General features: G+C 38.6%; 9 protein-coding genes across 9 annotated transcripts; 6 read left to right on the top strand and 3 right to left on the bottom strand.

The window, feature by feature from the left end:
* Window positions 1–3660: 3660 nt before the first annotated feature.
* kcnj11l (potassium inwardly rectifying channel subfamily J member 11, like) lies at window positions 3661–8905 on the bottom strand. Its single transcript, XM_053485480.1, has 7 exons — window positions 8840–8905; window positions 8264–8408; window positions 7691–7870; window positions 7096–7332; window positions 6691–6960; window positions 6308–6515; window positions 3661–5121 (listed from the first exon to the last, which is right to left on the bottom strand). Exons 3-7 carry the CDS (start codon window positions 7847–7849, stop codon window positions 4682–4684), a joined length of 1314 nt encoding a protein of 437 aa, XP_053341455.1. The 5' UTR covers window positions 7850–7870; window positions 8264–8408; window positions 8840–8905; the 3' UTR covers window positions 3661–4681.
* Window positions 8906–9049: 144 nt separating this feature from the next.
* Window positions 9050–13035, top strand: bet1l (Bet1 golgi vesicular membrane trafficking protein-like). The gene is made up of 4 exons (XM_053485492.1): window positions 9050–9307; window positions 11701–11786; window positions 11877–11933; window positions 12037–13035. The coding sequence occupies exons 1-4, from the start codon at window positions 9286–9288 to the stop codon at window positions 12202–12204; spliced, it is 333 nt and encodes a 110-aa protein (XP_053341467.1). The 5' UTR covers window positions 9050–9285; the 3' UTR covers window positions 12205–13035.
* Window positions 13036–14679: 1644 nt separating this feature from the next.
* Window positions 14680–16286, top strand: arpp19b (cAMP-regulated phosphoprotein 19b). The gene is made up of 3 exons (XM_053483638.1): window positions 14680–14876; window positions 15182–15304; window positions 15441–16286. The coding sequence occupies exons 1-3, from the start codon at window positions 14823–14825 to the stop codon at window positions 15609–15611; spliced, it is 348 nt and encodes a 115-aa protein (XP_053339613.1). The 5' UTR covers window positions 14680–14822; the 3' UTR covers window positions 15612–16286.
* Window positions 16287–20725: 4439 nt separating this feature from the next.
* myo5ab (myosin VAb) lies at window positions 20726–43047 on the top strand. Its single transcript, XM_053512678.1, has 40 exons — window positions 20726–20913; window positions 22846–22956; window positions 23958–24129; window positions 24212–24356; window positions 25353–25509; window positions 25727–25870; window positions 26452–26533; window positions 26768–26875; window positions 26984–27090; window positions 27396–27661; window positions 27794–27875; window positions 27972–28112; window positions 28568–28693; window positions 28837–28920; window positions 29068–29196; window positions 29309–29406; window positions 30051–30137; window positions 30833–30941; window positions 31086–31297; window positions 31386–31542; window positions 32057–32296; window positions 32513–32707; window positions 32997–33090; window positions 33771–33919; window positions 34020–34124; window positions 34295–34432; window positions 34904–34960; window positions 35278–35490; window positions 36412–36449; window positions 36608–36688; window positions 36761–36956; window positions 37087–37180; window positions 37312–37458; window positions 37538–37692; window positions 37837–37926; window positions 38054–38204; window positions 40248–40515; window positions 40649–40823; window positions 41071–41151; window positions 41611–43047. The coding sequence occupies exons 1-40, from the start codon at window positions 20887–20889 to the stop codon at window positions 41761–41763; spliced, it is 5364 nt and encodes a 1787-aa protein (XP_053368653.1). The 5' UTR covers window positions 20726–20886; the 3' UTR covers window positions 41764–43047.
* Window positions 43048–43707: 660 nt separating this feature from the next.
* myo5c (myosin VC) lies at window positions 43708–62855 on the top strand. Its single transcript, XM_053512691.1, has 41 exons — window positions 43708–43876; window positions 44207–44317; window positions 45609–45777; window positions 46651–46795; window positions 47142–47298; window positions 47399–47542; window positions 48571–48652; window positions 48772–48879; window positions 48974–49080; window positions 49212–49477; window positions 49608–49689; window positions 49791–49931; window positions 50018–50140; window positions 50254–50337; window positions 50652–50786; window positions 51021–51118; window positions 51200–51286; window positions 51421–51532; window positions 52384–52595; window positions 52878–53043; window positions 53137–53283; window positions 53536–53700; window positions 53871–53964; window positions 54055–54118; window positions 54231–54411; window positions 54510–54603; window positions 55342–55405; window positions 55667–55747; window positions 56463–56643; window positions 56909–57002; window positions 57079–57142; window positions 57243–57411; window positions 57492–57576; window positions 57661–57759; window positions 59556–59710; window positions 60490–60579; window positions 60654–60804; window positions 60951–61254; window positions 61514–61688; window positions 61776–61856; window positions 62030–62855. The coding sequence occupies exons 1-41, from the start codon at window positions 43850–43852 to the stop codon at window positions 62180–62182; spliced, it is 5247 nt and encodes a 1748-aa protein (XP_053368666.1). The 5' UTR covers window positions 43708–43849; the 3' UTR covers window positions 62183–62855.
* Window positions 62856–63898: 1043 nt separating this feature from the next.
* On the top strand, window positions 63899–71666 carry gnb5a (guanine nucleotide binding protein (G protein), beta 5a). Its single transcript, XM_053491230.1, has 11 exons — window positions 63899–64135; window positions 66358–66494; window positions 66759–66800; window positions 67151–67227; window positions 67424–67556; window positions 67927–68070; window positions 68240–68331; window positions 68479–68527; window positions 69415–69511; window positions 69796–69962; window positions 71219–71666. The coding sequence occupies exons 1-11, from the start codon at window positions 64024–64026 to the stop codon at window positions 71228–71230; spliced, it is 1062 nt and encodes a 353-aa protein (XP_053347205.1). The 5' UTR covers window positions 63899–64023; the 3' UTR covers window positions 71231–71666.
* Window positions 71667–73215: 1549 nt separating this feature from the next.
* ap4e1 (adaptor related protein complex 4 subunit epsilon 1) lies at window positions 73216–87883 on the top strand. The gene is made up of 21 exons (XM_053488010.1): window positions 73216–73525; window positions 73653–73724; window positions 74405–74528; window positions 74613–74686; window positions 76090–76211; window positions 76292–76451; window positions 76551–76717; window positions 78304–78377; window positions 78453–78575; window positions 78685–78794; window positions 79008–79147; window positions 81151–81263; window positions 81346–81464; window positions 82450–82746; window positions 83051–83162; window positions 83296–83434; window positions 83584–83851; window positions 84297–84851; window positions 84975–85165; window positions 87104–87273; window positions 87450–87883. The coding sequence occupies exons 1-21, from the start codon at window positions 73385–73387 to the stop codon at window positions 87608–87610; spliced, it is 3432 nt and encodes a 1143-aa protein (XP_053343985.1). The 5' UTR covers window positions 73216–73384; the 3' UTR covers window positions 87611–87883.
* A 483-nt stretch (window positions 87884–88366) lies between these two features.
* On the bottom strand, window positions 88367–93161 carry LOC128514256 (brain aromatase). The gene is made up of 11 exons (XM_053488023.1): window positions 93056–93161; window positions 92881–92923; window positions 92363–92521; window positions 91741–91891; window positions 91471–91625; window positions 91172–91348; window positions 90950–91064; window positions 90757–90868; window positions 89671–89833; window positions 89148–89392; window positions 88367–88728 (listed from the first exon to the last, which is right to left on the bottom strand). The coding sequence occupies exons 3-11, from the start codon at window positions 92487–92489 to the stop codon at window positions 88480–88482; spliced, it is 1494 nt and encodes a 497-aa protein (XP_053343998.1). The 5' UTR covers window positions 92490–92521; window positions 92881–92923; window positions 93056–93161; the 3' UTR covers window positions 88367–88479.
* A 563-nt stretch (window positions 93162–93724) lies between these two features.
* Window positions 93725–102469, bottom strand: cdhr5b (cadherin-related family member 5b). The gene is made up of 13 exons (XM_053510829.1): window positions 102455–102469; window positions 102171–102260; window positions 101945–102031; window positions 101691–101792; window positions 101386–101568; window positions 101085–101175; window positions 100868–100965; window positions 100334–100543; window positions 97582–97695; window positions 97376–97442; window positions 96792–96992; window positions 95539–95714; window positions 93725–95355 (listed from the first exon to the last, which is right to left on the bottom strand). The coding sequence occupies exons 1-13, from the start codon at window positions 102467–102469 to the stop codon at window positions 94867–94869; spliced, it is 1923 nt and encodes a 640-aa protein (XP_053366804.1). The 3' UTR covers window positions 93725–94866.
* Window positions 102470–127263: the final 24794 nt, after the last annotated feature.

Raw genomic sequence — 127263 nt, forward strand, 5'->3', positions numbered from 1 at the left:
TTCCTGTAATATATCATTCAGTACAGATAGAATAAACATGTTGCTGTCATTGGGAAACTACACACAAAAAAACCCATTAAAATAGGCCTTTAAACATGTCAACATTTACAGTTTGGTATTATATTTTTAATATTGTGGTTAAATATTACTGGAGTTTTATCTCTGACTGTCCATATGTTCATATAACAATAAATTCTTCCATGACTTTTTATGTTGGATGCTGCAGATTTCAGTCTCTGTATACACATATATTGGAACAAAAACTGTAATTGTGCATTGTAATCAGAGAAGAGAAAAAATATAGCCATGAATATCATCAGCGTGCTTGCGGTTGAATACAAAGCCAAAACACCCCCCCTCATTCCTTCTGGCCCATGGGATCTTGTGAAGATTGATAGAATGAAGAAATCTGCAAAGTATCAGGATGGTGCTACAAAAACAACAACAAACTCCTTTCAACCATAATCCTTATGAACCTGCATGTGCTATTGATATAAAACCAGTATATCTTGATAAAGTGAAGCCTTATTGATGCAGTGATGGAACAGTAGTAGTATTTTTTCTTGAGAAAGGTTTAAAAATATATATTGAATCTGTTTTTTCAAATCATATTTTGAAAGATAAAAAGCTTAAATATTTTTAAGAACAGAAGGCCATTTTATTTTTAAGACAAAAATATATCTTAAAATATATTTTTAAGATATATTTTTGTAAATACTGCAATTTATGTGAATATATAATTATTTGTATCCATTTTGACACTGACCTTATATTTTAGTGAGATTACAGTTTTAATCACTTTTTAATGCATGCATGTACATGCAAGTAAATATTAGAATGACCAACAATAGATTTTGTAGGTAACACATTTATATGCAATTGGCACAGAGACTTTACCCTGTGTCTTGATTTCTAAATAAATCTAGTTATTAATCTTGAAATCACAAAACTGTTCAGTAGAACACTAGAGCCTGTCAGATATTTTCTGCCTCATTTACTTGATGGAACGATGTTTGAATGGCACTGTTATTAGTGTGACCCTGTGGCTTTTTAATAAATCACTCTGTATGCTTGGGGTGTAGTGAGGTTTTCATCAACTTAGACTGTAGCTTTCACAAAAGTCGAATAGCACAGTACATAAAATACACATGGTGACCACCTATTTTATGGTAGTTGTCCTGGAGTCATTACATAAGAGAGCATCACTGTTATTTCATTAAAGACCATCACTAGCTATCACTGGAAAACTTGGTGTATTCAAGTCAAACCAGGACTTTTATTTGTGCAGAATAAAGGAACACAGTTATGAGAGTAAAATCTTCCTTAATTTCCCGCTATAGCCCTACACCAATGCACTTATCCCAGTGTTTTATTAGTGCTTGGATACCATCACGTCTGAAACACTAGCCTCAAGGGCTGTTCAAGGGATATGGCAGTAACTCCCAGCAGAGCTTCTGTTCTGCAGAGAGATTAGTCTCTTCTGCAAGTTCTGTGTTCCACTCGCTGAATTTTTATGGGAATAACTGCAGTGGGCTCTGAGCCACCTTGGCCAGGATCATCATTCATAGACAAATGACTTGAATACTTGCACTGTTTTTACAGTACTTTCCATAACCATACTGTGTTCAATTTCAATCGGTTTTATTCCATCATTCACAAGAAATTTCATTACAAACCCCCTGATCACTCCTCATATTATTTTGGCATATTGGATAATTGCACTCTTGCTTAATTACTGTACATTTCCAAAAAAAAAAAAAAAAAGACTCATTACTTTTCAATCCTTATATACATGTACAGTATTATCCAGTCAATTACATTTACTATTCAGCAGGTTAGAGAGCTCCAAAGTCTCAAAAGGTCATTTTATTAGCCTCTATTAGCTTGTGTAAATAGATGATTCAGTATGCTAAAGTGAGCAAAGACTCAAAACATTAAGTGTCTTGGTTGCTTCCATAGGAGGCATAATCCTTGTTTAATTTGAAAAAGCATGTCGAGGTAGGTTTGGTTTGCTAACATGAACTGGTTATATGAACCTAGTTAGCCATGTTTTCTTTGTTCAGCTACAGCTACAGTAACATAACAGGCTAAGCTAGGCATTTTCAGTGTTTGGCTAATAGCTAACAGTGCAAACTTACAGAGGCTGAATGATATTGCCAGGGAAAAAAAGGTATTGTTACTATAAAACAAAAAGTATCTTCTAATAGTTTCAGATAAGTGCTAAGATTTATAGTATTTTTTTATTTTTGGGGGGAATTGGCAAAGGTAGCATCTTTTTTTAATTATTACAATTTACGATGTTCTTTATGATATAAAAAGATTTTTTTCAGGGAAATTGAAAGATGCCATATTACAGTAAAACTATACTGATATACTGTATAACCTTTAGGTTTCCTGTTTGTCCTAAAAACTGTCACAATAAGCAGTACCACCTAGACATGATATTGACATCTTCTTCTTCTTCTTTGTCTTTCGGCTGTTCCCTTACAGGGGTCGCCACAGCGAATCATCTGCCTCCACTAACCCTATCCACTGCATCCTCTTCATGTACTTCATGTCCTCTCTCACTGCATCCATAAATCTCCTCTTTGGTCTTCCTCTAGACCTCCTGCCTGGCAGTTCAAACCTTAGCATCCTTCTACCGATATATATTCACTATCTCTACTCTAAACATGTCCAAACCACCTCAATCTGGCCTCTCTGACTTTATTTCCAAAACATCTAACATGGGTTGTCCCTCTGATGAACTCATTCTTGATCCTATCCATCCTTGTCACTCCCAAAGAGAACCTCAACATCTTAGACATGATATTGACATAATAATAAATAAACAACAATAAATGTCATCATAAATGTCTATAGTAAAGTAATTGCTGTAAATTTAATCTTACTCAGTTTGTGTGAGTCTGGCCCTTATGGGGTTAATCCAAAGCTGAAGGTAAATGAGGTCTTCCTTCCACACCAAAATCCTTTTTATTTCTATTTTAAAAAGGATCACTTACAAATATCTGCAAGCTTGTGGCATCTTATCCTTTTATAATCTTTCATTTATCAAAATGATCTAATCTAATAAATATTGTGCAACCATTAAATAACAAGGATGTAACAGAGATCAGACAATATATTAAATACAATTTGGACCCTTAACCTCGTCTGAGACCTTTGACACTATGGTTGAGCTCATTATATGTTAAGAAAGAAATATGTATAAAACAAGGTTGTAAAATGCCTGTAATCTTTTAAAAATTTACTCTGCGCAGCTGCTGCACTGTAATCTGATGACATAACAAAATCTAGCTTCTATAAGCTTCCCAAACTGTTCCAAACAGTGCTTGCGTTCGGATTAACAGTGAATTCAGAAGGCTTATTTCTATTTTTTTACAGTAGTTTTTCCCTATCAGTAATGAATTAACCTTTTAAAATAAACATGATGAATAAATATATTTATATAAGAAATAAATAAATAAATGCATATCAATGAAACATTGTTTTTCTATTTACATATTAAATTAATTATAAAGACTTAAAACAGTATTTAGTATTTACAGTACAACACAAGAAAGTAAAAAAAAAAAACAGTAACATAAAATAAAATTTTATTCGTACCATAAATACATAAAGTAAAACAAATAAATCAAATCATTATTCAGCAGTAAAACAAGTGTTCACAATCATGATTATTAAGAGACTGATTTCGGTACAGTAATTGCACACATTCTGACAATGACACTGCCAAAACTCAAACTACAGGTAAATAAAGTGATGTTCACAAATGTATATAATAATATTGACGTAATAATGGAGCACGGATAGCAGATACATACACAACCACAACACAAAGACGATGAAGTTATAAAAACGGGGTGGTTGCACAGTAAAGTCCCCAGTGTTGTTTTAACACTTTTAGAGCTTATGTTGGAAAGTTCAACTGGATCTATATGAACACTGGAGGGTGCTAATTTAACACTGAGGAGTTTTGCTGTGTTGAATTAAAGTCACACCAACTACAGACGCTTGCATCTGTAAATATTCAAGAAAAGGAAAATTACGATGCATTAAAAAAAAAGCAACTGTCTTTCTGTCCATTCTTCCCAAATCAATACAAAAACATTAACAATTATTAAAAGCTTTCTGATAAAGCAGCTACACTTTATGATCTGTACATACATGTCATATATTTACATTACTGTAAAAAAAAGTCTTGAGCCCCCTCATTTCTTCATAATCTGCTTCCAAAGAGCCGGTCTTTCTTGTATTATTGAGGAATAGTTCTCCCGAAGGACTGTTTTGTCTCTTATTTGTACTCCAGTGCCTGTACCTGAGCAGTTTCTGAGGAATTTCTGTTTATTAAGACACACAGTGACCTACAGTATGAATTATTCAAGCATTAAACAAACATCTAACTTAAGGCATGAACCAGTGAGAAACAGGTGCAGATGATGACAGATGATCGGGCCAGTGATTAGTATACTGGTGATGCTGAATGCTGTAAAACATTTATTTCATTGCTTTAGATTAATCTACAGAATGTATTTTAATATGAAGAAATGAGGGGTGGCTCAAGACTTTTTTATTGTATTGTATATGGATATTCAGAACGGCTGTGATGTGGTCGTAGACACGAGATTCATCTTGTCTAATCAGATTGCTCGACCGGACCTAACTGTTCTATGTTATATAATTAATCACTCATATCATCCATGGTCTCCTCCAATTCTCTTCCTATTTCCTCTAATTTAACCATCTTCTTCTGCCCATTCTTCTCTTTACTTTTCTCCTGCTCATCTTTCTCTGCTGGAACGTACCACGGCCGGGACGGATTATCCTCGCAGGCCCGGCCTGCGCTCCTCCTGTAGCCGCCTCGCCCTGCTCGCACTAGTCCCCAGCCCTGAGGCTTACCCTCGTGAGGGCCGTTGTCCTGGACCCCTCTGGTCTGGTCCAGCTCCTTGGCGCTGAGGGCGGGCATCCGCACAGGCACAGTGTTACCAAATTTGGAGTAATCCACACAGTAGCGCCCATCCTCTTCGGTCATGATAGAGACAAAGCGGCGTCCCCAGAGAATCTCCTCCGGTATATAGGATGTACGTGCCTGCATGGTAATCCCGGTGGTCTCCACAACGCCTGACCAGGAGACAAACATTCAGTACAGGAAGTCTTGTTATAATTATGTTTAAACATCTACAGACTCAAACATCTTTCAGCTTGAGATGTAGACAGTGTTGCCTTGATATTTCTAAAACACATGTAATATAAAAATACTGTTTAACATGATGATCTCAGTGCCTGTTGTGCACTCTATAATCTCTATACTACCATTATGTTATACTCCATCTACTGAGTGTATGTGTAGTGAACAAGAAAAAGTTGTGATCACTGAGAGAGCAGGATGAATGTTTCTTTTTTACAGCCTAAATAAAAAGCTTCTCCTTACATTACAGCAGCGGTCAATACAGTATCGTCTTAGAAGAGAAACTCCTGTCTCTGTGGCTCCAGAGGCTTTGTTAACCAGAGGGAAAAAACAACAACAAATAGACTATTGGCAACCTGGTGTCTCTACTTAACTGTTAGTCATGGCAGAGGCAGAATTCATTAGGTTTGAAAATAATTCCCTATAATATTTTATTTTAGCAAAAATACATTTATACTAAATATTAATAAGAAATATGTAAATGAATAAACACTATTGTAATATGCTACATTCTGTTGTTTTGCATTGTGAAGCACTTTTATTGATTGTTCTGTCTCTATACCAGACTGCTTTTGAACATTTGCATCGAAGTGGTCAGAAGTAACTGATTGTCTTTCTATTACAGCAAATCATAGGTCTAAATTAATGTGCATGTACTAATAATGTATTGTTTCCATAGGAACAGTGTCCTGTGTAGTATGACTTTCCACTTACACCTCTTAATAAGCGATGTAATTAGTCTAATAATGATTGATATTTTTTATGTAATTGATGAATTGATGTTTATTTAACATCTATGGAAAGAATCTGCAGAGATGAGGTACCTTTATAATTACTATCAATTATTATACTATAATTATATATATACATGTGTATATATACTTATGCTCAGTCATACAAGTGTTCAAGTACCTGACTATAAAGTTGCTACGAATTTCCATTACTTGCTATCTTTAACATAATCATATCTTGCGACATGGCTGAACCCACACTATGCATTATTAATAACCACTCATTCTCACTAAACACCCTTTAGACAGGTCTTACTAAGCGCCACCTGAACAGGTCTTTGTAAACAGACTGTATGCTCGTTGGAGCTGTGGCGGAACATCCTCGTACCTTCCAATATAATTATGATCTCCACATCCTCAGTGGCCAGCGACTGGGCAGAAAGCTCATACAGTGGGCTTCCTCTATCAATAGTGTGACTGATGATGAGTGGTGAGACGAGGAAGATGCCATTGCTCCTGAGTGGGTTTTCCACCTGGACGTCAAGTTGGCAGACTGGAATCACCTCCCCTTCTGCCGTCACGGTCCTGCGAATCACCTGGGAGGAGTGGCCCAGGACAACCAATCAGCATTCAAGAGACAGAGTAACATCGCTACTGATCATTTATAAACCTGTTCTGAAAGTATGCCATGAGAAAAGTCAAGAAATCTAAATTTGGTTGTCTCTGATTTCCGAACAATGAAGCGTAACATTTAACACGCCTCTTCCTCACCTGCATCTGAATGGTAGCTGATATGATCATACTCTTCCTCAGGTCTCCAACGCGAAACATGAACGTGGGTTTGCCATTGCGGGGCGCGATGACTGCGTTACGAGAGAAGATGAGCGTCTCTGCTCGCCGATTGGCTTGAGCCGTTTTCATGAACACGCATCCCAGAAGGACGGCGTTGATGATGAGGCCCAAAATGTTCTGGATGATCAGAACCACAATAGCCAGTGGACACTCTTCTGTGACCATCCTCCCACCAAAACCAATGGTCACCTGATAACATAATGCAGCATAATGTCCATTAGATTGTCTTTGCAAAACAGGAATTCCACATAATCTTTTTCTTTTCGATAATTCTAAAGGACATTGTAAGCATCCTATCATTCCATCCATCCTGTTTTTCCTCACCTGCACCTCAATGGAGAAGAGGAATGCTGAAGTGAAGGAGTGGATGGCAGTGACACAGGGAACAGGTCCAGGCTCACTGGGATCTCGTGGCTCCAGATCACCATGAGCGAAGGCAAGGAGCCACCACATCATGGCGAAGAGCATCCATGAGCAGAGGAACGCTGAGGTAAAAATAAGGAGCGAGTGCTGCCATTTAAGGTCCACCATGGTGGTAAAAACATCCTGCAGAAATCGACCCTGGAGGGGAAAATTAACAGAAAGGCATTGCCTGGGATATAGTGGTGGATCAGGTGGTTAAGGCTCTGGGTTACTAATCGAAAGGTCTGGGGTTCAAGCCCTGACAGCCAAGTTCCCACTATTGAGCCCCTAACCCTGTCTCCTAAAGGTGTGCTGTATCCTGGCTGACCCTGTGCTCTGACCCCAGCAAATCATTCCATTGTGCTGTAAGGTACATGTGACAAATAATTGAATCTAAATCTTAAAAGACATTGCTTACTTTAAAAATAACAACAAAAAGAAAAATGCACTCATTGCAGTGTCTCCCAAAAAAGTGAGAATGCATTACGTGAAGATAAATCCATTGTAGGCATTGTACCTGCTCTCGTATGTTCTTGTGAGCAACATTGCATGATCCACTTTTGGTGATAAAGCGTGCACGCTGTGCTTTGCTCCGGAAGCTTTTAGGCTGGGCGGCATCTTCAGCCAGACGTGTCAGCAGAAATCCTTCAGGCACCAGACCTTTCCGGGCCAACATCTCTGGGTTTTTAAAGCTTTGCTATAATAAATACCATAATAACATACATTATTAAATACATTACATGTTGAGGAATTGATTGATAAACTCACATCATACTTCTGCTTCTATTAGGTGAGAATCGAATCTGGGCCTTCTGTATGGCAGGCGAGAAACCTACCACTGAGTCCACCCAATCTTTATTTAAAAAGATGCTTTAAAACAAACTTAAAGCCTGAATTAACAATCTGGACTAAGATGACACTGATCACTCCTTGGAGAGAAGAGAGAGAATAAAGAAAGTTGGATCTACATCAATTTTAACACGATCGGGACTGAAAAAAAAGGCAAAGTTTATAGGTAGAAACTTTTAAAAGAACCTGACTGCAACGCATTGTTCTAAACACAATGTGAAACGAGTGATGTGAAACATACATCAGTACAGCGCAGGAGTTTAGAGGACCCTGATTAAACTGATGTGAAGCGGCATCACAGGGTTGTTGTGGATTTCCGTTAATTTACTAGATGTCCATTGATTTCGTCTTTGCGATAAAGGGAGCGCAAGAAGACAAGATAGGATCTGGAAACAAAACAAGTGATATATCAGGATGAGATAAAGCGCATTAAGATTTTCTTTCATTGCCAGATTACATTACCAAAGACATAAACAGTCTTTACAATGTGAAAGGTGAAGGAACTGTATTAAGACAGTCACTTAAAATAAGATTTAAGAATATTCTAGACAATGCTGGAGTGCAATAGATACCCTGAAATCTTTTCTCTTAAACAGCTCTCTCTGTCTCTCTCTCTCTCTCTCACACACACACACACCACGACTGTGTGTTTATATAAAACCCCTGGCGTGAACACAGCCTGTGACAAATCACCTTAAACATAACTGAGAATAATCATCTAACAATCCCGTTCTGTTGCATTCATAAACCCTAATCAAATCACATGCACCAGCAGATACTTGACTCAAAGTTATTAACAAGGTTAAATCTAAATTACCTTGATGGCTCGTTTTACATCGAGGATGCTCTCTGCTCTGACATCTTATCAAACGCGGTTGACGCTGTTACCCGTATACACATAAGGCCCGCCTCCTGCGATATGATTGGTTGAGCAGGCCGGGGATACACTTCAGGATTGGCTAGACGCTTATCCTCGCCGCGTTTCAGGACCACCTGCTAGCCAATCGCAGATAAGCAAAGATGGCGACCAGGATGCACCGAGACGGGTAATGCAGTTGATAGGAGTGGAGCGGGCGGACTAACATATCCCAGAATCCTTTTAGCCTGTGGAGGTTTTACGAGTGTTTGTTTTGATTCCAAGTGAAACTATTTTTCACGTAAAATCTTTCTTTTTCGTTTTGGTGTTTAACGCTGTTTGTTCGACTGGTTAGTCAGAGAGTTTGGAGATTACAAGCTTGGGATAAGAAGGCTTTGTTTACAAAGATGGCTGATCACTGGAACAGGGGTGAGTGACACGTAGCTCACCGTGACACTGCGGATTATTATATTTACTTCCTTACAAGAACTGAACCACTCATGATATTCATTTAATAAGTTTATCAGGATCCCAGTGATCCTCAAGCAATCTCTCAGGTTTTTAATGTGTGTTTAACATGTGTCTAGTTAATACCTGATGCACAACATCTGTTGTGAGGAAGTTTGTACACACACATTTGTCACTTGCTATTTGGAAATGTAGCCACATAGTTTTATTGAACAATCAAAACTTACTAAATTACCTTATTAGTATTATTTATCATATTGGTCATTCTTCAGAAATGGTTGTCACTTAGTTTTACTGATTCCAAAATAATTTAAATTAACATAACAGACACATTACCTGTACATGTTCAGAAAATATAGTTTGTCATGTAATACACTTTTTGACTTAACAATGTTCAATACTTAAGTGTAGCATTTTTTTTTTTAAAAAGGTCAAGTTCAAAGAAAATGTCTTGTCACCATGATCACACAAGAAGGTGGAATCATACTGTATACACTTCTCATCGCAATATTTTTTTATTAAATAATTTATATTTACAATAGCATCAGTATCTTACAAAATAAGTTAAACATTAAAATTATGAAACTATGATTTATTATAACAAATCAATACATCATATGAAATAATTGTCACCCCAAACTACACGATATGGACAAATGTATTTGGCCAAATCTGCAGTGGAGCATTAGTTTCCATAACAAACTAACACCTATAACAGCTTCCACTCTTCTTGGAAGGCTGTCCACAACATTCTGGAGTGTTTTTGTGGGAATTTGTGCCCATTCATTCGGTAGAGCATTCATGAGGTCAGGCACTGATGTTGGATCTTCGCTCCAGCTCATCCCGAAAGTGCCGGATGGGGTTGAGGTCAGTGCTCTGTGTGGGTCAAGTTCTTCCACACAGAACTTATTAAACCATGGGGTAGGACCTTTATAATCCTTGCTTTGTGCACTGGGGCACATTCAAGGTGTCAGGTTCTGATGTTGGACATCAGGACCCGTATGCACTCCTAGAAATCATGCTCAAGTTAATTTACGATTATAAAAGTATATACACAATATGTAATATATGAGCGAAACAGTGGTTTAGTGGTTAGCACTGTGACCTCGCACCTCCAGGGTCTGGGTTTGATTCCCGTCTCAGAGTGAATGAGTGTGTCCATATGCGTGCTCTGCGATGGATTGGCACCCCGTCCAGGGTGTACCCCGCCTCGTCCCCTAAGTCTCCTGGAATAGGCTTCAGGCCCCCTGTGACCCTGTGTACAGAATAAAGCGCTATATATATGATGAGAGAGAGATGTATATAAATTATATAAAATATAAATGTGTGTACCATGTACAAAGCCCACAACTCCAGTAAAACCAGCAATGTGCATGAACGCAGGCTGTTTTTTGTTGATTTCACACTGCGTGGTAGGAAAATGTATGAATCTGCACATGATCTGCAGTGCTGCAAGAGCAAAGTTTGATGTATTATTTTTGACACAGTCGGCTGTGACAAACCCAAATCATCACTGTTTCAAAGCTGCATCTTTACTGTTACTAAAGAATCTCAAGAAATGTTTGTTAATGGACCAGTTGAATACTTCATACAATATTACAGAAAGTGTTCCATGTTTGTGGAATTCCAAAGGTGTTCAGACACTCGAGTTCTTTAACTCAAGCCATGTCTTCATTCAGGTTGCTTTGTGCACAATGTTGGAAAGAGTTGTTTAAACTCTCTTTACTGAAACTAAAAGCTGATGTCCCAAATGCTAAAACAACAGCCACAGACCATTAACTCTCTTGCACCAAACATTATTGTTGCCGCTGTTCATCTGGCTAAGTAGTGTTCTCCTGATGTCTGCTGAACACAGTTTACACTGCTTCAGGGTCTGGTGGAGGCAGACTTTACACCTCTTCAGCCAAAGTCTGGCAATACACAATGATTCTATTCTATTCCAATGCTCCTACACACGTCCAATCCACAATAAGTTGAATAGGGCGGAAATTTCATGAACTGACTTGCAACAAATGCCACATTTAAAGGTATGAGCTTTTCAGTGCCACCCATTCGAAGGCCAAAGTTTGTTTAAGGATTTTACATGTTTATATCCTAGATTTTATGCACCTATTAGTAAAGGGTGCGGCTGAAACACATTTACTAATAGGCATAGGGAAAATGAGTATGGCCAAAAATATGTTGACACCCGAACAACACACCCATATGTACGGCTCATGCAAACTGCTTATAGCCAGCACTTACCAAATTTTCTAAAAAATTGCTAAAAAGTTGTCTACAACAATCTCTGGTTGCACACTTTCATTCGCTCATTGCTAAGGATTTCTGTTTCTCTCCCACCACTGTTTTTCCAGGACATGGAGCAGTTGATGATATGCTGGACGCAGAAAACAAGCGCATGGCAGAAAATCTCGCAAGTAAAGTATCCAGACTGAAGTCGGTATGTCAGCATCACACCAGTTTGTAAAGTAACATCATGCCTTACCGTATTAATGACCTGTGTGACATGTCTCTCTCTTCTTACTTACAGTTGGCATATGACATTGACAAGGATGCTGACGAACAGAATTCCTACTTGGATGGCATGGTGCGTTATCTGACGGGAAAACAGATTGGGTTCTTGAATGATTAAAGACGCTAACATTTATTAATGTTGTGCTTTAAATGTTTTTTGTTTTTTTTTGCTTTAGGACTCAAATTTCCTCAGTGCAACTGGACTTTTAACAGGCAGCGTGAAGAGGTTTTCCACAATGGTCCGCTCTGGCAGAGAAAATCGCAAGATCCTGTGCTACGTGTCGATAGGCCTGGTCCTGACCTTCTTTGTGCTTTACTATCTGGTCAGAAGAATACAAAACTGACGTGGATGTTGACTATAGTTTTTCTCAGTTTTATGAGGAGTACGTCCATTATTGTTTTTACAAAAAAAAAATGTTTTTACAAATGTTTTCATCACTCATCTTTTAGGTATATTAAAGGTAATTAGAACTGAAATGTCATGTGCGTGATTCCAGTTTATCCTGTACTGAGATCTTTTCTAATTGCTCTACTAATATAATCAAGCTTGATTGCAATATATCCCATGAATGATGGAACAAAATAAGAACTTAAAAAATATTAATTTTTTAATTATTGGAAGTGCTAATGACTTAGGCTTATGTAAATTGATGTAAGAACGAAACAGTTTATAACTGAACTTTCTACTAATTGTTTAGTGTATATATTGAAGATACACTAATTAGCCATAACATTAAAACTAAACATTGAGCAATAAGTAGGTTCTTCTTGTGTCATTTGGGAAACTCATGACTGGGTGCCTCAGGGCACTGTGTGTTGAGATCTGCGGAATTTGGATCAAGAACCTTGAAAGCCCTATTCATGGCTGGCTGTGGTGCACTTGGTGTTCAAATAAATTTCTATTGTGGCCATCATTGACTTTTTTCAGCAGTTTATGTTGCACTCGCTTTTCTGTGGAGTCTGGACTTACTGGCCTTTGATCCCCACAGATATAGATGAAAATTAGGTTCCCATGATTCAGTCACCAGTTTACTGGTATATAATTGATGATCAATGCTAATTAATTCACCTGGCGGTGATGGTAGTGTTGTGGCTGATCAGTGTATATAGTTTATTATTAATATTAAAGCAATTTCTTATGTTTTCTCCTGTATAATAAAAACACGTGAAAAGTACTGAGTTCTGCTCCTTTCATTTGATTGAAATGTAAAGCCAGTTAACATGTTAACTCAGTGATTAGCACTTGCATTGCAGCACCAATCTCCTAATCAGAAAAGGAAGAAGATAACTAAAGTAATTGAATACATATAAATATTGGGTACTGAAAGACTGTTGATCCAATTGTAGCAAAGTTTACTCTAAAAACAAAATTCAGAAATTGAGTTAAATCTTTGAACACTTAGACACTGACAAAATTATTATGTTAACTGTCTACTATGTTATTATTATGTTAACTTTATTGGAGTTAAGTTAAGTAATTTCTCAAAATACATGCTCAGTTGAATTTGAGTCAGGTTATTGACTTGGTTGTTGCAGAGCATTATAGAGTGTGAACTGCTATCCCGAGTTTTTTTTTCTTTTAGCTTTTTTTGCCCATTTTCCCTCCTTTCAATACATCGACATTAAGAACTGAATGTTTACTTGCTGGATACTTATATCTACTGTAATATATCCCTTACTACTGACTGGTTACATTCTAGCAAGATGATTAACATTTTTCACTTTATCCATCAACATGCTTTGACAACACACTTGTAGACACATTTCAACTTGGGTGAGAAGATGCAAATATGGTGTTCTGCCAAATGATGCTGCTTTGTTTAAAATTATTTGCACTTCCGTATTGAAAATCCTAAATGCTAAAGGGGTAAATGTAAATAACAGAAACCATTTGGAAAATATGTTCCCAGTCTGCTGTGGTCAGGACATACCAAAAGTGATCCAAGGTAGGAAAACAAGTAAACTGGTGTCATGGTAATATGATGCACATAGGGGCTCAAATTGATGAAGTTAAATGCTGGAGGTGATGGAAAAGTGTCAGAACAAACCGGTAATTACTGTTTTGGTGGCAAAGGGGGCACCTAGTGGCCACTGCACAACTACACTTCGTGGTCATCAAATCACTCTATCACAAGTCACTTTAAATAAATCACTTTTAAGCATATTTGCACTGCAAAAGTCACTTTAAATATGTGGATTGCACAACCCTGGACATTACCATTCTTTTATTACCATTTATTCTAACTCTATTCCACACAAAAATTACATAAATATACACCTACTAGTACAGCTGCTCTTATTGTTCTATATTTCTTCATATATTGTTCAGATATTTTCTATATTGTGTATTTTTGTTGTACAGTTATTTTATTTTTAACTTTAATTTTTATATTTTATTTTATTCTTTCCTAGTTAAATTGACCCTTTATTTTAATTTTCATATTAATTTCCTATTCCTATTCATAGTCTTTTATTTTTAGGTCATTGTCTAAGCATTTCACTGCATATGGTACAGTGTATGACTGTGTATGTCACAAATAAAATTTGAATTTGACCTAATCAATATTAGGTGGTGATCATAACGTTGTGGCTGATCAGTGTATATTGATTGGAAAATTTAGGGGTAGCATATTCTGGTTTCCAAGCAAAAATGTTTCCAAGCTTTTTGATCTTTACATGTGCATAACCCATAAGTAGGAAAAAATGATAGGTGCTATGGATTGGCATACCAGCAGAGGTAGTTTTGCTATGGCTCTCCAGTCCGGTAGATGGCGCTGCTGCACAAAACAGCACCTCCATACATCCATCCATCTATCCATTCAGGTTACTTGAATTTACATTCACAGTCGCTAGCAGCACAGAGGCATCGTGGTGGAGGCTGTGCAGTAGGAGGGGAAAAATAAAGCACTAACAGTTATTTTTTTTTAAGCAAGCGCTTCCTTATTCGTGTTTGTTCCTCGAAATGTCCAGCGAGACCGAGCAGACTGTGGAAGAGGCGACTACCGAGGAGCAGCAGGTCGGGCAATTTAGCTAGCATAGCGTTAGCATGTCACCAGCTAGCATGCTGTGTATACAGTGTGCATGTCACCGTCTGCAAAATTATCACTGCGTGAAGAAGTTATAGAGTATTGATTAGCTCAGAATTATGCAGTTATCCTTATACACTGATCTGCTTTTAAAGCATGCTGCCACTTGTTGACCTACTTTCATTAACCCCTGTATTCCTTCTTAGGTTGTTTAGTCAGCTAACTCTTTTGTGTCTCCTTTTTTTTTTAAAGCTTTTTTTGTTTTAAACTTTTTTTTCCCCCTTTTATTCTACAGGAGATGCAGGATAAAGTTGTGAGTCCTGAGAAGGCAGAAGAAGCAAAGTTAAAAGCTAGATATCCTCATCTGGGCGCTAAACCAGGAGGCTCAGACCTGCTGAGGAAAAGATTACAGAAAGGGGTAAGTCTCGAGAGCATGAGCATGTCGTGTGGAAGTTATTCCTATATCGATCATGAGCGATTCCACAAACCTGGCTTCATATGATCCTTTAGAGTGAGTAATATACAATATAATCAGTGTTCTTTGTTTTCTACAGCAAAAGTACTTTGACTCAGGAGATTACAACATGGCCAAGGCTAAAATAAAGAACAAACAGCTCCCGGCAGCTGCAGCAGAGAAAACCGAGATCACCGGAGATCACATCCCAACTCCTCAGGACCTGCCCCAAAGGAAGACCTCGCTGGTGGCCAGCAAACTGGCTGTTTGATATGAACTTTGCGAGGACTTTCCGGTCACCATTCCTTTTGTTTGATCTCTGCTTTACCTCCATTTTATGTGTCTATATCCTGACTTTCTATCACTCGTGTAATTCCTCCTCAAGAAATGCTGTTTCGATAAAATATTTGCCTCTGGACGCCCTCATTTACCCGTTTGCGTGCAGAAACGAGACAATTTTGGCTGTAGAAGTAGATGTAGTGGCGATTTCTACACTTTGGTGCGAATGCACTGTTATCTGACTGAAACAACTGAACAGTAACCTTTTAGGATTTTACTAGTTTTACTCAATACTCACTATTTCTGGCAAAGATTTATGTGTGGTTCAGACATTCACACTGGCCTCTAATGATAACTATTTCATTCTTTATAATGGTTTCCATTAATACGCAGAGGGTTTTTTTTGTGCTGCTTGACTCCTGCGTGTGATTATGAAACTTGCCTTAATGATATCTACCACAGTTACTCTTGGTCAGCCTTTGCCTGCTCAGAGAGTGGCCCCTTTCTTGGTTTAGCCACAAGCTGTGCTGATGTGTTTTCTTCTTGGGTTAGGTCCTGGTTGGGTCAGTTCACTCATCTTCTTCAAACTGTGCACAAGCACTGACTGTCACAACTGTGCCATTTGTGTTGTTGTTGTTTTGTAAATAAACTAGTTTTGCACAAGAAATTTCTGATCTATTTCATTTTTGCATTTCACAATAATAGAGTGGCCAAAAGTATTGCAACAGCAGTAAAATTGAATCTTTTCTAAAATGAAGTTCTTTGAAGTTCCATATTTTGTCTTAATACTTTAGGTCACCTTTGTATACAACACCCTCAGAAAACTTAAACTGTGCTGCATTGCAGATATGGGATTATGTACAGCCCAGTATCATAGCATACGGTCACAGGGTACACATGCATTTTCTCTGAGTTAGGGCGACCTGGAAAGCCAAATGCACCCCAGGCATTCTTACCATACTACTGCTCTTATAAACACAAATCCACACAACTACAATCCAAAATCTAAAGAAAAACCTTTACCTCTACCTAAAAGAGTAGAGATTATTGTAACACTGAAGACTGGACCAATCTGAAATGGGATGTTCATCAAGCAGATTAACATTTTGGTCAAAATATCCAAACAGTGACTAGTGACAGCTCAACTTTATCTCAAAATAATTTATTAAACACTATATGTGTATACATACATGCATTAATTCGTTTTCTATACTTCATAACTGCCTATATAACAAGACGGGGTACACCCTGGACAGGGTGCCAATCCATCATGCCACACAGTCACTCACCCACTAGAGCAATTACCAGTTAGCCTAATCTTTAAACTGTGCAAGGAAACCGGAGTACCCACAGATTTTATATATATATATATATATATATATATATACAGCAGGAGCATCTCAATAAATTAGAATATCATCAAAAAGTTTAATTATTTCAGTAATTCAGTTCAAAAAAGTGAAACTCATTATGTCAATTCATTATGGACAGCCTGATATATTTATTATTTATTTTAATTTTGATGATCATGGCTTACAGCTAATGAAAACCCAATATTCAGTATCTCAGAAAATGCTATTATTTAAGACCAATGAAAAAAAATTTAATTAAAAAGTAACAGAAATGTTGGACTACTGAAAAGTATGAACATGTACAGCCCTCAATACTTGGTCGGGGCTCCCTTTGCATGAATTACTGCAGCAATGCGGTGTGGCATGGAGATGATCAGCCTGTGGCACTGCTGAGGTGTTATGGAAACCCAGGTAGCTTTGATAGCGGCCTTCAGCTCTTTTCTATCTCGCATCTTCCTCTTCACAACAGGTCAGACAAGTTTGTTGGCCAATCAAGCACAGGGATCCCATGGTCCTTAAACCAGGTGTTAGTACTTTTGGCAGTGTGGGCAGGTGCCAAGTGCTGCTGGAAAATGAAATCAGCATCTCCATAAAGCTGGTCATTAAAGATGGCTGCACTGACCTTCGACCTGAGAAAAAACATATAGACCAACACCAGCAGATGACATGGCTCCCCAAACCACCACTAACTGCAAACTTTACATTGGACTTGATTGCCTTGATTTCCAAATGAAATGCAAAATTTTCTTTTATCTAAAAAAAAAGGACTTTGGCTCACTGAGCAACAGTCTAGTCCGCTTTGTCCATAGTCCAGGTAAGACGCCTCCGATGTTGTCTCTAGTTTAAAAGTGGCCTGACAGAAGGAATGTGACAGTTGTAGCCAATGTCCTGGATACGTCTGTGGGTGGTGGCTCTTGAAGTGCTGACTCCAGCTATAGTCTACTCTTTGTGAATTTCCCCCAAATCTTTGAATGGGCTTTGTTTCACAATCCTCTCAAGGCTGCTGTTATCCCTGTTGCTTGTGCACCTCTTCTCTACCACATTTTCTTTCCTTCCATTTAACTTTCCATTAATGTGCTCGGATACAGCACTCTGTGGACAGCCCACTGAAGCAGACTGAGAGACCATTTTAAGGCTCAGAAACCTTTGCAGGTCTTTTGAGATAATTAGCTGATTAAAGTGTGATGCAGTGCTCGTCCCAAGTGCTGATAAAATGAGAGAGTTGTGTCAGGAAGGGTATCCAGCATAAAACCAGTGATGAAGTTATATATGGATCGGATGGAGCACTGTGGTCACCCCTTGACGGGAGTAGCTGAGAGAAGTGTAACATCATGAGTCTCCAAATCCCAAGATACTGAATTTTGGCCATAATCATCATCAAAAAACAAACAAACACTTGAAATATGTCTGTGCATAATGAATCCTATATTATATGAGAAAGAAATATAACCTTTTGATGATATTCTAATTATATAGGGATGCACGCACACACACACACTTGCTACCATTACCTGTGGCCTGTCGTATGTGCTGTCACTGTAGACGATCTTCAGTTTGATCTGGGGTTTCAGTAGCCCTGAACCAGTCTGACGTGCCTGTTTTTGCCATAGACAACCCTGCCTACTGTTACCCTATGTGGGGAATGCCTATGACACGCTCAAAATATGACATAAAAATTGATGGTGATGCTGCTTGCCGTTACATTTATATATTCTGTTTTATATAATTCTGTATTGTATATCTTGTATATACTAGTGGGTACCTGCATGGTAATCCTGGCGCCTGCGTGCTACCATTGCCCTCGAATGTAGTGTGTTGTCAACTCGCTGCGGCTCCTCATACTGCTCCAATGTTTTGGCAGCCTCTACTTCTACCTGTCATATGTGCTGCCGCTGTGGACATGTCGCAGTTTCTACAGCAAAACAGAATGCGGTAGCTATGAGCTCAGACTGATGTATCCATAAAAGTTGATGATAAAGCTGCCTGTATCACATGTCACATGTATTATAAAACAAAACTGATGATGCTGCCTATTGTTGCATTCAGTAGAATGCACACCTGGGCAAACACACAACAAATGCCCACGCGGATTCAAGTTTGCACTGCAGATGACGGTGCCAGCTGTTACATTGAGGGAGGACACTGCCTACTATTACACTATGGGAGGACACTGCCTACTGTTACATTGAGGGAGGACACTGCCTACTGTAACATTGAGGGAGGACACTGTCTACTGTGACATTAAATTAGGACAATGCCTCCTGTTACATTCAGGAAGGAACGCCTGCGGCATGCTTACAGAATGACACTAAAGTTGCTGCTGATTTGGCCGACATTCAGCTCCCTACATTCAACACACTGATGTTGACATTCAGTGATGAATGTTTGTGACACGCCTGTGACGAAACTACCTGTGCAAACATAAAAGCATGGAAGGGAGTCTAACGGTGGTGTAGTGGTTAGCACCTTCACCTTGCACCTCCAGGGTCTGGGCTCGATTCCCGTCTCTGTGTGCATGGGGTTTGCATGTTCTCCTCATGCTTTGTGGGTTTTTCCTCAGGGTACTCCGGTTTTCTGGCACAGTTTCATGGAAATGCAGACCTGCAGTGATTGGGTGTGCCCTGCAATGGATTGGCACCCTGTCCAGGGCTTACCCCGCCCTGTGCCCTAAGTCTCCTGGGATAGGCTTTATTCACAATCCTGAATACAGGATAAAGCGGTAAAGAAGATGAGTGAGTGAGTGAGTGAGTGATTGGAACCCTAGGGAAGTGGTAGCTCATGCAGCTAAGGCTCTAGGTTGTTGATTTGAGGAGCCCTGTTGTCGGTGGGTTGCCACACCCCATACTACTCGCAAAATGGTAACCAGGCTTGGGTCAGGAATGGCATTTAAAACCTGTGCCAAGTTGTGTGTGGATCAGATGTTCTGCTCTGGTGACCCCCTTCATGGGGACAGACAAAAGAAAGTTCCTACAGTATATATAAGGATGGAAAAAAAAAAAAACATGGGAAGAAAAGACAAAGTCCATGCACACTGACCTGAGGCAGGAATATAAAGCTGTGTGCAGAATTAAAACATTATTATTAATTAGATTAAATAAGTTAAGATTTAATAAGTTAATTAAGACTTAAATAAATGTCATCAATCAGAGCTTTAGGAAAGTTTTAGGCGACATAGTGCATTAAACACTCTTAATTTGGAATAGTTGAGTACAGTGTAAAAAAAATATACAGATATATATATATATATATATATATATATATATATATATAAATATAAATATATAAAATATCATATATATATATATTTAAAATATATATAAATTACACTGTACTCAACTATATATATATATATATATATATATATATATATATATATATATATATATATATATATATATATTTAATTAATTATTTATTTTAACACTGTACTTAACTATTCCAAATTAAGAGTGTTTAATGCACTATGTCGCCTAAAACTTTCCTAAAGCTCTGATTGATGACGTTTATTTAAGTCTTAAACTATGTTGCACCAGCGCCACCTACTGGTCACGATCCCCTATGTGACCAGTAGGTGGCGCTGGTGCTGCATAGTAAACTCCAAGAAGACACTACAGTCATGTAGAGAGTGGTGATGCAACAAAGGAGAGAGGTCTAGGTCTCAGAAACACAAGTTGTTAAATGCCAGCCGCCGTAACCCAGACTAAGACAGGACGAGAGTATCTTTGCTCACCGCTAGAGGGCGCTCAGACCGGCGCTGCTGTGCTGCTGTGTTCCCTCCCGCCGGCTCTCATGCGGTGCTGAAAAGGGTCAGGAAAAGTGCTGCAGCTGAGGGCAGATGTCGGCGTTTGTCGGCGTTTTTCCTTTGTTAGACTTTGTGTTTGTCTTTGAGGAAGGTTTATTTGTAAACAAGGCGTTATGGAAGCGCCGACCCTTTACACAAAGGTAATTTCCGTTACTTCACACTGATATGAGACTGACTCAGGGTCAGGAAGCAACCTTCACATGTAACACTAGTAATATCACAGAGCTCTGAGCTTTCAGTGGAGCTACCTCTCTCTGTGTGTGTGTGTGTGTGTGTGTGACTGGTTGTAGACTGGTTTATAATCTGTGTTTTTCTTTAGACACATAAGGAAGTGTTTGCATCACCCTTGTGATTTCCTTTTACAAACTTGAACCCAAACCGATGATCAAAGCTTCAGTAAATCACGTGATGGAAGCAGGACAAACGTCATGTCATTATTGGCCTTTAATTATTTTATAAAGGTTCTTTCCTGTAGAAAAATCATTGTACAACATACATCTTTAATACAAGAAAACCCCATGAATTTTAAGTACAAGCTTCAGTTCAGTTTTGGATTTCTGACATCAACACAGGGTCAGAATTATACATACAGCATTAAAAATATTCATACACCAATGTAGATTATTAATTCAGGGGGGCTGAAAATCCTGAAATTATCTTTTGATCTGCCAAGCTCAGGGCTCGTCAACTACCTGTTAGTGATGATGACTGAGTACAGACGGTAGTGTTTATGTGCAACATTAAAAAAAAGGGTCACAGTCCTTGGACTTCTCCCCAGTCTACTGTGTGCCGGTCAGTGCAAGTGCTGAGTGCAAACCTGAGGAAGAGGATGGCAGATGTAGACAGGTCAGGAACATCCCTCAGCTGCATTTCTAAACATCTGTAGAATCCCCCAGATCATTTATAACAATTGCATGTAAGTATAACTTATTAGAATGTGCAGCCACTTCGCCAAGGTCTAGAAGAAGACCCAAACTGTCAACCTCAGTCAAAAGGAAACTCTTCCAGATGATCAAGGCAGCCACCAAGAAACAAGTCTGCCATAAACTGGAAGCTGCTGGAACACCAGTGCGACTGTCTACAGTCAAGTGAGATTTACATCGCCATGGACTGAAAGATTGCCGTCCAAGAAAGGAGCAACTTCTACAAAAGCTGCACTATCAAGATTGTCTAAAGATTGCAGCTGAGAAAAAGCCAGCTAGAGAAAACTTGTGACCATGAGGGGGGAGTAAAGGTGAGGCATTCAACATCTGTTAAACACGGTGGTGCTAGCATCATGCTTTGGAGCTGTTTTATTATCAGTAGGACTGGAAGGAAGACTACCTCAGAATTCCTTATATCATCACCTAAACAGTTGCAATTGGACAAAATTGAGAATTCCAACAGGACTCTTGACCCCAAACACACATCAGAGCTGGCTGTGGAATGGCGAACATTAGCTTTTAAAGCTTTAGCCCTATCGAAAACGTGTTCACCGTGCTTAAAAGTCAGGTTTGTGTCAGGAAACCAAGATCTTATAAAATACTACTATTTCTTCTGAGAAGAGCTGTCAAATATCTGAAGAGGTTACCAAAAGAGTCTGCAAGGGATAACTTGCTATGAGATATTCAAACAAGATTTTGGTTTGCTGTATGTACATTTCTGATCCTATATGTATAATAGATTTTATGTTAATTTCATAAAACCCCAAATAATTTTGCACCAAATTTTAGGGGATTTCTCATATAAGTCCTGACAAGTCCAACTTTTTATGCCGGGGTGGCTGATCCAGGCTGCGTGCTCCCCGACCACGGGCCCGATCAGGGCAAAGTCCCGCGAGGAGCCCCAGCAGGGCCGATCCCGGGACTGGGTGGTGTGTACAAAGGGCAGAGACTTAGTTAATGCGAGCTTATGACCCGTGTTTACTGGAAATTCTTTGTCCATACTGCCACCAAAAAAGATCAATGAGTGTCTATAAACTCTGACCATTCTTTTTATTGCTTTCTCTCGCCATAATTCCCTTTATTTTCTTTCCACTGCCTTTACTTCCCGTCCTTTTGCTTTCATTCCCTTGACCTTGTGATCCTATTTAGTATGCCCGAGTTTGGATCCCAGACTCTCAGGAGGTTTGGAGATCTGCAAAGCTTACCAAAGATTACCGACCAGAAGGTGCTGCATTACAGCTACAGCTCGAGGATGGCACGGTGAGCCAGAACAACCAGAGCATTATCTTTTTATCATTAAATTTGAATAACTTTCTCAAAATTCATCAGTTACTGAAATCTTACCACTTTACCTTGTGAATCAGTATCAGATATCGATCGGGTGTGTTTGAAAATATTACACTTCTACACTTGATTGAGAACTCATAAATAATGCATACATACTGCAGGCAAGCCAAGACCAACAACTGTCTTTATATGTACAGTGAGGTCCAAACAAATAATGGATATGAGTTACCAGTTGATATGGTATTATTGCAACACTGTTGTGCCATTTTGATCTTTATTGCGATTGCATAAGTGATTATCCTATGTACAAAGGGAACTGTGCACCTGCATTCTGACCATGTGCATTATCTAGTCTGCTGTTTCATCATGGACAGCGAGTTAGAGCAAAGAGCTAATGTGGAATTTTGTGTGAAACTGGGCAAATCTTTCACAGAGACGTTTGACATGATTCAGCAAGTTTATGGCAATGCTGCAATGAGTCGTTCGAGGTGTTTTGAGTGGCACTTGCACTTCAAGAGCAGAACATCATCACTGGAAGATGACAAGAGATCAGGAAGACCTTCTTCTAGCTCAAACCTCTAAAAAGTAGAAACCATTTAGCAACTTGTGCATGATTGTTGGAGAATAATCCACATCATTGCTGTCAAAGCAATCCTCATGTGTGATTTTAGAATGTGCCATGTTGGTGCCAGTCCGGCAATAGCGAATTCCACAGCCAGGTTTTAATGGGATCTGTGGGGGAATGTACGGCGGGAGCGACCAGATCTGTAGCACGCAAATCTCAAAACATTTTGATACCCCACTCCTTGTATTGGGATTTTATAAATATTCTTAAAAAAAAAAAAAAAAAAAACATGACCTGATCAGTACGCTGAGTTCCTAGATTCCACATCACCACACAAACATTTGATATTACTCATCATTTGAGATCTTTCTGTTACTGACATTCTGTTCACTTCCTACATATTCCTAAGGAGCTGGAATACAAATTAGACCCCAGAAGCAACAATCTGCCACCCCTACGTAATCCAGACGTCCTTGTGGGTGAAAACGACCTCACAGCTTTGAGCTACCTACATGAACCGGCCGTGCTGCACAACCTGCGCGTCAGATTCATTGACTCGAAGCTTATCTACACTTACTGCGGTGAGCCTTTCAGTCACTGACATTAATAGGACTCGAGTCACATGCTTTTAAACTATTGAGTGACATGTCTGTTTCTTTCTAGGAATCATCCTGGTGGCTATCAATCCTTATGAGACCCTGCCAATCTATGGTGAAGGCATCATCAATGCATATAGTGGCCAGAACATGGGAGACATGGATCCACACATTTATGCAGTTGCTGAGGAAGCATACAAACAAATGACTCGGTAAGTGAAGTCAATGTGTTTGCACTCTTTCTAACCAGTCTGCTAACAACCACCAGGCCAGACATTTGGCCAGTCAATTGCTTGACAAGTAGACTGGAAATGATGTGCGGTCAGCATGTCCTTATAGTAGCAGTTGAAGTCTACATTCACATTACCAGCCTAAGGTAACTCAATGTTTTTTTTACCCCAATTTGACACGGATCTGATTTTCTTAAGGTCTTTTGACTTAAATCAGATCTTTTCAGTGAAAGAGTCCCTTTAATGTGTGGTCCTAGATCGGATATGTATCTGATATCAGATCGGCATTGATGTGCCTCTGCACATGCATAGGGTGCTTAGTGGCGCTATCGGTCAGCACTGGGACTGCAGTGATTTCCTAGCAGTGCTAGCAATAGCTACTAAAACAGCTTAAGCTAATCTAATCTTTTTTCTGAAAAGTAACTGCTTGCCATCCTTCAGCGCAAAATCCCAACCATATTTTTCCATATAAATCGCATCCACACTGCAAAAAAATCTTAGCCAGTGAAATATTCTTGAGTCTAGGCTAACCTTTGTATAATGTTTTAAAATAAGGTTACAACAGATTACAATGTAACGAAAATTGCAAGCGATTTTTAAAAATAATTTTGCTGTTTTTCAGGAAAGAAGCTAAATGATCTACAATTATTAAATACCAATAATGTAATTTTAGTAACATTTGACTAGAAATGAGCTTAATAATCTCTAATGACATTTCTTAGGTCAGAGGTTTTAGGTAAAGGTCACAAATTTACTGGTTTGTTGCTTTAGAGGACAGACATGTTCACAATAAAGTCAGGTGAAGATATAGAGTCTCTTGTAATTAAAAATGTGAACTGTCAGGACATGCAAATATGATCTAACCAAAAAAAATGGAATTGAACAATATTAATGTATCCAAAGACAGTAGCTTAATAATAATAATAATAAAAACATTACTGAAAGTACAGAATGCCTTTGTCTTTGTTCTCTTTTAAGAGATGAGAGGAATCAGTCAATCATAGTGAGCGGGGAGTCTGGAGCAGGGAAGACTGTATCTGCCAAATATGTCATGCGATACTTTGCCACAGTCAGCGGCTTGTCCACAGAGACCAGCGTGGAGGATAAAGTGCTAGCGTCCAGCCCTATAATGGAGGTATTCTTAAATTTATGCATTAATTTCAGTCTGTGTTTTTGTGATCCCAAGCCAAACAAGACTACATAAGTGTGTCTAAGATGTGAAGGCTTCCTATGAAGACAGCTCCACGTCTTTTAATTGCATATACAGTGTAATAAATTTAATGTCTTATAAATATTTCCAATTTTCTAAAGTTACTTAATTCTAAATGTGCTTAATACTCTTTGAAACCCAGGCGATTGGAAATGCAAAGACAACCAGGAATGACAACAGCAGTCGCTTTGGGAAATACATCGAGATTGGATTTGATAAGAATTACCACATCACTGGGGCTAACATGAGGACGTACCTGCTGGAGAAGTCCCGGGTCGTATTTCAGGTCACTGCTTTGCCTTACACATGTTTTTCACTGCTTTTTCATCACTGCTTCTTTACTAACACTAGTCAGAAATCAGGTCAAATTTACGAAATGATCAGGAGTTTTACCAAAGAACTGTGTTCGGTAAACATTGAGAGAAAGACCAAGCTTAATTTATTAATTTTTTAAATTTAAATTTCCTTAAATTTTTCCCCCCTTTATTAAAAATATACCTTTAATTTTCATACAAGACAAAATATTTTGTAGAAATGAAAATTCAGCAAAATTTTTTTTTTTTATAAAAACACCATGATTAGGGATTCATGGAAGATGATACAAGTGATGTATAAAAGATAGCAATAATTTACACAAAAACTTGAATTAGGTTTGTTTTGAAGTAAAAGAATTTAAAGGTTTTAGCTTTGACTAAAAAGGATGACGTGTCTCCTTCACTGAGTCGTGGGAGTCTTTCCCCGGTTCAACTTTTGGACTATAGACAGTGACTGTATGAACTAAAATAAAACCGCATCAACTGAGATTGTTAAATTCTGTGCTGAATTGTGTCATGTTCAAACGAGTCATGGCTTCATTCCTCATTTCAGACAACTAAAGAGCGCAACTATCACATCTTCTACCAGCTGTGTGCCTCTGCGCATTTACCTGAATTAGAAGCTCTGCACTTGGGTATATAGATCTCCTTGTTTATATACATTTTGAGATTAATTAATTTTTTGTTCATTCAGGTTTCTAAAGGAAAATAATTACAGCAATCTCAACTGTAGTTGTCGTAGATATTTATACTTTTAATTCATCTCATCTTCATCACCTTTTTTATTTGCCTGACAGTTCTACCATGATCCTCTACCAGTTTCATGGTACTGTGTATTATCCTTCTGTGTAACCACTTTTTATTTAAAGGCAGCGCAGCTGAGTTCCACTGCACCAATCAAGGGCAAAGCTTTGTCATAGACGGGGTAAATGATATTCAGGAAATGCAAGTCACACGGAGGGCTTTCTCACGTCTAGGTAAAGTGGATATTTTGAAAGTTCTCTATTTATTAGAGAGAGAGTTCATGTCAGTAAAAGAGAAATTGTTGTTGAGATTAATTGTGTATTATTAATGTTTTTTAACAGGTATTGGTGAAGATCAACAGTTGGATTTGTTCCAAATCCTGGCTGCCATTCTTCATCTGGGCAATGTAGAGGTGACTGGGAAAGGCTCAGGAAATTGCAGCATCTCAGTAAGCACAGCTGAGCTTTATTTAGTTTACAGGTCTAAAGTTGAGGTTAATGGTGTTCTCCCTTTAGGCTCTGTGTGTAATTTCTCAGTTTAACTGCCATGGAATTGAGATCACATTGTGAAGTATATACTGTATTGTGACCTGAAGCACTTAACTGCAGTAAAGTGGTCTCTGCTCTTTTGTTATTAGTATCGAGGACTGGTACTAACACTGCAGTTGTACGTTTTCATGGTGCTCTTATAAACCATGTGCTGTAGGAGTGGGCTATTATGACATGTATGCTATGTATGATGTATTGATTTCAGGCTGAAGACAGACACCTGGTTATATTCTGTGATCTCTTGATGGTGTCTCCTGAGGCCATGGCCCGTTGGCTGTGTCATAAAAAATTGAAAACTGCTACAGAAACCTTCAATAAGCCTCTGGCCAAAACGGAGGCAGTGGACGGTCGTGATGCCTTAGCTAAGCACATCTATGCCAGGCTTTTTACGTGGATAGTTAGTCAGATCAATAAAGCTCTGTACTCATCCATCAAGCAGCACTCATTCATTGGGGTGCTGGACATCTATGGGTAAGTAATGGAGTGTCATAGCTGCAGTACTAAGCTTTAAAATGATCTGGACAAGCCTTACGACAAAATGGTGTTGCAGTTAATGTAGTGCAGCTGTGTTACTGTAATACATCATGTACTTTGTGTGTTCAGGTTTGAAACGTTTGAAAAAAACAGCTTTGAGCAATTTTGTATTAATTATGCGAATGAAAAACTGCAACAACAGTTTAACATGGTAAGTGTTCTGCTTTTACACCTAATATTTGCATCTACAAAGCCATTTGCTATGTCCAAAACACTAAAAGCCTTTTTGTATTATGTTTAACCAAAGCACGTGTTCAAACTGGAGCAAGAGGAATACTTAAAAGAAGACATTCCATGGACTCTAATTGATTTCTATGACAACAAGCCATGCATTAACCTGATTGAGGCAAAGTTGGGAGTGTTGGGTTTGCTTGACGAGGAGTGCATGGTACGTACTGTATTTGCATCCTCATATTCTACATCCGTCCATCCAAGAATCCATCCGTCTTTCTTATAATCTGCTCACCAACACATCAACAGTATGTGCTGTCGCCATCCATCCATGCATCTTCCATCTCTCTGCCCATCCATTCAGGCAGTCAACCCCACATACATCCACCCATCTGTCCTTTTATCCACCTGTCCACCCATCCATTGGCTCAGTCAATTTCACACACACACTCATGTGTCCTTTCTCACTCCCACTCGTGCAACCAGCTGCTCACTCACTCACTCATGCACCTGTTAATGGATTTTTTTGTTTGTCGCTTTTATTGCATATATTGCATTAAATGTAAACTTTTTTTCATTTGGGGTCAGGTAAATATCTACGCAAATGGATGCATTGTCAGGTCTTGTCACTTTATTGTGGACATTTTCATTTATTTACCATAAATCTCTTAGATGCCAAAGGGATCAGATGACTCATGGGCACAAAAGCTTTATAACACCCACCTAAAGAAGAGTGTTCACTTTGACAAACCACGCATGTCCAACAAGGCCTTCATCATCCATCATTTTGCAGACAGGGTATAAAACTTTATAGTGATAAAATGTCATATTGATCTTTAGGAAATGACAATTTATTCACCAGTGGTCCTCAAATGACTTTATGATGCTGTTTTTTTTTTAATGGTTTATCAGTATTGCTCTACCTGTTTGATTTTACCCAGGTGGAGTATCAGTGCGAGGGATTTTTGGAGAAAAACAAAGACACAGTGAATGAGGAACAGATAAATGTCCTGAAATCAAGTAAGGTATGTTCATCCCTGAAACAGTGGGGGGAGAAAGATGCTATACTTCACATTCATTTATAAGAATGTTTAAAAATGTATTAAAATGTTGACTTGCAACATCCGTCCTATCTGGGTTTTTTTTGTGTGTGTGTGTGTGTGTTTTTTTAGTTTCCTTTGCTCCTGGAGCTCTTTCACGAAGAAGAAAAAACTCCAAGCAAAGTAGCTGAACTATTTCGAACAAAGATGGTACAAGTCGGCCAGTCGTTCAGAGAGCACAAGAAATCTGTTGGACTGCAGGTGTTTAAGATGATCTTTTATATAAAACGTATTTTGTTAATTACAATATTCTTTAGTAGCATTGTACTTCTTGTCATGGTATGTAGTTTCTAAATCTTTTTCTTCGTTTTAGTTTCGAAATTCTTTGCAGTTGCTCATGGACACTTTGAATGGCACAGCTCCTCACTATGTGCGCTGCATAAAGCCCAACGACCAGAAAACTCCCTTTGTGTTAGTACCTCGAGCTTCAATTTATATAGTATTGTGCAATGTTCTTTAGGCCTCCCCTACCCCATTTCTTCATATTTTGTTCCCAAAGAGACAGATTTGTTTTAATTTTTTATGTAGTTTTGAGTCTCTACAGCCTCAACAGCTCTACAGGACAAAATTTGGCTCTCATTTTTAGTCGAGTTTAGCCCTGTACCTGAGCAGTTTAGGATGAATGTTTTTGTTTGTTAAACTGCACAGTGACCTATGAAAAATTCAAGCATGGAGAAAAAGACAAGAAACATCTAACTGGGATGAACCAGTGTGAAACAGGTGCAGATGATCAGGCTGGTGATTAGTATACTGGTGATGCTGAATGCTGAGTGGTTGAAACAGACGAGAGGGGAAATGAGGTTGCTGCTGTGGTTGTAACATAAACAAGCAATTATATCTTTAGGCACATTGCAGCCTGTCATACTAAAGCTTTTGTTTCTCTAAATTAATCTACATATTTACATTACATTTAATATGAAGAAATGAGGGGTGAGCTTAAGACAGTGGCACTGTACTGTTTAATATAAGATATACATACTCAACACTTTATTCTTTTTTTAATAAGAATCCCACATATAGATTTATACATATCTGTCTATCTATCTGTCTTATAGAATGGACCAGATTAGAGCAGTGCAGCAGTTGAGGGCGTGTGGCGTACTGGAGACTATCCGTATCTCTGCAGCAGGATTTCCATCCAGGTTCATCAATACAAAATGTGCTTATTTAGGTTAATGTTCATCTTGTGGGTGCACAACCTTTATTTTAGGTTCATGCATTGATCTATTTCATCATATGTGGTGATGATTTTTTTTGTGGGATTTATATGGAATTATTAAATACCTGCAGATGAACTTATTAAAGTTTGGGATTGATCCACACAGACAAGGACAACCAAACATTTGAATGTGTCCGTGAGCAACATGAGCAAACTTTGCATTCTGTAATCACTGTAATTCATTGGAACACATGAAGCTTCTCATGCTAGTAATATTTCTGACGCAGTAACAGCCTTGATGTATAGAGTAAACAGACTGTAAATAGCAAATTGTACTTGGTCAATTTACAAAAATTCACAAATGATAAAAAAAAGACAAGACAGCTAATTAATTAAACTGCTGAGAAGTTTTTCATTATTTGTAAAAAGTTTTTCATTATTTTAATTTTTTTTGTAGTTTTGAGTCTCTACAGCCTCAACAGCTCTACAGGATTTGGCTCTCATTTTTAGTCGAGTTTAGCCCTGTACCTGAGCAGTTTAGGATGAATGTTTTTGTTTGTTAAACTGCACAGTGACCTATGAAAAATTCGAGCATGGAGAAAAAGACAAGACACTTTCCTTAGACATTAAATGGCCTAAATGTTCTTAGATCATCTAAAATCATACGCTCCTTTTCAGGTGGACTTATCAGGAGTTTTTCAACCGGTACCGAGTTCTGATGAAGCGGAAGGAGGTGCTATCAGACATGAAATTAACCTGCCAGAATGTCCTAGCTCAGCTGATACAGGTTTCTTTGCTCTTCATGCTCTAAAATTAATAACAAAGTTGCCGGATAAATTAAATCATTATAGGCTTTTTTTTCTTTTTGGGTTAGGATATAATAGTTTGTGTCATAACAACCTCTGTAATTAACAATTTCTCTTTTCTTCAGAACCCAAATAAGTACCAGTTTGGGAAAACTAAGATCTTCTTCCGGGCAGGGCAGGTGGCATATTTAGAGAAGCTGCGGGCAGAGAAACTCCGTGTGGCCTGCGTGCAGATCCAGAAGACCATCCGCTGTTGGCTTGCCCGCAAGAAATATCTGCGTCTGCGCAGAGCTGCAGTCACTGTTCAGAGATACACCCGCGGACACCAGGCTCGGGCGTAAGTGTATATCTCGTGTCCGAGGCTTCAGACTTTAAGTAAGGTAATGTATCTGTATTGATAACACTGTTCTGTTCAATCTCCTCAGCTTGTATAAGTTCCTGAGAAGGACCAAGGCAGCTGTGGTCATTCAGAAGTACCAGCGAAGATATGCAGCCAGGAGGCTTTATAGGCAGAGACAAGCAGCAGCAGTGCTCCTTCAACGCCTGCTCCGTGGGCACGAAGCCAGACTGCGATACAGACAGGTATACGTCACAGTATAAGACGTTACACAGTTATTACAGGAACTTATTTAAGTCAAACCAGGACTTGCCTGCTTCATTTCTAAAAAGCCGGCCTTCCAGGAACTCCTTTAATAGCCCAAACATGTGGAAATGGCTTGCAGTGAGGTCAAGACTGTACTGTGGTGGTGGCAATAACTCTCATCTGAGCTCTTGTACTGTGCAAATGGTGTTCATGAATTATTGTGTGTACAGTGTTCACAAAGACAGATGCATTTCTTCAACAAGGTTCAGGCGTTCTGCGGAAACGACCGCAGTGGGCCCCAAGCCATCTCACTCACGGATGTACAGCTTTCTTTAAAACATTGGCACTGTGCGCAGTGTTTCTAAGAGTCTCATCACCGTACTGTACATTTTTTTTAAACGTCAATCGGGGTTAACACCTTCATGAGAGAATTTTTTTTTGGATTGAAAGCAGTGCCTCCTTTAAGACTAGAATCCGATCTATACACTATGTATTTTTGTGTCCCCTGCTTAGCTCCGGTATGAGCAGAAGGTGGTGGTGGTGCAGCGCTGGGTGCGTGGATGGCTAGCACGACTGCACTACAGACGCACGGTACAGGCTGTGGTGTATCTGCAGTGCTGTGTGCGCAGGAAGCTGGCTCGACGAGAGCTCAAGAGGCTCAAGATTGAGGCACGTTCAGTCGAACACTTTAAGCAGCTCAGTGTAGGCATGGAGAAAAAGATAATGCAGCTACAGAGGAAAGTGGACGAGCAGGTACGATCTCTTTAGGGCAAACTAAATAAACATGGAATATTAAGCCATATGGTCATAAGGCTTTCCGGTGCTGATTCACTTTTAAATGAGATTCGTTCATTTGCTGTCCTTACAGTGCTAAATAGAGTAATGAAGGGTGTGTGTGTGGGTGTGTGTGTGTGTGTGTGTGTGTGTGTGTGTGTGTGTGTGTGTGTGTGTGTATAAACAAATCTCCAGCATAAAGAGAACAAGCAGCTGTCAGAGCGCTTATGCGCAGTGAAGAGCTGGAGTTTGGCAGAAATCGATAAATTACACACCCAGCTAGAAAGCCTGCACAGTGTGGAGGAAGAAGCCCGGCGTTTTAGTGGCCAGGTGTCTGCTCTGGAAAAGGAGCTGGGATTGACACGGCATGAACTGGAAAGGAACAGAAAGGTGGGAGGCACTTGTAAGAACCAATACATGTACATTACTATACAATGTTCCCAGTTGTTTGGCATTAGAAATAGTCTTCTATCAGAATAGACTTGATTCACCATCTTTCGGCTTTTTGTACATCTCAGTGAATGTCTACTAAGTAAACACAAAAAATGATAGTTTTTCTGGTTGCTTTAACAGATGTCGTGTCTGATGTCTCCTTACTTTTATTTTATATTATTTCGTTTGAATCATCGGGAAAAAAGATGATCTACAGTAAATAAACATGTTTTCCCTGCTAATGCAGATGCTGGCTGAGCTAAAAGAGACCAACTGTCTGCTGAAGTCTGAGAAAGATGAGCTAAACAGATTGATCCAGGAACAAAGCCAAAAGATTACTGGTATGTATCCACTATACTTTTATCACACACGTTGTGACTAAAGGTAAGAGGAATGACTGAATGATAAGTAAAGACGACCAATTTAGAAATGTTAGATAGAGATATGGGGTAAAAACTGCACTAGAATTTTAGCTAAATAAACACATGATGCAGTCAGCCAGCTATTACACAATTTCTGCAGCTCATTTACTGCAGTCTGTTTTAGAATCAACCGATCATAGCTTTCTAGCTATTAAGAACCACATTTTGTGCTGCCTGTTTGCCTGCAAAGCATATGTGATGCATTTTACTGCTCAAAGTCAGCGTCCATCATCCGTTATTACACAGAGCTTCTATCCGGCATTGAATGAAGCCATTCATAAAAATTTGACCAAACCTTCACAAAATATTTTTTAGGAAGCACAGATGTGCAACAGGTAGCACATTAGCTAAGTGGTTAGCACCCCTGTACAGCTTTTTAAAATTTTAAATACATTCAGAGAAACAGGCTCCACACATCTTTCTTGGAAGACTCGTATCTATTTTGTCCTCTAAGAGACCCTTCTCACACAGCCTGGCTCTCAGCTGTATTTGGTCTCAAAGGGTTAAAATCTTGTAATGGGGCTGAGACATAATCAGTAGCTTCGTCTTTAAAAGATTTAACATTGCTTTTTTTATCTCTAATAAACTTGCATTCGTAGATCAGCTTCAGGAGACCTATAAGGAACACACTGAGCATTTGCAGATGGCACTTAATGAAGAGCGTACACGCTACCAGAACCTTCTGACTGAACACATCAAACTCGAGGCTCAGTACACTGATCTGAAATCAGAGCAAGAGGCTGAAACTGTAAGATCTGTGTATTCACTGACATCTTAAAAAAAAAAATTGCAGTCTCAGCAAGCTAAATCCACTTAAAAAGAAATAACTATTTCCCCCCCACCCACAGTATGCCAACAAATTAGGTTACTTAAGGAACGACTCTGCTTTCAGCAGCAATGAATCAGAATACACTCATTGTTCAGAGTCAGAGGTCAGCATACAGGCTCAAGAGGTAAGAGATTTATCCTTCTAGTGTTATGTGATGCTTTGTTTGAGGAAAAAACTGTGACCAAGGATAGATCACTCTGGGGGGGGAAGGCACTTTTATGGATCTCTCTCTCTTTTCTCTCTCTCTCTCTCTCTCTCATCTACACAAGCCCATGTGTGTGCTCTCTGCTTCAGGAGGAGGTAAAGGGAAGTGTGGATGCTGCTCTCCTGCTGAAGCTGCAGAAGCGAGTGGCTGAGCTGGACCAAGAGAAGACAAATCTGCAGAGAGAGTGGGATTGCAGAGAGAAGCAGCTCCTCCAGGAAAACGCCAAGGTACATGATCACTGGAACTGGCAGGGGTAGCTCAGTGATTTATGGATTGGACTACTGATCAGAAGGTCCCAGGTTCAAACTGCACCATCTCCAAGTTGTCACTGTTGTAAGATGTATAATGAGAAAGAAATTAAGTGTCAAATTACGTGTAATTTGAGCCGTTTAAAGATTCAATTTGATAGTGCGGTTTAAGGAAAACCTGCTCCGAATACTAAGACACAGGGCTAAAAAACACACTCCGAGGAGATTGTAAACTGTGTATTTTACACAGAAAAGCTCAATGATGCTTTTAATTGGCTAGTGATATACAGTAGTGTGTGACCAGTTTTACACTCTTGGCTTGAAAACTGTTCTTTTTATTCTGTAAGGAGTTGAGAAATGGCATAAGTGTATTAATGAAACTATTAAACCAAACTTGCACATACGCTTAAAAGAAATATTAATGTACATGCATCACATATTCCAATTTAGCACCTGGAGGAGTGTCGGAGAGCTTTAGGAGCTGAGAGAGACTATGAGGCCCAGAAGGTAAAAACCATAAAGAACGTTTCTTCTCATTTAAGTAAACGTTATGGTTTTCTGTGAAGCTGATGAGGAATAAAATCTGTCCATTCTTTGTTTGGAGAGATCACTGTTATATTATATGTTATACCTAAGGTTATTTTATTAGAGACATTTTATAGCTGCAGTTGTGCCATGAAGCAATTTCCATTTAAGTGCCTCACGCAAGCCAAGAGTAAACTCATGGTAATAGGACGCTCATTTTCATTTTGGCATTAAAATACATGCTATTTTAATTAATTTTCCCATTTTTATTTTTGCCACCCACCTCCTTCACCTACCAGCGACAGGACCTGGAGGCAGTAAATAATAAGCTGAAGAAGGATCTGAATGAGCTGCATGTGTCTGTTACTGCGGGGAAGGGTTCGGGGTTGGCCCCTGCCTATAACCTGCTTCTGGAGCAGCTGAGCTCCACTTCTGAGGAGTTGGAAATGCGTAAAGAGGAAGTGCTTATACTGCGCACTCAGCTGGTCAACCTAGAAGACTTTAAGTACAAGGTATGGTACATCAGGGTTTTTTTTTTTTTTTGTGGCGGTGGGTGGGGGTTGTTGTTTTTTTTATTGAGATTTTACTGCTCGGTTATAAACTGTGGATGTTCTTCCATGAGGAGACCTCGCAGGAGACCTAGGGCATGAGGCGGGGTACACCTTGAACAGGGTGGCAATCTATTGCAGGGCACATACACACTATGGGCAATTTGGGAATGGCAATTAGCCTAATCTGCATGTCTTTGGACTGTGGGAGGAAACCCACAGGGGGAGAACATGCAAACTCAATGAACGCAGAGACGGGAATCGAACCCAGACCCTGGAGGTGCAAAGCGACAGTTTTAACCACTAAGCCACCTCCAGTATATTTTATTATTTTATTAACAAGCATATATATTTCATCTCAGTTGAAGATGAAAATAATCTTGCAAAGTGGGTTTTTTTTTTCTTCTCCATATTATTCATGATTTGGTCACCTGCCAATTCCCACTCGCCAGCCCGCGCTTCCAGGTGGAGAGGGTAAAGGCTAACACATTCGTCCTCTGAGACACATAAAGCTGGCTGACAACAACAACAGTCTAAGGAAAGTGCTATCCTGTCTCATAACACTCACGATGGTTCATGTCCCTGTGACTGACGTGGGAATAAGAGCAGACCTTGAATTCTAATCAACAACTACAGCTTCTGGTTAGCTGCAAAGAACTTTTGAATAGAATTGACATTTTAATAACTTTATATAAAATTCACATTTAAAATAGATGCCTACAGATATGTATTGCTAAATAAGCATACGATTATTGCATCCTGCATTTTTATGAAGTCATCTTTTGTCCTAGATGTTTACCTACATCCTGTCACTGTCATTAATTTCTCATCACAAAATCACTTTGTCTTTAAGTTGCTCATTTATATGTTTTTATCCCTTTGTAGGACTCCGCAGTAGAAAGTAACTCAAGCAATCCCAGCAGGTATTTCCTCACATACTTGTATTCAGCTATATACCTTGTCAATGTCTGCAGTTGATTTAAGAATTTGTAGTTCTGTGCTCTTGAAAGAACGTGTCTATATCGTCAAGTCCAACTGTATCTCTCTCTCTCTCTCTCTCTCTCTCTCTCTGTGTGCTCAGATCCCCCACTCTAGATCTACATGAGCTGAATGAGGATGGAGAGCTATGGATGGCATACGAAGGACTGAAGGAAACTAACAGGTCAGCCATAAACACACAAATCTGTACAGTTATATGTTGAGTAGCTGCTATACTTTATCACATTTTTTGTAGGGTGCTGGAGTCTCAGCTGCAAGCTGAAAGACTAAGTCATACAGAGGAGCTGGAGGCCCTGAGAACAGAGTTGCAGCTCCTGAAAGAGGAGCGTGATCGGCATCATCTTCACTCCGATTCAGTAAAACCGCCTCAGGATGTTGGTATAAACTCAGCTCTCCAGAACGAGATCACTCGTCTCACACGCCATAATCTGGTGAGTAGGGAAGCAGGTTAGCTTTTTATTTATTTTGTTAGTTAAAAGTATAACTATTGTCTTGTGGATTTTAGGATTTTTATAGAAGAACTTTGTGATTGTTTTTTTTTTCTTTTTCTAATTAATACAGGAACTAATGGAACAAATGGACAATCAGGACAAAACCACTCGCAAACTGAAGAAACAGCTAAAGATGTATATGAGGAAGCTTGAGGAATCAGACAGTGAGTATAGTCATACTTAGTAGAACACTAAGTGGAAGAATCTACAGGTTTTGGTGATCTTTTAGCTGTGATTTTTTTTCCAAATGTGCTAAAAGTCTGAGTGTGGTGTGTCTTGCATCATGCATATGCAGGTACCTCTTTGGATCAGCCTTCTACAGAAACTAGAGTGGGTGAAACTCTGCCAGAGGTGAACATCCTGCGCAAAGAACGGCACTTTCAGGGTATGCTGAAGTACAGGAAGGAGGATGAGACCAAGCTTTTTAGGACCCTAATCACAGGTGATAAATATTTTTCTGAAATAACTGAACATTCTGTTTTGTTCAACAACCTGAACTGGAGATTGTACTTATGACTCAGATCTAAAGCCCAGAGGGGTTGCAGTAAGCATGCTTCCAGGCATCCCAGCTTATATTCTCTTCATGTGCCTCCGCCACGCTGACTACACAAACAATGACCAGAGAGTCCGCACACTGCTCACCAACTCAATCAGCAGCATCAAGAGTGTGCTGAAGGTGAGAGTTCGGCAGTGCAAACAGGAACGGATAAAAGACGACAGACAGGGGGTGCTGTTTATAAATCAGTGATAAGGCAGTGTGGTTACTGATGCAATGAAGATATAAATCACATCTGGATTTATACCTGGTATTTCTGTGCAGAAAAGAAGCTCTGATTTTGAGATGGTGTCATTTTGGATGGCGAACACCTGCCGCTTCGTGCACTGCCTAAAACAGTATAGTGGAGAAGAGGTGAGAGTGTGTTTGTCAGTGCCACATGCTTGTTTCTTTTTTTTTTTTTCCCCTTCTGTTTTTTTTTTTTTTATAATTTTTTTACAGGTTTTTTTACCTTTGACTTTGTGTGCATGTGAATTCTCAGGTCTACACAAAACACAACTCTGCCCAGCAGAATGAACAATGTTTGCTGAACTTTGACCTTACTGACTACAGGCAGGTTCTGAGTGAACTGGTTATGCAGATTTACAAGCAGCTCTTCAAATGCATGGACGACAGCCTCCAGCCTATGATCGGTAAGGGCCACATGTCTATTCATAGTAATGTAATGTGTTATTGTTATTACTCCGCCTAGCAAAACTTATAGAATCACCACACTTGGAAAATGTTAATTCAACTGAAAAAAAAAAGTCACTGACATGCAACAAAACTATTTTCATCCAAACTTCTAGATTCATGAAACACATACATACAAAAAATAAAAAGGAAAGAACACTGTAGTCAATTGCAACAGTTTTTTCAGATCAAGCTGAGAACAATATTATGGAATTATCATGTACTTTGCAGTTCCAAAACAAACACCTGCATCAGATTACATCTGCTAAATAGTCTGCAGTTAAAAAAGACTGCTTGCGCACCTTCGTGAGCTGTTGCACCTAGCTGATTGACATAAATCATGGCTTCAACACAAGATAAGAAAACTTCTTCAAGAAGGTAAATAATCACAGAATGTTACAAAAAATGTTGGTTGTTCTAAAATCAGGACCAAGTACAAATCAAATAGAATGATTGTAAAAGGGAAGCGTACTGGTAGACAAAGGAAAAAAGTGGTAAAGTGCTCGCCCTATCATCTGGAGATCACTGGTTCGATGATTTTGATTGTAACTTCTCGCAGCCGGAGGCCCAGAGGCAGCTGATTGGCCGAGCTCTCTCAGCGGGGTGGGATGAGAAGTACTTAGTGCTCCCACGTTAATCACGGCTCTATTGCCAATCAGGGGTGAGCTCACGCAGGTGGAAGGAGTGGATAACCCTGTCCTCCGAGTGTGTTACGCCGCCCCCAGTGGTGCGCGAGTGAGCAGTTCGAAAAGATGCGGTCGGTGGCGTCACGTGGTTCGGAGGAACCGTGATGGTCTTCAGCCCTCCTGACTGAGTGGTGGTAGTAGCCTTAATGTGGGAGCCCCCGAGGACGAAATTGACACGACTAAATTGTGGAGAAAATCATGAAAAAAGAAAATGAGGAACAAATGGGCGAACCTGGAGTCACCTAAAGGAAATGGAATTTACATCATTAACGCCGAAATGGCAAAAAAACAAGGTTATACTGGGCTGAAGAAAAGTAATCATGGACTGTGGTGAAAATTATAATTAGTGATGAATCACAGACCTGCATTGGGTAGGGTAATGATGCTGGAACCTTTGAAATGTATAAAGACGACTGCCTGAAGGAAACATGAATATTTTCACAATCACTGATGATATAGGATTGTATGTCAGGAAAAGGTACGGGGAGATGACAGCCATTACGTTTTCAATAAATGCATCATTTGATCTTATTGCATCAATTAAAAGGATGTTTGGTTATGACATAATTTTTCAGTTTGATCATTTATCTATCAAAGTCATGAAAACTTTTTTTCAAGAAAGACATAATGTCAATGGCGTGGCCTGCAAATAAACCTACAAATGATAGTCTATGGACATGACAAGGCTCTAACCTGCAAAGCTGATCTGGCAACTGCAGTAAGAAAAATTTGGAGCCGGATTGATGAAGAATACATTTTGTCCAGTAGTTAAATCGATGCCTCAGAGAATTCAAGCCGTTTAAAGCCAGAGGTGATGATAAAAGTACTAATGGTGTACTGTAGTGTTTTTGTTTCTATGATTCCTCAGGATTTAGTGATTCCTTTTTTTTCCCCCTCTGCTTGATCTGCAAAAACTGTTGCAGTTGACTACAGATTTCTTTTTTTTTTTTTTTAAGTGTTTCCTAAAGCCAGAAGTTTGAAATGTTATAAGAAAATAGTCTTGTGGCATGTCTGTGATAAGTTTTTATTCTACAAACCATTGAATGGACATTTTCCAAGAGTGGTGACTCCATACTTTCTGCCAGGGGTTGTAGAAGATGAATAAATAAATATGATGAGATATGAAAAAATAAGGGGTGGGTCAAGACTTTTGCACAGTACTGTGTGTTATAGCAGGTATAAACAGTGATTCTCTAAATAGCCTCTCTTTTAAAATTTTGGTTATACTGGTGTTTAATTTGTTTTTAATTTTCTTTTTCTACTTATGTATTTGAATTGAATTGATGCTGATCTTTCTTTTGTTTTTCCTCTTTACAGTGCCAGCCATGTTGGAGCAGGACACCATCCCTGGTGTGTTGGGGCTCAAGCCAACAGGGTTAAGAAAGCGTACCTCTAGCTCTTTCACAATGGACTCCATTTTGAAACAGCTTGATTCATTCCACTCCACTCTGCTCCAGCACGGCAACGACCCCGAACTCATCAGACAAGTGCTTAAACAACAGTTTTACGTCATCTGCGCCACTACACTCAACAGCCTTCTCCTGCGCAAGGACATGTGCTCGTGGAGCAAAGGGCTTCAGATCAGGTACCTGCCACTAGAGTTCGCTACAGAGGGGCTGCGTTCTTGGGTTAATGTGGATGTTTATATGTGGTCTAGGACAGAATGCTTTGTTTTTGTGTTCTCGAGATAAGGACATTGTTAAGCTTTGTCTGTGCAGATATAATGTGAGTCAGCTGGAGGAGTGGTTGAAGGAAAAGGGAATGCAGGGTGGCGGCGTGCAGGAAACTCTGGAGCCTTTGATCCAGGCCTCTCAGCTGCTGCAGATCAAGAAAAAGAGTCAGGAAGATGCAGAGGCCATCGCCACAACATGCACAGCTCTCACTGCCACACAGGTCAACTGATGCCACTTTCAAACACTTTTAGTTTTGTTAAAAGCTTCTGTTCAGGCAATCTTCAGGATGTTTTTTTTATTATTATTATTATTATTATTATTTTGACTTTTACCCAACAAAACCTCAAACACAAAACCAAAGCACTTAACATAAACCCAAACACCAACACACAAGCAAACACCTGCACAGACATAACCACCAACTAAAAATATATATATGTATGTATATATTTTTTTCCCTGCAACAGATTGAGAAGATCCTCAACCTGTACACACCAGTAAATGAGTTCGAGGAAAGAGTGTCTGCATCATTCATGAAATCAGTAAAGGTAAGCTATGCGAGTGTGTATACACGAATCCGTTTGTGGGTGGGTGTGCAATTCATAGTAAGGAGGTGTACCTAAACTCTAGGTTCTGATTCGATTTGCATTGGGATTATGTTAGTATTGCTATTTAAGTATTGCAATTCAGATAAAAAAAATTTTCTTACTTTTTTAGTTTTAAACAATCTTAGCAAATATTTCGTTGCTTCCACACAGGATGGTGTGGTGCCTGCCAATGCGTGAATAGTTCAGAGAACACAACCTGTAGGATTGTAGGACAATGACAATGTAAAAAAAAAAACATCCGAAATGTAATCGTGTATAAATTTAAACAAGAATTTTAATAAAATCAATTTTGAAGTCAATGTGGTGATACAGGAATTGCCACACAAAAGAATCACGATACATGACTAAATCGATTTTTCCCCACCATATCTAATGCACAGTGTTGTCTCCTCTATACAGGCATTGTTAAAGGACCGTCAGGAGTCTCATCAGTTGCTCATGGACAGTAAACTTCTATTTCCCTTCAGTTTTCCCTATAATCCATCTACTGTTGCCCTAGAGAGCCTTCAGCTCCCCCTAAGCCTCAACCTCGGCTTCCTCACAAGGGTTTAACAGGAACCAGGAGCATTTAATTCACCTGAAGCCCAAAGAACACTTTCAGTGCATTGAGATAAATATTTAAAGGAAATTAGTACAAAATAATTAAATTATAAAAGAAGATTACTAGGGATTATTCTAGTGCTTTATTTTCACCATTACCATTTACGTAATACAGTAATAATAAAAATATTATAAAAAAATATAAAAATAATAATAAAAATCTGTCCTTTAGGAGGACACAGATCAAAGCATCTAAAATAAATTGGCATAAAATTGGTATTTTAAGATAGTAACTGTAATAAAATTGCTATTTTGATTATTATCAGAGTTCTTCAGGTCACTAAAGAAGACCTTAAGGACATTTTGTCCATTTGGCTGCTTAACACCATGCTGTAGGTCTGTGCAGAAAGTACTTCTTCATAAGGTAGCCACATATTGTTTATTTAGTACAAAAAAAAATTGTTTCCTTATGATGTAAGCAAAGTGATAAAACCTTAAATAATTATGTAAAAGGTCCATCTGTTTAAACTCCTAATGAACTTAAAAAAAAAAATGACAGTGATCCGCTCTGCATCATAGGTGTAAAGAATTTGGGATTTCACTAATCAGTGCTTTGTGATATTATGTTCATGACTTTTTGCTCTTAGTCTGTCCTTGGTAACTTCCAATTTTAATGTTCCTCTATTTATATTGTATTTTCAAGAACTAAAAGAGCTAGATTAGGAAGGAACTGAGGAAAAATGGTGGATAATTATTCCAGGCCTCTCGATGATGTCCACACAGTCTTTCATGGGCCCGGGTTCAATTCCCGCCAATGCCTAAAACCCCAGTCACTGGATGCAGACCGGTCCCAAGCCTGTAAAATGGGAGGGTTGCATTAGGAAGGGCATCCAGCATAAAAGCTGTGCCATGTTGTTGTGTCTGCTTTGGCGACCCCTCGATAGGAGCAGCTGAAAGACTAACCACAACAAATCTTATGACTACAAAATTATACCATATGACTAGGGGGATTGTTCATGAGATTGGTGTGTGTGTGTGTGTGTGTGTGTGTGAGAGAGAGAGAGAGCGAGAATGGTGCACTATGTTTTGGGATGGGCTCTAGAGCCACTGAGACCCTTATAAAGTGGTTAATAAATCCATTGTGATGTGATAATAAATCTGTTATGTGCATATGTATTAGAATATGAAAAAAAGAGTAAACTTTGTATTAAAATAGGACAGTGTTTAATTTTTTTAAAAAGCTTATTTAATCTTAAATGTCAATTGATCAGCATTCTTTGTGTAAAAATAAACAAAATTAAGTGCTTCATTTGTTGTTCCGACCAAGTTTACTTTTTTTTTTTTTATATATATATATAATGTTCGTTTTGGTTAGATTTGGGATTGCCTGAAGTTTTTTTTTCTTTAGATTTTTACCCAACCAAACTTCAAACACAAAACCAAAACACTTAACATAAAATCAATCACCAACACAATACAAAGTCAAACACCAGAACAAAAGTAACCACTCAACACAAGCTTCAAACACTAATACAAAACCAAAACCCAGCACAACTACGAAAATGAATACAAAACCAAATATATACCACAAACACCCAACATATAACCACAAACACACCAACACAAAAAGAAGCACTGACGGACACAACCCCAAACTCTCAACACAAACACACCAACACACTCAATGCATCCCCAGACACTAACACAAAACCAAGAACTCAACACCAACAAAACCACAAACACCACAGTAACACCCAACACAAACATAACCGACAACACGACGCCATGTTGCTCGCGCGCTGTGTGTGAGGAAAGTGACGCCAGAGGAATGTTTGTGTCCCGCACGAGCGCGGATCCTGTTCGTGTAGTCTCCCTCCTCCTTGTGTAAATGAAACACACCCCTACAGCAAGCAGCGTCACGGGACCTGCGGGCGCTGAGCTGCAGCCGGACAGGTGCACTGGAGTACAGTAACGTGAAGAGAATTGAAGTGACCGAAGACTGAGGATTTACCTTTTAATAATTTCATTATTATTTTTAACACAAAACACACACACACATGAGTGAAATCAGTGCCGCGCGTGACTGAGCGCTGTTGCCATGGCGCTCACGGAGCTGTACACTAAGGTAGGGCTGAAGCGGAAGTCCCGCAGCGCGTGAAGTTGTGTTTAAAAGTTTCAAACATTTCCCCCCTCACGCTGTTTAATAAACGTCTGTAATAATAATAATAATAATCTTTACAAATATGAGATTTGTTAATGATTTTAAAATGTAGACTTAAATAATGTTTCTTATAGGGTAAATGTTTCCTCAGGTGCAGCATATGGTAGAAAGTTCTAGCAGGTCTTTTGTGGATCCGTTGTGTTATTGGTTGTTCTAGTTCTGGTGGAGTTTGAGTGACTTTCTGAAACAGTTATCAGAGTGTGCGTCTGTGTAAACGTGCTGCCTGTACTGCAGTATAACAGAGTATGGGTGCCGGACGCAGAGCAGGTGTGGAGGTCAGCTGAGATCCTGAGAGACTACACACCTGGAGATCCAGCTCTCCACCTGCAGCTAGAGGATGGAGCCGTAAGCACTCACAGTATACCTTTTAACAGATGTGAACTATTTACATGGATTTATGTACATTATCCAGGGCCAAAAGTATATGAACACCTCATCATCACACCCATATGTGCATGTTGGACATCTCGTCCCAGTTTAGTTCCTCTTCTTGGTTTAGAGCTTTAGAGACTCTCTGGATCACTGGATTTTCTAATAATAAAAAAAAAACAGATTTTTTTTTTCTAGTGAACTGCCAGAGCTTTAGTGAGATCAGGCACTGATTTCAAGTCAGGAGGTCTGGGGAGTAAACAGCATTTTGATTCATCTCAAAAGATGTCAGGGATCTGTGCAGGAGTTCTTCCACATCAACGATGGCAAACCAAGCTCACTTCACAGTTGTACTGTCATGCTGGAACAGGTTCGAAGCCCCCTTCCGAGAATGGAATGGAAACTATAATCCAACATGTTAGTTTAGGCCAATAGTTTGAGAAAGGACCACGTATGGGTGTAATGATCAGCGGTCCACAAACTTCTGCCCATGTAGTTTGTAATATCAAGTAAAAAATAAAATTTTGTTTTAATGTCATTTCTAGCTTTAATAATTATCTATTGGTATTTTTTTTTTTTTACTTATTTGTATCACATTGATCTTTGTGTCTGAGTCTTTAAAGAAAACATGGACACATGCATGTTGTCTACATTCTTAAAATGAGCAACATGTTTAAACTATCATTCATGGTATACCTGAACTAAGCAGTAAAACACAGGGTGGTCTATTAATATATAAATATGAAATATTTGTGCTCTTGTGTACTACTGTATGACTTACACAGTACTACAATCTATAACGTTTTTTTTTCCTCACATATTCGTTATCTATACTGCTTATCCTGTTCAGGGTCGCGGGTGGGTTCATTTCTAAATTATAAATGTACTATTTGACTTCTGTTTACAAATTTTAATTAAAATGTCTGTATCCATAACAGACTAATATAATATAATGTAATGCAGCACCTTTAGATTTGCTCATACACACCCTTTGAATATGCCTAGTCACTGGTTATCTTTGTTTTTGGTGTGGTTACATGTTAGATACACATTAAAGCTGCTTGGATGTAAATCCATGAGTAATTTCATCCTGACATTTCTCCACATAAGTATCTTAAAATATTCACTTCATGCCAGGGTATAACTCAAAGAACACTCAATAAGTCTTTCACAAAAGCTATTGCTGGTTACACTTTCTGTACAAACCTGACATGAGAATTTAATCAGATCATACTGTACTGATCTTCTGGCTGGTTCTGTACCTCAGGAGCTCCAGTATCCAGTGGAGGTGGACGGTCAGTTACCCCCCCTCCGTAACCCAGACATCTTGGTGGGGGAGAATGACCTAACGGCTCTGAGCTATCTTCATGAACCAGCTGTTCTTCACAATCTTCGTGTCAGATTTGTGGACTCGAAAATAATCTACACATACTGTGGTAGGTGGGATAGCAGGTCGGTAGCTAAGCTTCTTGTTCCCATGAGCAGCGAGTTTAATCATTTTATGAGCTCACTCAGCAGATAAGCCACAGAAGGTATTATGGGAACTAGCAATTAAATGCTCATTGACTCAACAGTTTGCTGTGGTTCAGAGGTGTAAGTATGATTAGTCACAAAACTGAACATATGCAAACTCATTACAGCAAGGGATATTGGGTAGGATATGACAAATATGCTTGGATGTGCACGGCTGTTTAGGTTTTTTGTAGAGAAGAGAGTGAAATGGGTTTGCACAGCAGTTCAAAGATCTTCATGCAACTTAAGAAAATATCCATGATCAAGTGCACTACTTGGCACATGGAACAAGTGATTGTACACCATAGTGCACTAGCTTTCCATCAAACGTTATTTAGGATTTAACCCCTGAGCTCTGGAAAATACAGTAGCTGATATTCCATAGTAGAATAAGTGTAAATATAAAGAGAAATTTATGAGATCGATGTTGGTTCCACCAGCTGTAGAAGGATATGTGTTGGCGGAGCAGAGTAACTAGTTAAATAAACAAATAAATCATAGTCTTTTGATTATAAATGGTGTTTGTTGAATTGTTGTATAAAAGCAATATTCCACTTGAGGTCATGCCGTTGTGCTGGATATCAGCACAGCTGTGATATCTCTGACAAAACCCTGGAATTGGCCCGAAGTCCCTTATGTCTTTGTTATTTGAAATGCACATGGTAGGAATAGTAATCATCATATTTCTTACCTTAAAGATTGAGTTACTTTTCGATAATTCCCCCTTTTCCCCCCTTATATTTATACAGTATTTTTCATCAATGCATGTCTTTCTTCCTTCACATTATGCATCATAGGCATTATCCTAGTGGCCGTAAATCCATATAAACAGCTCCACATTTATGGAGACGCAGTCATCCGTGCTTATTCCGGCCAGAACATGGGGGATCTGGACCCTCATATATTTGCTGTGGCTGAAGAAGCTTATAAACAGATGGCAAGGTAAGTGTGTTCTAGCATTCAGGAAAAAAACATTTAAGGCATCATCAGATATGAGGTTAAAATATACAATACAATATACAGGTACTGTCATTTTCTATCAATTTGTATAATGTGTTTATACACATTTATGTGTATAATATTTATTTAAATTAAGAGCAGAATTTCCACTTATGTAGAAAATGTAAGTTGAACAAATTGTTTCAAATTCGTACGTCGATGTTAATCTCATTAAATAGAATTAAGTACATTTTAGAAATGCCATTTGTTGTAGTAAAATATGACATCAATTTTAACTGCTTTACAATCCAAAATCCTTTTTTTTTTCTTTTTTTTTTTGAGTCTACAGAAACAGCAAGAATCAGTCCATCATAGTCAGTGGGGAGTCTGGAGCAGGGAAGACTGTGTCTGCTCGCTATGCCATGAGATATTTTGCCATGGTCAGCAAATCTAGCAACAACACTCGCGTGGAGGACAAGGTTTTAGCATCAAACCCCATCACTGAAGTACTGTGGTTCATCTTTAATAGCACTTATTATTTATTCTTTTACGAAGCTACACAAGTAATACAAAGCTATGCTATACGCATTTGCTGTACATTGACAGGCAATAGGTAACGCAAAGACAACCAGAAATGACAACAGTAGCCGATTTGGAAAGTACACTGAAATCAGCTTTGACCGAAGATACCAGATCATCGGTGCTAACATGAGGACGTACCTTCTAGAAAAGTCTAGGGTTGTTTTTCAGGTAAAGACGTTGTGGTGAACATTGTGGTCAAGGATAGCTGGTGTAAGCAGTTTATTATATACTACAAAAATACTTCCATTTGCTGTTAAAATTATTCAAGTTGGATTAATTTAGCGTTTTATAGACCTGAGCCAAACTGTACCGCAACTGGTCAAGATTGTTGTTAAGGAAATTAATGTAGAAAAGGAATTTGCAATACACACTCACTCAATTAGAGTATTTTACTCACTCACTCACTCATCCATACTGCTTTATCCTGTATTCAGGGTCGCGGGGGGCCTGGAGTATATCACGAGTTGGGTACACCGTGGACAGAGTGCCAATCCATTGCGGAGCACACACTCATTCACACACTACGGGCAATTTGGTAACGCCAATTTGCCTAATCTGCATGTCTTTGGACTGTGGGATGTAACCCACCAAATACGGGAAAACACGCAAACTCCATGCACACAGAGATGGGAATCAAACCTGGCTGGAAATCAAACCCAGGCCCTGGAGGTGCGAGGCGATAGTGCTAACCCCTACACCGCTGTGCTGCCTTTGAGTGGTTAACATTTCTAAAATTTGGCAGATGCCCTTATTAATAGAGCTATGAAGTTGAAAGTTATGTGCCTCACTCCATGGATTAACAGTTTCCACCTAATAATTCTGGGGTCTAAACTCTAAATGGTCTGAGTAATAGTCCAATTCCTTAACCACTGAGCTATGAATATCAAAATTTAAAGTTTTTTTTTTTTTGAACAAAAGAGTTACTGCATTTGTGTTTATTATGTTTAGAAGTGGAAGGAAACATGGCATGAACTCAGTTGAGGTATACACATCCAAAACGCTTAAAAAATATGGTTTTGGCTACCTGTTTGCTCCTAAATGTGCATGTTTGTGTGTGTGTAATAGTTTTCCCCACGCAATGTCATCAACAAGACCTTATGATATAACGCATTGCTAAGTTCTGACAATTGTATTGCCAGGTTATTGACATATATTAGATTTTAGCTACTAATATATTTTTTTTGTTCTTCCTCCAGTCAGAGAAAGAGAGAAACTATCACATCTTTTATCAGATGTGTGCATGTGCAGATCAACCAGAGTTTAAAAGCTTGAGACTGTGTGAGTGTGTATTTCATTACAACACAATTTTTTTTTCTTTTTTTTTATTTGTGTAGATGATGCTTGTATGATGGTGTATATAGTGCTTACAGTATGTATTTTTATTGCTAACACACCAGTAAGTGCAGACCAGTTTAACTACACCTGCATGGGCGGGGAGACGGAGATCCAAGGAGTGGATGATCGTGCTGACATGGCTGAAACTTGCCGCACTTTCACTCTACTAGGTGACTTAATATGTTTTATTTCTTCAATGATTGATGATTTGTTCCGCATGTGTTGCATAGCTCTGTACTGTTCTAATCTCTTTCTCTTCTATAGGACTGAATAGTGACTTTCAGAGCAACGTGTTTAAGATGTTGGCAGGGATTTTGCACTTGGGCAATGTGGTGATCCAAGCAGTCGGCTCTGACCGGTCATCTGTTAATGTAAGGGACAGTGAACTTCTGGCTTAATCTACGCTGAATGTAGTTTTTCTTTTTTTAATGAAAGCACACAATGCACATTTCATTCCTCCTGGGCTGGCTATTCATTACAGAATGTTCTCTCTTCTTTCTAGTCTACTGACTTTCACCTGGCTGTTTTCTGTGACTTGCTTGAAGTCAGAGAAGATAATATGCGCCGTTGGTTATGTCATCGGCGTATCGTCCTGGCATCCGAAACTGTGATCAAACCGCAACCAAGGGAACGTGCCATCAATGCCCGTGATGCCCTGGCCAAGCATCTTTACGCTTACCTTTTCGACCGTATCATCCTGAGGATTAACCAGGCCCTGCGTGTACCTGGAAAACAGCACTCTTTTATTGGAGTGCTGGATATCTATGGGCATGTACAAGATTCTATTTTATAAACACTGTTGAAGATCTCAATTACATACAAAATGCTATTTACTCCTAAACTATACATAAAAATAAAAGAAATTGTCTGATTTTGTCTTGTCCTTGGGACTTTACAGATTTGAAACCTTTGATGTAAATAGCTTTGAGCAGTTTTGCATTAACTACGCCAATGAAAAACTACAGCAGCAGTTCAATTTGGTAAGTTCCACACCTCTTTCTGTGTATGGTGTTTAAATTCCTTGTTAGAATACTTTCTGAATTAGGGACATTTTCCTTTCTGCCTGGTTGCTTCCTGTTAGCACGTCTTTAAACTAGAGCAAGAGGAGTACATGAAAGAGGACATCCCCTGGACGCTGATCGATTTCTATGACAACCAACCAGTCATTGATCTTATCGAAGCCAAAATGGGCATCCTGGATTTGCTGGATGAGGAGTGTCTGGTGAGGAAATCTATCAAAATAGTGCAGATTTACAATTTGATATGAATTGATATTGCCTTATCTTCAGTGTTCGGTTTGCTCCACAGTTTCCTCAGGGTACTGATAACAACTGGCTGCAAAAGCTTTATAACTATCTAAGCTCAAAGCCTATGTTTGAGAAACCTCGTATGTCCAATGAGGCATTTGTGATCCATCACTTCGCAGACCGGGTGAGAAGACATACCGCCACCCTCTTGGCTGTTTTGCCGATGCTGAAGGTCCAACATTTTTGTCGACTGTTCAAGTAGATGAAAGTAATATTTACACCACTTTTTATTTCCAGGTAGAATATCAGTGTAAAGGCTTTTTGGAGAAGAATAGAGATACCCTATATGAAGAGCTGGTGGATATAATGAGAGTCAGCAAGGTAGCAACTGTTACTTCCTCCAGAATCCAAAATTTTGTACCTCGAAAAAAAAAGTCAATCGAAAATCATTTGAACAATGTAAAACTATTACACATTGATCAGCCATAACATTAACACCACTGCCAGTCGAACTGAATAAAATTGATTATCAATTATACAGATGAATCAAATTAAATGCAATGACTGGAAAAATAGAGAATCATCTGATTGCAAAGAGTAGTAAAAAAAAAAAAAGATTATTATTTATTTTATGTTTTTTTTTTAACTGACTCAGATTTAAACAGCTGATGATGTTTAAATCCTCTTGTTGTCAGTTTCCTCTCTTGGCAGATTTCTTTACTGAGGAAGAGCAAAATCCTGTGCATGCAGCGAAGGGGGTTAAAGTAAAAGCAGCACGTCCCGGAGTTAAACCGGCCAATAAGCAACTTAGAACTACTGTGGGAGATAAGGTGCGTAATCAAAAGGCTTAGCATTGCTGTCTGTTTCTACAATATAAAGGTTAAAATCTGTGTATTGTGAAAGAATTTACAGTGTAATTCGTTCAAACCTACAAGGGAATGGACTCCTGTGTTTATTTTAATTTTGCTGAATTCGGTCGGATATTGTGAATACTGAAAGTCATTATAATTAATAATAAGAACTGTTTCCTCTCTTTCTCTCTCTCTCTCTTTCTTTCATTCCAGTTTCGCAGTTCACTGTATCTGTTAATGGAAACTCTTAACGCTACTACACCGCATTATGTCCGCTGCATTAAGCCTAATGAGGAGAAGCTGCCATTTGAGTGAGGATTTCCAACTCAATTGAAACATTATACTTTAATTCCAATTTTCTTGTTTCACGTTTCCGATGTCTGTGTCCACAGATATGACTCTAAGCGGGTGGTGCAACAGTTGCGTGCTTGTGGAGTGCTAGAGACTGTTCGAATTAGTGCTCAGAGTTATCCATCTCGGTAAACACATCTCACTCAATGTCTTAATACTACACCTGTTTCAAATTTATTCTTAAAGTCTTAGGACTTTTGCAAAGTGTGCTTCGATACACGATCTAATACACTTCTTTCAATTGCCGCTTGTTGCGTTGCAGATGGACGTACATTGAGTTCTACAGCCGTTACAGTATTCTGATGAGCCAGGCTGAACTCAGATTAGGGGAGAAGAAGCAAACATGTAGAACGGTGTTGCAGAGGCTCATCCCTGTAAGAGGCTGTTCATTTTCATTCCTTTTAAGAGCTTCTTTTTCTCATTGCACTTCCTTCACAAAGTTATCCAGAAGCATGTTTTTTAAATGTGTTTATTTGTTAAATATTTTTAGAGGAATCTGAGATTGAGATTGACAGTCTACCATCATTTTAAAAATAAAATACAGTCAGCCAACATACAAGATCAATTGTGTCTTCATTTTTAATTAATGACTTAAATCCAAACAATTTGTTAGTACTGTACAATTAAACCTTGGATTGCGAGCATAATTAGTTCCAGAAGCATGCTTGTATATCAAAACTCCCGTATATCAAAGCGAATTAATGGAATAATGGAATTTAACTCTTTCCATAACCTAAAAATATTTATATAAAAATGAATAATACAAAATATAAAGTTAAAATTAAATAACCTACAGTAAAACATTTGTTCCTTTTTCTTTAATTTAATATACATTATGTAACTTTATTTAATATGAAGATATGAGAGGTGCTCTAGATTCTTGCACAGTACTGTATGGTGGTTTCATCAAACTGTCAGACAGTGGCACTATACTTAATACTGAAGCTCATTTGAGCTGATATCACGTTCAATTCCAAGGTCAGAATCATAAGTATTCAGTAGAATCAGTACTACTGAATCTATAATCACACTTGAATGCCAATTTGGTATTAACTACTGACCATGCATGTGTAATTCATCTCTGCATACAATCAAAATAATTAAATAAATAACTGCAGGTATTTATTATCCAGGTACATATTAATTAATAGATTTATATGGTGTTATGTGAAGGCAGGAAAAATAAACTCAATATGTCTGACTAATAAAATTTCAATCACAACAGGACTCAAATCAGTACAAGTTCGGAAGAACCAAAATCTTCTTCCGGGCGGGACAGGTGGCATACTTGGAGAAGCTGCGTTTGGATTACCTGCGCACTGCATGTGTTACCATCCAGAAGCATGTGAGGGGTTGGACTCAGAGACGCAGGTATCTGCGTATGAGACAAGCTGCCATCATCATCCAGCAGTACATCCATGGCAAGAGGCAGATCAAGTGAGTGATCCATTAAACTTCTTAAATCCCCTCTTTCCTCCTCCGAAAAAAAAAAAAAATGTTTGACTGATGGTACTTCTAGTTAGTAACCTAGTGATCCAGAGTAAGGAATTATTGATGGAAACTACAAAGCACTTACAGAGTACGTAAGTCGCTCCTGATAAGAAAGTTTGCCAAATGCAGTACAGTACATGCAAGTAATCAGTATTGACATAAAAAGCCTGGCATTTCAGTATTTATTCAGTCGGCCAACATTTGATATGTGGTTTGTGTTTCTTCTAGGCGAATGGTGACAGCAGCAGCTCTGAAGCAGGCCTGGGCAGCAGTGGTCATCCAGAGGCACTTTCGTGGCTATCTTGTACGCCGGCTTTACCAGCTTGTACTGGTGGCTACACTCACTATTCAGGCATATACCAGGGGGTGGATTGCCCGCAAGCGCTACAAAAAGGTGGCTTATGAAAGTCGAATCTGTAAAACAAAATCTAATAGTTTTAAACTACCTAATGTTAGAAGTTTGTTTGTGTGTTTATCACTCACTTAGATGGTGGAGGAGCATAAAGCTCTGGTTCTACAGAAGTACGCTCGAGCCTGGCTGGTGCGGCGCCGCTTCCAGACCATGCGCCGACTTGTCATAAACGTGCAGCTGTCTTTCAGAGTCCAGCAGCTGCGTAAGAAATTAGAGGAACAGGTGAGTTAGTAAGTCTCCTGAGAAACTGCATTTGCAAAACTATACATGAAAAATATGATCGTCATTTTAGTTTGGTTAAATTACTCTGCATTTTCCTGTTTATTTATTGTAATGGCATTTTTTTAATTAATGCATAACAGAAATTCAAAAAATTTTGTTAAACAGTATATTGCATTTACTGTGCATGCTAGATTTAGCTACATAATAGAAATATTATGCTTGTCATATTCTGCTGATTTTTGTTCTTTCAAGAATAAAGAGAATCGCGGTCTGATGGAGAGACTGACCAGTCTGGCCAATGCTCATGCTCAGGGTTTAGAAAAGGTGCAGTCCCTGGAGATGGAGCTTAGCAAAGCAGCCAATGAAAAGCAATGTGTAGAAGAGAGAGAGAAGAGAAGCAAAGAGGAAAGCAGTCGGGTAGGACACTGTGACCTGACAGCTACAGATTATGTGATTCACTACATTCGCTGGGATGGTCTTTAATTACAGACATTATGCATAATTCAGAACATGCATTCTTTAAATATACCAAAGATACATAATTCAGTACATGCAATGATATTTTTACATATATTTTATTCCATAAGGTGATTGCTCAGCTTCAAGAAGAAAAGGATAAAGTTAAGCAGGAGAATCAGGTTCTTCAGGCGAAACTCGAAGATTCCATACAGCAAATGACAAGTAGTCCAACTTAAATCTACATTAAGTCATAATAGTAGGTATATTTCACTTAAAGTTTAATGACCAAACTGTATCTTTGTTTCCCCCTAGGCAATTTCGAAGAACTGAAGAAAAAGCTCATAGAAGACCGTGAGAGAGAAGAGAGGCTGCGAAAGTAAAAACAAGCACATTTACAAATCAAATCATATTTACAAGCTGCATTGTGCAACTGTTCCTTTACAAGAAGTTTATACTGAGGGAGCTTATTTTTCACTATGCATTGCCAGAGTCGCAGAACACAGCAGTGAGCTGCAGAAAGAAGACTTGGATAAAGAGATTGCAGCCATAAAAGAGGAAAATCGCAGGCTGAGGGAAGAAAAGATCCAGCTACAGGCTCAGACTGAAGATGACACACAGGTCAACAAAGAGCTCCAGGAGCAGCTTAGTCAGCTCACCAAACACGTCAAGGTAGAAACTGACAAGCAGAAGAGGTCTTTTGTCATTATTAAGAAAATATCTTTTTTTATTTCTTAATTTGGTGTGTATATTTATTCTAATCTGTTTAGGTGATACCAGAGTTACATAAGCAGATCAACAGCCTCCAGAATGAAAAAGCTGAAGCAAACAGAAAGATGAGGGAGCAGTCGGAGCAGACTAGAGGTACACAGCACCTAGTTAGAGCAGAGTGTGAAGGTTTAATTATCAGAGTAATAGCACAGTTTTGCTTAAAATATTGCAATGTACACAACAGTATGGGTGACATATCAGAGTTCAAAAGAGGACAAATTGTTGGTGTGTATCTCGCTGGCGCATCTGTGACCAATACAGCAAGTCTTTGTGATGTATCAGGATGATAATGCACCAATACACACAGCAAGACTGGTGACAGAGTGGTTTGATAAACATGAAAGTGAAGTTGAACATCTCCCATAGTCTACACAGTCACCAGATCTAAACATTATTGAGCCACTTTGGGGTGTTTTGGAGGAGCGAGTCAGGAAACTTTTTCCTCCACCAGCATCATGTACTGTAGTGACCTGGCCACTATTCTGCAAGAAGAATGGCTCAAAATCCCTCTGGCCACTGTGCAGGACTTGTATCTGTCATTCCCAAGACTAATTGATTCTGTATTGGCCGGAAAAGGAGGCCCTACAGCATACTAATGAATTATTGTTATAGTCATTGTCCAACCCCTGTATATACAGTACTTTGAGTGTATATATACACTATATACCGTCAAGGGTGTAGTCCGCCATGACCCTACAGTATATGCAGGATAAAATGGTGTGGATAATGAGTGATTGAGTGATTTATGTATTATATATGCTGAAGAATGGGATCACACTCTGTTTCAAAATTACATTACAATAGACTTGACTGTTTTTATTCTTTACCCAGCAAAAATGAATATGATTACTAGACAACTTCTGGGAGAGACAAAAGAAGATGACACCATTCTCAGGTCATGACAAAACTTTTTTTCCTCCTTCTTTGTAAGGATTCAGATTAACCCTGAAGCAGAAACTGTAAACAAGTCTGGCAATGTTTTAAGTTTTCCCTACTGCTAACACACTGGATGCATCTTGCTAATAAGCTCATGTTCTAAAGCAAATGTATTTACAGTAGATAAAAGAAACCTTGTAACTCTGCAAGTCTTTTACTTTCCTCTTATGCAACTGATGTTCTACTTTATACATAGCATTGATAGTTGGCTTTATTACAGGTTGACAAACGAGGGCAGCGAAGCTGATGATGATGAAGGAGATCTGCTGTTTTCATTGAATGGGATACAGAACGCCACCAGGTTTAAGAAGCATAAAACTATGCAATGCATTTTTAAATTTTAACGTAGCACATTGGTAGTATATTTACGATTACCCCTAATAGTTTATATGCATTTTAATAAAACAAATTTTTTTTTTGTTATTTAACCCAATTTCCAAACTACAACTTTTATACTTAAAGGCCTTAATAACAGGTCTTAACATGTCTGTTTTTGTAATTGTAAATGTTCTTACTTATACCTTACCATGAGAATGAGCAGGGCAATTTTGTGAAAAATTCCTTGCAGGGCAATCACACACTACAGGGAAATAGAAACAACAGTTAGTCTAATATGCATGTCTTTAGATTGTGGGAGGAAACCCTAGTATGTGGAGAAAACCCACATAGCACGGGAAGAACATTCAAACTCCACCAGGCAGTAATCGAACCCTCAGAGGTGCGGAGTCACAGTGCTTATCACAAAAAAAACACTGCAGTAATGCACCAGTTAGTGTTACTGCCTCACCTTTGCAGGGCCCTCAACTCAATTCTGAGTTTCTTCCAGGTTCTTCATTTTCCTCCCATTTCCTAAAAACTATACCAGTAGGAGATTTGTGCAAACTAAGTTACATCCACCTTTAAATGCGTCTCTCGTGTTTGACAGGGTGTGTTTCTGCCTAGAATGAAGCAGTTCCCTGAGGAATACATTTCTGAATGAAAGTTCATGTTTGTTTTTGTGTCTCATCTTGGGTTAGACTGGTGAAGACTCATTTACAAGAACAAAAGGAAGGTTATGAAAGTAAGCTAGAAGCACTGAGTTTTAAAAATGATCACCTGAGTAGAGAGAACCAGCAGCTCCAAGCCCTCTTTCAGGAGAAGAGCGATATCAACCAAAGCATTGGACAGGAGGTGGCCCGGCTCACTTCTGAAAACATGGTATTGTATATCGGTATTTATTTATTCTTAACTCTGGAGTCGCTGCTGAGATGAATGATTGGATGATCTTGGAACCATAAAAGCAAGGCCAAAACCACAGTGTAATGTGGACAGAAATAAGTTCTGATATTCTGACAAACATCATTTGAATGACAATTCATGAAAACTATTGTACTTCATTGATAAATATAACTTCTTATCTGAAAGTTTAAGCTTGTGTGAAATTTTGGGAAAGTGAGGTTGAAGGTTCTCATATTGTTTTTAGGTGATTCCTGAACTAAAGCAACAGGTAACAGAGTTACAGCGTCATAAACAGGAGCTGGAAACACATCTACAGCAACAACGTACTGAGATGACAGGTGAGCTCTTCACAGGGAAAACGCTGCCATTACAATCATTATTACCTGGTAATTTGTTTTTCAACTTGTTTGACAGAAAATACTACAAGGATATCTCATGAGCTTCAGCGTAAGCTTGATGAGGAAAGCTCACAAAGAAGGTAGGTGCCATGCTTGCATTTTATTCCCCTAAACACGTTAGTGGCTACCTGTATACAAGCCTTTGTGTCTGTGTCTGTGTGTATGGATTTTTACTGGCAGGCTTTTGGAAAATAAGAACAACGAAAATGCAAGAGAAAAGGAGGAGATGGAGAAGAGGCTGGAGGAGCTGGAGGAGAAGATAGAGCAGCTTAAAAGACTCCAACAATCAGACAACGAAGCCAAGAACAAACTCAGACAGGAAACCTCACGCCTTACAGCTGAGAACATGGTGTGTGTTTGTGCATCAAATTTGTGCCGCTGGTCTCATCAGTGGTTAGGTTTGGTTTTAGGTATATCTTTTGTTCACAGGACTTTGAAGAGCAATTGGATACAAAAGACAGAACCATAAAGAGGCTGCAGGACCAAATCAAAGCTCTTCAGGCACCAGTGAAAGGTAAAGGTGCAGAGCTGGCAGGATGTGACCTACTCACATGATGGGTTTACATTTACAATAATGTAGCAACTCTTTTCTTAACAGCCAGCGAGAAAGCTGGACCAACTGTCCCAAAAGAATACCTCGGCATGCTGGAGTATAAAAAGGAAGATGAAGGCAGGCTTGTGCGGACATTAGTACTTGGTAATTTCCACTTCTGCTCATTGCTGTTTGTGTATAGGTAAAATTTTACAAACTTATCATCATACATATTATATTATATGAACGAAAAAACAGTCTCAAAAGGCACCTTAGTGTCAAATATAGACAAACAATTAAATTCAGTTTGATTGTATTTCTGTAGCACTGTTACGAATGGACACAAAGTAGCTTTATAAAAAAAAATTTAAAGGCACAATAAAAAAAAATAAATTAAAAAAAGACACTTTTTAGTCTTATCGATTTGGTCCTACTGAGCACTGGGGATTATTGAGAAAGAAACCATAAGAGAAACCAGACTCAAAAGGACCCTACCCTAAATATATTTATTCTATAACTACTGTATTATAACAATACTATATGTGCTATTTAGGTAAATGTGCAAATGTAGAAATGTAAATCAGTTTTTGGCAATTTCAGTCCTAAAACCATAGTACCATCATAAGCCATCATAACAAAATTGTATCAGTGCAATCCAAAGCCATCTTCGTGGCTTTTAATGTAAGTGGAACTGTCTTCAGTTGTCATCAGGGCATCAGGAAGTCTCAGGCAGGTGCGGAGAGCAGAAGAGGCAGCATCACTGGTATTGCATGTCTCAGGAGTTCCACGTGTACTGTAGCTCAACAGGGAGATAGAGACATAAAAGTTGATGATGACGCTGCCTACTTCCTACCTGTACAAACACAACTCGCCACCCATACAAACAAGCTGAATTTCTATATTCTGTATAAAGATAGAGATAAAAATTATGATGTATATAATGCTATATATACACTCACCTAATGGATTATTAGGAACACCTGTTCAATTTCTCATTAATGCAATTATCTAATCAACCAATCACATGGCAGTTGCTTCAATGCATTTAGAGGTGTTCCTGATCAAGACCATCTCCTGAACTCCAAACTGAATGTCAGAATGGGAAAGAAAGGTGATTTAAGCAATTTTGAGCATGGCATGTCTGAGTATTTTATGATCTGCTCAGTTACTGGGATTTTCACACACAACCATGAAGACCCCACCAGGTACCACTCATCTCTACTACAAATAGGAAAAAGAGGCTACAATTTGCACAAGCTCACCAAAATTGGACAGATGAAGACTGGAAAAATGTTACCGGGTCTGATGAGTCTCGATTTCTGTTGAGACATTCAAATGGAAGAGTCAGAATTTGGCGTAAACAGAATGAGAACATGGATCCATCATGCCTTGTTACCACTGTGCAGGCTGCTGGTGGTGGTGTAATGGTGTGGGGGATGTTTTCTTGGCACACTTTAGGCCCCTTAGTGCCACGGGCTACCTGAGCATTGTTTCTGACCATGTTCATCCCTTTATGACCACCATGTACCCATCCTCTGATGGCTACTTCCAGCAGGATAATGCACCATGTCACAAAGCTCGAATCATTTCAAAGTGGTTTTTTGAACATGACAATGAGTTCACTGTACTAAAATGGCCCCCACAGTCACCAGATCTCAACCCAATAGAGCATCTTTGGGATGTGGTGGAACAGAAGCTTCATGCCCTGGATGTGCATCCCACAAATCTCTATTAACTGCAAGATGCTTTCCTATTAATATGGGCCAACATTTTTAAAGAATGGTTTTAGCACCTTGTTGAATCAATGCCATGTAGAATTAAGGCAGTTCTGAAGGCGAAAGGGGGTCAAACACTGTATTAGTATGGTGTTCCTAATAATCCTTTAGGTGAGTGTAAAAAATAAAGAAATTATGAAAATTATTTGTGAGTTGGATTGGGGTCTGAGTATGTGTGGTCTGCAGAGCTGAAGCCAAGGGGCGTAGTGGTCAATATGATCCCTGGGTTGGTGGCTCATCTCCTGTTAATGTGCATCCGGCATGCTGACTATCTTAATGATGGAGACAAGCTGAAGTCCCTCATGCAAGCCATCATCACTGGAATCAAACAGGTCACCACGGTAAGACTACCCCTGATTGCTCCTTAGCTTATGCAGGGCCTTCCAAAAGTACTGGTAACTGCTTATGTAGTGAGTCCTCGTATTATTTATATATAATACATTATCATTATCGTTGTGTATGTCATCTTTGTGTTCTTAGATTCTTTGATGTTTTTCCCATGGTAATAGATTACAAGGGGAATTTTTATGTGTGCATGAATGATAAATGAATGAATTATGAATTTATACCTCAGGGGAACATGAGATAGTTATACAATAATATTGTGGCGTGGTCGGGGTTTCGACTGGCAACCATCATGCCTTGCGGGAGGGGTTGCTGTGTGTTCACCCTGTTGGGGAAAGGTGTTAGTGGCTTCGGCCATGTTGTGTGTGTGTGTGCTAGGTGTGTGTTCTATTGAATGTGTTTGATTTATGCTAAGGCTAAATTGGATGTGGTTCTTTTGAGAAGATGTTGCTCATGCTTTTGAACAAATGTGTGCTTAATAAAGTACTCCCAGCCATTTGCATTGGGCAGAAAGGAAGCTCACTCGTCTCTCCAAGTTCCTTCCTAGCGGTTAAAAACGCTACAATATACTTCCATTGAGCATATAGTTTAAAGATAAATAAATAGTTTCTTTGAGTGTAACGTCTATTTTATATAATAATTTCACTCACTTTAATGAGGTGTGCCAATAAATCTGGTGGACATTCTGTGTTTACTTGTAATATATAATGCAGTCACAGGGAGATGTAATAATAGACATAATCCTCATTTTTTGAGTTTGTCCTTTTGTTCCCAGAACCATCAGGAAAACTTTGAGATGTTGTCCTTCTGGCTCTCCAACACATACTATCTGCTAAACTGCCTCAAGCAGTACAGTGGAGAAGAAGTAAGTGCAATTGCTGTTACAAGTCCTTTAAGAAACACTGTTAAAAAGGTAATATCATATTCTCTTATCGATAGGAGTTCATGAAGCACAACACACCTCGGCAGAATAAGAACTGCTTGCAGAACTTTGACCTCTCAGATTACAGACAGGTCTTTAGCGATCTTGCCATTCAAATCCATCATCAGTTCATTAATGTGATGGAGGATTCCCTGTTCCCGATGATTGGTATGTTACTAGTTCTAATTTTTCACTGACCTGAGACCAACATTATCATTTTCGGCAACATCAGTTAAGGTCCTTTGCCAAATCTGGTATTTATCAAAACATTAATTGTAATAGTTAATGTTTAGTTATGAATTCTCTCACTTCAGTGCCCGGGATGTTGGAGCACGAGAGCCTGCAGGGCATATCAAGCATGAAACCCACAGGTTTCCGTAAGCGCTCCAACAGCGTACTGGACGACGGGCTCAGAGAGGGTCAGAGCCAGTGTTATAGTGTCTCCTCCATCTTACAGCTGCTGAGTGACTTCCACAGCTGCATGTCACAGCAGGGCATGGACGAGCAGCTAAAGGGTCAGGCTTTCCGCCAGCTCTTCTACCTAATTGGATCCACCTCACTTAATAGCATCCTCCTCCGCAAGGACCTCTGCTCCTGCCGCAAGGGCATGCAGATTAGGTGAGTTGGATTAGCAAGGAGGTAATGAGTAGGACTACAGTTAAAATATTAAGCAGATAGACTTCAATTATAAGCTTGTCTTTAAAATAATATTATGTCAATATAATCCTGTACCAGTTCTTAGACAGTACACATTTACTTAGTATTCTTTTTTTAATATGTCTTTTTTTGCCAAAAATTTAATATATTGACAGAAATATATTTTATGTATGTCAAGTGAAGGCGAATGAATGCTTAAAGCAAACCCAACACTTCACAGGTGTAATATCAGTTATTTGGAAGAGTGGCTGAGGGATAAAGGGCTTCAGGGCTACAGTGTTATGGAGACTCTGGGGCCGCTGTCCCAGGCTGCCTGGCTCCTGCAGGTGAACAAAACGACCGACGACGATGCAGCTGAGATCCGGCAGAGATGCCACGAACTCTCACCAGTTCAGGTGCAACAAATGTCCTCACAGCCCTCCACCTTCATCACTACTGATTTTCTGCTTCTGCCTACTCAATTTTCCTTTATACATTTTAAGATTGTGAAGATCCTCAACTCGTACACTCCCATCGATGACTTTGAAAAGCGAGTTGCTCCGTCTTTTGTGCGGAAAGTCCAGGCAAGTTTTTCCATGTCCTATCCTGACTGATCATGACTGATCTTATTGTGATAGAGTTACTTATTTATTTTATTAAAATTAGTGCAGAATGAATATAATTAGTGCTGATTGTAAATGAGATGCGTGTCTTGGCCGTTTGGTCCATTTCTGTTTGGTCTTCTGCTTTGTAACAGACACTGCTACAGGAGCGTGAGGGCTCGACTCAGTTGATGATGGATGCACAGTATCGCTTCCAGGTTACTTTCCCTTTCTCTCCCTCCACACAAGCACTGGAGCTCCTGCAGTTGCCCATCAGCCTTCACTTAAATTTTGTGACCCGTCTGTGAGCCCTGGCATAGACCTTGGACTGACTTTCAGCCTCAGCCTTCATCAGCAATCAACATGCTTTTTATAAGATAATCACTATTTTTGATTCATGCTTGAAAATGTTGGTTATATATTCACATTAATTTAGGCTCATATGCCATATAACATAAAATGTTAGACATGATTTCTTTTGCTAACTTTTGTTTATATATATAAAAATACTATTTTTATGGAACTTTAACAGCAGCAAATCGCTCATGAATGAACAAAATGTACACTACATTGTAAAGGTTTGTGGACATCTGAAAATTACACCATTATGTGCTTGTTGAACATCCTATTCCTGATTTAGTCGTCCAGTTTTCAGTCTTTTGTGAAGGCTTTTCACAAAATTTTGAAGCATGGGTTTGGTATTTATGTTAATACAGTTCAGATCACTCTGGTCCTCCAAACTTGTCAAACTATGTCTTCGGAAAGCTTACTTTGTGCACAGTGTCATTGCCATCTTGAAACAAGTTGGACCTTTTGGTCCTTCTACTGAAGGAAAATTGTAATGCTACAAGGTCAATATAGTGTTTTATCTATGATGTATTATGTATTTACTTGAACCATTTTGAACCACATAAAAGTTTTAGACATTTAGATTTTATTTATAAACCAATTGAATTTTTTTGGCTAATAAAATCATTTACACTGTGTATAAAATAAATTGGCTCTTACTGCTTAAATAGCTGTCATACCTGCAACCAGAGAAACCCATACATTTTCACCACATCTAATTAAACACTCTAAGGACACAAACTGATTGTGGAAGGAATTGGCACGAAGCCATGATGTTTTATTAAACAATTAAAATAGACATGCATGGACATGTCAAGAGTAAATACCCACCCATAGTGTCATAAAATGTATGTATAAGAAAATATGTTAAATTTATGAGCTTGTAGCGTTTAGCCAGTAATATGCTTATTAACACTGTGTTGACTTTTCTTTAGTGGCTTTAAAAGCAACGATCTGGGTAGGCATAGAATGAGAGGGTTTGCTTTCATAAACAATTTTCTCACTCAGTTTGTCTATAACGCTTTATCCTGGGTTAGAGGAGCTTATTCCAGGAGACTTAGGACACGAAGCAGGGTTAACTCACATGCTCTTTTACACGCTACGGGCAATTTGGGAGCGCCAATTAATCTATCTGCATGTCTGCATGAGATGTCTTTGGACTGTGAGAGGAAACCGGGGTACCCAGAGGAAACCTATGAAGCACAGGGAGAACATGCAAACTCCACACATAGCCACTAAGCCACTGTGACCTTACCTTTAAACTGAACTTCTTTAACAGTAGAAAGGGGTATATATCAAGATTCCTACGTATTTAGGACAGTTCACCTTTGATCATCATGTCAAAAAATAGACATTTCTTTGCACTTTGCACTTCACTAGGCATGCCTAAGTATGTCTATCATCATAACTGCAAGAAAGTATGGTGCCTACCACATTTTATCATAAAACTATAATATGCATCCGTGCATCTAGTTCTTGCGTGTGTGTGTGTGTGTGTGTGTGTGTGTCAATCAGGTGAATCGGAAATCATGGTTTGTGAAGGACGGGTGGCTCTGTCGGTGCTCTCAGTGTAGTACTATTGATTTATTCTGGGCGTTAAGGCGAGCTCGAGCGCCTCACAGGATGCTGGAGACAGGGCATCCTTTCCGTGACGTCATATCAGCTGCATCCGCCGCTCGCGCGCTTAGCATCCATACGGCTGTCTTCATCCTCTTCGGGAAAATAAGCCTGAATAATACTACTAATAAAACAGATACGTGGCTCTGCTTGGGTAAACATCTTCTTGAGGAGCTGAGAGAAGATGGCTGCTCAGGAGGTGCAGCCGAGTGAGACCATAGCGAAGCTGAAATGCGAGTCCGAGACGCTGAAGACGAAGCTGGAGGAGGAGCGGGCCAAACTGCATGATGTGGAGTGTGAGTACGGACACAGGACGCTCTCGAAAACACCACCGACACCGGCTAGTGCAGGCCTGATGGCTTTATATGGGCTAAAATCAACAACAAGTTAACTGTGGTAAAAAAAAAAAAAAAAATCTTTGGGATGGGAAAAGGCGCCGTTTTTATTAAGGCCACAGTACTGATGCTGTGAGTTATTTATAGCGCCTGTTTACACTCAGCATCAGCTACACGTCATAACGCGTCTAAGACTCGACAGGACCGCAGGAGATGTGCGAATAAGGCACGCTGTATATCTACCACTGGTTGCATGCTGTAGTCTTGTGTTCTGTACAGTACAGAGTGCTGGGGGGAGTAATGAGGGATCTGTTCCCCGAATTCTCTGTTCCCTGGATTTTCTGTTGTAGATTAATGTATGTGTTTATCTTTAATGACTTTTTTGTCCCAAGATCAATCAAAATGTATCTTCTGCACAGCACTATAGATGCAGTGTGTGTGTGTGTATATACATACATACATATATGTATATATATTAGTTATTATTATTATTAATTATATATAAAATCTTCTTTTATAAGAAGTTTGAATAGATGTGTTTGCTACTTATGCTCTGTAAAGCCTTCATAACGCCTCTAATCTGCGATGCTGTTAATTGGGGATTTTTAAGGCTGGTAACTCTAAATAAACTTCTCCTCTGCAGCAGAGGTAGGTTTTGGTCTCGCCCTTCTGCGATGGTCTTCATGAGAGCCAGTTTTATTATGGTGTTTCATGGGTTTTGGAAATGCACTTTACAATACTGTTCTTGCAAGAACTATTCCAAAACAGCTAACCTTCCTGTCTTAAAATATCAACTGACTGATGTTGGTATTTATTTACCTAATGCCATATGTGTTGTTTCATCGTTATCGAGTCTTTTAATCCAGTCTATGTTTGGGGGTGTATACCTAAACTGCCAAGTCTTCTATAAAATCCCAGTCTATTATTTAAACTATGTAGAGTGCTGTGCAAAAGTTTTTGGCTATTGATAAATCATTTAAATAACCATTTTCTATTACTGGGAGCATGGTGGCACCGTCATTACCACTGTTACCTCACATCTCCAGAGCTGGGGTTGTAATCTCACCTCCTTGCATGAAAATTGCATGAAATTGAATACATGGTGGGTTTTACATTTCCAAATATTACTTTTCCAACAAAAAATGACGAGTTTTTTTTTTTTTTTAAGTTTTGCTGCAAAAAAATCAAGAAGCAAGAAAAATGTACTCAACTAATATCTGTAAATTAACATCCACAAATTGTTCCTGAGTCTATTTTTTAAATATGTCTCACCAAATAGTGTTTTTGTTTAATTTATTACTGTTTACTGCTCTATATCTTTAAAGTAGAAACCCTTTACTAAATATTTTTTTTAATATCTTGGATTTATTCTTTGTAGCATGTATTTGGCTGTGGCTAGGACTTTTGCACGGTACTCTTGATTTTTTTACTAATACCAATGACATTAATCAACCCCTTAAACAGGCTATTTTCAGATCACCTACCTTGTTGACAATCATTGTGCATGCCCAATACAAGTAAGCAACATTTCCCTTTTTTCAGTTTGTGTGGCTGTGTATGCCATTTAAGGCTGAATAACTTATTTTGGATTATTAAATTAGTCATAATAATTATACATTTAAGACGTGTCCAACAGTTTAAGTGCGCCCCTGTTACTTAATCCCATTTACCTGGTTAAAGGGTAAAAGCAATTCGTGAAAATCATGACCAATTAAAGCTTATTCCCTCAACTATTTACCATATTTTTTAAATGTTGTCCGTACTGATTTAACTCGTCCAGCTCAAAAAGCCAAGTCGATTAATTCAAAGGCTTCTTTTAACAAATAATGAGCCATTTTAGACTAAATCTTCAGCCCTCTGATTAGCTAACCTAAAAGAACCAAGGAACCCTGTAACCAACTACAGTTTAACTCTGAACCAAACAAGCCAGTCACGAATAGTGGACTGTCACTCTAATAGTGGAATGTCGCACCCATTATTTAAAGCCTTGCAAAATTTGGGTCACTGAATATTACTGTCTCCTCTTTATATTTGCATATTATTTTTTTAAGCTTGGTAGAAAGTTTTTAGTGACAGTTAAGTCTAAATAGAACATAAAAATATTAAAGCACCAGGCTGTCAAGTTCACTTGTAATGAGGGAAGAATAAAATATAGCCCATTAAGCACCTGCTTCCTTACCCAGTGCACCAGGTGGCGGAGAAGGTGGAGTCTCTCGGCCAGTTCGTCATGAAGACCAGGAGAACTCTGAAAGGACATGGAAATAAAGTGCTTTGCATGGACTGGTGTAAAGACAAGAGGAGAATTGTGAGCTCATCTCAGGTAAAATAAATAAATGCTATTCTACTGTCCTACTCCTCATATGGTATGAATTAACGGCTTCTACACCCTATGCAGTGCACTATAGGGTCCCACAGGAAGCCATTTAGGAGTCTTGCTCCACAGGAAGTGTCATTATCAGCAGGCTATTTGCTGACTGCTGAGAGCTGTCCGTGATCAATCATTTCTGCAAACAAAATGACCTTTTATATTTATTACCTGGATGCTTTTTTAACGATTTCTATACACTTGCACTTTGTCCTCTAGGATGGGAAGGTGATTGTTTGGGATGCATTTACAACCAACAAGGTATATGAATTCAGTTGTTTAAACTCAATAATAATTAATATTTTTATATCAAAGACAGAGAGTAGTAAAATTATTAAATCTTGTTGTTGTTAGTCTTTCAGCTGCTCCCGGCAAATCATTAAATCTTGTATGATGAATATTATGATATTGTCATATGGTGACCTCGTCATAATTTAATCCTGTTTTATTAGTGTAAGAATAACATTACAATAGTTTACTCTTAGGAATTGAATCTCTGAGCAGTTTGGTAACTAGGTTTTAAAAATATTAAAAGCTTAGACTTACATTTAAGACAGAAGTTCATACAGCCTTAGATGTTCAGCTGCTTATTTCTCCCCCCCCCCCCATAGGAACATGCAGTGACCATGCCGTGTACATGGGTGATGGCTTGTGCGTACGCCCCGTCTGGATGTGCAGTAGCTTGTGGGTAAGAACATCAACCCTTTAATGGCTTTGTGAAAAGAAATCCAAAGGAATGATTGTTGATATTTTAGACATAAGTAAAGATTAATACATTTATTGAAACTGGTGATGTTCTAGCAGGGCCATTATTGTGAAGCTACCTAACTAGGATATGTTTCAAGCTGTATACCTTTCTGAAGTGAGCGATTTGTGTTTCACAGTGGACTTGACAACAAGTGTTCTGTGTACCCGCTATCCCTGGATAAGAACGAGAACCTGGCGGCGAAAAAGAAGTCTGTTGCAATGCACACCAATTACTTGTCTGCCTGCAGCTTCACTAACTCAGATATGCAGGTCTACAATAATTGTGTTTTACTTTTTAATTAAGCACTAAAATGAAAAGGAATCTATAGATCTTATTCAAACTAGCATGTTTCTTATGTCATGCATGGTAAACTTGCTGGATTAAACCAGTGATTCTCAACAATGCATATTTTAGTATTTTCCAAGCTTCCAGCACACCTGATTTAACTAATTAGCTAAGAACCTTGAGGCGGATGTGGTAGAGCAGTGATAACACTCTAATGTACTAGACAATGTCTAATAATGGATTTGAGAACCACTGGACTAAACAGTGTAACCTTTCTACAGAGATTCACATTTGTCTGGTCTGTATTATTAAAGGTTTTATGATGTAAGTAATCACTATGGCTGTATATTCCAGATCCTGACCTCGAGTGGAGATGGAACATGTGCATTGTGGGATGTGGAAAGCGGGCAGCTGCTGCAGAGTTTTCACGGTCATGCAGCTGATGTACTTTGCCTGGACCTCGCTCCCTCTGAGACCGGCAACACCTTCGTCTCTGGGGTTAGATTTCCAAAATACATTAGAAACACATCATCTCTCTCTCTCTCTCTCTCTCTCTCTCTCTCTCTCTCTCTCTCTCTCTCTCTTTATACAGATATTTATGCCTTCTCTCGGAAGTACTTGTGTTATTGTACTGTGATCTTCCTTTACTTTAATTCCAATATGTCAGGGCTGTGACAAGAAGGCAAACGTATGGGACATGCGTTCAGGACAGTGCATCCAGTCTTTTGAGACCCATGAGTCAGATATTAACAGTGTGCGGTGAGTTCACCATCTAGCACACTATTTTATCTGACATATGAAATATCTATTTGGATGATAGATACCTTTGTGACTTCTGCTACATTTTAAAAGCAAGATTTATTCTGTTTTTTTCTTTTTTCCTCCTATATGCTTACTTTTTTCTAGGTACTATCCGAGCGGAGATGCTTTTGCCTCTGGCTCAGATGATGCTACTGTGAGTCTATAATATGAGTGTTTTCTATAATAACCTCACAAATCAAGTCAAAATTCTTTTGAATGAAGATGTAAAACCAATTGACATTTACATACTGTACTTCAAACACAGTACGGTGATGAGACACTTAACCGCAACATTTGAATGGTGTAAACAATTTAAGGAAGGTGTTATATAGAGAGTCTCTTATAATAATAATTCCTTTGTATTGGCACACTGCCTACAAAATCTCTTTCTGTCGCTCTCCTCTCTCTCTCTCTCTCTCTCTATATATATATATATATATATATATATATATATATATATATATGTGCCATTTTTCCATAATCCTGCAGATATTTAGGTATGATCTACATTTTCGACACTAGTATCCTAAATCATTTTCTAGTATCCAAAATCTGAAAAAAGATTTAATTAGCATAAAGTCGTGATACTACGAATCAGCACCTACTGTAGGTATCATGATAACATGTATTCCTAGTGATACCTATCCGTACTCCTAACCGTGTTCTGTTATTCTACACCAGGGGTCTTCAAATCCAGTCCTGGAGGGCCAGTGACCAGCACAGTTTGTAATTCACCAACACCTAAGCACACCCACTGAACCTAGTAATTAACAGATTAGTTAAATCAGCTGACGAAGAATCACCAAACTGTGTTGGCTCTCCAGGACTTGATTTGAAGACCCCTGTTCTACACAATCGAAAGTTCCTGTTTGACTTGAGCGGCCCTTGGATAATCTGCAGAATATATTAGCCGCATTTTGCTGTAAAAATTGCACGACGTATCAAACAAACTTATGACTAAAATGTTTCTATTCTCTTAAAGAAACAACATGACAGCATGGATGGTATTGCACTTTAATCAAACTGATTTGTTTTTATCAGTGCCGTCTTTATGACCTGAGGGCCGACAGAGAAGTGGCCATTTATTCTAAAGACAGCATTATATTCGGAGCTTCCAGTGTAGACTTCTCTCTCAGTGGTAAGTGCTGTTTTCTGCCTTTTACACTATTGCATAAAGCAGTATGTTTAATAAAAGAGAACGCATTTGTAGAGAAGCAAAAATCCGACTATTTTGTTCCAAAATCCTACTAAATTTTACTACAGATTGCTCCCAGATTGTTTAATGCAAGTGTTCCAGTCTAGTGTTTTCTAAAAAAAAAAAATGCATGTTTAGCCACCAAAATTAATGTTTTCATTTCTGTCACCCGCATATTTACATGATTTATAATCTCACATGTATGTACGGTTTATGGTGTCTTGCAGGCAGGCTACTGTTTGGTGGCTACAACGACTACACCATTAACGTGTGGGATGTACTAAAGGGGACCCGTGTATCCATTTTATTCGGACACGAGAACAGAGTCAGTACCCTTCGTGTCTCTCCAGATGGGACAGCCTTCTGCTCGGGGTCCTGGGACCATACTTTACGGGTGAGATGTTTTATTTAAATTAAATATACTTTTACATTTTGTGTAAATGTAGTAAAAAAAAAAACATCTAGTCTAGAAAATATGCCAGTCTTGTTACAACATCGGAAACCTTTGAAAGAAATCTTTTACATTAACATTTTCATTTTTTATATATATATATATATATATACAGTGAGGTCAATAAGTATTTGATCACCCTGTGATTAGGTGCATTTCCACTGTGAGAGACAGAATCAAAAAAATAAAATCCGGAAATCACATTGTATGATTTTTTAACAATTTATTTGTGAGTTACTGTGTCAAATAAGTATTTGATCACTTGCTTATCAGACAGATTTCTAACCCTCAAAGACGAGTTATTTTGCTTTTAAATAGTGCAGCTACACTCTGCTCATGATTCTAAATTAGTAGCACCTGTTTGAGGTTGTTAGTTGTCATAAAGACACCTGTGAACTCCACAATCAGTCAAAGTCTAAGTAGATACATGGGGTATCAATGATGCTAAGAATGGTGAAGAATCAGCCCAGAACTACATGGGAGGAGCTGGTCAATGCCGTGAAGAGAGCTGGGACCATTGTTTCCAAGGCTCCCATTAGTAACACAGTAAGACGTTATGGTTTAAAATCTTGCATCGCACAGAAGGTTCCCCTGCTTAAGTCAACCCACGTCCAGGCCCGTCTGAAGTTTGCCAGGGACCATCTGGATGATCCAGAGCAGTCATGGAAGAAAGTCCTGTGGTCAGATAAGACCAAGGTAAAACTTTTTTGGTCATAACTCCATTCGTCATGTTTGGAGGAAGAAGAATCATCCCAATAATACCATACCATCCCAATAATACCATACCTACAGTGAAGCATGGTGCTGGAAGCATCATGCTCTGGGGGTGTTTTTTTGCACAGAGAGAACAGGGCGACTGCACTGCATTAAGGAGAGGATGAACTGGGCCATGTATTGTGACATATTGGCCAAAAACCTCCTTCCCTCAGTCAGAGCATTAAAGATGGATCGTTGCTGGGTCTTCCAACATGACAATGACCCAAAGCACACAGCCAGGAAAACCAAGGAGTGGCTTCGTAAGAAGCATACGGACTATTTAAAAGCAAAATAACAGGTCTTTGAGGGTCTGAAATCTGGCTGATAAGCAAGTGATCAAATACTTATTCGACATAGTAATTCCCAAATAAATTGTTAAAAAATCATACAATGTGATTTATATATATAATTTTTTCACACGTTTTGACACTCTTCTTTTGCAGGTCTGGGCTTAAACAGCAGCTTGAATCGCCTGCTCGGTTCTCTGTGGCATTGACATCGACAGCAACATCCTCTAGAACAATTATTAACTATTAACTTAAAGTGTTGGATTTATAAGAAATGCACATTAGAGTAGAACAGGGTTCTAAGAGACAATGTAGTATTACAGAAAAGAGCACAATATTATTTAGTTGTTGTTTTTTTATTGTATGATGATTATTATTATTACTATTATTATAAATACAGGATGAAAACTTGTCCAGAAACACTAGCTGTGTCTGAAATCATATATTATGGGCTGTTTATTCATGAATATTTCTCACTAATACATAAAGTGCATGCAATCTGTAAACAACAATATAAATAATGGGGTATGATGTCACACTACTTCTCAGTGTTCATTTGTCACCTGATCTTCAAATATGACTGAATAAATGAGTTGGTGCTTGACTGGAATGATTTAATTAATAAGCTAACAAGTTATATTTATAATTACAAATGGCAGTTGGCACATGGATATTGCTTTTTGTTTGATCATATTTAAAAATGAAAGTCATGGAGGTAATAAATTTCAGTGAAACCTGCTGCTTTTCTGCTTTTTGATACTTCATATCCACCAACTCTATACGAATATCCAGCCCTCTTCTTACAAACTCCTGTATTGTAATTAGCAACTTTGTTAGATTTATGGCCATTAAAGAAAAAAAACATATATATGGGATAGTTTATTAAACATATCTAAATTGCAAATGTATCTGTCTTGTGATATACAGTATCTTTAAAAGATGAAAGTTGAACTGCATTTACTGCTTTGTGGTTCTTTGTAGGAGATTTGTGTGTTCATTTACCATTTTAGATTCGAGTCTAAAATAGCAAAGCAGCCAGCTGAAAGAACAGAGATTTTCTCTCTTTTTTGCAGATTGTTAATATAATATGCAAACAATCCCTTCTGTCATCTGCTATTATGTGCTCTTTGACATATATTGATCTGAAGTAGTACTTGCACTATAGGAACGGTTACTACTGTAGCGAAATGTATATATAATATTTGTCCACAATAATAATAGTCTCATCATTAAAGATAAATAAATGGGTTTTACATATCGAGAAATATGTGATGTGTCTGTTTTTGTATTTGCATTTTGAAAAATATATATTTGTAAAATATTTGTGTGATATTGGTTAGTGGAAATCCAGATAATGTATATTGGAGCATTTTTAGAACTATAAAAAAAAGTTTATATTAATATATTTAGATTCTTGTCATGTCACATTTTACACCATTAAGTCTTAAATCTTCAAAGGAGAGAAATTCTTGTGTAGAGAACAAACAACAGTGCAATTAAATCTATTGTTATTAAGAATTAAAAAAGATAAATCAGGTTATGTATGGAGTTTGTACAGTATGCTCTCCCTGTGCTTGGTGGGTTTCCTCTGAGAGCTCCGGTTTCCTCACACAGTCCAATAGTCCAATAGTCCAACTAGATAAGTAACATGCAAGATAATTGAATGAATATTACAACTTTTTGCTACCCCAAAATGTTTAGTGCCAACTTCCTGTGTAATGCTGACCACACCCTTTCATATAGTGTCAGGTAGTCGTGCTATTTCTTTCATGCAGATCCAAGGCAAAGCTTTGATTTAATAAAAAATATATAAATATATAATATATATGTATATGCAAATTTGCAATTCCATTTGAATATTGTCCGGGATATCGCTTCATACACAAGATGTCTGGATGGTAAAATAATGAGCAGCATGCCGTGATAAATAATTTCAACCAGCAGATGTCGGTAAAAACCGCATTACTTAACTTTACCACACAACACGAGAAGAAGAAGGGACAGGATATGACACTGCGTTCTGCTGTCAAACATGGGCTGCGTTCCAAATATTTATCCAGGGCACTAGACGGAGGGACTTTTATGTATTTGCTTTAAACCCTACATAGTGCACCTTTTTAGGGAACGTGGAGGTGTTTGCGATTGAACCAGCGGCTAGTTTCAGTGGTGTAAACATTTCTCGTTTTCCAGCGTCCAGCTTCTTTATGTTCGTGTTTAAGCTGTTTGTGTTGTTAGACAGGACGCTTGTCCAGCTGGTGTCCGAGAGACAGAAGTGCCCGAAAGAGCAGGGCTGGTTTGTATTCTGTGCCTTTCCGAGCTGCAATGAGTGATGTTGTTGAGAAGACCCTCAGTGCTCTGCCGAGTCTGCTGTCTCTGGACCCCCAGTCTGGAGCCTCCAAACTTTCAGCCACCTCCAAATTAGGGCAGTTGGTCAGAAGCATCACTGAACTGACATCCAAAAATGTGAGTGTTCACCATGACCTGACCATCACATCTCTCTTCCTCATCCTATCACTGTCTTATGATTGCTTGAGCTTCTGTGATATGTTTTTAATGAAGTGCTAAATCAGCATTTTTTTTAATACTGCAGGAAGAAGAGAGACTCATCACTAAAGAGCTGGCTGCTATTAAAGAGCAGATCTCATCACCCAATACCACAATGGTAGACCTGATTTAACACTTTAGCCTTCTTGTTATAAATTAAAGAATATATTTGTATATTCACTGATCATCCTAGTATTGAGTAGGTCCCCAGGGCCTTTGCCACCATAGCAGTGATGCACTGTGTGTGTTCTGACACCTTTCTCTCATAACCAGCATTAACCCTTTCATCAATATGAGCTACAATATGTCTTTTATTGGATTGGACTACTGTACATGGGCCTTTGCTTGCAACGTGCATCAGTGAGCCTTGATCGCCCAGGACCAGAAGAGCTGCAGTTTTGGAGTTGCTCTGACCCAGTGCTCTAGCCATCACAATCTGTCCTTTGTCAAAGTCACTCAAATCCTTACACTTGCCTTTTGCCTCTGCTTTCATCACATCAATTTCAGGGGGAAAAAAAGGTTCACTTGCTGCCTAATATATTCCACCCACTTCCAGTTGCCAGTGTAACAAGATATTGAAAATGCAGCTACTGTGGAAAGGGCCAGATTGTAATGACTAGAGGACTGGGTTAGAAGAAAAACTATAAAACTGAAGGTCTTGTAGAATGTTGTCAGTTTGCATTGGTTAGGAAAATACAAGAGCTATTGTAGCTTAGATTGCGTTAAATGTTAATGCTGATTTCAAAAGAAAGGATGTTAGAACACACAGGTCATTACTGTGTTTTTCCGTATGTTCAGAGACAGATGAGGGAACTGATGGTGAGAGCCATGTATTGTGAGATGCTCGGGTATGAAGCCACTTTTGCTCACATCCATGCCATCAAGCTGGCTCAGCAGGGCACCGTACTAGAGAAGAGAGTTGGTATGTTATTTCAATAAGGTACTAATGTTAAACAGGATGCTTGCTGAAACTGATTATTCGCTGCTTGTTTTTGTGCAATCACAGGTTACCTTGCAGTGTCGTTGTTTCTTAATGAGAGTCATGAACTGCTGCTACTCCTGGTCAATACAGTATTAAAGGTGTGTATGATTTCTTGCATTTACTACCTTCCAGGGGGAATGTCTGAATCTGCTCTTAACTACAACTTCTTCTTCTTTATTTTTTGTTGTTAAACGGCAGTTGGAATCCATTAGGTCTGTCACTGGATAGGTTCTTGCACTGGGTTACTAGTTTACTAAATACCATCATTCAAACACTGTTGATCTTATTCTTCTTTATCTTTCTGGCCTGTTAAAGACAATTTTCCAGACCAGCCTTCCTTAAAAAACATCTAATGCTTCCTCTGATCTTGTCTCAATAGCTATGCAAAACAATGTGCATTTTTCTATCATCTGAAAAGTACCTTAATAAATAATACAAGACTGTAATAAAAGTATGGAATCAGGAAATTTTATCCTTTTGCATATTTCACATTTAAATGATTAAGATCATCAGTCAATTTTGAATATTACACAAAGATAACCCAGATAAATGCAAAAAAAAATATATTGAATTTCTTACATTTCTTTAGATGTTTTTTTTTATAGATTATATTGCATGCTTTACTTTGTTAGACAGAGTAAAGCATGCAATTCTATTAAAGTGATTTCTTGATTCAACTGGTCTGACTGTAATCAAGCCTGATTGTGATGTTAATGATTTAGAGGTTGGAGGAAATTCCTTTTTTCACACAGGGTCAGGTGGGTTTTCACAACTTTTTTTCTCTTAATGAATGAAATTATCATTTTAAAACTGCATGTTGTATTTACTTGGGTTTTCTTTGTATTATCAGGATTACATTACATAAACTTTTTTTCACAGTACGGTAGCTACAAATGCAGATTTAATATTGTAAACAAAACAAAAAAACTGCAGGATCACCATGTCTTAAAATTAAATTTATGTATATTTAATGACCGAAATGTGGATTAAATAAACAAAGCATATGTTCTGGAGTCCTGGGAAAATAATCAGACATAACGAGCAGAAACACAGCACAGATGAAACGCCCTCATCATTTTGGTGTTGCTTAAAAGCTCCTTGTGGGGTCTGTATAACGTCAAGCATAACGTGGTCGAGTAAGTGTGTAACATAATGTAAGTTATTCTTTAGTTTTGCTAACTGCCAGCATTTAAAAAATGTTAGTTTATAAAATGTTTTGACTAAATAAATAAGAAAATAATTCAAGACTGATAAAGAGAGATCTGTGAAACATTCTGGACAATTAATTAAAATATGCAGAATGTTAAGATCTAAACAGATGCATCAAATCAGAATTTATTATTGATATGAAAAGTACTAAAGCTACCCATGATACTGAACGGGTTATAGAAAAGTATGTTGTGATGCAGTTTATCCTATTGCCCAGTTCTAGTGTGTAATCTGGTCATCTGTATAAATTAATAAATTATGCCCTTTTTAAAGCACAACTTGTTTTTCACAGGATCTTCAAAGCACTAACCTCATTGAGGTCTGCATGGCTCTGACTGTTGTAAGTCAGATATTTCCCAAAGACATGATACCGTCCATTCTGCCGCTCGTAGAAGAGAAGCTGTCTCATCAAAAGTAAGCTCCCAAAATAATCAACATTGAATCAGACTGTGAGAAGGGTGTTTCCTCACTTATCTGGTCTGCTTGTTTTTTAGGGAAATCATTCGACGGAAAGCAGTACTCGCTCTGTACAAGTTCTACCTGATCGCTCCAAATCAAGTGCAGCACATTCACGGCAAGTTTCGCAAAGCCTTGTGCGACAAAGACCCAGGAGTTATGATGTGCTCTTTACACATCTACCTACGCATGATCAAGGTCTTTCCTCTTTCACATTTAAAGAAAACTCTTAAAGTCACGTGTCACATTAATGTTTTCATTAAGAATATAACGAAGTGAAGTCTGCTTCGTTCTTAGGAGAACCCTGACAATTACAAGGAGCTGACGAGCAGTTTTGTGACCATCATGAGGCAGGTGGTTGGAGGGAAGCTGCCACTGGACTTTAACTACCATGGTGTCCCTGCTCCATGGCTGCAGATTCAACTGCTCCGTATCCTGTCTCTGCTGGGGAAAGAGGACCAGAGGTACACACTGGAGCTGAAACACAGTACTTTATTCCACACAATACACTTTATTCCATTTTAATACCATAACCATGTTGAAATCTTGACTCTGATCTGTCAGAAAATGTTTTCACGGACACTAGATCCAGCTGAAAGGCGAATCACAGGTTTATATTAATGTGTTGTATACATTCTTATATGTAATCGTTTACAAAGAGTAACAACAGCGATTGAAGCTCCGCATGCTGTATGTCTGGATAAGGGCCAGTGGTATTTCAAACACTGAAGGCTCTGCATTACTGATCAGAAGGTCAGGGGTTCAAGTCGCAGCACTGACAAGTTGCTGCTGTTAAACCCATAAGCAAGGCTACTACAGTAGTAGGCTTAACTACAGGGTGCTCTATCCTGGCTGACCCTGTGCTCTGACCCCAGCTTCCCATACTTGAAATATACAAAAAAAAAAAGAAAAAAAAAGTCATTTCACTGTACTGTAAGGTACTACATGTGACAAATAATTGCGTCATCATTATAAGGCTTCACAGATTAAAAACTTGCAAAATAATGTAAATTCTTTTTGAGCATAAGGTCATGTGTAAAAGTTCTGTAAGTGCCCCCTCTTTTAATTCTAGTTTTATCGTGTAATTTCTTTTTTAATCATCTGATCATATAGATTCTTATTATTATGCAAATACAAAGTCAGATAAACAGCACCGCATGTTTTATTCTTTGTGGCATCAATTGTTAAATAACTCATGGCATGGTGAAAAAAAGTTATATATTGGTGTTTGCCTGAGATTGTATCTGCCTAATACAAAGTCCTGCTTTAATAATTCATTTTCTATTAATTTTATAAAAGAGGAAACTAGAGAGGTTTCTAAAACAACAGCTGTTTTAATAAACATACTGAAGCATGCTGTTATTGGAAAATAGCCACATCACACCACACTTTCTTTAATCATGTAAGGAATAACACACTGCAAAAAATACTCACTCTGGGAGTTGTGTGATTTCATTACTGTGACGTGCATTATTTTCATATACAATAACATCTAATAATGTATATATGTTATATATATATCATACATAACATATGTACATAACACATAACATGCATACATACATCAGCTGAATGTAGCTGTATATGTGTCATCAGCTGACAAAGCAATTTGCCAGCAATTATATTGTTTTTATTGAACATTATAAATAACAACTATAATTGTACTGTAATTTATTAATGAAAGACATGTTATGCATGTGGTGAATCATCTTAGGGATAAGAGAGTTTCTGTTATAGTTGCAGTAAACAGTCATTCATTCATTCACCACCTTCCCCATTTTCTCTCTGTCTCTTCCTCTTTCAGTCTTCTTTCTGTTTTTTTTTATGCTATTTATTGGATGCAAAAAAGGAACAAATATTTCCTTTTCTTTCTTTCTTTCTTTCTTTCTTTCTTTTTTCTTACTCTATATCTCTTCAACTGTCCCACTGTCTATCTTTCTGTCTGTTTCTTTCATTAGCTGACTTTCTCTTTGTCTCTCTCTCTCTCTCTCTCTTTCTCTCTGGAAAGCACCAGATCTGATTAGCTTAATCATGCTTTTCACTCTCATAGCACGAGTGAGCTGATGTACGAGGTCTTAGACGAGTCTCTGCGCCGAGCGGAAATGAATCACAACATAACTTATGGTAAGTTTTCCTCCGACTTTACACTGTTTTTGTAAATGATTACTGATGTGCTTTAACTGGTCATTTCTTTTTCAGCAATTCTGTACGAGTGTGTAAAGGCAATCTATACAGTATACCCTAAAGCTGAGCTGCTAGAAAAAGCCGCTAGATGCATTGGGAACTTTGTGGTGTCTCCTAAGATCAACCTGAAATATCTGGGTATAGTTTTTTTTTCCCTTTTTTTTTTATTCAGACCGTCTCATTCGCTCAAGTGCTGTTAGAAACAAAAATGTTTTCTCTTTCTGTCTCACTCTCTCTCTCTATACAGGGGTGAAGGCATTAACATACGTGGTTCAGTACGATGCCAATCTCGCTCTGCAGCACCAGATGACTATTATAGAGTGTTTGGATCACTCAGATCTTCTCATCAAGAGAGAGGTAAAAAAAGACAAATCTGCTTTGATTTGATCTTCTCCAGTCAAAATAAATCTTGAAATGGATTTCCTGTTTTATTCTAGCAAAGTGCCTTTTTTTTTTTTTTTTTTTTTTAGACAAAACACACCCAATATAAAAAATATATATATAATATGAAAGCCTTGGTGTCAACTCCTCGTCCTCCTTTTTCTCCTCTTCCTCTTTTCTTTCCCTCAGACCCTAGAGCTGCTCTTCAGGATCACGAATGCTCAGAATGTCACTGTGATCGTGGAGAAGATGCTAGGATTCCTCCGGCTTTGTGACGATAACTACACCATTGTTGATCTTGTGGGAAAAGTGGCCGAGTTGGCTGAAAAATATCCTTTTATTCTTGCTCATTTAAATGAAAGATTGATTATTTACTAAATGTAAGCATGGTGTACAACATCCTTCTCAATCATAGTCACAGGGCGTGCAAGTCAAACCGGGGCTTGTGATGAAATTTCTTGTGAATGAAGGCATTGATACACTGATATTTAAGGCATAACACTGATATTAAAGACTTTAAGCACAGTACAACGATACAGTGGGGCAAATAAGTATTTAGTCAGCCAACAATTGTGCAAGTTCTCCCACTTAAAAAGATGAGAGAGGCCTGTAATTTTCATCATAGGTATACCTCAACTACAGTATGAGAGACAAAATAAGAAAAAAAAATACAGAAAATCACACTGTAGGATTTTTAAAGAATTTATTTTGCAAATTATAGTGGAAAATAAGTATTTGGTCATCTACAAACAAGCAAGATTTCTGGCTCTCACAAACCTGTAACTTCTTCTTTAAAAGGCTCCTTTGTCCTGTATTAACTCGTTACCTGTATTAATGGCATCTGCTATCAGTATAAAAGATCCCTGTCCACAACCTCAACAGTCACACTTCAAACTCCACTATGGCCAAAACCAAAGATCTGTCAAAGGACACCGCTGATAATCTCCCTCAATCTGGGGCTCCACGCAAGATCTCACCACATGGGATCAAAATGATCACAAAAACTCCCAGAACCACACGAGGGGACCTAGTGAACAACCTGCAGAGAGCTGGGCCCAAAGTAACAAAGGCTACCATCAGTAACACACTGCGCCACCAGGGACTTGAATCCTGCAGTGCCAGACGTGTTCCCCTGCTTAAGCCATTACATGTCAAGGCCCGTCTGAAGCTAGAGAGCATTTGGATGATCCAAGAGGATTGGGAAAATGTCATATGGTCTGATGAAACCAAAATAGAACTTCGTGTTTGGAGGAGAAAGAATGCTGAGTTGCATCCAAAGAACACCATACCTACAGTGAAGCATGGGGGTGGAAACATCATGCTTTGGGGCTGTTTTTCTGCAAAGAGACCAGCAGGACTGATCTGTGTAAAGGAAAGATTGAATAGGGCAATGTATCGTGAAATTTTGAGTAAAAACCTCCATCCATCAGCAAGGGCATTGAAGATGAAACGTGGCTGGGTCTTTTAGCATAACAATAATTCCAAACACACCGCCCAGGCAACGAAGGAGTGGCTTTGTAAGAAGCATTTCAAGGTCCTGGAGTGGCCTAGCCAGTCTCCAGATCTCAACCCCATAGGAAATCTTTGGAGGGAGTTAAAAGTCCGTGTTGCTCAGTGACAGCCCCAAAACATCACTGCTCTAGAGGAGATCTGCATGGAGGAATGGGCCAAAATACCGGCAGAGGACTTACAAAAAACGTTTGACCTCTGTTATTGCCAACAAAAGGTATATAACAAAGTATAGACATGAAATTTTGTTATTGACCAAATACTTATTTTCCACTAGAATTTGCAAATAAATTCTTTAAAAATCCTACAATGTAATTTTCTGGATTTTTTTTCTTATTTTGTCTCTCATAGTTGAGGTATACCCATGATAAAAATTAGAGGCCTCTCTCATGTTTTTAAGTGGGAGAACTTGCACAATTGGTGGCTAACTAAATACTTTTTCCCCCCACTGTATGCCATTAGTTGCTTTAAAATTTTGTATACATACAATTGAATACTAAATACTATGTGTAATAGTTTTATATGTTGCAGTTTAAATCATAATTTGTAAAAGTAATCGCAGTGTGATTTTCAAAACAATGGCTTTATAATTATTTGAACAGTGGCCATTTTGAAGCTCTTCCTAGAGAGGAATACTGCTGTAAATCTCTTCCACTTGCCTGATCTTCCCTAATCTTTGAGATGTTTGTGGAGCTCCGACATGCATCAGTCACTGTTGGGGTTTTATTTATAAAGTTTTATTTATTTATTTATTTATTTATTGTTCATGATATATTGTACTATAAATCATCCCGTTTTGCGTATGCTCCTATAAAAGCTGTACGTATGCTCCAGACAACGAGTGGTTCATTCAGACCATGAACGAGGTGTTGTGTCTTGGAGGTGACCTCATGCAGCCAGACATTCCCAACAGCTTCCTGAGGCTGCTTGCAGAGGGTAAAACTGCACACAATCTAATCTATCAATTTGGGATTAGTGTGAGGAGAGGTCTGGCTTGACTGTTAGTGGTGTGTTTCAGGGTTAGATGCAGAGGAGGACGACCGGCAGCTCAGGCTGTACGCAGTGAACTCGTATATGGCAGTGTTGAAGGGCGACTGTTCTCACCTGCCGCAGTGTTTCTTACAAGTCATCAGCTGGGTCGGCACACACACATGCTGCTTGTTACTATTATTGTTGCTAAAATATGATAAATGCAAAGCTGCAGCATTTTTATTCAGTTAAACTGTTTCGGTCAAATATGGTTTCAAATTTAAAGTTCAAATATAAGTTTTTAAACTTCATATAGTCAAAAAAAAAAAAAAAATTTATATATATATATATATACTTTTTATATATACAGTGCATCCGGAAAGTATTCGCAGCTGTTTCACTTTTTGCACATTTTGTCACAACCTTATTCTAAAATGGCTTAAATTATTTTTTTTCTCAGAATTCTACACACAACACCCCATAATGACAACATGAAAATAGTTAAAATTTGTTAAAAAAAAAATAAATTGAAAAACACATGTAAATAAGTATTCACAGCCATTGCAAAAAAATAATTTAATCAATTTTATAATAAGGCTGTGACATAACAAAATGTGGAAAAAGTGATTCGCTGTGAAAAAAAAAAGAAATATCCCTGTGTTGATTTTTATGACTCTCTTCATTACAGGTATATAGTTTTTTTTTTTTATATTTGTTCCAACTAGTGTATTTTATAGTAATTTTTAAATTCTGAATCCATTCCCACTTTTTACGTTAACTTTCAAATGTTAAATAGTCTAAAACTGATGAGGTGCTTTGTAAAATTTGAGTTTATGGACAGTTGGTGCATTTAAACAATCAACACATTTCATTTTATATTTTATTTTTGTAATTTTTATACTTTACAACCTGTAAAAATATAGCTGCTTGAAAAAAAAACCTCAGTGCTGTTTAATCCAATAGAAAATCACAATACTCAAAATTTTTATCGAATCAAATTGAATTAACAGTCTACAGTACCTATGATTTAGAGCTCTACCATGTGCCTTTACCTCCACATAAACCTTTAAACCACGTAAAGACCTTTAAAAATTTTGAGGGTGTTTTTATTTTTATAAATTTATTTGTAATAACCCTGTTTTTCCCCTCTCAGGTGCTTGGAGAGTACTCGTGCATGAGTCAAGGCCTGGACCCACACGAGGTCATGGTGCTCCTCAGGAAGCTGTTGAATCAGAGAGGCGTGAGCTCTGAGACCAGGAGCTGGGTGCTGTGTGCCCTCACTAAGCTGTGTCAGAGCTCTGGGGCTCCTGAGCTGGTGATGGAACTGGCAGAAAGCTTGTCCTCGTCTCTGGACACGGTGCTGCGGCAGCAGGCTCATGAGCTGCAGTGTCTCACGCGGGACGCACAGCTGCATGCTCAGGTAGTACGGCAAGCCAGGGACAGCACAACGGTGAGGAACAGACCCATTTGTTACTCTGTCAGCTCTTTAGCTATAATAATTTTAATTTGCTGTTGCTCATCTATTTAAATTCCTATTAAATTAATTCCTCTTTTTTTTAATGGTAACTTTTTAATATTTGTATTATTTGTCTTTTCATTACATATTTTTTATTATTATTATTATTTGTTTTTATTGTCCCTTCTCTCGGTATCCATCTTTAAGTGGTATATTAATAAGGCCATTACTGCAAATATTAAAACCTATTCAAACAGCAGACCTTTTTTGTGACTTGGTTTACACTTGTGTGAGACAGGTGGACTCTTCGCTCTCGTTTCTGGATGGGTTCGTATCTGAGGCTCTGGCTGCAGGAGCTGCTCCGTATAAACCTCCTCATCAGAGACAGGAAGAGCTGTGTCAAGAGAGAAGTACTGCCATGTTTCTGAATTTTTTTTTTTTTTTTATAACAGAAGGATCCAATCTTTCTGTCTATGAAGTGAGAGTTTGTTAATGGAGAATAAGAGAATGCTGCTCTATTTTCTTTCCTGTGGTTCTTCCTAGCGCTGAGTTTGGAGCCGTATGGACTGTCTCTGCCTGTGAGCATGTCGTCCTGTACACTGACCGACAGACAGTCCCCGACCCTCCTGTCCGTGAGCTCTGGAATGTCTGGTAACAGCACTGAACCGTCCCTTAGGACAGGGTGCGTATGAACTTGCAGAGACATAAAAACAAACTGCAAAGCATTTTTTACCTTGTGCTAATTTTGTATTTTTATTGTCTTACAAAACATGTCACATTAGACCTTACATGAGTTGAGGGAACATGTTGGGTTTACATGTTTGCTTACAGAGCGGGCACACTCATGTTGGAGGGTGTGAAGAGAGTGTGGGGGAAGGAGGGATATCTGCCTCAGAAACAATCAGCTTCAGAACCCTCAGCAGTAGAAGACGAGCCGAACAGCTCAATGCAGTCGTCCAACCGGGAAGTGACTCAAGACACCTCCCAGCCTGAGCCCGAACCCGAGCTCAAGCCACAGCCCCCGGACATGGACCAGGAGAAGCAGCAGCTGGCATCGTCTCTGTTTGTTGGCCTGGGCTCTCAAAACTCTCTGTCACTGGTGGGTTTACTATAAATAAAGTACACTTTCCTACAGTAACTTCACAGTACTGTTATTTTAACGTTACTTCTGGACATGTGTAGTCTTATGTGCCTCTCTGTGTTTTTTTTATGTTGGACCATGGTCCTAGAGAAGCACTGCATCACATTGCATATCACTGTGACAATAGCAGCCGCCTAGATTTTGGCCTCTGGTGGATCAGAAAGTTCACAGCTATCATGAATTTGTTGCTTTTTTTTTCCCACTTCCAAGTTATTTATATAAGTACCTGTTCTGAGTTGAATTCACTTCCTGCCTGTGTCAGTCGAGCCAGGACCTAAAACAGATCCACTAGTAGTATAACACACCACGCCATCCTGGTGTTAACTATTTTTCAATAACATGTCTAATTCCTAATATGCCTTTATGTTTGATTTATTTTCTTATTAATGTTCTCTCATTTCAGTTAGAGAAAACCGAAGCTCCGGCTCCCAGATTCAGAAGAAAACACCGCCAGCACGAGACAGCATCATTATCTTCAAGCACCAGCGAGACCTCCACGAACTCGTCTCAGTCTTCCCGGCTCAGGACGGACACCTTATACGACGGCTTGCTGGAAGAGCGACCAGTTACTCACATCCAAAACTCGAACCACACCCCGACGTCCACTACAGTTAATGGCGTCTGTGGTACGACGCAGTCCAGCCGGAGCGCCGATGGTTTGTTTGAAAATGAAGCTGACACTGTTGATACGCTGATGATCAGAACAGACACTCCAGCAGAAGATGCTTCGGTAGTCCCACAAAATGGTTGTTCTGACCTTGGTGTTCTACAGTTGCCACCGGAATTGGAAAACCTGCCTCACTCTGACATTATCGGCTTGACCTCTGACCCTGACATGTCTATCTCTTGCTGCCGCGTCTACAGAGAAGATGCTCTGCTGCTCGTGCTGTTCGTCTGCAACACCACAGATACGCCGCTCCGTGATGTCACTGTTGAACTGAGCTGTGAGGAGCTGGAGGTAAGGAGCTGTTTCAGTCCAGAAATTAGTTTCCTTTTGATGTGTATAATTCGATTCCAGTAGAGAACTAATTACGTCTTCAGTAACGTTTGACCAAATGTCTAATTGAACAACTCACTGTAGATGGCAAGTCTAAGAGGAAACGTGATGGAGTGTCTGGAGGGCAGGGACTCCTCAGTGTGTCGCTACACTCTGCTGATGGAGAAACCTCACATTCAGGTGACGTTCAGAGGATCGGTCCTGTACCAAACACAGACTGGACATTCACACACACTGCTGTTCTCAGACAAACTGTCCACTCCAGACTTTATAAGGTATGACCTGCATTCACCACAACAGTGCTTTACATTATCGCAACGTTTTCATGTCCATGAAGCTTTTCCATACAAAAATTCATCCATACAAATAGATTTTCCTGAAAATCTTGTAAACTCAAAAGAACATCCTTTAAATTTACACATCAGAAGATTAATAACTTTTTCAACACTTTTTGACAATCGGCTTCAAGTCATAGAATTTGAATGTATTGCGCCTTTATATCTGGAATAATACGATCAAATTTAAAATGTTTTTTAAATAATGTTTACAGCATTTAACAGACCCCCATCCAAAACTGTTTTTGAGTCTCTATTAAAAACAAACAAAATGAATAATTTTAATGAATCATGAATCATAAATCATTTTATAGAAGGCATGTTCAAGTCAAAGCGAGATTTTGGGGCCTCCAAGTGGCGCAGTGGTAAAGTGCTCGCCCTATCGTCCAGGGAGATTGCTGGTTCGATCCCCAGGTGATGCTGTAACCTCTCGCAGCCGGAGGTCTATAGAGAGCTGATTGGCCGAGCTGTCTCGAAGGGGCGGGATGAGAGGTACTTAGTGCTCCCACATTAATCACAGCCATTCTTCAGCCAGTTTGTGAGCTCGCGCAAGCGGAAGGAGCGGATAGCGCTGTCCTCCGAGTGTGTTACGCCCGCCCCCAACGGTGGGTGAGCGAGCAAAAAGATGCGGTGCGAGAAAAAACTCAAGACTTTCGATTTTTGCAGAACAACAACACAGTTATGAGAGTAAAAACTACCCTTATTTCTCTATTTATTCCCCTGCTACACTAATGCACTTATCCCAGGGGTTCACCACTGCTTGGATACTAACAAAGGATAGAGTTTTCTCAGTGCATTAGAGCCATGATCAGATTGCTTACTTAATTTATGAAACACTGGCCTGAAGCAAGATCAGCACAGTACAGGGGATAACTTTCAGCTGAGTAATGGAATGGAAAAGAGCTCTTAGGAGCTCTGATATGTCTGTGGAAACTGTACACACAATCATTCACATTCACTTGATGTTCACGGGAATGACTGCAGTGGACTCCAAAGCATCTCGGCTGGGATCATTCACGGACATTTTGCCGTCTTTAAAATGTTTGCACCGTTCAAATGTTTTACTGTTACTGTATGTGCGTTAAGTCTTCTCTAAATGTCGGTTTTATACCTTTATTCCCGGTTTGACTTGAACATCCAGAAGATTTTATAAAAATGAACGTGAACCAACACAAATCCATTAAATAGGACAAATAAAACTAATCAGTCAATTGTGACGAAATCAGAAAAGTCTAAATGTCTTCCCCTTTATTCACTCTCCCAGTGATCAGTTCATTTGACTGCACCCCCCCCCCCCCCACCCCCCCTGCCCCTAGAGTCCTGGTTCGATTCCCGGCCAGACTCTATTCACGTCTCTGTGTGCATGGAGTTTGCATGTTCTCCCTGCGCTTGGTGGGTTTCCTCCGGGTACGTCGGTTTCCTCCCACAGTCCAAAGAGATGTAGGTTAGGCGTTCCCAAATTGCCTGTAGTAAATGAGCGTGTGAGTGTGTGTATGTGTGTGCCCTGCGATGGATTGGCACCCTGTCCAGGGTGTACCCTGCCTCGTGCTCCAAGCCTCCAGGGATAGGCTCCAGATCCCCACAACCCTGAATACAGGATAAAGCGATACAGAAGATGAGTGAAGAGAGATTTTAGTTTTGTCTTGTTTGCACAGCCATTTACACATCTTTACTAAAAGCTATGTGTGAAAAAGTGATCAACAAGACCTAATGATTTCAGCATGTACTGAAATATAATTCAAACCTTTTTTTTTATGATAGATCACTGTGTGAGATTTATTTGTATACAATGCTTGTTTTTTCATATTTAATGATCTGGTGGAAAAATCTGCAGTGTAAAAAAATCAGATTCTTTACAACCCAGTGCTTTTCCAACAGGCCACTGAAACTGAGCACAGAGGACTATGGGAAATTGTGGCTCTCCTTCTCTAATGATGTGAAGCAGAACCTGAAACTGCTGACAGGTACCAGAGGTGCCAGAGGTCCTCTTGAAACCACTCTCGATGCTCTTCAGGAAAGCCTCCGACTACACACAGTGCACATCATTGGTAAGACTATGTGCGTCATTACAATCTTAAATGTCAACTTGCTGAATATGTTTTCCTCACCTTCATTATGAAGGACAACTCATAATGTCAGCTCTTGTGCATTCCTTCTTAATATTTTAAAGGTGCACAGTTCTGTTTTTTTTTTCCTCATTGCCTAAAAGAGTTTCTGTCTTCAGGATCGGAAGGCATAGTGGCCTGTCGTCTGCTGAATGGCGCCCCCTGCCTGATGCACTGCCGCGTACACAGTGCCTCCCTGGCTGTGTGGCTGCGTTCTCCTCTGCCTGCTTTCCCTGACTGTCTCCTCTATCACTGCCAGAGAGTCCTGCAGGAACCCTGAGCTTCAGCAAGTCTATGCATCAACCTTCACCTGAAACGTCTTACAATCCTTCTGCTAACTAAGAATGAATGAAGAAGCCTGGACCTGATCAGACCTTCGTTTAAGCTGGAAGTCTGAAAGGAAAAGCAATATACTTTCTTTAACAAACTGCTTTTTAATCCTAATACTATTTTTTCCCCTAAATGAACCCAATTCTTGAGCTGAGGTGATGTCACACTAAAGATGTATATAAAAAATATATATACATATATTTATTATTTGTTTTAATATTTTTCTGTCTTTTATTTTTTTTTTCCTTTCCTTCCCAGTTTGAACAGACACATCAAATATTCATGTTTGATTTGTTACTGTTTTAATTACAGCAGTGTTTGTTATCAAAGACCAGTAATGAAGGAGCCATGTCTTTCTTTATAGCACTAAAGGAAATATATTTTATAAAACACACACACTATACATGAGCATATTTCCTACAGCAGGTTTAAATATATAGAATTCAGTAATAAATTCTTTTATTTGTTATGTAGGTAAAACGGTAGTACTGTGCACTGTAACCAAACCACATATTCATCTCCACATATGTAGGAGAAATAAGAAACCTGACATGTTTCTGTTCTAAATATTTATGCCATAATGTTCTAAACAGAATAATACCAGTGACAAAAATTAGGAAGTTTGGAACATGATGTTTCCTGCAGGAAAGTAATATTTGTTTATGTTATTTTAATTATTTACTAAGTGATAATCATGTTTTCTTAGTTTCATTTCACAATTTTTTATTTAGATTTTTAGATTTTGCCACAAATTTGTCTAAGCATTAGTAACGTAATTATAATTATTTAATGCTGATGTCATCCCAATCCATAGGCTGCTTATTGCTTGTCAGGGTTGACTTTGCGTGGTATGAACCTCATGGCCAGGCTGTGTGTGTCCTCTTCGACGGGCTGCTGTGAAATGTTGTTGGTTTGCCTGATGGTGTTGACGGTGCAGCCGGGCTGAGGGCACACTGTGTACTGTAGAAGAACTGTCACCAGTATGGCCTTCATCATCACCATAGCTATGTGCTTTCCCACACAGGCCCGTGGCCCACAGCCAAACGGCTGGAAGAAACGACTCGGCACCTGGAAATTCAGGAATGTAGATCAGTATTTTTTATTTATTAATATATTTATTTTTGCAAATTAATTAAAAAGACTATGCTGACATTACTACAAAGGGCATTCAGGTCAAACCAGAAATTTCTCATAAATGAAGGCATAAAAACCAAATATTTAAAGAAGATTTAAAACACAGTACTGCGATGAGTCTTGATGAGGCCACAGTAAAATAAGTGCATTTGTGTAGCAGGGGATTATATAGAGAAATAAAAGGGTTTTTTACTTATAAACTGATCTGTTATTCTGCACAATCAAAAGTCCCGGTTTGACCTGAACACCCCTTGTATTTAAAAAATTGGTAAGTGGTTAAATATTTTAAACTTCTTGCACTTTTCCCTTCCACTTCATATCACCCTTATAAATGTAACCCAATTCCCACTCACATTGTCTCTAAAGTTTTCCAAACTAAATTCGTTGGCTTTGGAAAAGAACTCCGTGCTCTTGTGCATCTGTCCGATGTTCAGAATGATGTTTGTCCCTTTGGCCACCTTGTAGCCTTCAATGAAATCGTCTTCTAGTGCTCGCCTCATGATGAAATCCACCACAGGATGGAAACGCAGAGATTCCTTTATAAAACTCTCCATCACTGACAACTTCTGCAGGTCAGCTGATTCCATCTCGCGTCCTCCTAAAAACACACAAGATTTTTTTGTTTGTTTTATATATATACATTTTTATTGATTTATGGTAGAATGAGTTTGGTGTGTAAAAAATTGCTATATAATTCTTGCACCAAAACATGCACCATAATAAATAGAAAAAAATAATAGAAAGAAATTAGTCTCAATTAATTAACTAAGGTTGATTTTTTATTTTTTTGATAAAGAATGACACGTAAAGTAAAAATGAGGAAGGGGCTAGAAAATTAAGTTTTCTTGTGTTTTTCTATTTTTTGTAGGTAGTTACCTAAGACACCTTGCATCTCCTGCAGTATACTCTGCTCCACTGCCGGCTTCTGCTTCAACAGCACCAGCATGAAGAACAGACTGATGGACAGAGTGTCTGGTGCTGCTATCACCATCTCCAACACACACTGCCTCACATCATCTTCTGACATTTCTCCATGATTCTGATACAGATTTACAACAGGATAGTAGCATCAGCACCTTAGACTTAATGTACAGAAAAACACAATAACATACTCCAGGACATTCTGTTATAGGACAGTAATCAGCAATAAAGTGGTGCATTGCCATCCAACATGAAGCAGAGTTACTATTTTGACTAAAGAGGGTTTTTTTTAACCTCTTCTACCACAGCGATATGCCAATGATTGCTATTTTTGTAAATGTATTACATTAACAACTTTTCCTGATTCATAAATCCAGTTAATGTTGTGGAACATAAAGACACATATTGGAACATAAAGACATAGTTTTTGTTGTCATTTCCTTAATAGCAACTATAAACAGCCATACTGTTCACCAGCCTTTACTTTTAGTTTTAATGTTGACATGACAGAAAAAAATCAGTTCATAACCACCCCACACCTCCAGGGTCTGGGTTTGGGTTTGTTCTCCTGCTCTTGGTGGGTTTCCTCCAGGTACTCCAATTTCCTCCATCAGTCCAAAGACATGCAGGTTAGGCTAATTGGCGTTCCTACAGTAAATTTCTCATATTGTGCGAAAGAGCGTGTGTATGAGTGCCCTGCGATGGATTGGCAGTCCCCAATATTGAGGATAACCACTATAGACGTTTATAGAGGAAATGGCAAAAAAATCTTCTCCTGAAGGCTTTCCTGTGTTTAAAAACTTCGTCATCGTTTTACAACTGAGAACACAAAATGCTGACGGTGGAAATTTCTTCAATAATGCATCAAAAGATCTTGCAGGAAGCTCCTTCTGCAGGTTGTTACGATAGAATTAATCAATCGTGTCTTAAAACAAGCACATTTATATAAATCTGTAATTTGTTTTACAGCTGCAACTAAACTAGTCTCAGAGCCACTGCATCCTTCCAACCAATCAGAAGTGAGTTTTGATCAGTGCAAACCTGGGCAAATATCAATTCGGTTGCGAAGTCCGGTTCATCCAGTTTTTCCACGGCCTTGATGATTTTGCGCTTTTGCTCCACAAGCTTCCCCATCTCATCCTGTAGCTCCTTTCTACAAGAGATTGGCTCTGGTTAGAACATTGCACTACAAACAAAAAAGTAACTCAATTAAAATGTTTCGTGAGGAACCAACGCTGCTCGTTGATGTTTTTTATACACCCAGTCTAGTCGGAAAAAAAATTCTGGCTGGATGAGCACAGTTTGCCAAGTGTCGAAGTACTTGTGGATCTTCACTAGCAACTCTTTCTCTGCCAAAACAGAGGAGTTAATGAGAAATATTTTCAAATAATGTACGTGATCAGTTCTGGTTAAGTACATCCATCTATTGTGCAGTTCTGAAAATTAATAGTCTAACCGTTGATAGGAATTTGGAGGAAGAGTCTGTTGGAGACATCGACAACGACGCAGCGCAGGAAATCCAGAGCATCCACGTGGCCTGAGGAGTCCGTGAACTCACACAACACATCCAAGTGCTTATTGGTGGCATTAACACACACACCAACTGTCCTCTGCAAACCAGGCCCTGATAGAGCTACAGTAGACCACATGATTTTACACTTACACTAATCTGAGAGATTTTCCCACGATTTGTATTAAAAAAAAAAAAAAAAAGTTTCCTCAAACAGTTTATGAGAGATTAGGAAAACCGTTTACCTTTAGCAAAATATGTGCGTAGTTTTTTCCAAAGTGGGATGTTGCTGTTAAAGATTATGCCTTGTTCATCCATACCGATACACCTTAGGCCACTTCTGCTAGCAAATCTAGCAACATAGTTACTGCTCTTCAGAACATGATACACAGCAGATGACCTAAAAACGAAAAAGTCCAGCAAACTTTAGGTTTTATCTATATTATTTAAGTGAAGCTGCATTGATGCACGTGCCATAATAAGCATAATTTTTTTTCATGAGTTAAGCAACTCACTTGCTTAGGATGAGCGTCTCCTCTCCCTGGATCCAAACTCGAGTCATGCAACCATATTTCTTATTATAATAATTGCTGGCTGTACCAATACCCATCCACAAAAATCTAGCATAGCTTAAAATGGGGCCAAGACCCAGTAACCAGTATGGACCTGGGAGAAAATGAGACATTAGCTAGCTTCTTTACTTGCATCCATGCATACATTGCTAAGTAATGGTTGGTTACAATAATCTATGACTTTTCATTCATTTCACTTGTCCAGCGGTCATGGTTGTAGGAGACTGCTGAGGAGCCAATTTCTGGCAACCCACTGACATACAGTATGCACTCCCAATCATTTACTATTGGTAATTTGTAAACACCAATCAGCCTACTGTGTATATCTCTGGACTGTGAGAGAAACTATAGTTTCAAGTGGAAATCCACCAAGCCACCTGAAGGACATGCAAACTCCTTGCACACAGTCCAGAGACGAGTTTCGAACCCCTAACCCTAAAGGAGCAATGTGACAGTGTTAACCACTAACCCTAACCAATGCCACCTTGACCAGTATTGTAACTGATAAATGTATAAAAAAAATCAATGTCATTATCTTCCCTAAAGGAGATAAAGGATAACTCACCTGGTAAGTTCCCTCTCTTACAGGCTGTAAGTGAAATCAGCAGGAGAAGCAACAGTAATGCTGATATAACTCCCAATCCACTAGCATCCACTGCAGCCACGACGTCAAACATGTTCTGTAACTCCATCCTTACACTGGGTGAACATACACTTAAACAACCTGAGCCCATAAAAAAGAGCACCAGTGAAATGAAATGAATTAATAATTAACTTGTGAATCTGAACCCGAAAGCCTAAAAGAATTTAGCGTCAAATAAAATCTGGATTCCTCTCCTTTTCTCTTCTGGCTTATATTAATGAACCCTGCCTTGACACCAAATCCACACATAGTGGTCCTTGAAAAGAAGGGGGATTTGAAGGGATTTGGCATGCAGCCATCCAATTTATTACGTCCTTCAAATCAAAGGCTCTGTGTTATTGGCATAGTCAAAACAATCCCGACCAATCTGTCTAAAAGTGCAATATGAGATCCCTTTTCATGCAAAAGTTTCCATAAAAAAAAAAGACAGATGTTCTTACCGAAATGATAAAGCCTTAATCTCCTTCACCTGTGCTCGAAGGTCTAGGGACGAATTCACAAGCTTTTAGCTGACCCTAAAATGTTCTCAGTAGAGCAGCCTTGTATTCTCCTTATACAATCTTTAACAATTGCCATGTAAATAAAGGCTACAGGTATAGTCATTTGTATACTTACATCACTCTGTCAGATGAAAACTGGAGACTCCTCTGAAGTTTGCTGATACTGTGGCTACGGCGACACAGATACTGCAGTTGCAGGCTCTCCTCATTTAAAATGTCGTTGGTTGTAGATCACATTAAAAAAAAAAAAACCCGGCTTTGTAAGACTTTTAAATTTGTCTGTTGCTTAGATACAGGCCTTACTTGTGCATGTGAAAGACCATTGTAAATCCTGAGGTTTTTGCCTGTTGGCTAGTTTTGAATAAACCCAACACGAAAGAGGGATGTGTGAAAAATGGGTCACTAACACATGCATCATACTTTTGGTGCACTTATCACTTTCTTGTTTTTTATTTTTTTTTATTTGTCTTTGTTCTATTCTTCCTGCCTAATCCATCATCTGAAAGGGCTTTTAAAGAGGCAGGTCAGCCTGACCGAGCACTACACGAATGAATGGCACTTTATCTCTTAAAGGACAAGAGGACGGGAACCAATTACTGCGCTGATGCTTGTTGCAGGGGCTTTTGTTACTCTTCCAGTCACAGCATCTATTACATTGCAAGTGATTTCTTATTATACAGAGCTATTTTTGACATTGCTTATACTGCATGTCTGCATGTCAGTTCGGTCAAAACATTTACTGGTCGTGTCATGGTCATAACAAAACAACAAAAATAACAAAAGATCTTTCAAAGTCCTGGTTTTAATTGTTCCATTTATCAGCATACAGTATCCTAATACACACATTTGTTAGTGCTAAGCATTTACGAGCACTTTATTCATCAAAATAATTAAACAAGACATGATTTGTGAGTCACTTAGTTATTTTGTCACGACATGCAAAAATATTCTGCGTATGAATTTGCTAAAACTCATGAGTTAAATATGAATATACTGTATATATACAATTCATGCAACCTTATAAACAAATGATTCAAACAATTATGTGTTCACAGTGGCGTTCCAGTTGCCTGCTGTTCAGGCTAAAAGATGCTTTCTGATTCATTTACTGCTGTATGAAAACGTGAACTGAAAACCGATTCCATTTTCACTGATCATTTGACTCATTATTATGACAAACAACACCCAGGGGGTCTCAGGCAGTCTGTTGTTTTTTAACTGGCTTTAAAAAGGAAACCGTAAATGTGCCAGGAACAACTGTGTCTGCTGGGGTATGAGAAACAGAGTGAGACAGAGAAAGAGAGAGAGGAAAAAAAACTTCTCTTCTCTTAAAGACGTGCCAGGTTTTAATACCGGATTAATGTTAACATATGACATTCATATGATCATATCGACCAGCCTCTTTGAGTAATCCATGACAATCCATACAGTATAAAAAGGTCATAAAGCAGAACTAATCAAAGGTCATTTTCTCTGAGATAAGGCATTTATTATTATTGGGTATCGATTTTATGATCGCTGGCTAAAGGGCACCCATTTACTGTACCTAACAACTCTAACACATCATCGGATCTTATCATAAAAATGCAGGAACATGCTGGACGGTTGCTAAGGCAAACATTACATAAGTACAGATTCAGAAAGTCATAATGTTATCCTCCTACTCTTCCTGTCTATACGGACATGTAGGAGTATCTTAAATCATTTACAAAACTACAGTATTTCCATCTCAAACTCTTCTATTAAATTACTAGGCAGTTACTACTTTCCAAAACGATTAAGACCATATTGCACTATAAAGTATGTGCTTGTATATTTAAAAGGGTGTCAGGAAAAAGCACACTACAAAAATTTTCAAATGTATGTCGAAACTCTTAAATATATATGGAAGTCAATATTTAAAAGCAGCAACAAGCTAACAGCCTGCTATAATGCAGAATTAGAAGCTTCGTCCTCGTCCTCCTCCTCCTCCTCTTCCCCTTCATCCTCTTCGTCATCATCATGATCATAATCCTCATTGTCAACGTCCTCGTTTCTGTCAGTAATGACCACTTCGTCCTTGTCGTTGGGATCGATGTCTTCTTTAAACCACACAGCTTTGTAGCCATCTTCCATGCGCCGCTCCTTGGTGAGAATAGGTTTCACCTCTTTTTCCAAATCTGTGCTGTCTGAGGTATTAAGGCTGCTGGAGTCTGTAGGAAGAGAGCCATTATCATGGTTGGTCTTGCTCTGCTCGGCCGGAGCGCTGCGCTGCGTCTTCAGTACATCCGCAACGCCGTGGCTAGGCTTCGGCCCTTGTGGCAGCACCAACTCTGCCGCCTGCTTCGAAGTCACGCTGTCCGTGTCTCCATCAGACTGGAAACCCTCATTGGTGTACTGCACTCCATCTTTAGGACCACCTGAACTCCCACTCAGCTGCAGGCACAAACAGGTCCATACAAAAAAAAAAGAAATTTGCATGTGATTTTTTTACTCCAAAGCCTCAAACCCAGAGATAAATCTATTTGTTGGTCATAAATAAGATTAAATTACACAATAAATATCTGTATATAAATAAAAGGCTTTTGTATACTCTTATTACTTGTGTAAGTGACTTACCGTGCTCCGGAAGATGCTAGCCTCAGACAACTTCTTCCAGTTCGTATTGAAGCGACTCAGGTTGTAGGCTAGAACACCAATAACTACAAAGCAGATGAGTAGCACTATAGCCAGACTCACTCCCAGAGCTATCATATCCTCTGTCTGGAACTGACCCGACGGCAAAGGCAACCCTTCTGAAACAAACATTATGACATGGCCACAATGTAATGCCTTTTCACAATGTACAGTACTAAAAACACAGACCATAAGACCACAAGTAAAAAAAAAAAAAATCCTTTTTAAAGGTCTCTTCCAAATAGTTGAGAAGTCACTTTATGGTAAAAGTACTAATACATCAAATAGAATAATTAAAAATAAAATAAAAAAACCCTGAACCCTGTGGTGGTGCATCTGAACATGGTACAGTATGCTATGAAGCAATCTAAAAGGCATAATACTCTATAAGATAATGACACCTATTGGAATTCTTTTGCAAATGTACTTTTACCAAGTGGTAGAGATGGCTCGATCAGGTTAAGTTTCACACATTTCTTAATAAGATATAGATCAAAAAGTTCAGCAGAGCGTTATTCATTATTCATGGCATTATATATTTTCTTTCTTTTCCCCCCTCTAATTTAGTTGTATCTGATTCCTCCCCGTCACTAGGGGGCTCCACATTAAGCTATTACTACCACTCAGTCTGAAGGCCGAAGTCTATTACGTGTTTCCTCCGAACCATGTGACGCCAGCCGACTCACCCACGCAAAATTGGGAGCGGTGTAACACCTTTGGAGGACAGCGCTATCCGCTCCTTCCACTTGCGTGAGCTCACAGATGCCCCTGATTGGCTGTAGAGCCGTGTGGGAGCAGTAAGCACCTTTCATCCCTCTCTTATGAGAGATCTCGGCCAATCAGCTCTCTCTAGACCTCCGGCTGCGAGAGTTTATAGCATCACCTGAGAATCAAACTCGCGATAGGGTGAGCTACCCGGAGGCCCAGCATTATTCAGTTCAACAAACAACATATTCTGAATTACGAAGGCTGTAATTCATCATGCAATCATACAAACACATTTTTTTACATCCTTAAACCCTATCTTATAGGCACCCTAACATACATACAGTATCACCATGACCTACACATTAAAATGAAAAAGCAAAGCTGAAGCATGCAGCAATCACCACATTTGATTTGAAAGAGTGAAGCAGAGGAGATGTGTGGATGAGTTTTTAGGATTAAGGTTTCTGCATTTCAAACTGTCTATGTACCTGTGTATGGACTGCGAGTAGTATCAGGGTTTGTGGTAATGGTTTGTGGACTGGAGGTGCTTTCCGTTAGCTGTGTACCTGTAACTGTGGTAGGATCTGTAACCATGTTAGTGGTTATTTGACTACTGGTAACCATGCTTGTAGTCATGGCAGTGGTATTAAGCTTAGGGGTTGTAGTGGGCATGTCCGTAGTGGTGACTCCTAAAGAAACAGCAATAACATTCATTAAGTCCTTTGCAATCCAGCCAATTCAAGAAAATAATTTGGTCCTGAATCTGTTATTCTTTTTAAATTGGCTAGACAGAAAGAGACCTACTCGCAAACCTCTCAGTACTTGCATCTTCCCTTCAAACGCAGCATAAGCAAGCATCAATCCCACAACATAATGCAAATTCCCACAAAGGGCAAGGCTGAACTAGCTAGAAGAGATTTCCTTATTACTGTGTCAGGTGTTTCAAAATAATATCTCCTAGTTTCTATTATGGCTATTAGGTTGTGGATTGTTAAGGATAAGGCGTAATAAATGCATGATTAAAAAGTATTACTATCCCCAGACCAGTAATGTAATGTTTCTCTTTTCTCACCTGGAGTGACTTCTACAGAGAGAGAGGCATGGCTGAATTCACCAGTTGTTGTATCAACTACTGTTATCTAGAGCAAAAAAATGTATACATGTATGTGCCATACTCCTATTTTACTTCATTGTAACAGGTAAGGACACAAAGAAATGACAAAAAAAACTCTCTCTTTATATATACTGTATATATACTGTATAAAGGGTAAAGCATACCTGTAAGTCCAAGGGGCCAGGTAAAGCTGCTCTTGTCATGATTATGAAGCCTTCTGGAGTGATTTTAAAGTGACTGGCTGCAGGAACCTCAAATGTAATATTAGGATTTACTCCCTGCAATGACAATTAAACGAAACATTAAACAACTTACTATATTAGACTGTTCCTTTTCCATTTCTTGGTGGGATTAAAGCAGACTGAGAAGGTCAGTCCAGATTTCTTTATCCAGCGAGATCCCTAGCAGTAGCAGTGGCTTGTGGGCCAAAATTTTGGTGTAGCAGGATGACACTAATGACATCAAAACAGCACCAACAAAAGAAGTTCAGAGGCCGTCGCATTGGCTTATGCCATAGGATATGTTGTATAAGTGGCCTGAAATTCCAGTGAATTTATAAAGTAATAATGGAATATCTACAGTAAGTGGGGTTGACACTGAAGGGTCATCCAGTGTATAGACTTGCAGCTTGTTTGAGTGGTTTTACCCTGATATCAAGACAATATAATTATATATGGTATTAGAGCTAATATTTTTAATCAGGGCAGCATAGTGGCGAAGTGGTTAGCACTTAGGCTTTGCACATTTAGGATCAAGAGATTGATTCCTGCCTCGTGTCTGTGTGCATGGAGTTTGCATGTTCTCCCAGTGGTTGGTGGGTTTCCTCTGGGTACTCTGGTTTCCTCCCACATTTCAAAGACATGCAGATTAGCTTGACTGGCATTCCCAAATTGCCTGTTACAGTATGTATCTCTGTTTTTGTGGGTGTGTGCCCTGGGATGGATTGGCACCATGTCCAGAATGTACCCTGCCTTGTCATCAAAGTCTCCTGGGATAGGCTTCAAGCCGCCTGTGACATTGTAACAGGATAAACGGTATAAAAGATTAATTGAATAAATCAATCTTTTACCAGAGTTAATATGGTTCATCAACGTTTTAATCCCAACTACATCTCAAAAGACCCTTTATAGTACAACACTAAATCAGAAAAAGTTGGGACAGGGTGGAAAATGTAAAAAAAAAAAAGAAAAAGAAAAAAGAAAGTTATAAATTGTATTTCATTGCAGACAGTACGAACACAAATTATTTCATGTTTTTTTCCGTCAACATCATTTGATTTGTAAATAACTATCCATTATTGCCAGTCAGGCTTGCAACACATTTAAAAAAAAGTTGGGACAGGGGCAATTCAGGAGTGGTAATGAGGTATAATAACTAAATAATGATGTGATTTGAAACTGGTGATGTTAACAGGTGATTGCAATCATGATTCGGTACAAAAGCAGCATTGAGGAAAGGCTTACTTCTTTAGAAGCAAAGATGGACAGAGGATCGCCAGTTTGCCACCCAATAAAAGAAAGGAAGAGATTTGGGCATTTCTCCCTCTACAGTGCATAACATAGTGAAAAGGATCAGAGAATCTGGAGAAATTACCATGCGCAAAGGCCAAGGGCGCAAGCCTAAACTGAATGGCCGTGATCTCCGAGCCCTCAGACGGCACTGCATTAAAAACCGTCATTCATCAATAAATGATATAACTGTGTGGGCTCAGGACTACTTCAGGAAGTCACTCTCAAGCACTACAATATGTAGTTACATTAGGAAATGCCAGATAAAACTGTACTGTGCCAAAAGGAAGCCCTACATAAATAGTGTCCAGAAACGCTGTCGACTACTCTGGGCTCTGAGGCATCTGGGATGGTCCATTGCGCAGTGGAAACGTGTATTGTGGTCAGTCGAATCGGTATTTCACATCTTTGTTGGAAGAATTGGACGCTGTGTGCTGCGAACCAAAGAGGAAAAGGACCATCCAGACTGTTACCAGGTACAAGTCCAAAAGCCAGGGCCTGTCATGGTATGGGGTTGTGTCAGTGGCTTCGGCAAAGGTAACTTTGGTACCATCATGGCACCATCAATGCTGAGAAGTATATCTCAGTTTTGGAGAAACAAATGCTGCCTTCAAGACGACGTCTTTTTCAGGGACGACCGCTGCTTTTCTCTAAGCATGGGGAAGCATCTCTCGACTGCTCATTTGTGTAAATGCAAAAAAATATTACTCACTAATTTGGATGGTGAGTAAATAGCCTTATAGCAGCTTTTGTGGCTTGTCTTCATTGGTCACTCACAAAAGTCAATTATTATTATTTATTTATTTATTTTTACAAATTTTAGAACATTCAAAAATCATAATATCATATTCATCATATAAATATCATAATCAGGACTTATTACCCTGCAGATACAGTAGATGGAACTGCCACTGCCCAGATGTTCCCAACCACCAGTGAGATATTATTCTAGATTAGCCTTAGCAGTTATCTGTGTAAAGTACCTGAACTACTTTAATTTGCACCCCTTGATGTGGGGAAGCAATGGCTTAAACATGAGGCTCTCTTGAATGTTAAGCTTCTCACCCTAACATGGAGGAAACCCCAGGAGGATGCAGGGGAACCTAATTTCTGACATCTTTCTTTGCATGTCTATTCAAAACTGTGCTGCTGTTCAAACGGACTTGGTGATGGTTTTCAAAACACTGTGTGTGTGTGTGTGTGTGTGTGTGTGTGTGTGTGTGTGTGTGTGTGTGTGTGTGTGTGTGATATAATTGTATACTATGTACTATAATAATGTACTATGATATAATTCTCATATTAGAATTATATACTAGTTAGTTATTAGTTTTTACTCCACATCTTAGAGATCCACTATGAATGCATGAATGTGTCCAGCTAAGCAATTAGGTGTGTATTTAAGACTTACATCAGAGAAGTCTTCATCTGTGGCTTGAACCCGTAAAGGTGTGGTGCCTGCCTTGCTTTCTAGCACCAGGCTGTCAACACCTGCATTCTCAGAGATGAAACCTTCATAGTTGGTTTTGTCAAACTTGGGTGGAAACTTGCTATTTGTCACTACTACTTGTAGTGTAACAGTTGTGGTGGCAGCCTGGTCAGGACTGACCTGTTCATATGCCTACAGAGTGGATGATGGAGATATGATTATCACATATGATACACTGATGATGTGCTCCACATTTTCTTAGGCTGCCAGTAAATAAACTCTGTGAACACACTAATCCCAACAGTGATTTTAGAGTGTGGCTGTGAGGATTTCCGAGTGATGTCAGATGAGGAGGTCGTGTACATCTAATAGCCGTGTACATCTGACTTAGTGGCAAGGAAGATATGTAGCCATAATGCTCAGGTGTCCCGTGAGTATAAGTGCTGTTTAAGCTTGATGAATTTGTACTAATCTTCTGGTATTATATTTTATATTGTAATAAACAGAGGAACTTACCATGACTGTCAGTATAATGTTTCTTGCTGTACCCACTGATTTCTGCATTGTAATACTTCCAGTGTTTTCATTAATAATGAATGTATTATCGACGTTTCCTGTTTGAAGATCGAACATTTGTAAAAATACTCAAATAGTGCCTAAAGCTACAGTAATATGCACATGACAAGGTTAAGGACAATATCGCTAACTTAATTAATTAAAAAGTTTGTCTAACCTTCAATAATTGCATATTTGATCGGCTCATTCCTTCCTTTGTCTCCATCAATAGCATGGACTGGACCAGGCTTCAGGGTTAATTCACCAGCCTGTGATTAAGGAAAGACTATCATCATTGAATCGGGAGGACATTGAATCTAGTCTATCAGCGGCCTTTGATTAGGTGGATAAGCCTGATTTAATCCTAACAATTATAGATGCATCTTGTCTCTTTTGCATAAGCAGCACTTCTTTATTTTGAATTTTTTATCTAATAGCATGAACCAAGTCAGTGTTGAAACCATGGGAAAAGAACACACCACTTGTTCGTGTATCTTGATATTCCCTGTATATCCAGAGGTGATGCAGAGTGTGACTGTGCCAACAGTGGACTCTTTGCATGGCTGAAACCACGGGGGTCGATTATTAATGTCTAAAACGATGACAATGACGGTGGTGGTGTCATTATGAGACAGTGACTCGGTTGAAGATAAGGGCGTGTCCTGAAACATCACCAAAGGTTTTCAATTCAGGGTTAAGATTTTAATATTTAAATAAACAAAATGATAATCAAATTTAAGATAAAAAAAATCTTTTATCATCTCATATTTATAAGATCTATTACCTGGACATAAAGAGTCATAGTGACCTCTTTAGTAGTTTCATAATTCAAAACCTTATTCACAATAATTTCTGGGTTACTTGCTGCCTTTAGTGTGAATTCATCCTGAGAGAGAGAGAGAGAGAGAGAGAGAGAGAGAGAGAGAAGAGTTGGAAGAAGGAAGTGTTCATAAACCCAGCTGCACTTTGCACTGTACTACATGTTGTATTTTAAGGGTTTATGACTGTTTGTCGAAAACAAATGAGACTTTGACTCACGTTTGGACATTCCAGCTTGTAGTACAGTTGATCTCCATCGAGGTCTTTAGCTTCAACTTTTCCTGCTGTTGTACCAACTTTGGATAGCTTTAGAGATAACATAAATGTTTAGTGTCCAATGACTATAGCATTTAAATTTATTTCTTCACTGAATGAAAATATCACTGGAATTCAGTATTGTGTGTGTAATATCATGTGGTTAATATGAGTATAATATCAGCTCTACCTCATTAACCTCCAGAATGTACGAGTTCAGATCAAAAACCGGGACGTTGTCGTTGAGGTTTATGACAATCACATATATTTTTATTGGGAGCTGCAAAGAATTAGTTTTTTCAGTGAAATATTGTAGTATTACATATTGGGCATAACAATATTTATATAATCAACAATGAGCAAGCTAACCGGAATTTCTCCATCCTTTTTACAAAGTATAGAAACAACCAGGGTAACATCTAGCGGGTCCTGGGACAAACATATTTAAAAATATCATTACATTTTAACTCTCACTCTGTAGAATCTCATAATCTGCTCAATACACAAAATCGAAAGGAAGTGAAATGAACACCTGTAAGAGGGATATTTACCTCATAGTCCAGAATTTTGTTTGCCTCGAGAATCCTGCCGTTTAGTTTAAAAGCATTTTGAGGATTTTCTGTAATTTCAAAGGTGACTCCTTCTGTAAGATTAGTTATTTCTGTGATGACACGACCAACTTCGTTGTTCTCTGGAATTTCCACTGTGGATTGGGCCCTGCAAACTGTATCATGAGGAGGGGGCAACAAACAACATCACTTCACATTCAGATCAGGATCATTTTAATTCCTCTTCACATACAACATAAATCATTTACTTACAATTTAAACATGTATTTCATGCTTTAATCACCTACAGTAGAACACTCACAAACAACCTCAACATAAAATGTCAGAAGGTACCACCAGAGAAGTTTCACTTTACAAAGGCTCTTATAGTGGTGCTAGAGAGATAAACATCATATTCACTCAATTGTTGTTTTGATGAGCTTAATAAAGAGTTCAGTCTAACACATCACCTTAACATCTTTCATGAATGTTAAATTATAGGAATGAGATCTGGAACATCACAGCATTTTAATTTTTATACTTTTTTACATACATTTTTCAGTTAGTCATCATGCCTTGTGTTTGGGAGCCCTGACATCCTGTACTTTTTATAATCATAGGATAAAAATGATAATAATTTAAAAATTCAATTAAAATTCATGACGTATATACATTGATCAGCCATAACTGCTAGGTGATTTGAATAAAATTGATTATTAATTACAGTACATATATACCTATACACTGCTGATAGGATTATGGACACCAAATGCTCATTTATGCCTGAGGGAGCAAAGGCCATCCCTTTCTTGTCTGATCCCACAGAAAAGCCAGTGCAGCACAAATTACTGAAAAAGTTAATGCGGGCTATGAAAAAAAAGGTCTCAGAAAACCCAGCTTGCTACGTATTGGCTAACAGGCAAAGACTTCAAGGTTGTTGATCCGGCCTCCAAATTCCCCAGATCCCAAACGGACAAGGCACTTGGTCTACTGATCTTTAATTTCATTCCAATTAATTGATCTAATAAAACTAAGCCTTATGTGACCAGATCTCATACGGTCAAGCCTTATTAATAAGATCTGTGCCATGTAACACAAACAGATGACAATTGTAAAGCACACTTACTCTGACCCGAAGTTTTACCGATGATCACAGCCAGCAGAAAGATAACTATTTTAAGTGAAATGAGATTGTTTAGATCCATTGCTCCGAAGGTCCCTGGCCGATCCTGTTCACTTTCAGACAACACAATAAACAGTTAGCTGATGAGGAAAAAAGCAGGCTACAGACCCAGCCTTTAAGATGAGATGTTATCTGTCATTTATTGGTCATAAAAAGCTGATTGTGTTGGACTTTTGCCCCTGTCGGTACGGACATATTCATATGGTGTTACAGTCACAAACTGTATCAGTTCACAGGCACAGACCATTTGTTTCCTTTTAGCTTTCAGTGCTTACCCGATCACTGCAAGGCCAAATCATGTAAAAAGGACAGGGATACGGGATGTTCACGGTGTTTCAGATTATTATTATTTCCACTATCTGAGGGATAGGCCATAAAAAAGGAAACCCTTCTTACCTAACATCCACATGCTTAAGGGGATATGAAATGTCTCTGGATCAATAACATTCTCATGTTAAAACCTTGGGCCGTGAACTGAATTAATTTGGAATATAATTTCAAACAGATTTTAACACGTGGAACTGTGCTTCATTTCAGCAGCAAAAAGGTGTAATGTTTTAGATAAAATTTTATTTTTGCCATTTTCAAGATCTGCTATGTCACATGGCTTACCTTCAGGTTTAACAATTCTTGACAGCATCTGTAATAGATAAATGTGTTCTGAAAAAATTTCTAAGGTCCCAAATAGAGACACGTAAACACTTTGTCCTTAACTCAGAATCATTCTTATTTAGGAATGCATTTAATTAAAAAAAATATATATGTCTTAAGTCTACATCATTGAACAGTTAATAATTTCAGTTCAGTAAAATAGACATGTATTGAAATTAAAATTATTCATAAAATTCATTCATAAAGTAAATGAGCAGAAGGTGCTTCCAAGCTCATAAGCTCATTTCTGTTATCACAGTTAAATTGAATGGTTTATAATCTTACTCTCTTGTGTTGCAAAGAACAGGATAGATTACATTTTGAGTCTGGTTTCTCTCAAAGTTTCTTCCTATTTCATCCTTTGCCAGATTTGCCTCTGGCTTGCTCAGTAGGGACCAATATGATGATGATGATCATTATCATCATCTATATTACTTTATCCTGTATTCAGGGTCGTGGGGGCCTAGAGCCTATCCCAGGAGACTTAGGGTCCAAGGCAGGATACACCCTGGACAGGGTGCCAATCCCCTGTGCGCAGGGCACACACACTCACACACATAATACACTTATTCACAATCTACAGACAATTTTGGGGACTGCCAGTTAGCCTAATCTGCATGTCTTTGGGCTGTGGGAGGAAACCAGAGAAAACCCTTCAAGCACAGGGAAAACATGCACACAGAGATGGGAATCAAACTGGCCAGGAATCAAACCCGGACCTTGGAGAGGCAAGGCATTGCAAACCACTAAGCAACTCGGCCGCCTAGGGATCAATGTATGAAGTTTTAATATAGTCTATACTAAATAGCTGATTTTGTGACAATGTACATTATTAAAATGGCTATACAGACAAAACTGAGGGAGTTTAGCATTGCCACCATGAGGATAAGGAAACCCAAATGGACACATGAACATGACAAACACTTTACCTTGAGGTGATAATACCACCCACAGCACCACCATGTCACACCAAGCAAATAAACATATTTAAAAAGTATTATTAATGAATAAGGAAAGTGCACAGGTATGATACATATAGTAACCTGGATCCAGTAAACATATAACAAACTATGACAGCTTTTATAGCACATATAATTTAACACTGGGATTTAATCAATTTAATTTCATTATCCTAATTTGCAAAATATAATGAATAATGTTCAAATATTACTATTTAAAGAATTACATTAGGACACTTAAGTTAGAATGCTGTACATAGATTTCAGTTCAGCATTCAATGCAATCATCCCTGATTAAGAAGCTGAGCCTGTTGGCCTGAACACCTCCCTCTGTAACTGGATCCTGGACTTTTTGCCCGAAAGGCCCCAGTCAGTGCAGATCGGGGAACTGCACATCCAGCACCACCATGATAAGCACTGGGGCCCCCCAGGGCTGTGTGCTCAGTCTGCTGCTGTTCACACTGCTGACTCATGATTGTGTAGTGACACACAGCTCCAATCATATTAACAAGTTTGCTGATGAAACGACCGTGGAGGTCAGCAAGAACGACGAGTCAGCATACAGAGAGGAAGTGCAGAGGCTAACGGACTGGTGTTAGGACAACAACCTGCCTCTGAACATCGATAAAACAAAAGAGATCATTGTTGACTTCAGGAGGACATGGAGCGATCACTCTCCATTTAACATCGATGGTTCCTCTGTGGAGATTATCAAGAGCACAAAATCCCTGGGTGTCCACTTGGAGGAGAACCTCACCTGGTCCCTCAACACCACAACAAGCAATTGGACACACTCACATCCAGACTATGTAACAGTTTTTACCCACAAGCCATCCGTCTCCTCAATACAAAGGGACTGGACTAATAAAACACACACACACACACACACACACACACACACACACACACACACACATCTAAATAACATCAGGACTAAACTGAGAAACACACACATGCACAAACACTCTGATCTACAACCATCTCACAACTTGTTCATCCCGACCTACCTGATCTTCTCTTCTTGCACTATATTGCACATTATTTATCTTTTTGCTATTTTTTGCAGAAAGTATTTTAAATCATTGCTACTACTCAGGAATGTCAAATATTTACTGTTTCTCCTCCCACTACCTTAACTTATACCTCATTACTACAAAAGTGTTGAAACGAGTTACGCTGTTGTGTTAGTCACTCTGTAGCTCTTTGTTTGCACATTTGCATGTGCACTTTGCTGTCTGTTGTCTATTGTTGTCTCTTTGCTGTATAAAAGTGGTTTTAGGTTAACTTAAAAATAAAAAATGTAAATCTGTCATACAATATCTGAGCTAGTCAGCTAATTAGGTCTGCTAGTTAGCTAGCTGGTTCCGGTAGAGTTGAGATGTAAATTTATGTTGTTGCATGTATTTAGCACCTTGGTCCTGGAGGAACGTTGTTTCGTTTCACTGTGTACTGAACTGTATAGTGTATGGTTGAAATGACAATAAAAGCCTATTTGACTGAATAACCAACATGTTGAAACACAGGATCAATTTCAAACAGGATTGCTTATTGAGTATTAATAAACCCTGTATTATAAATTGGATAGAACATTTTTATCTTTGTCTTTAGATATTTTACACTAACACAGAAGATTTTACATGTTTGTTTTTTTATTAACATTTTCATTGCATGACAGATTTTGACTGATGATTCTTCTGCACACAACAAACTGGAATATGTGAGACATTTAAAAAAAGATTTCATTTAAAGCATACAGCATCATTAACCATACAATCATAAATCTGCAATAAGTCTTACAATACAGTTGGTTTATTGCTTTAGTATGTTGTGTAGTGTTGTATTTGAGAGGGTTGAGCGTCACTGGTACACGCTGGCACACATATATTGCTTCATTAGTGTGTTCACATGCTCTGTGTCTCCAGTGAGTCCACTGTAAAACACAGTACACACACTCATAAACTGGGAAAAGATGTTGTAGAAGCTACAAATTGGTAAAAAGTCTAAGGAATTTGGGTCGAACAAACTTACCTCTTCTTACTGTTTTGCATGCGGCGGAGGAAGGAGCAGAGGGACGAGAGCTTGGCTTTAGATTTTAGCAACTCGGCATGGCGACTAGTAAACTCAAGATCTCCCAGCTGTCTTGTCTGCAGTTCGGATCTTCTGTACCTTAACACCACATGTCACAAACGTCCACTTTACCCAATAAATTATTTATTAAGTTTAATGATATCTAACCATATGATCATTTTGAACCTCCAGCTATCAAACTTTTGTGTTTAAAAGCCTTGGTAAACCAGATTTAGCGGAATGACTCAAGTTATTAAGTAAACTTAAACTTTCAAAGTTATTGCACTTATTTAAAGTTTAATTTCACTGATTTTTCTAATTTTTTAAAGCAAACTTGCAAGCCCACCCCCAATCATCAGCAGTAGGTTCATCTTCTTCTGCTCTCTCTCTGGGAAACAAGCACCTTCTGCAGGAAGGACTGTCCCATTGTATGAAACTGTCATCATACTCTTCATTCCTGTAATACAAGATTATTTCTACTTAACATGAAAGAAAAAAAAGAAAGAAAGAAAGAAAGAAAGAAAGAAAGAAAGAAAGAAGAAAAGAAGAAAAGAAAAAAATTCAGGTCATTAATTTGAACCTGAAGTCAATCTAAACAGAAAACTCAGAAGATCTACTATTTCATATAAGCAAGAAGAAGACCAAAGCTTGGAACAAAGGATCAGGAAAGAAAATAAAAGCCTGAGAATAAAATCTGCTGTCCAAAGACAAGCCCTGCTTTACCTGTCTCCTGATGAGAATGAGACGGTGTACTGGAAGAGAAGCACTGATAACAGGGCAGTCTGCACTAAGCTCAGGAGATAAGGCATGATGATACCTTCAAGAAACAAAAGTAGAAACAAGATGAGAAATCACACACCTGGTTTTCCAAGCTATTTCATAAAAATATTAGGTAAGAATGCTGAACTCAAGCAGGAGACAAAACAGTCCAACTCACCTACAGGATAATGCACTCGCTGTAATAACACTTGCAGCAGGAGAACAATTGTGGTCACCCAGTTGCACAAAGCGGTTTTTGTACCCCCAGAAATTATTGATCAAAGGAAATAAAGAGATGTCATTGCCTGAAGCTTACAGCTGTGACTATTTACATTACTCATTAATGGGTATCTTTGTGTGCTCATGCTAATACAGTTACGTATCATTAGCAATACACACTTCCTTAGTGGATAAGATTTCACATTACTATTTAACAGTCCAATTTGTTAAAGGAAAATCAATGCAGTGAAACAGTAAGTGAGTTTAAGCACAATGAGGAGGAGGGGGGATCAACTAAAATCTCATGTGTTAAAACTAACTGCTTTTCAGTGTATTAATTGATATTACCAGTATTAGCAGATATTATCATAACTAAAGGATCTAAGGTTTGACATTGGATACTGGCTGGAAAGAGATTCACAGCCATAATATTAAAACCACTAATATGAACACTTCAGTTTTAGGTTCTCCTTGAGTCACTGTAAATCCTATGGGCTGATTCTGGGGATTAAACTTATTTTTCTGGCACATCCCATGGGTGCTCAAGTAAGATTGGGATCTGGGTGTTCATAAGTTAGACTGTGCAGGCTTGGATAAGCCTTGGGTGCCCATGATCCTATCGCCAGTATACTGGTATACAGTTAGTGTTTTCAGTTCACCTGTTGATGTTATGGCTAATCAGTATATCAGAGACAGTTTTCAATAAATATACTGTATTCTCTAAGGTAGATTGGCTACTCTCAGAATGAGTGCTTAATTGTGTGTGAAATTTGATTTTAGTTGCCATCTCTCCTGCTTTTTTCCAGACCTGTCCCTTTTTAAAAGATCTGTCCTGGAACATACATAGCACTAATGCATATAAACACTTAAAAAGTAATTAGATTTACATCCACACCACCACACAAGCCATTGAGAACTGGTTTCCATTGACAAAAAACACAATATTGATCCACTAGAAGTGTTCTAGAAGGCTCTTGGCTGTACCGTATGAGGTTGATTTTGTATATATTTTTTTTCCTCGATTTTGTCCCTAATTTAGTCGTGGTCAATTCCTCCCCATCACTAGGGGGCTCCCACATTAAGGCTACTACTACCACTCAGGCGGGAGGGCCGAAGACAATGACATGTTTCCTCTGAACCACGTGACGCCAGCCGACCGCATCTTTTCGAACTGCTCGCTCACGCACCGTTAGGGGCGGCGTAACACCCTCGGATGACAGCGCTATCCGCTCCTTCCGCTTGCTCACAGACGCCCCTGTAGGGCTGTACCCACATTCATGCTCCCACAACTCATGGCTGTACAGCCGTGCTCCCACATTCTGTACAGCCTTGAATGTGGGAGCACGAAGTACCTCTCATCCCTCCACTCTAAGAGAGCTCGGCCAATCAGCTCTCTCTAGACCTCCGGCTGCGAGAGGTTACAGCATCAACCGGGAATCAAACTTGCGATCTCTGGATGATAGGGTGAGCACTTTACCACTGCGCCACTCGGAGGCATCTTATGACGTTTATTCCAAAAAGTCAACTTCCACCTTTACAGTGGAACCCAGCACCTTCAGGGTCTGGGTTTAATTTTTGCGTCAGGTCTGTGTGCATGGAGTTGGTATGTTCTCCCCATGCTTGGTAGGTTTCCTCTGAATTCTCTGGGTTCCTCCCATATGCCAAAGAAATGCAGATTAGGCTAAAAGTGTGCAAATGTGCATTTGAATACAAAGGTTCCTAGATGCAGATGGATGAAATACTGTATGTATATATATATATATATACAGTATATACAGTATGGGTGATCATCCAGTGGGTTCCACCACATGATCACAGATTTTGCTGATTTTTTCGCCAATTGTTGGTATTGCCATGAAAATAAAACCCCCCAATTTTTTTGTCCCAACTCCCGCTTGTTAAAAAATGGCAGCCATCTTGATTTTTGGCCTCAACGCGCTTTGAGACACGCCCCTTTTTAAAATCCTCTTTTCGTTGATCTGAGAAAATCTGAGAAGTGATGGCGGAAAATTTCTCTTCGACTGGTTGATTTGAGATGGAATTACTCATATATATATATATATATATACCCACCCACACACACACACACACACACACATGTGTGTTAAGAATATAAAATATATTGTTTAGAATACAAAATATTGTTTGGTAAGCAAGATTCAAATGAGGAGAATACATTTGCTGTAGTATATCACAGTGCAAACCATGAAAACAGCTGATAAATTAAGCAAAATTTTTGTTTTTATATAAACATGCAGCCAAACTAAAGGCCTGCAAAGGACCAATTCTTGTAAAATTATCTAAGGGTCAGACAGACAGTTATGTCAATATTTGTTGTAAGTCAAATGTGCAACGCTAACTTAGTCACTAATGCCAAACTGAAGTTGACAGTGGAAAGGAAAAACTCCATGAGAATACAGTACAGAGAGTCTCTGTTCAAAGCCTCAAGATATCTTAAAATTGACATGGCAATGGCTTTTACTTTAAAAGCGTAATTTTAAATATATTTAAACGATTAACAAAGAATAATTATTATTAGTCCACTTCTGGAATTTGGATTGAAGACCAGTTATTTTCACAACACATAGTGCTTAAAGTAAAAAAAGAACAATGATTTTATGGCTTGCATAAATGTTTACAGCAGTCTACTGATTCACTGAGTACTCAAATATGAGTATTACTGTATTTTTATCCTGACTGAGTGACTATTCTCGTCACACAGCGTTCATCATGTCTGAGCAGTCGCCATTAATGATAAGCTTAGGTCCAGAGAGACAGGTGTGATTTCCTGGGCTTGCAGGGTAAAACATCAAAAGAAAAAACACACGGTGAATTAGAAAAGTGACAAGTATAGGATTCGTGACAATATCCGTTTAACAGTCTCTATTTTGAGTGATTTATCTAACATGGAAGATCAGCTTGTAGCATGATGTACATTACATTAATGTTGGAAAATTGAGTTCATCATGAAGTAACTTGACAAAGAAAGACATTTTGATGACTGTGTTATTACTCATACTGTAATTTAGTTACATGCAAGTTTTAGATTGGAAATCTCTGTCTTCAGCAGGGTGAAGAAATAGCCCAGTAGCAGGTTCAAAAATGTGTGACTTTATAGGGAGCTTTTCCATCTCGAGCTGGTACAAAACCACAGAGTCTCCTTCAGAGCTTGGTACCGTGTCTTGCATGCAAGAGAACTGCTAGTTTTTATAGAAATCCAAAACCAGCACATACCTTGAAAAATTTTAGACATATAAGTGTCTTTTTAGTTGATGACTACTTTACTACTTTAATTAATTAATTAAATTAATTAATATATTATTTTTTAAGTACTCACCAACTAAAATAATGTTTTAGCAATTACAAAAACATACCAAAATAGAGTACTGTACTGTGCAAAAGTCGTAAGCCACCCCTCTTCATATAAAATGCAATTATATAATGTAGATTAAAAAAAAAGGAAAATGGGGCAAATGATTTACTGTGACAGGCTGCAAAGTGCCAAAAGATACAATATAAAAATGGTTTGTTTATGTAACAACCTCAGCACGAACCTCATTTCCCCTCTCATCTGTTACAACCACTCAGCATTCAGCATCACCAGTATACTAATCACCATCCTGATCATCTGTCATCGTCTGCACCTGTTTCTCACTGGTTCATCCTTTACGTTAGATGGTTTTTATGCTAGAATGATTTATTTTTGTTTGTTAAGCCATTCAGGTTTAGTTAAGCCATTCAGGTAATGTCTGTATTGCTTAACAAACATAAATAATTTCTCTCTGAAGCTGGTCGAGAGAAATGAGAGAGGTCTGGATAACTACAGTATTCATCAAGACTACATATGAATACAGATGGTCTAGTTCTTTGGACGCAAAATATGAAGAAATAAGGGGTGGCTGAAGACTTTTGCTCAGTACTATGTATTGTTTACTGACGCGCTCATAAAAATCTTTTTTACAGGGGAAGAACAAATCTTTTAAAGTGTTTAAATCCAATGATGCACTCTAAAGTGCTAAATTATATGGTTTAATAGATTCTACTTTACACACCATACAGTGACATTTATTATGTAAGTGTGCAGCAAGATCATAGCTACCAGTATAACACAGGTACGCTTATTATAACAAGGATAGAAATCATAGTTTGGTTTAAAGCTTGAGAATTCATGGCTTTAAGACAGTTCTTTACAGTTTGCCATGAGTTTGGACTCCTGGTTGCTTTGGAAGTTCCTAGCTAAAGCATAGTAAATTTGTACAGTGTGTGAGTTAAGAGAAGTGACATCAAATGCTAAGAACCGTCAAGAGTTTTACTTAGAGAAAATTAGAAAAGTCCAACCGTTTGGGAATGTTTCAACTTAATGTATTAATCCTTTGCATTAATGAAATATAAGCCTCACAACCATTATCTTATAATAAAGAGCTTATAAAGAGCTGCTTTTCTAAATTGTGCTTGTATAATGTGTTTTCAGCTGAGAATTATAATACCCTTATATAAAACATTTTACATTTAATAAACCAAGCAGGCTAGTTTTAGTAATAGTAGTAGTAGTAGTAGTAGTAGCACATTTTGTTTTCTTTAAATTATATTTCAAAGGTTCTTGTGCAAAACACCTTTGTTTTTATTAAACCTGTGTCCTGTCCTGAAATTTAATTTATTTGTTTTATGATTAAAACATTATGCTATGCCAAAGTCTTATATACATCACTCCTATTTTTACATTTCCACTTTAATTGACTGTAAAGCATACTGTAGTCTGTACTAATGTAATCTTATTGATTTATTTATTTATTTTTAAATCAGGCTTCATTGGGTTCGTACGTAGATTAAATCAGTAGTTTTCCAACACATAACTGCAGTAACCGGTATGATTTTATAGATTTTATATGATTTCAAGATGATGATTAATGATTATATAACATTAATGAGCAACTGTCAACATTTTGTTGACAATGATAGGAAATTAATTTGTGGACATTAACAAGGCTGTATTTAAGATAAGTAAAAAAAAAAGAGTACCAATATATCTTTTATGGTAGAGTACTGTATAGAAGAGTACTAATTTATGAACATATTTTACTTTCCAAACAATATTATTATTATTATTATTATTATTATTATTATTAATAATAATAATAATAATAATAACAACAATAATAATAATAACAATAATAATAATAATAATAATAACAACAACAACAACAATAATAATAATAAAGGCGGCATGTTGACTTAGTGGTTAGCACTGTCATCTTGCACCTCCAGGGTCCGAGTTCGATTCCCGCCTCAGGTCTGTGTGCATGGAGCTTCCATGTTCTACCTGTGCTTGGTGCGTTTCCTCCGGGTAATCCAGTTTCCTCCCACAGTCCAAAGAAATGCAGATTAGATTAATTAGCATTCCCAAATTCAGTAGTGTGTGAATGTTGAACAGAAGTCCTACCACGGTGACAAAATTGGGAATGAACACAATGTGGGCCCCTCCACGGCCCCTAGTTGGATGGAATAATAATAATAATTATTATTATTATAATCATAATAATCATAATAATCATAATAATGTTTCTATAATTAAGAAATTATTTAATTTGTCATCCATATCTATGATAGAATACAAAAAGCCATTAACCTCCTTGACCAAATTAAATGTTTCCTGGCTCTAGTGTGGGATTTAAAGAAATCTAAAAAACATGTATAGCACACAATGACCAACAGGAGGCGATGTAAACTTAAAATCTCAACAACTGAGACTACAGCATGGGGCAGCTCAAACCTGGGAGCTTGTCATGGACAGAAGAATGAAGGCACAATGTAAGCTATATAAAATGTAAGCTATACAATACTGACTCACATCAGACATGACTGTATCTGTGTCTGTAGCTTTTTAGTCTCTCGTGTTCTGTCTGGAAGTAATAGCTGAAATTTAATTAAATATATAAGTTCCTTGAGACAATTTAAGAAATAGTGGTAGAAGGCATGCATCATGCAGAACAGGATGGTGTGTGTGTGTCAGTGTGTGTGTGTAAGAGAAAGATACTGTGCCCTGTCCTTTTTAAAGGGCAAGGCAGGGTGTTACCAGTAGAAAGAGCCGCAAATCAAAACTTATAAGATCCTGCTGCTTGTCTCGCAGGTCTCTGTCTGGGGCATCGCAGACCTATTTATCATTATTGGTTAAAAAAATCATTATTCAGACCATAACATGTTTTTCCCAACACACACATACACACTCACACACACACACACACACACGCACACACACACACACACACGCAGACATGCTCCTCTACAGACTACCTTTGACTCGCTGTCATGTTTAGTTTATGGACTTGTCTCTAGTACAGCACCTTCCACCATCCAGGATGTCAGTGTACACTGTATATACCACATATTTCTAACTTGTTGATACAGTAGTATATGTGTGTGTGTGTGTGTGTGTGTGTGTGTGTGTCTTCATGCAAATGAGAGCATGATGACCAAATAAAAAAAAAAACTTATTTCTCAGGGCTTATTGAAGACATTAGTCTGTATACTGTGGTTTCAGACAGAGATAGTGTCTATGGACTGGTGTATATGCTTGGTCAGCTCTCTAGGGTACTAGATGAACTGGAGAGGAAGTGTTTGAGCATGGCAATTTGAACAGATATCACAATAATACACTATTAGGCGAGCTAAATTGAGGTTAGTGAGCTGGAAAAAGCTGCAGTGATTATAGCAGAGGCGTGATTTAAATCGTTGTGTGTGTGTGTGTGTGTGTGTGTGTGTGTGTGTGTGTGTGTGTGTGTGTGTGTGTGTGTGTGTCACAGAGTATTCCTAGTAAGGACCTGGGATTAATGTGGATTTTAAATCCTTATCTGTATAGACAGTTTGATTAACAGATTGAAACGTGAACGTAGGGACAGATGGACTATTTGTATGACTGGATCCTGGTTGATACAGTATAGTACTGTAGAATGGTCAAAAAAGGTCTTGGTTTCTTTCTTTTGATTAATGCAGCCAATTATTGATTCCTGATTTCCTATTGTGGAGCTTAATATCACCAAAATATCAGAGCTTTCACTGGTTTAATGTGACATTGTGTAGAGAAAAAAAGGATCAAATTGGCATCAGCATTAGCATCTGATTCGAATGTAAATGACTTCGGTACAAGTTGTGGCTTAATGTTGCTGTTGTTTTTTTGTGCAATAACTTTGATTGAAGTAATTGGATTTCTCATTAAACAGGGACACAATTAAAGCAAAACAGACACATGGAAGTAAAAAAGTAAGGATAATAGACAGATGATCCGTGACTCTGAGGAGTCACTTTGCTTTTTACTGTAACATTGTAAAGACTTTTAATTAATTTTTTTTTGCTATTTTTAGCTTTCCTATTCAGCTGGAAAAGTGTCCAGTCTCCAGATCTCAACGACATAGAAAATCTTTGGAGGGAGTTAAAAGTCTGAGTTGCTCAGTGACAGCCCCAAAACATCACTGCTCTAGAGGAGATCTGCATGGAGGAATGGGCCAAAATACCAGCAGAAGACTTACAAAAAACGTTAGACCTATGTCATTGCCAACAAAAGGTATATAACAAAGTATAGACATGAAATTTTGTTATTGACCAAATACTTGTTTTCCATTGGAATTTGCAAATAAATTCTTTAAAAATCCTACAATGTAATTTTCTGGATTTGTTTTTTTTTTTTGTTTGTTTTTTGTCTCTCATAGTTGAGGTATACCTATGATGAAAATTACAGGCATCTGTCATTTTTTAAAGTGGGAAAACTTGCACAATTGTTGGCTGACTAAATACCTTTTTGCTCTGCTGTATAATTATAACTTGGCATAATGAAATTTAGATAATGGCATAATGAAATCTGATTCAGGAATCTTTAAAGGGGTGATACTGTAGTAATAGTGAAATATTTTGTTGATTTCTAAAGTAACTTAAAAAAGGCACTTAGTATCTGATGAGCTTACACAATAAGAATAACAAGAAAAACTTATTTTAGAACTAAGTTTTTGACCCATAGTTGATTAGAACTTTGGAACATCCCTCTTGGCAGCTATCACAGCTTGCAAATCCTTTTTGAAGTCATCTAGGAAACGTTCTATTTTTGGTTTCATGAAATTTCATGAAACATGTCCACTCTACAGTACCTCGCAGAATATTTCCTTCTTGCAGGGATATCTGAGATATTCTTGGGCTATCTTGCCTAAGCATGCATAGCAATCTACCCACAGATTTTTAATGATGACTGTGGGGATCGTTATCTGACATAGAAACCGATCTCTTTTCATCTCTTTTTAGCTGACTATTTCACACCTGATTACAGAATTTCCTTATGTTACTGGAATTTATTCTTCCTGTGTAATGTTTTACATGTGCCACTGGCTCCCACACAGCCATACGGTATAACATATGCACCAAAGAGATAAGAAGTTTGAAAGGTGTGCTTTTCAAAAAGCATTCCTGCTTTTTCTCTAAAAATACTTTTAGTGATTATGGGCAAAATCTTTTTTTTTTTTTTACTTCATCAGACCACGGCACCTGTTTCTAAAAATGTCTCTGGCTTATCTAGATGTTGTTTTAAAATAAATCAAATGCTCATTTTTGTGATGAAGTCACGGGTAAGATGTTCTTCTGACTTTTCCATGCAGGTTATATTTGTGCAAGCAACCGTGCAGAGAAAAAAAGTTTACAGCCACACTTTTAAATGTCATTTGTTTTTGTTTTTTTGTCTTCCGGCCAGCAGATAAGCAGTTATGTCTAAAAGGTTTTTTTGCATTGCCTTTCATAGGCACCATTAATGAGATACTTATGTATTTTTTTAACTGTCTTCAATCAGTATTAAAGTTCATATAAGTACATTACCTTAGGTTGTGGTAGGTTTTGTTACAGATTGTCCTGACCACAAAGTCTGTCATCCAGAACATGTGTACAATATAAGTAATTGGGGTCAAATTCCACAACCCTCAATCCATGCAAAAACACGCTCTAAAGTTCAGATTAGGCTCAGATGAGTCCTGAGCTAAATCCAGTTGGTATCTTTCAAAGTTACCAAGTATTTAGTACAAATTTAGCTCTTTTATTGTCCTGGAACTAGTCATATAGTGACAGACTTGAAAAACACAGACCATCCCTTTAATGTTCATTTTGGACAGTGAATACTTCAAGCTGGAAACACTGTATCATATTTTTATAGAGTATTTCTCTGCCCTGAAGCCATCAGTTAGATTCATTTTCTAATTCTCAGCTCTTTAGAGAAGACTGTGACTGTTGAGAATTTGAACAAGGTTTGAAAAGCCAGAAATACATCATGCCACGGAATTATTATTCCAAATGACAATTCTTGACCTTCCTAAGAAGTTCTAATGAGTCAATTAACGCCTAACAAGTTAATTATGCTCTCTCAATGAAGAACTGTGGCATGGCAGAGGATTTATCACCCTATTGTCTGGAAGTCTTAAGTTTGAATCCCAGCAATGCCACCGCCATCGATAACTTTTACTAAAGAAATAAAATAAAAAAATAGGAAAAACGTGCTCTGTGAGTGGAAGGGATGGCATACACAATGTCAACTGTCAATCAGAGTGAAACTAGCCCAGGAGTAGATAACTCTGGTCCTGGAGAGCGGTAGCCCTCCATCTGATCCAGGTAATCAGTAAAGAGTAGTGTAGGGACAATGGGAAAACATGCAGGGCTGAGGCTCTTGAGGATCACGGTTGGCGACTCCTAGATTAGTTTTACACTGATTGACAGTTGATGTGGAGAATGCCATCCTTTACCTTCTAGAGTTATTATTAAAACAACATGTTCATGATCTTAAAAGCCATGTATTGCTTAATAGCCAAATGACACTAAATGTAATGGTTGTCATGATAGACTTTACTTAACATAAACAAACTATGTACTTCAGAATTCATACACCATAAGTAATATTGACAAGTTAGTCATGATTTTCATTATTTTGCAAAAATGAAAGACAGAGTTAAATAGTACCAATAAATAAATATCGCGGGCTCTGATCATTGTGTCATTAGCAGGGTAAAATGAAATGCACAAACAAGAGTGTAAACCAGCAACTTAGGTCAACCAAATGCCTAAATGTAAACGTAAATTTTTATTTAAATCTTCTCTACCATCTTTACATGTCTTCTTAAATCTTTATTTTCATCAGAAGTTTGTTCTGTAATGAAAGAGAATTTCCCCACGGGAATCAATAAAGTAATTCTGATTCTGATTCTAAATGTAAAATTCAATAAATTGTCTAAATTGTCAATTCTAGACTGTTCAACTTCTTATCCAAATAGACTTGACATCAGAAGATATCTCTCTCTTTTTTCATTGATATTTAGGGTAAACTGTATTAAACTAATTTTGTGTCTAATTACTTTGACCGCCTCTTTTCACTCTGCACATAAAAATGGATTGCTTATCTTAGGTTTTGGTGCCATGATAAAGCCCCTAATAAAAAATAAAATAAAATAAAATGTGTCATAAGAAAGAAATGCATCATCACATTTATTTTCTGTTTATTCCGTTTCTATTTCTTATGTGGATATAAATTGTTGTTTTCAATAGTTTTCTATGGAGTCACATTTTGGTAACAATCAAGTAATTGACTAGCTTCCAACCCAGCTGGCACATTTGGGTAGACGGTTAAACAATGGATTAAGAGCATAATTCGTTTCTGAATTGTGCTTGTATTTTAAATTACTCATATACCAAAGTGAGTTTTTCCATGAGAAATAATGCAAACACAGATTGTTCATTCCACAACCCCAAAAATATTCATATAAAAATTATTTAGACAAACTATATAGTAAAAAAAAAAAAAATAATTAATAACCTTTTTTCCAGGTTAATATTCAGAAAAGTGCAGAAAGAGATTTAAAAGGTTGTAGCAGTGCGGGACATAAATCTGTTTAACAATACAATGTCACATTTCTGTGAAATCCTCAAAAGAAGGCAAGTGACAAACAAACATGCACACAAACACACACACACTAACAGAAAATGTGAAAATATCACAGAAATGTGACATTGCATTGTCATTAAACAGATTCATCTCCCGCACTGCTAAAGCCTTTTAAACGTTTTTTACAGGTCATTGTTGTGGTACAGTTACTAAAGAACAGTCACTACAATTGGATAAAAAATTAAAAGAAAAATGCTTTACGCGAACACACACACACGTGGTCACAATGTCATAGTAACAGTACACTCGAGCACGGATGTTGACTATACGAGTGATGCACGTGAACTGAGACCGAGCATGAGAGACGATTACCCACAATCCCACATTGTGCACAAGAGAAGAACCATTGGCTCAGATCACGTGACGCAAGGCAGACAAAGCGTGTGCGTACTACTTGTATGTCAAGACCTTGCCCGTTTATCAATTAAAAATGTATTAAAAAATTTAGCTTGTCTTTCGGGGAAAAAAAAAACACTCACAGACCAAGTTACTTACAATCCAAGGTTTCACTGTATTAATTTTGAAAAATGTGTTCAATTTAGTTTATTTTAAAGCTTATAAATTCATCTAACTGCTAATAAACTGTCTTTATTTTTAACCCTTTCCTTTCCCCTTGTAGAAAGGAACCTCATCAGGTGTCATACTAGGAATTGTAAGTCAAACCTGGTTTTACTTACACTACAAAATGTTATCTCTCATGCCAAAGTTACTTTAGAACAACCTATAGATCTGCACAGTCCCCTGAGATGGCAGATGGTAAAATGATGAGCCTTATTCAGACACGTTATGAAAGCAGGATTGGATTTGCTCACATCATATGTCACACCTTACTTTGAGTGAATAAAGCACAAAATAATGCTGTCAGACCTCTGAGCGACATCTTTACTCCATAAATATGATTTTTTTCAAATGTGGGACCTGTTATGTCATTACGATGGTTGTCAAAGTTTAATCTTCTTCTTTGTCTTTCGGCTGTTCCCTTTCAGGGGTCGCCACAGCGAATCATCTGCCTCCATCTAACCCTATCCTCTGCATCCTCTTCTCTCACACCAACTAACTTCATGTCCTCTCTCACTGCATCCATAAATCTCCTCTTTGGACTTCCTCTAGACCTCCTGCCTGGCAGTTCCAACCTCAGCATCCTTCTACCGATATATTTACCATCTCTCCTCTGAACATGCCCAAACCACCTCAATCTGGCCTCTCTGACTTTATCTCCAAAACATCTAACGTGGGTTGTCCCTCTGATAAACTCATTCTTAATCCTATCCATCCTTGTCACTCCCAAAGAGAACCTCAACATCTTTAGCTCTGCTACCTCCAACTCTGCCTCCTGTCTTTTTTTCAGCGCCACTGTCTCTAAGCCGTAGAGCATCGCTGGTCTCACCACTGTCCTGTACACCTTTCCTTTCATTCTCGCTGATACTCTTTTATCGCACAACACACCTGACACTTTTCTCCACCCATTCCAACCTGCCTGTACCCGCCTTTTCACCTCCTTTCCACACTCCCTGTTGCTCTGGACCGTTGACCCCAAGTACTTAAAATCCTGCACCTTCTTTACCTCTGCTCCCTGTAGCCTCACCGATCCTCCTGGGTCACTCTCATTTAAACACATGTATTCCGTCTTGCTGCGGCTAACCTTCATTCCTCTGCTTTCCAGAGCATACCTCCATCTCTCCAAATTTTCCTCCACCTGTTCCCTGCTCTCGCTACAGAGCACAATGTCATCTGCAAACATCATAGTCCATGGGGACTCCTGTCTTACCTCATCTGTCATCCTGTCCATCACCAGAGCAAACAAAAAGGGGCTTAGAGCTGATCCTTGATGCAGACCCACCTCCACCTTAAACTCTTCTGTCACACCTACAGCACATCTTACCACTGTCTTACAGCTCTCATACATGTCCTGCACCACTCTAACATACTTCTCTGCCACTCCAGACTTCCTCATACAATACCACAGCTCCTCTCTTGGCACCCTGTCATACGCTTTCTCTAAATCTAAAAAGACACAATGCAACTCCCTGTTACCTTCTCTGTACTTCTCCGCCAGCATCCTCAAAGCAAATACTGCATCTGATGTACTCTTTCTAGGCATAAAACCATATTGCTGCTCACAAATGCTTACCTCTGCCCTTAACCTAGCTTCCACTACTCTTTCCCACAGCTTCATTGTCTGGCTCATTAGCTTTATACCTCTATAATTGCCACAGCTTTGCACATCTCCCTTGTTCTTAAAAATTGGCACCAATACACTTCTCCTCCATTCCTCTGGAATCCTCTCACTCTCCAAGATCCTGTTAAACAAACTTGTCAAAAACTCTACTGCCACCTCTCCTAAGCACTTCCATACCTCCACAGGTATGTCATCAGGACCAACAGCCTTTCCACTCTTCATCCTCTTCAACGCCCTTCTCACCTCACTTCTACCAATATTTGCTACTTCCTGTTCCACAACAGTCACCTCTTCTACTCTTTGTTCTCTTTCGTTTTCCTTATTCATCAACTCCTTAAAGTACTCCTTCCATCTTCCCATCACCCTCCTGGCATCTGTCAGTACATTTCCATCTCTATCTTTAATCACTCTAACCTGCTGCACATCCTTCCCATCTCTATCTCTTTGCCTTGCCAACCTGTACAGATCCCCCTCTCCCTCCTTACTGTCTAGCCTAGCATACAAGTCCTCATATGCTCTTTGTTTGGCCTTTGCCACCTCTACCTTCACCTTACTCTTCATCTCCCTGTACTCCTGTCTACTCTCTTCAGTCCTCTCAGTGTCCCACTTCTTCTTAGCTAGCCTCTTTCCCTGTATACACTCCTGGACTTCCTCATTCCACCACCAAGTCTCCTTGTCCACTTTCCCCTTACCTGATGATACACCAAGTACCCTCCTACCTGTCTCCCTGATCACATTGGCTGTAGTTGTCCAGTCAACTGAAAGCACCTCCTGACCACCCATAGCCTGTCTCAACTCCTCCCTAAAGACGTCACAACATTCTTCCTTTCTCAGCTTCCACCACTTTGTCCTCTGCTCTGCCTTTGTCCTCTTCGCCTTCCTCACCACCAGGGTTATTTTGCACACCACCATTCTGTGTTGTCTGGCTACACTCTCCCCTACCAACACTTTGCAGTCACTGATCTCTTTCAGGTTACAACATCGACACAAGATGTAGTCGACCTGAGTGCTTCTGCCTCCACTCTTATATGTCACCCTATGTTCCTGCCTCTTCTGGAAGAAAGTATTTACCGCTGCCATTTCCATCCTCTTTGCAAAGTCCACCAGCATCTGTCCTTCTACATTCCTGTCCTGAAAACCAAACCTGCCCATCACATTTTCATCACCTCTGTTCCCTTCCCCAACATGTCCATTGAAGTCTGCACCAATCACCACTCTCTCCCCTCTGGGGATGCTCTGCATCACTTCATCTAACTTACTCCAGAATTTCTCCTTCTCTTTTAACTCACATCCTACCTGTGGGGCATAGCCACTAACAACATTAAACATTATCCCTTCAATTTCCAGCTTCAGACTCATCACCCTATCTGATACTCTCTTCACCTCTAGAACATTCCTTACAAACTCCTCTTTCAGAATAACTCCTACTCCATTTCTTTTCCTATCCACACCATGGTAAAACAATTTGAACCCTGATCCTAAGCTTCTAGCCTTGCTACCTTTCCACCTGGTCTCCTGTACACACAGTATATCCACCTTTCTTCTCTGCATTATATCAACTAACTCTCTTCCCTTCCCTGTCATGGTCCCAACATTCAAAGTCCCCACTATCACTCCTAAACTCTTGCCTTTCCTCTTCTCTCTCTGCTTACGAACACGCCTTCCTCCTCTTCTTCTTCGACCAACAGTAGCCCAATTTCCACCAGCCCCCTGTAGGTCAACAGCACCAGTGGCGGTCGTTGTTAACCCGGGCCACGACCGATCCGGTTGTCAAAGTTTAATACAGACTTAAATTCAATTGATTTTTATTTTTTTTGTATAGCACATTTAACAGCTATATCATAAAGCTGCTTTACAGAAATGTGGACTTAGATTTAGATCGCTGATGAACAAACCAAGTTTCAAGTAAAATTTCCCTGATAAGACATGACAAAACCAAACTCTAAAAAGGAAGCCGTCCTCTTCTGGGTGACACTGGGCTGTGAGATTATGAATTATTACTCCAACTGTGTACATTAAAGGCATCATTACTACAGTAAGAGGGTTAAAAAGATCAGTAAAAGCATGATAGTTTTAGAAATACAGCGGCTGATCTTCAGATATAGCTTCGCAACACCATTAACTGATAGTACACTGTGTGTCTTTATGCTTAAGCTTCTGCTGTGATGAGCTGTGGCGTTATATGTGATTAAATTATAAATATGAATCATGAAAATGTCCACCAACGCTCACTCACAGTAGGGGATTTACAAAAAGTCCCAAAACACCATGTGTTAATGTTGTTTTCTCCACAAACACACTGCAACTTCAGTATAATTTTTTTAATTATACCTTACTCTTTTGTGTTTGTTTATGAAACATTTTAAATTACCAAGAACAACAACAAAGCACAAGCCAAGAATATATTTTAGGAAACCTCCAAAAATATATAATTGTTTTGGTATATCCTGATAAAACAAATATAAGATTATTAAACATGAATTATTTTAATTTTTTCTCATTTCATGCTTTACAGTATGTTTTGCTAATTTATCAGCAGATGTGTTTTGATTCTTTTTCAATTATGTTTGATAATCACATAAATGGTTTAACATAATATTATATAATATTATAAGTGTACATATAGTACTGTAAGCAACTGTATCCTTGCTAAGATGTAACTTTTTTGCAGTCCAGGTCACTTTATTTTAAATATGTTCTCTTTATGGCCAAGTGTGAACAGTAAGGACGTTTGTTCCTTTGTATACAGTATATAATTTAAAATGCATTTAAATATATAATATGGCAATCAGCATAGTACGTGTATGAGATTGTTTTGCCGCAGTTAAAGATTTGAATGGTGCAAATGCTATAAAGGCCGTATGTGAATGACGATCCAGGTGAGGTGGCTCCGAGCCAACTGCAGTCGTTCTGGTGAACATTCAGTGAGAGGAACTCTCAGCTGGGATCATGTCAGCTGATTCTTGTAAATCAACAGATAAATTGTCACCAATGTGCAGATGAGATTTTAAAACTGGACATACAATTATTCACCAACACCATATGCACATTACAAGAACTTAGCTAGGAGTTATTGCCACATCCCCGTTCGAGCCATTTCCACATGTTTAGGAAAATAAAGGAGTTCCTGGGAGCCCAGCATTTCAGATGTAAAGCAGGCACTGTCACACTGTCTGAGCCTGTCATGGCTCCCGCATACTGAGAAAACCTTCTACCTTGATGATGTACAAGCACTAGATTAGAGCACTAGATTATCTATACTGGAGTGTTTATACAGTATAGAATAATGGTTCCAAATGTACTCTGAAATTGTTAAGTCAACACTGGGAATTTTGCTGTGTAGAAAAATAAAGATTGTTTTTTACTCTTATAACTGTGTTCTGTTATTCTGAAAATCAAAAGACTTCTTGCATTGAAAATTTTGAGTTAATTGTTCAAACAAATAAACTCAATAGCCTCTTTTTGGCCATTCCATGTTCATCAATTCAAAGGGGCACTAATTTGCTTTGATTAACAGGTTGATTAAGTGCAAACACACACAGCATTGTTTCCATATTGTGTTGTCAGACACACACATCAGCTACTCACACATTTACAGCCATAAAGCTCCGCTGTGACAAAGAACACTACAGGATGTCTTCCCTTCCGATTGCAATTACTGTAGACTTGATACTAAATCTGCTCTGTGTCTGGAAAGAGAATCTCCTTCTCTGACATCACTATAAATAGGGACATATACATTCTGTTCTGTTCTGTATATAATAATCTTAGATTGTCCATCTGACAGCACTGATATGATCATGTACTTTTATTCTCTCTTTTTTATTTTTATCTATCTATCTATCTATCTATCTATCTATCTATCTATCTATCTATCTACAGTATCTATTTACAGTATCTGTCTATCTTAATCATTAATGAACATGAGCAGTTGCAGTGTTCACTATACACGGATCAGCCATAACTTTAAACCCACTGACAGATGATGAGTTATATACATTTTTATCAGAACAAAAATATTTAATGTTGTACTACACTTGAACAATAAACTCAAAACCTTACTTCTATGGAAGTATTTGTTAGGCAAGTATTTGTGCACGTCTGCCACCTAGGCTAAAAGAAAAACTACACACTGCTCTGTACAGAGAAATTTTTTATAACAATGACACACGTGACATTTACAATCTTATAGAAGACCTGAGTGATTTCATCATATAAGATCAAGGAAGAAATTGATTACTTGAACGCAAACTCATTTAATCTCCTGCCAAAATAGAAAAGACAAAAAATGGCCCAAAAGGTTAATTGCAATAGGGTAATTTATTTAAATACTGTTGCCTAGGGGGGAAAAAAAATTCATGCATCTCACAGAAATCTCTTTTTTTAAAGAAAATTTAACTCTTAAGCTACAGAACTGGTTGGGAAGAAATTGGCTACAAGGAATAAAAGATAACTTATATATTCAATTCAATTTTATTTGTATAGCGCTTTTAACAATTGTCATTGTCGCAAAGCAGCTTTACACTATCAAAATAATTATTTAAGTTTGTATGGAATGTAAATGTGTATGAATCAAAATTGTCAGATAGTCCCTGACGAGCAAACCGAGGGCGACATCTATCATCTATACAGTGGCTTGCAAAAGTATTCGGCCCCCTTGAACTATTCCACATTTTGTCACATTACAGCCACAAACATGAATCAATTTCATTAGAATTCCACGTGAAAGACCAATACAAAGTGATGTACACTTGAGAAGTGGAACGAAAAACTTACATGATTCCAAACATTTTTTACAAATAAATAACTGCAAAGTGGGGTGTGCATAATTATTCAGCCCCCTTTGGTCTGAGTGCAGTCAGTTGCCCATAGACATTGCCTGATTGATGCTAATGACTAAATACTGTAGAGTGCACCTGTGTGTAATCTAATGTCAGTACAAATACAGCTGCTCTGTGACGGCCTCAGAGGTTGTCTAAGAGAATATTGGGAGCAACAACACCATGAAGTCCAAAGAACACACCAGACAGGTCAGGAATAAAGTTATTGAGAAATTTAATGCAGGCTTAGGCTACAAAAAGATTTCCAAAGCCTTGAACATCCCACAGAGTACTGTTCAAGCGATCATTCAGAAATGGAAGAAGTATAACACAACTGTAAACCTACCAAGACAAGGCCGTCCACCTAAACTCACAGACCGAACAAGGATATCGTTGATCAGAAATCCATGGTGACTCTGGACGAGCTGCAGAGATCTACAGCTCAGGTGGGGGAATCTGTCGATAGGACAACTATAAGTTGTGGACTGCACAAAGTTGGCCTTTATGGAAGAGTGGCAAGAAGAAAGCCATTGTTAACAGAAAACCATAAGAAGTCCCGTTTGCAGTTTTCCACAAGCCATGTGGGGAACAGCAAACGTGGAAGAAGGTGCTCTGGTCAGATGAGACCAAAATGGACATTTTTGGCCAAAATGCAAAACGCTATGTGTGGCGGAAAACTAACACTCCACATTACTCTGAACACACCATCCCCACTGTCAAATATGGTGGTGGCAGCATCATGCTCTGGGGGTGCTTCTCTTCAGCAGGGACAGGAAAGCTGGTCAGAGTTGATGGGAAGATGGATGGAGCCAAATACAGGGCAATCTTGGAAGAAAACTTCTCGGAGTCTGCAAAAGACTTGAGACTGGGGCGGAGGTTCACCTACCAGCAGGACAACGACCCTAAACATAAAGCCAGGGCAACAATGGAATGGTTTAAAA

Source organism: Clarias gariepinus, chromosome 2, assembly GCF_024256425.1.
Source record: "Clarias gariepinus isolate MV-2021 ecotype Netherlands chromosome 2, CGAR_prim_01v2, whole genome shotgun sequence".
Lineage (NCBI taxonomy): Eukaryota > Metazoa > Chordata > Actinopteri > Siluriformes > Clariidae > Clarias > Clarias gariepinus.

Coding starts and splice junctions, on each gene's coding strand:
- LOC128514256 (XM_053488023.1), bottom strand. CDS start 92,489: ATGGAGTTACAGAACATGTTTGACGTCGTGGCTGCAGTGGATGCTAGT. Junction 90,869..90,949: donor AAAAAACATCAACGAGCAGC/GTTGGTTCCTCA, acceptor AATCTCTTGTAG/AAAGGAGCTACAGGATGAGA. Junction 89,834..90,756: donor CCGAATTGATATTTGCCCAG/GTTTGCACTGAT, acceptor AATCTGTATCAG/AATCATGGAGAAATGTCAGA.
- gnb5a (XM_053491230.1), top strand. CDS start 64,024: ATGGCTGCTCAGGAGGTGCAGCCGAGTGAGACCATAGCGAAGCTGAAA. Junction 67,557..67,926: donor TCACTAACTCAGATATGCAG/GTCTACAATAAT, acceptor TGTATATTCCAG/ATCCTGACCTCGAGTGGAGA. Junction 69,512..69,795: donor TGTAGACTTCTCTCTCAGTG/GTAAGTGCTGTT, acceptor GGTGTCTTGCAG/GCAGGCTACTGTTTGGTGGC.
- bet1l (XM_053485492.1), top strand. CDS start 9,286: ATGGCTGATCACTGGAACAGGG. Junction 11,787..11,876: donor AAGTATCCAGACTGAAGTCG/GTATGTCAGCAT, acceptor TCTTACTTACAG/TTGGCATATGACATTGACAA. Junction 11,934..12,036: donor ATTCCTACTTGGATGGCATG/GTGCGTTATCTG, acceptor TTTTTGCTTTAG/GACTCAAATTTCCTCAGTGC.
- myo5ab (XM_053512678.1), top strand. CDS start 20,887: ATGGAAGCGCCGACCCTTTACACAAAG. Junction 26,534..26,767: donor ATTAGAAGCTCTGCACTTGG/GTATATAGATCT, acceptor TTTTATTTAAAG/GCAGCGCAGCTGAGTTCCAC. Junction 34,433..34,903: donor TCCTCCAGGAAAACGCCAAG/GTACATGATCAC, acceptor ATTCCAATTTAG/CACCTGGAGGAGTGTCGGAG.
- kcnj11l (XM_053485480.1), bottom strand. CDS start 7,849: ATGTTGGCCCGGAAAGGTCTGGTGCCTGAAGGATTTCTGCTGACACGT. Junction 6,961..7,095: donor TCTTCTCCATTGAGGTGCAG/GTGAGGAAAAAC, acceptor TTATGTTATCAG/GTGACCATTGGTTTTGGTGG. Junction 5,122..6,307: donor GATCATAATTATATTGGAAG/GTACGAGGATGT, acceptor TCTCCTGGTCAG/GCGTTGTGGAGACCACCGGG.
- myo5c (XM_053512691.1), top strand. CDS start 43,850: ATGGCGCTCACGGAGCTGTACACTAAG. Junction 47,543..48,570: donor AGTCTAGGGTTGTTTTTCAG/GTAAAGACGTTG, acceptor TTCTTCCTCCAG/TCAGAGAAAGAGAGAAACTA. Junction 50,141..50,253: donor TCCATCACTTCGCAGACCGG/GTGAGAAGACAT, acceptor TTTTATTTCCAG/GTAGAATATCAGTGTAAAGG.
- cdhr5b (XM_053510829.1), bottom strand. Junction 101,569..101,690: donor CTATGACTCTTTATGTCCAG/GTAATAGATCTT, acceptor GTGATGTTTCAG/GACACGCCCTTATCTTCAAC. Junction 95,356..95,538: donor CTAGCATCTTCCGGAGCACG/GTAAGTCACTTA, acceptor TTGTGCCTGCAG/CTGAGTGGGAGTTCAGGTGG.
- arpp19b (XM_053483638.1), top strand. CDS start 14,823: ATGTCCAGCGAGACCGAGCAGACTGTGGAAGAGGCGACTACCGAGGAG. Junction 14,877..15,181: donor CGACTACCGAGGAGCAGCAG/GTCGGGCAATTT, acceptor TTTATTCTACAG/GAGATGCAGGATAAAGTTGT. Junction 15,305..15,440: donor GGAAAAGATTACAGAAAGGG/GTAAGTCTCGAG, acceptor TGTTTTCTACAG/CAAAAGTACTTTGACTCAGG.
- ap4e1 (XM_053488010.1), top strand. CDS start 73,385: ATGAGTGATGTTGTTGAGAAGACCCTCAGTGCTCTGCCGAGTCTGCTG. Junction 78,576..78,684: donor GATCAACCTGAAATATCTGG/GTATAGTTTTTT, acceptor CTCTCTATACAG/GGGTGAAGGCATTAACATAC. Junction 81,264..81,345: donor CCTGAGGCTGCTTGCAGAGG/GTAAAACTGCAC, acceptor GGTGTGTTTCAG/GGTTAGATGCAGAGGAGGAC.